The sequence below is a fragment of the Mercenaria mercenaria genome, chromosome 18 (genome assembly GCF_021730395.1).
Source record: "Mercenaria mercenaria strain notata chromosome 18, MADL_Memer_1, whole genome shotgun sequence".
Lineage (NCBI taxonomy): Eukaryota > Metazoa > Mollusca > Bivalvia > Venerida > Veneridae > Mercenaria > Mercenaria mercenaria.
In genome coordinates this window covers 3,361,719-3,505,897 of record NC_069378.1, presented here as the reverse complement: position 1 = coordinate 3,505,897, position 144,179 = coordinate 3,361,719, and the positions used below count along the sequence as shown (strand labels likewise).

The 144,179-nt window shown below is 35.0% G+C and overlaps 4 protein-coding genes across 5 annotated transcripts; 2 read left to right on the top strand and 2 right to left on the bottom strand.

The window, feature by feature from the left end:
• Nucleotides 1-6,612: 6,612 nt before the first annotated feature.
• On the bottom strand, nucleotides 6,613-8,106 carry LOC128550820 (uncharacterized). The gene has a single exon (XM_053530647.1). The coding sequence runs from the start codon at nucleotides 8,104-8,106 to the stop codon at nucleotides 6,613-6,615; it is 1,494 nt and encodes a 497-aa protein (XP_053386622.1).
• Nucleotides 8,107-20,682: 12,576 nt separating this feature from the next.
• LOC123538653 (excitatory amino acid transporter 3-like) lies at nucleotides 20,683-27,195 on the top strand. Its single transcript, XM_053530646.1, has 7 exons — nucleotides 20,683-20,735; nucleotides 20,950-21,116; nucleotides 24,437-24,563; nucleotides 25,203-25,436; nucleotides 25,654-25,848; nucleotides 26,219-26,353; nucleotides 26,868-27,195. The coding sequence occupies exons 1-7, from the start codon at nucleotides 20,683-20,685 to the stop codon at nucleotides 27,046-27,048; spliced, it is 1,092 nt and encodes a 363-aa protein (XP_053386621.1). The 3' UTR covers nucleotides 27,049-27,195.
• A 2,536-nt stretch (nucleotides 27,196-29,731) lies between these two features.
• LOC123539332 (uncharacterized) lies at nucleotides 29,732-49,444 on the bottom strand. Of its 2 annotated transcripts, XM_053529415.1 has the most exons (7): nucleotides 47,982-49,444; nucleotides 47,485-47,706; nucleotides 46,035-46,117; nucleotides 45,433-45,499; nucleotides 42,523-42,702; nucleotides 40,802-41,007; nucleotides 29,732-39,819 (listed from the first exon to the last, which is right to left on the bottom strand). In XM_053529415.1, the coding sequence occupies exons 1-3, from the start codon at nucleotides 49,309-49,311 to the stop codon at nucleotides 46,101-46,103; spliced, it is 1,569 nt and encodes a 522-aa protein (XP_053385390.1). In that variant the 5' UTR covers nucleotides 49,312-49,444; the 3' UTR covers nucleotides 29,732-39,819; nucleotides 40,802-41,007; nucleotides 42,523-42,702; nucleotides 45,433-45,499; nucleotides 46,035-46,100. The 2 variants fall into 2 exon arrangements, with proteins under 2 accessions (XP_053385390.1, XP_053385389.1); XM_053529414.1 differs by lacking the exons at nucleotides 45,433-45,499; nucleotides 46,035-46,117.
• Nucleotides 49,445-65,434: 15,990 nt separating this feature from the next.
• Nucleotides 65,435-116,147, top strand: LOC123538575 (von Willebrand factor D and EGF domain-containing protein-like). Its single transcript, XM_053529371.1, has 21 exons — nucleotides 65,435-67,185; nucleotides 67,460-67,681; nucleotides 69,423-69,587; nucleotides 76,356-76,382; nucleotides 82,258-82,423; nucleotides 83,650-83,752; nucleotides 84,312-84,398; nucleotides 85,045-85,281; nucleotides 94,855-95,031; nucleotides 95,301-95,383; nucleotides 95,785-95,848; nucleotides 96,241-96,423; nucleotides 99,999-100,204; nucleotides 105,709-106,036; nucleotides 106,840-106,992; nucleotides 109,193-109,367; nucleotides 111,181-111,368; nucleotides 112,498-112,764; nucleotides 113,851-113,959; nucleotides 114,324-114,462; nucleotides 114,724-116,147. The coding sequence occupies exons 1-21, from the start codon at nucleotides 65,811-65,813 to the stop codon at nucleotides 114,827-114,829; spliced, it is 4,560 nt and encodes a 1,519-aa protein (XP_053385346.1). The 5' UTR covers nucleotides 65,435-65,810; the 3' UTR covers nucleotides 114,830-116,147.
• The last annotated feature ends 28,032 nt before the right edge of the window (nucleotides 116,148-144,179 follow it).

Here is a 144,179-nt window from a genome sequence, read left to right as displayed (position 1 = left end):
CATATTTTTTTCTTAAAAACGTTTTCAAATATACAAATATTTTCAGCAAATAGATTGAAAGAAGAGCGTATTCTTCTATTGCAATGTGTTAAAGGCTTCAAGTTTTAACAATAAATACAAAACATTAACTTAAACCAAGATATTTCCAACCTTAAAGGCCATACATCTTATTCAGAGTGATAATCTTAAATCGTATTATTTGTATAATACTGGATTGAAGATAGTGACTAATTCATACATATTTTTCTAAACCACACTCCAACCTATTAATCATCAACTGTAAATGTTCGGTTTATGTAACTACTTCCCACTCTCATTGCGTAGTAATAACAAATTTATTGACCAAATATTTCAGCTCTAGTGGGATTCTCTATCATTAAACCTGACAATTGTGTGAGGTTCCTAAATTTCATTCCCTGTCTATTTTGGTACTTTATATCCAATTATCTAGCAATTCAGGCGGATGACGTTCTTGTCATGTGCTTAATTTGCCCATTTCGTTGATTTTCCTCTATTGTACTTTAATTGACACAGTTCCTTCCCGGAATTGTGTGCTGTTATACAAAGGAACATGTCTGTATGTGTTTCAAGATGGTATTATATAAGAGACTGACACTGTTCAAGGTCCATAAATTTGATACAGGTCATTGAAAGCGTTCTATTTTGAATCAAAGTCACATATTGGTCAAGATGAGCATTATTTGCTTTTTTCCACAAAACAGACACTTTTTTCTTGATTGGTTCTGAGAAACGGTACAATATTAGAGACTAAAAAGATACTAACAAAACATAATGTTCTCGCGCTCTTTTCAATGAAGCCGTTTCGAAATATAATGTATCAAAAGACTATTAAACTGCTACAAAATTGTTTTATATCTTTCGTGTAAACAAATAATCAGTCGTTTCTCTTGCGTAAAATAACAAACTGCAGTTGACATTTTACACTCTTCGTGATGACAGATTATTTTCTGACGCAAATATCAAGAAATGACTCTGTTACGTTTTCTTTATTACATTATGACTATCATTTTACCGATACTTGGCAATGCGCATATAGCTCCAAAAAGGATATAAACGCGTTTTTGGGGGCAATGACCCCAGAGTTAACAAACCGTCTTTCAACTTTCTTGTCGAGCTTATGACCAACCTGACAACACAGAAAACAAGTTCCAAAGTATTCACCAAACATAACTTTCATATTGCATTTTGCAATTATATTTTGATCCAGACATGATTAAATAGATCTACACATTTTATATTAACAACAGTATGTGAAGAAAACTAAACTGCATTATAAATATAAACTATAATAGCTCTTCTTATGCGTAAGAATAATAAAGACGCTTGATTTGATCACGTGAACGATTCTAAAACCGACACCTGTTTTGATCATGTGACCTATTCTGAAATCCAATAACTAGTTTCAATACGCTAAAAAAATGTGTTCATGATTCTGCGTGAAAATAGCAACTACTATGGCATTGCAACGCCACTGATAAGCCGATAGATTATTGATTTTTTTTCATCGCCGTGCCTCGATACTGTTGTGGATTTGTATTGAGAAACTTTATCAGTTTGCGGCGGTCAGTACCGTTTATCAGTAGGCGAATCTATAAATATGCGGCAACACTCTATAGATCCCGATTCGCAATCTGTTAAAATATCTCTTCTGTGCAGAAAATATTTTCAAGAGATATGTTATTTATAAAAATTAATACTATATAAAAGGTAATAATAAAAAATAAAATAAAAAACAGTGTTTTACTTGAAATAGAATAGGTAGAAAAATCAATACTTATTCGTCAGTTTGGATTTATGACTTATTTGGTACGGGGGAAGGTGGAGGGGTAATTAATTTGACAGTTTGATTTTTTGTAATTATTATCTAATCTAATAATCGTCAATAGATTTTTCTCTCATTGTTCGAATTCGTAAAATCAACTATGAACAGATTACTTCTGTTTTACACCAATTATTAAGAACATTTTTAAAGCTTAAAGGCATATTTATGTACTTGGTCGGACCGTCCTTATTCGTGATTTTATGTTATGTATAATTATAGATTTTGATCTCGAAATCAACTGTAAATCGTTAATCAAAATGTCTTGTCCACACAAGTTGCATAAAAATGAATTGAATTTCAAATGGTTACTAAAATTTAATACACATTTGCACAGTGCATATCCATATCGGCGGACCCTTTGCGAAATATGCTTTATCGGCGGTTTCTTGCGTCGGCACCGGCGATTCTTTGCTATGCTATAAACAGGTTGGCAGTTATAAAAAGTCAGATAAGCACAGCAAATTAATTAAGCTATAATGTTTCCAAAAAGTCATTAGCCCTAGAGCCTCTCTGTGCGTAATTCAGAGAGCCTGCCTGTGCAAAAAAAGAAGAAAAAAAAACTGGTATGCAGAGAGACTGCCGGTGCCACGACAAAACCGAAAGTAAGTGGTTTTCATTCTCGCATACCAGAGGTCTACCGTGGTTCCCCGGATGAACGTTCGTCTCGGTATTTTGACGAACACCTGATGGATGAGAATGGTGGTTTTAAAAAAAGATCCATTTACATTTCGGCCTATTTATCTTTATTATTTGGAAGAATATTGATAAATGAATACAAATAGTGTGCTTGATATGTATGATATCAAAGCAAAAACTGGTTAAAGACTGTGGAAAAAGTCGGGCTAGTGTTCCATGTCAGTACACCATCAACAAATTTCATCGAGTTGCGAGCAAAATCGCTGAAAATTAAAAAGTAAAGTCACTATAAAACATAGAAAAGACAATCTTATGTTCCGTGCTCTACTTATTTTTGAGCAGCATTCCTATGATCATGGATGGCAGCTCGATATTTCGCCTCCCATACCTACCTGGGCACTGTTTATAGCAAAAAATAGCCGGTGCCGACGCAAAGAAAAAGCCGATATAGCAGATTTCGCAGAGTGCGTCGATATGGATATGTACTGTGAATTGGAGAGAGCTTCCTGAATATACGCTGATCAAACTGGTATTTATCTGCAGGAAAATTATCGTTTAACGTAAAAAGTGCGCTAAATACTGTTATAACTGCGCGTACACATACGTTTTCATCATTTTTTAGACCGAGTAATTTTTGCTATGGGAGGTAATCCACCATTCCGCGATGATAACTTGCCACAGGTGCCCGTTATATTTTGGCCTCAATTTGTTGGTAATCATCCCTGCAGATGTACATTTATGTTACCAGTTTAATGTTTTTCATCTATCTGAGGGTGCAAATATTTTCTGATGGTGATATTCGAAGGCAAGAACCACCTGGGAAATCTTGTTCTTTTTCCACGGGCGTTTCGTATCCTAATTTACTGGAACCTAACTGTATACGCCAGTTCGGTAGGTTAATTGATATGACGAATCACCGTTTTCATAGTGTTTAATGTATTTCTTATATTATGATAATGATAGTTTGAAATACAAGTGTATATTAAATAACCTAAAATTGAAACAGACAATGCTATTTTGGTCAACAAACATAACAAACAATATGGATAATAATATTATCATATATGATGTGTATTTTTAAGAAAACAGTTACTGAATTTTAGCAATAGCTGGAATGGGGAAACAATCTATAAAAATATTTTTACAGGTGTTTGTGTGTTAACTAATGACGCTCTTGCGTGACGCTGCGGAGTTGTGTGAAGAAACGGAACTTCCGCGGTTTGTGTTATTTTCAGATGAATAACTCATTCGCGATAACAAGAAGCTGTACCATTTCCGTGAGCTTATTTTCATTTATTGACGCCTCACATCTTCGACGTACGTCAAGCAATTGCTCCCAGCAATCACAAAGTTCTTTCTGAAACTGTTCGAACCCAGAGTCACCTGCCTTTAGCTTAATGTCAATTGCCTTCGTAATCCTCGAGAAGCTTGCGACGAGCTTCTTCGCTGTAGCTTCGATTTCTTCTCGTGCCGAGCCGTCAGCCATTTTATGAAATACTAATTCTTATGTCCGGAATATACAAAGCACATATAATCCAGAAAATTTAACTTTGCACTAACTATGCATAATCCAGTTATTATTCTTATGTCCGGAATATACAAAGCACATATAATCCAGAAAACTTAACTTTGCACTAACTATGCATAATCCAATTAACTGCAACTTTTCTCGTCACAGATAATGTTCAATAACTGTCGATCTGTCAACTCTTTACTAACTGAGTTGCAATCGTTAATATGAACTATAGCACTACTTCATAACTGTAGTGGGCAGCTTCACCCCGAGTATTTTGGGCAACAAGAAAAAGATGCAATACACGCGCTACTTCAATCACTTTTATTCCTTACGTAGAACATACAATAGTGTGGCGTAGCGTAGCGTAGCGGTTATCTGAAAGTCAAAACATTCAAACTATCAGTAACCATAATACATAAAAGAATACGCATAAAAACCGCATACGAACATACAAGTATTAACATAAAGAAAACATAATACATTGTACATCTTTAACAAAGAAATTGCGGGAATCCTGCACTAGTTATGTGAACAAAGCCATTACTTAATAAAAATACAAAATCATCTACCTTAACAATAAAATGTGTAATTGTTTCAAAATAAATTTTTTGAACAAAATAATTCCTCCGAACAAGGCAGTAAAAACAAAAAATTAACTTACTGAACAATGCTTTCTGTGCCCAAAACGTAGTGAATTGAAACATATAGAACTCGTGCCTTACTCGACAAATTCTAAAATCAACTGCGCTCTGGCAAGGCGGCAAATTTTGCATTTGCATATAGTTATTATTTTCTAGGGACAGTTTGACCAACCAAAATGCAGAAAGCGCCCTCTAAGCAGATAAATTCAAAATTTCATTTTCTATATATGGGTGACACTCATCTCTTGTGACCCTAAAGCGTTGGCAGGAACCAGAACACTATAAATTAACATTACGTTGGACAGCGGACATGATAAATGTCCATCAAAAATTAGTAAACCCGACAATCAAAACCTGAACGAATATTCGGAGTCTGAAACACCGGCCCTCGATGAACCCTTTTACTTAAGTTCATCCATATATTTTAAGGAAGACAAAGAATATATTACTTATTTCATAACAATAAAAACATTCACTATCTTCCAGAAGAGTGAGACATACTAATATACTTCAGTAATATATGTACATTTTTATAATATAGTAGCGTCTGAATATTCGCTAAAGCGTTAATTCCCGTGGCTGATCATTGTTATCAGTTAGCATGAAAAGTTTCTTGCTCTAACACGCATAACATCGTAATCGGCCGTACCTTAACGGACCCATTTACCTTGACCTTACATGACCTTACGAGTCCGTCTCTACCTTTGTTTACCTCGAGAACGATGCCTAATGGCCATTTCCCACGTGATGTCTGCTCGTCGCAGACGAGAACGAGGTCATTTACGGACACATTCCTTTGTGTATTATGCCACTTTTGTCTTACCTGCAAGGTCGGCAAATATTCACGCACCCATCTTTTCCAGAAAAGGTTTGCTTAATACTGAACTTGTCGCCACCATCTTTTACAGTAATTATCATCTTTGTCAAACGTACCTGGTGGGAAACATGCGTTTGAACGCATCAGCAGTATCTTATTTTATGTAAGCGGTTGTGGATCCTTGGGATCGACACTTACCTGTGTGATTGGTCTATCATTCAATATTTTCTCAACTTCCGTGATAAGGGTGGACAGTGCTTCATCATTGAGAAGCTGTTCCCCAATGACGGACTTTAAAGCTCTTTTTGTTGCTTTAACAAGTCTTTCCCATACTCCACCCATATGAGCGGCGTATGGTGGATTGAAATGCCATCCGATTTCATTTTGCTGAAAAAATCTAGACATACTTTGTTCGTTCCAAGAATTGATAGATTCGTTTAACTCCCTTTCGCCAGCTACAAAATTCTTACCATTGTCGCTGAAAATCTTGTCCGGACGTCCTCTACGGCTAATGAATCGCTGCAATGCACATAAAAACGAATCAGTATCTAGGCTGTGTGCAATTTCAAGGTGCACAGCTCTGCTTGTCAGACATGTAAGCAGACAACCATACCTTTTGTAATGTTTCCGACCTGATTTTACGAACATAGGTCCGAAATACTCAACTCCTACATAGGTGAATGGCGGCATGTCCGGAGTGAGTCTTTCTTCTGGAAGATCGCTCATCTGTTGAACTTCCGGTCGTTGCAGCTGTCGTTTACACGTAATACACTGGCTAAGGACTGACTTCACAGTTTGCAGTCCGTGAATTATCCAATACTTTTGCCGCAATAAAGACAAAATATGTACCGGACCCATATGCGCATTCTGTTCGTGGTATTTCTGTATCAGGATTCTAGTCACGTGATGGCTACTTGGTAGAATGATTTGATGCTTGGCATCTACGTGCAGGTCGGACAATTCTACTCGCCCACCGACTCGCAAAACACCATCCTTTAATATAGGACATAGCCTTTTCAAAGAGCTCGAATTCGAAACTCGACTGTTAGCCTTCACTTCACACATTTCATTTTCAAACGTCTGTGTTTGAACTAGTTTGAATATGGCCATCTGTGCCATTTGCATTTCCGTCGCATTTAGGATTTTACTACTTACCCTGTTATGAAGACTTCGCCTTTTCGGCAGGAATTTTTTGCATTAAAAGCCACTTGAAACGGAGTAGCCAACCGACTGCACTTTGTAGCTTATGCCAGTCGGAAAACTTACTTAGCAACGTACCCATGCTCGAATCACGCTTCACTTGTGTGTTTAGTACGCTAGCCTCAGGCTTGAGCTCTATGTCATCCTCGTGCAAGGTTATGTTACTTACCTTAGCGGGCCACTCTGCCTCATTACCTTTAAGGAATTTCGGGCCAGACAACCATGTTTCAAGCCTTTCGTTCTCTTGCGGATCAATACCTCTTGACGCCATGTCGGCAGGGTTACTCTTAGAGGGTACATACCTCCAGTCATGTGGTGACGTCACCTCATGAATTACGGACAGTCTGTTTGCAACAAAGGTCTTGAACCTTTTCCGTTCATTCCTTATGTACCCCAACACAATCATGGAGTCTGTCCAAAAGTATCTTCCAGAAATTTGGATGTCAAGCTCCTCTGTAACTATCTGATAAAGTTTGACAGCAACTACTGCTGCTGCCAGTTCGAGCCTTGGAATTGAGATACGTTTTATAGGCGCTAACCTTGACTTACCTATAATAAGGCTGCACTTACTGCGTCCGTTGGCGTCGTACGCATTTACGTACACCGAAGACCCGTACGCAAATTCACTAGCGTCGCTGAACATGTGAAGTTCAGCTTTCAACGTTGACCTGTCAAGGTCACTTGGGATTATACATCTGTCAATACTCACCTTGGATAATGCCGGCAGACGGCTTAGCCACTGTGACCATTTTTCTGCTTCCGCATCTGGAATTAGTTCGTTCCAACCTAAGTTCAGCCTACAAGCACGTTGTAAGATCAATTTTGGTATTAAAGTCACTGGTGCTACTAATTCAAGTGGGTCATACAACGAACTTGCGACCGACAAGATGCTGCGTCTTGTCGTGCCCTTATCATGGAGATTAACATCAAACACAAACTGATCCTGCTTAACAAGCCACTGTAACCCGAGAGTTCGCTCACAGAACGATTCGGTTTTAAGATCTAATTTGGCCCTCGGTTCGGCTCGATCCCTTTCAGGGATCGAGTTCATGACTTGTTCACTATTGGAAAGCCATTTCGGAAGTCTGAAACCCCCTAGCGAGAGTAGTTCTCTCAGTTCAGCGGCAAGTCTAATTCCCGAACTCGGATCCAATACGGACTTCAGAAGGTCATCAACATAGAAATTACGTTCAACCGTACTTACCGCTTCTTGACTGAATGTGTCCATATTGTCATTTGCGGTGCGCTTTAAACTGAAGGCTGCACAACTGGGCGACGAAGTCGCGCCAAATAAATGTACGTTCATGCGGTACTCCTTTGGCTCCTCTTGTAGGTTACCTCGAGGCCACCAAAGGAACCTTAGGGCATCCCTGTCCTGTTCACACACTCTGACTTGGTGGAACATAGCTTCTATGTTCGCAACCAGTGCCACTGGTGCCTGCCTGAAGCGCATCAGTACTCCAGTTATACTGTTGGTAAGGTCGGGGCCTTGTAAAAGATTATCATTCAAAGTTGTGCCTTAATACTTAGCAGCACAATTAAAAACAACCCTTACCTTGCCTGGCTTCTTTGGATTAAGCACGGGATGGTGTGGGAGGTACCAAGTTCGACCGGGTTCGAATCCCTCTCTAGCATCCACCAAGGAAGCGTACCCACGTTCGATATACCCATTTACTGTTTCTTTGTACATATCAAGTAACCGATCATCTCTTTGAAGTTTTCTTTTCAAGTGACCGAGTCGTATACTGGCCATCTTCACGTTATTTGGAAGACTTACATCAGGGTCCTTCCATGGGAGCCCTAACTTGTAGTGACCGTTTACTTTTGTTACCGTACCTTCCATACTGGACAGGGCACGACGGTCCTCCTGTGACATCCCTGTGCCACAACTCTCGACATCTCGAAAGTCAGTAGTCCATAGCTTATCAATTTGCAACTGGGTACTAGATGCAAGCTGAAAATTAATACTACCGTGATCTAATGATGGCCTATGACCTATTGGCCCGATAATGCTCGAGCCTAGCATCGTCCTGATTGCATAGGGCTCACCTCTTTTTCCCCTTCGCTGCTCCTCTACCCAGAATGCATCTGGGGTGTCGCTTCCGACGAGCAACTCTACTTAACCGACATCAATTTTCGGTAAATAAATGCCACTTAAGTGTTTCCACTTACCTGCTACAGACTGGTCCGGTAACGACTGCAATGAGATAGGCAAGGTATTGACAGACCATACCCTTCTAAGGTCAATAACTTGACCTCCATTCAATGCACTTACCTGCAACTGCACTTCTCTGCCAGTCTGATTCTGACTAGACTTGTTAACTGTAGTTAACGTGAACTTACAAGGTTTACCTTCAACCCCTAGCCTTTTGATAAAACTATCACTGCACAACGTTACATCACTCCCTTCGTCTAGGAGAGCATACGTCTCTACTTGTGAAGATTCCGTTCCTACTACTACTGGAACAATGCGCAAACTGACCTGATTCGGTTGAGACCGAGATTCGGAAGCAGCGACATACTTATCCTGCCCATTTTCATACTCACGGTTATGACCAGAGTCTCGGTGAAACATTGTACTATGTTTCCCGGTACAATCTGAAACCTCGCATAAACTAATTTTCCTACAATTTTGTGCAGTATGTTTAAAATTCATGCAATTTTCACAAATTTCATGCTCTCTGATAACTCTCACCTTTGAATCAATATCAATTAGTCTAAACTCTTGGCATTCCCTTAATTTATGGGCCTTCTTGCAATAAATACATGATAATCGTGCCCTAGGGGTACTTTCTGGGAGAGATTTACCTGAGTTTCTCTTATCAGATCCAGTGGACAGTGTTACAACTTTATTTCTTTGTGAAGGGTTATCATGGGACTTTCGGGGCAAGATTTTTATGTGCTTATTAGACTAATTTGCAAGGTCATAACCATACATAGTATTTGCAACACAAGAACGTTCCTTTACAAAGGTTAACAGGTGATCGAAATTAGGTTCGACTCCCTGTTCTATTAGGCTACTTGCACGTTCAACCCACTTAGACCGAATGTTGACCGGTAGTCTCCCAACAATTTTTCTTAGGTTTTCAGTATTATTCACATCTGACATGAAGCCTAGCTGTGAGAGAGTGATGTGGCATTTTTCCATATTAAGCGACAGATTCAACAATCCCTTAACATCGTTGCTCTTAATGACACTGCCATTTATCAAACTATCTACATGTGACCTGGCCACTAAATGGGGTTTGCCGTATCTGGATTTCAATATTTCTTAAGCCCTTAAATAGCATTCGTCCGGAGGCAAAATTACACAATCTTCTATACAATATCTGGCATCTCCCTGATATATCTGAATAAGATAATTTAACCTTAACCTACTATCACTAACCCTTGTCTCAATATTTGTTTCAAAGTTACTAAGAAACTTACAGTAATCAGCAGGATTCCCATTGAACTTAATTAATTCCGGTTTTGGTAAACCATGAAAGTCCTTAACACCGAATTGAACTGGTGGCACGTTGTCACAAAGTTTGTCACTATTTCCTTGGAAAGGTACGTCCTTACTACACTTACTCACATAATCACCCACTTTGTTGTCCGGTGATGAACCGTCCGGTAAGGATAGGTAGTCCATGACTTCGTCGTTATCCGACTCCTCATCCTCTATGTCGTCCCGCTCTACTTCATGCCGGGCAGTCTGTAGTTCGAGCTCCCGCCGAAGCTCCTCACTCTTGCGTTCTAGTTCTTGTTTTTCTTGTATCTGGCGCAGACGCAGTTCCGCTTTCCTCTTGCGTGACGCTTCGGAGTTGTGTGAAGAAACGGAACTTCCGCGGTTTGTGTTATTTTCAGATGAATAACTCATTCGCGATAACAAGAAGCTGTACCGTTCTTTCATTTCCGTGAGCTTATTTTCATTTATTGACGCCTCACACCTTCGACGTACGTCAAGCAATTGCTCCCAGCAATCACAAAGTTCTTTCTGCAACTGTTCGAACCCAGAGTCACCTGCCTTTAGCTTAATGTCAATTGCCTTCGTAATCCTCGAGAAGCTTGCGACGAGCTTCTTCGCTGTAGCTTCGATTTCTTCTCGTGCCGAGCCGTCAGCCATTTTATGAAATACTAATTCTTATGTCCGGAATATACAAAGCACATATAATCCAGAAAATTTAACTTTGCACTAACTATGCATAATCCAGTTATTATTCTTATGTCCGGAATATACAAAGCACATATAATCCAGAAAACTTAAAGGTCCAATACTAAGGAAAGTGAACATTTTAATTTCTTTTAAAAAGCACAGAAACTATTTCATTTTATTGGAAAATGAAAGTTGGTATGTAGAAATTCGAAATAAATCGCAGTATATGTACAATTATTTTTCTATGAAGTATGAAGAAAGTTAAAAAGACCTGGGGGGTCATTCTGTCGATTCATTGAAATTTCAACATAATACACATACATTTCTTTGAGTTCCAAAGACCTTCTGTAAATTTTGACCTGCCAATCTTCATTATTTAGTGTCTTGCAGAAGTCTATGCACTGGCTATGAAAAAAATTGCCAACTCACTTTCCCTTAGTAATGGACCTTTAACTTTGCACTAACTATGCATAATCCAATTAACTGCAACTTTTCTCGTCACAGATAATGTTCAATAACTGTCGATCTGTCAACTCTTTACTAACTGAGTTGCAATCGTTAATATGTACTATAGCACTACTTCATAACTGTAGTGGGCAGCTTCACCCCGAGTATTTTGGGCAACAAGAAAAAGATGCAATACACGCGCTATTTCAATCACTTTTATTCCTTACGTAGAACATACAATAGTGTGGCGTAGCGTAGCGTAGCGGTTATCTGAAAGTCAAAACATTCAAACTATCAGTAACCATAATACATAAAAGAATACGCATAAAAACCGCATACGAACATACAAGTATTAACATAAAGAAAACATAATACATTGTACATCTTTAACAAAGAAATTGCGGGAATCCTGCACTAGTTATGTGAACAAAGCCATTACTTAAAAAAAATACAAAATCATCTACCTTAACAATAAAATGTGTAATTGTTTCAAAATAAATTATTTGAACAAAATAATTCCTCCGAACAAGGCAGTAAAAACAAAAAATTAACTTACTGAACAATGCTATCTGTACCCAAAACGTAGTGAACTGAAACATATAGAACTCGTGCCTTACTTGACAAATTCTAAAATCAACTGCGCTCTGGCAAGGCGGCAATTTTGCATTTGCATATAGTTATTATTTTCTAGGGACAGTTTGACCAACCAAAATGCAGAAAGCGCCCTCTAAGCAGATTAATTCCAAATTTCATTTTCTATATATGAGTGACACTCATCTCTTGTGACCCTAAAGCGTTGGCAGGAACCAGAACACTATAAATTAACATTACGTTGGACAGCGGACATGATAAATGTCCATCAAAAATTAGTAAACCCGATAATCAAAACCTGAACAAATATTCGGAGTCTGAAACACACCTATATTCTAAAATGTGTACAATCATTTGAATGTGTAAGTCTGTACACATTGATAACTCGTAGTGCCGTTTGAAAGAAATCAAATTTGCATAATTTACAGCCAACGAACGATAATTAACTTATTATTATAGATACGTTTTCTGATCTTTCTTAACAGCTGCTAAGAGATTTCATGCTTCGTATATAAATATTCCAAGCGCTTAAAGCAGGTATGAAAAGTACGTTATTTCTACACCCATATAAACTGTTTAACTTAAAAGAACAAAGTGTTGAAACCTGACATTGTAACATGAAAAAATTAAATAAAGAATCATGCATAGACAGTAATATACCTTGATTCGAAGACGAAAGAGTATGCAAAACGAGGAAACAAGTTACCAATACTGATGATATCATGCGTATATGGTAATAGCACTCATATCTGGATGAAGAGGGTCGTTATCAGAAGATGTTTTGTAAATTACACTGTCAGAATAATTTGCATTTTGAACGTATTGGTATTGTGATATATGACAGCAGTCAGTGATTGACCCCCTTTACGTTTTTAATGATTAGGTTCCGGTATTTAGTATTTGATTTGTGTTAATTACAATGGCAAATGGATGCTTGTACTAAATATGCCTTATTCAATGTTGTTAAAACAGAATTCTCCCTGAAATGACTGCTTTAGTAAAAATACGAATACCGTGTGTGGAGTAGTCCTTCCGAAAAATGAACGCAGTGGTTCAGAGGTAACACGAAGGGTCATGAGTTCTAGTCATATCCTGCTCTTCTCACTAATGTTACTATTATCCTGATAAGAGTTGCATGTAGTTGCATGCTAAAGAAGCATTAAACCTTTTGGATTTTTTTTGGATTTTACACAATCAAAATGCACTTAACATTTTCTTGAGACCCTCCTGTATAAGTAACTGGGATGGTGAAACAGATAAATTTTTAATTAAAACACGAACTAAAGAAGACCCATTCGGTATCCAGCGATTGATCTAGACACTTTAGGGATTGAATAAATAGTTGATCCCTGTGTCTTGATAAGAAACATAGCTCTTACGTATAAAATAAAGAGACAATTGATTTTGCCCTTCCAGTAAGTGTATTTTACTGTTTTAACCCTTAGCCTGCTGGCGGCAAGTGATTTTGTCTTTGCGACCAGTGCAGACCAAAATCAGCTTGTACATCCGTGCAGGCTGATGATGGTCTGCACTGTTCGCTATTCAGTCAGTAAATTATCAGTGAACACCCCTTTGAATAATAAGTGATGCTGCCCAAATTGAATGATGGAACAGTTCATTTTAGAAATTTAGCAGGGTAAGGGTTAAGACTGTAAGCGAAATATAAGTGTGAGTAGGTAAGTAATTATTTATAAAAATAAACCAAAAACTATTAACAAGGCAGCACTTTTCTATATGTAGTATCAAGTACTACTAACTTAATATTATGGAGAAGTTTTTAATGCATGATATGATTCTTCAGTATAAAGCATTTACTATTTCGTTATATTTTTGTAAACAGTATTAAAATATCAGACTCTTCTTAGTAGTACATACAGTTCTATGGCTTTGTTTGGGTTGTTCTGTGCTTGCGGGAAATCTACCCTTACCTTTTTATTTTTTATTGTCACAAGCGGAAGCTAATTATCTGAAACGAATGCGAAATCCAGAATCTTATTTCCAGACGCTGTAAGGATATCTTATTATCTTATCTGAAACACGAGGAGGTAAAGTGCCGTAAACAATAGCTTAATTCGTTTGTCAGTGAAGCTATTAAGAATCACGCGATAACAATGAAGAGGTTAATCACGTGACAAAAACACTCCAAGAAAAGCACGATGTAGCCACTTGTGACTTGATCATGTTGTGCTCATTGTGTATTTGCATTAAGCCATTTTCGTCTATATAGACTGAATTGTCAAGGGTTAATGGCCAGTCGTTACTGATGGAGCACGAGTTAAGAAATCGTCATCTGTTAATGAGTTTATTGATTGACTGTCAAAATACACTCCAATCCGAACATGTTCATGAAAAACGTTGACATTTTAGAGATTTAAATACATACAGAAAAGCAAGGCTATGCTTCATATGTGTAAAGCCATCTGTGTTTTACATCTGTGTCAAACCAAAAGCAAAGACTGACAATTAACACCGGAATCATGACAAACAAAGTATGTTTTAAGATCCATTTTATACAGGACAATTTTAAAACATTGTCGTGGTTGTGTTGAAACATTATGCATTATGAATGAATAAAATATTTACCATTACAGCGTTAAAAGTGTTGCTTCTTTGTAGTGTTATAAAGGTTGTGTGTTTTCTCTATATATTATTTATTATCAGGAAAGTTTCCCTGTTATTAGACTCAGTGTAATTATATTGTTTTGTCTGTTGGGACCATAGAGTTACTGCAATATTTCTGAATGAATGTGTTTCCCTTAATGTAGTTCTGCACGTTTGATAAACCGGTAGTAATTCTTTCTACTTTGCTACATGTATGCCATTAATTATCTGTTGGATATTATACCAAATTAATACTTCTAAACACTAAAACTAAACACCATTTTCGATGTATACAGAAAGTTTGCGTAAAGGAACAACATGGATTACTTATTGTTGCATCCACTCTAGCAGCGCAAATAAAAATAGGTAAGAGTACTATCCCTGTAAATAATAATCAGAGCAAACACAACAAATGTTGTTCTTCACAAACGTTGCTTCCTTTCAGTTCTTCCTTCCTTTTGCTTTAAAGCACTATTGTTCTATATGCACCAGTAATACAGAAATTTGTTTAAATTGAACATATTTGTAACATTAATTGAAGATAAAGACAACTATTTGTAGTCTCTAGTAAGATATAAAATAAAGCACATTAAAAAGTTTGATGAAACAAACATAAATTACTATAATTTGTGACAGAAAAAAAGAACAGAAAAGAGATTCGAAAAAACCATAGGAAATCCTAAATCTGCCATCGCACCGGCTAAACCGACTTGGATATTGATGAAATACCCTCTGTACCCACCCGATTTTCTTGTCTTGTATGAGCAGTTAACAGATAGTGGTTTTCAAATGTTCAGAAAGTCATACTTATTTCTTTATTGTTTAGATTTTGAACTAAAGATTAAAGTGTGCGTCACTTGTAATATCTTTATCTTTTTAAATGTCTCGTTTCTATCAATAAATGCCAAATCACTTTGTCCTTGTGCATTAATTCAAACATCAACAGCTACATAAGAAAACCAATGTCTAATGTTTCTGGATAGATGATATAGGAAGACAGTAAATTCAATAATGTAGTGCTAATCTATATGGTGATTCTTTCCAGAGGAAATTATGTACTTGATAATTCGATAACTTGGATTGCTTCATTTGTCACAATATCTTTTAGGATCTGACCACTAGACTGATTTGATCATGACGCACTAAAGATGTACTAAATGATTGGATCAATGAACGTTTGAAGTCCAAGAAGTTTCAATTCTCGAGAGAAAACATGTCCATCATTGATAATGAGGCAAGAGTTATGACATTTTAGTTATTTCCAGTGTGTATTGCTACACGTCAGCTTTAAGCCGAAGATAAAATTGGTTTACGTGTTGACAATGGACAAGAAAAATAGAAAAGGAAAGATTAAAATACCTTCCGTATTACATTGGAAGAGAGATTTAAAACCCGTTTGAAAACAAAATGAGTTAATAATGGCAATACCATAGTAATTTTCAAAATACGAGACTTTCTGTACAGAGAAATCATAGCCTGAAATTAAAATTCTAAATTTCAAAAGTTTGTTTCCGTCAACTTTTTGGCTTAATTTTGACGAAAGCTTGATACTTATTTGAATCACTGAAAAAAAAAAAAACAGTGCTGGAGTCATACGACAAGAAAGATTTAAATCCATAATCTCCGGGTTAGGCGCCCACTACTTTGGACATAAAATCATTATACCTCAGATTTTAATGATAACTATATAGATAGTATTTCAGCGGTGACAAGTTAATTTATCAATTATACATCAATAAAGTATCGAGCGACATAAGTAAAACAATAACCTTCTACTAACACTCTTACTTTTATTTCCTTACCACGAAGGTTCTTATCATCTTACTAATCAAATAATATGTTTTATATATACGTATATTATTTTGATCTTAGATATTAAGTGCTCTGTACAAAAAATAATTGTTAACTTTATATTTACCTAAATGGTAGAAACTGTTTGGCCGATGGAACTTTTAGAAAGAATGCAACTAAGCGCCAAGGATGAATAGTTATTCTTATTTCATTAATTGATTTCTGACTTTCATCGTGAACCTATGATTATAAGCATGACACAAACTTGAATTAATACCTGTATTTAGTTCACACATGTCACTGAATAACTCTATGTGTACTCCTATAATACTAGGTATTGTATTTTCACTGTTACATTTTTACCTGAGAGTACTGTTTGCGTCGTATCATAGAGGGATTGGTGGTGACGGACGGATGGACATATCTCAACATAAAATGTACACTTACATAGTGGCTTATTTCTAAAAGAAAGACAGTTAAGAGTAAGCAATATGCTTGAATTAAATTGGTCAATCAAATGTATCTGAAGATTTTTGATTGATTGAAAATACAACTTTATATGTGTCAATAATGTATGTTGATTCCAGGCAACATCGTATGGTCATGTAATCGGAAAGTCGTGTTGTTGACACCTCGGGTGTAGTCTGGCCACGTGTAACAACAGAGAATGGCGAGGAACTACGCTTGAACATAAAACAACACAACGTTCTGATAACATATATGACTGGATCTAACATAATATGATGATGTATTTACATATTGACAAAATTAAACGATATTTCAGTATGATAAAATGTCCTAGTGACAAGATGAAACGTTATTCTAACACTATCTATCTAAAAGTTATGTATATACACATATACATAATATAAAATCTTGTTGATAAGATTCGGTACGAATAAGACATAATTATATTTCTGTATGATATAACGTTTTATTGACTAGAGAAAACGACATATCCTTTCCGCAGCCTAAACGTAATAAAACGTATTAGCGTCTGATGGCCCTTTCACGCTTCCGTATAATCTACATTTATTACACGAAATTTATTTTGAAAATATTTCTGAAATGTCTAGGTCTGCAGCTGCTCTCAAATACGGTTATATTTTACATCCAAGGCATATACTGACACTCTCAAACAACATCAAAACGACTTTTTGAGCGATTTGATGAAGTTCTAAAACTATCAATGTACCCTTGGTCCGTTACGGACCCCTGTGGGATTTGTGTTTATCCCGAGCTCAAATATATTTTCGTAGATAAACAGCTGACATGCCGTACTAAAGCCCAGGTAATTTCAATTAGTTAGAAAGTGTTGAAAAGTGACTCCCCAATAGCAAAAAAACAAAAGAAAAAAGAAGTCCACGTGCATACATTTAGACGGGGTGACCCCTGCGCGTGACCCCTGACTAGCTGCGAATCAAAATACGGCTTTCGTTTTCAAGTTTAGTATTTCTACTTTCATTTTCTTTACTTCCGGAAATAGCTGAAGGTTGAGTGACGTCATTTTATGTGTTGTCAAAAACATAATTATATATGCCTGGCAGGATCGCATAAATATGTGCTGGCCGTCCTAAGGATATGAAAACAGGATGTATGTTTTATGACAAATAATCTTATTACAGCATTGACCAGAGAGCCATAGAATATGATAATTATATGAACTGTCCTACATTTGTTTCAATATCCACCACAGGCTATCGATTGATATTATTCTTTGCCAGGAAGCTAATTACTGGTACAGATTCTAAGATCGCTAAATCATATTGCGAATCTGACGCTGATCTAGTAGATACACTCATCATGTAAATTTGTAACTCGGGGTTAGGTAGAAATGTCATGCAACACGGTATGTAATTCATCATGAGGAATTAAGCCCTCACTTAATTCTGCATTTAAGAGATATATCGTTGATTAGTAGTTACATTTAAGAAGTAATATATCCAAGACACAGATTTTGTCGTTTAATAATATCATAAGAAGCAATGTATAGGAACACCGTGTTTTAACGTTATTAATACACGAACGAAAAGAGGTTATACGTCTACGGAATAATTTTATGAGGGCGTAGCTCGAGTGAATAATTCTGCCAATGTATAACCGACTTTGAGTGTATTAATTTAAGTAAAACACGATTTTTCTATACATATTATCGATTCATATATGCCCTTTATCTAAAATAGTAGTACAAATGTAGCAGCGCTCTTTCTGGTCGCAACAAAGACATTGACGTCATCGCACGTTAACTTGATGTCATTTAAGTGTAAGCGTGTTTTAACAGAAACAAGCATATTAGAATTAAATTATCAAGGCCTTCGACTAGTTTATCGTCTAATTTACCACGGTTCAGAGTTCAAATGCGTATGAGTTGAGTTAATTACTGAAGCATCTGAACGATGAGCCGTGGTAAACTAAACGAAAAATCACAAGAAGGCCTTAATTGTTTTCATTCTGACATGCTCATTGACATATTTTAGTAGATATTAAGCTGGACTTAATTTACGGACGTCATGCGAAAATTTAACGTCATAATTAAGGTCATAATGCTCTCTTACCGGTCCTCGCGTCAAGCGTTGTTTATCGCAGAATATACAAAGCTTGATTTCCTTTCTTGTTTAACTGGAAATCAATGTTAGAGTTGAGTTTAGATGTTACGGAATCACTAGGATATTACAAATACACAGCTCTAATTATACAATAGTACGTATCTAACTACAAACAATGATTTCATTCAAGAGAAAATCACTTTTTGAGATATATAGTATTCAGACTCTAGCATGAAATCAAGAATTATTATCTAGATCTACATCATTGATGGCATCCGCCATATCCGCCTGTTTCGTGTGGTTTACATTTTTACGTTTGATGCTACGAGGTATTAACTGTGACATACAGTCATTTTGATGGTAATAACACGTCTTTCTTTGTTAGGACAATAAATTGGGTCGTGTTAGAATTGTATATGAAATACTGACTTTAGTACTTGCTAAATGTTTCTGAACCATACATACTTTAAGCACGAGTATACAAAGTTATTTCGTCGCAACATAGACAATACTAATTTACCTTTAAGCTATGTTTACACTTCTACGACTGTAAGAGTAGCATCGCATCACAGAACAGCAAAATTGTCAAATAACAAGCAAACGTTCTAACGTCGCGACACAACGCACGCATTCCATGATCAACTTCCAGTACAATGCACATAGGATTTCCTAGAAGATATAGAGTAACAGCGGTGTATAGTTTCATCAAAGGAAAAATTAACGTATCTGATGAAGATGATAAGGTATTGAAATGCTTAATAAGTCTAACGCTTGATCTCTTAGATATATAGAAGATTGCTTATGCTATTTCCATAGTGACAGTATGAGAAAGTCTTGTTCTTTGTAGTGTACGTGTATACAAATGTCGTCATCTTAAGAAGCATACTATTATTATGTTTGATGAAAAAAATCATAGCAATAACAACAAGGTTGAGGGTCGGTAATAGCACTCGGCAATGTCCGTGTGATTACATATTCTCGTTAGGCTGTTTTACATTCTTTAAATGAAATTATAGCTCAATGCGCTCATGTTTTTCCGTAAAAGACGTAGAATACCGAAATCACATACGGTGACAACGCAACTTGCCGATTCACCACCTTAAACAAATCAACGCGTAAACAAGCTACAAAAAATCAAAGCAATCAGAATCAGTGATCGTAGTTATTTCACCTTAGTTGTTACTTTGATGTTCTTTGAATGATTTAGCGCGTTAATATTAGCATAAATATTTTCTCATTAAAGTGGGCGTATCCGCTTATATATCTGAAGATTCATTAGCAGTTTTGTATATTGAATTTTGCTGATAGTATCAAGTTATGACGGCATGAGATATGAAGATATTTCGCATCAATCAACGCAAGGAACTTAACCGAAGAAGAAAATTAAATAATTGCTAATCTAAGTCTGTTTCAGCATCATAGTATTTCCTTTAATACGAATCGGAGTAGGTCTCGTCATGTTTTAAGTATATATGACATTCATAAAAACGTGTGATGGAAATGTTGGAGTAAACAGAAAATAAAATATTGAACTCATTATATGATTACTGTTATGATTATGATGATGCAGTGTATGTAATTCTAGTGAGAAAACATTAACATTTCATTGTAAAAGCAACACTGCCACCGCTGTATAAATACTTCTTTAAATCAGTTTGAATGTTCGCAATAATCGCCACGTTTACACTGTTTACTGGTAGCGTCTGGTTTAAATAATGCAGCAAATTATCCACGTTGATGAACATTACCAATACAACGTCCTAATCACACCAGCTGACTGAAGTTAACGTCAGGAGATTTCCTGTAATGTCGTGAAAGTAGTTCCTAATTCCTGTCTCCATATTGAACCAAGAGAGAAATCGAATGTCGAAGTAAGTGCTTTACCTCAATTAAATATTTCATATGAAGTGGATATATGTGTATTTTCCTTGGAATGCAAACAGAAGATGTCATCGCCGATTTGTTACGGTAAAGATATTGACCTAGTCAAGAATGAATTTAGAAATATCGTTTCCGCTTAGTTAAAATAAAAGAAGATGATAACCTAACCATTCATATACAGAATTTCAATTTGAATCCATGATTTGATGACATTTCTCCGACTGACAGTCATTTTGGTCAGAAGGACAAATAGCTCATGTCCTTTCTTTTTTTAACAAAGTACAGTTATTCTGTATTTCAGAAATATTATTCCAGACAACTTATTTCAAGCTACATTTGCTCAAACACAGACAAAGTACAAGACAGGCGATCCTATAAAAGAAGTCAACGCGTCAAGTTTTTCTAAGAACCAAACGGAAAATAAGATCAGAAAATATTTAGAAAAATCTGGAGAAGCTAATTATCTAGGTAATGTATTTAGGGTTCATATTTCTAAACATCACTAAATATTCAATTTTCTGTATAACTTCATTTGTAGTTCATTTGTAGTAATGCAATGTTGCCAAACTTAGTTGCACTAAAAGGGCTTATTTTTGCAATATTTTGTTACAGTATGTAGAAAATTAGCCGAGAGAGAGAACAAAAAGAAAATTATAAATTATAAATCTAAATTTCATACTTTTAACATTGGTGAATACGACCCTGTTCGCAGCAGACATACTAATATACTTTTATATTATATACCCTTCTCAAATGCGGTCATATGATTGGTCGAAAGGGGTGCACGCGCGGGTCCGAAAAAAAAGCAATATTGACCCGCAAAAGTGATAATGACTTTTGTGATATCACTTTTTCTTATATGTATAAAATATGGGCCAGTCAAATGACTGCATTTGAAAAGGGTATATAATATAACAATTGTAGACTTCTGTTGAGGTCAATATGTATTTTTACGGACCTGTAAAAATGATATTGACCTTGCACGCGCAGTCCAATGTCAATATCATTTTTACAGGTCCGTAAAAACGCATATTGACCTCAGCATAAGTCAATAACTGTATAATATATCCTGTATCTTATATTTTGTTTGTTTTGCTGGTACCCTCAGATCATTTAACAACTCCTATCTTATCTGCGTGTTATAAGTGATTATATAGCTGTTAACTGTAGGGTAATTAACACAGTGAAGAGGTATCCAATGCTCTAAAGAATGAATTTCTTTCAGAGGAGGATGATGATGATGATAATTATGATCATAATAATGATGATAATGTAATTGAAACATTTGTCATTTTTGCTATATTTTTAAGCTCGCTGAACATAGAAAAATAACATAAAATTACAAAATAAAAAAACCCCAAAACATGTCTCTTATAAAAGGTTTATAAAAGACTTAGTCAAAGTATTAGTACATTACTGAATTTGTATGAAGAATTATATTTTAAAGAATAACAAAATAATAAAAACTTATAAATTTGAAATATAATTATGCTTTATCAAAAGAAACATTGTCAGATTTGGGTTTTTAACCTAGATTTTTCACTGTGTACGAAAACAAATGTCTCAAAAATTGCACTACTTTTTAAGTCTGACCAAGATCTGCACTGTTCGCCATTCAGCCAGTATCTTTTTGGTATGCACCCCCTTTTAACAGTTAATGGTACTGTCCAAATTGAAAGGTAGACAAGTTCATTATAGAAATTTAGCAGGGTAAGGGTTAATACTGGAAACATGCTGAAACTGTCTGACCCTACTGCCGGAATGAAATCAGAACTTCCTTAACCTACTTCCAAGTTATATGCCTACAAAATTTATGCCATATGGCAACTGTCGAGTTTTTATGGTCAAGAAGGGACTGCCTTCTCAGGGAATTCAACGGCCCATCTTAAGTGATATGGATGTTATCCTCGTATAGAAGAATTCTACATCACTTCAGGGTTTTTTCGGCGACGCCGTCTAAATTCGTTTTCGTTACCTATGCCACGTGACTTCAGTTTGCAAATCAAACTACTTGATAACGCATTATAGATAATTTATCAAAATGGAAGATTTATGCAACACTCTGTCTGATTGGACGAGAGGGTCAATTTCTTTCACTCTGTTGATTGTGCTACGCTGAGTGAAATGTAGACAAAGCGTTTATCCTAAACGACGCTGTTCACAGTTTTAAAGCTAACTTTGGCTCAGTATATTTAGCAAGAATATTGATATATCTCAAAATGATAAGTAAGTTTAATAAATATGATAAAAACCCGTTCAAATACCAACATATATCAAATTTAAGAAAGAGCTGAATACGGTCTGCGTATCTCATGAATAAGGGCGTGATAAGAGTCTTTTATGTAGAGAAGTGCTTTTTAAAAGATTTTCCTTGTTACAATTGTCGTCTGTATATGAAAAGGTTTCTTGCTTTTGTGACTTATTCAGATTGCATATTAAAATGAATACTTGTTTGCTTTGATATATTTGATATAAATTATTCAACTGATTTATTATACATGAATATTTTTCTTTAGTATGGTATGCAAATATTGAACTCAGTTGAAATCTGTTTTATTATATATATGCTATATAATGACTGAATCCCATTACTCTGAAATGAAGGTACGCTGCATACAGTTTATCTATGTGATATGACTACGATCAAACTTTGCTTATGAAACAGAAATATTGAAATAATTACAATTGTATGTTTTGCTTGACCTTCACTTTTTTTTTATAGATGTGACGTCATTGTCCAAAGATTCATGAATAGCGATATGCATTTGTTAAAGCGGGATCAGTTGGCCTATTTTAGAAATAAATAAAAATAATAAATAAAAAAATCCTTTAATTGTTTTTTTCTCATGTATTCTAATCAAACTTGATTTGTAGCATCTTTATTAGGTCCGCAACCAACTTTGTTCAGCTAGGACATTTAACCCCTTTTAGGGGCTGCTAGAGCTAAAACTAGAAATGTCTTTATACAGCGTCTCATGAACAGCTTGGTGGATCTTTGTCATACTTGGTCTGGAGCATCATTATAAGGTCCTCTTCCAAATTTATTTATATAGGAACTCGGGCCCTGTTAGGGACCACTATAGCTAAAAGTAGATATGCCTTTCTTCGCATTAACCACTAAAATGTAATGGATTTTTATCAAACACGAATGTGTAACAATATCATTAGGTCTCCTGCTATTTTGTTACAAATGGGGATAGGGACCAATATAGCTAAAAATATAAACACGTTTAATGACCTCTTCTCATGAACCGCTTCGTGAATCTTCATCAAACTACTGCTGTAATTATTCGTCTTAGGATAAACGAAACAAAATTGCAACCCTACGAAACCTTTGCGAAAAATTTAAAGAGAACCATTTAAATTGTTAAAGTGCGGTGTTTAGTTTTGAAATTTGAAAAATGTTAGATGAAAGATGAATGTTAGATGAAAAATTCATTAACTTCTTTCCTTATTACAATTCGCCGACCATCATTTTTAAAGATATTTCTTGTTAAACCTAAGAACAAGTATTACAAAGGAAACAGCGTTACCGACCTGGCTCCGCTAATTTCACTAAATCAAAAGCGATTATCACCACACTATTGCTCAAGTATATTCGCTATTGCATTGCTTGTAATGTTTGAAGTAGCACTTATTATAATGCAACATTTCATTGTGAATTTTTGGTTCAGTATGAGCAGTAATAATATTTTACAGAATCTCATTATCTGTATCTTCTACCTAAGAATATTTCACATTCTTATTTCGAATTTGTTTGTAAGTCAAATGGGTACTCTCTTATGAAGGTTTGATATCTGCTTGCACGCTCCTCGGACTGGCTGCGTCTAACCTGAATGAAAAAGGCAGGCTGTTCTTGGACCTGATAGAATCTGTCTCCGCCACTGTTATTGCAGTAGTTCGCTGGTTTCTATGGTATGTAATATGTAATAACTTTATTCAGACTAAAGGCATTAACGCAATCGTAACTGGTATGCGTAGTCGCCATATCAATGCGGGTACGGATTTTGGTTCATGCTAAATGATTCATATATAGTAAAATATTACATTCACATTCATTAAAATGTGTGAATACTACACTACTGCAAGTTTAGTAATATACTGTAAAGTAATCCGAAACATTACCTCAACTTTTAAAAATTTATTCTGTTCTGGGCTTTAACTGTAGAGCGGATAGGGACGACCTGCACATTTTATAACATTTTTTTTTCACTGAATTATTGGAATACAAGTGTAATATATAATTAATATTTTCTCGGCGAAAAATATCTTATGTGTATTTCACTGGTTAGAAAATGAAAAAAAAAAGAAGAAAAAAATGTGTTTGTCAAAATATTGTTCGCTGGTAATCATCAGCTATTACATTTTAACTCATGGCTAGGTCACTCATAAAATACTGCCTCTAATGTTCACTCGGTAAAAGATTTTTCTTTCTTATAATAAAACAAACACAGGCCATCTCTCTATATTTAATAATTTCTTCCGTGTTAAAGTTAATCTTCTCTCCTTCAAACGATGTACAAATATTAATTCACAAAAATGCTTACATTTCAGGACAACGCCAGTTGGCGTAATCAGTCTTATCGGCGTGTCCCTAGCAAGTGCCGAACATGTTGGTGAAGTATTTTCACGACTTTGTTTATTCATAGCATCCATAACAGCGGGGATAATCTTTCAACAGTTGGTGCTGATGTCTGGAGTATACTTTGCTTTCACACGACGGAATCCCTACAAGTATTTAATCAGCATTGCTCGACCTTGGATGATATCATTTGCCTCGACTACAACGTAAGTGAAGAAACACACTAAATGTCTTATCATACTTTATCGTACCCTGGTCAAAACATTCTAATTCAACACATGCCCTTGAAAATGATTTTAAAGAATGTTTTCCTGCCTAAATGAACCTAAATAAATTAGCTGAAACAAGCATATGGAATTTTCAGAAACGGAGAAACATGTACAGGAATATCTATCAATGTAATATGTACGGCTCTCTCTTCAGCGCCGTGGCGATCCCCGAGATGCTTGCGGCTTGTGAAGACAAGAATAGGATAGACAAGAGGGTGTCAAGATTTGTTATACCGTTCAGTGTTACCATCAACCGAAGTGGGAGTGCTCTGTACATATCTGGAGCTACAGTTTTTGTTGCAAATGTAACTGGAACAGAACTTCATATAGGGGATATCCTACTCATATGGTAAAGAAGTGATAACCGTATTGATCTTATTATGCATTATTTAAATGATTTAATATGCTTACAGAAAGTTGCATCGGTAATTTCCGGAGCATATTTGTTACCATGCAATACACAGATATGCTTATTATTACTATTAAAATTAGGAAGTGTACATTATCTTTATGATATATTTGTACATGTATAAAGTTACACTATGTATTTTTCCTGACCATATTATCTTTAAAATTTGTATGTTTTCAGTTGGGATTTACTTTGTTTGATAATGTTATAAAAATATACACAAGTGTTCGTTCAAGTAACAAAGTATCATGAGATATATCATAATTCCTTATTCAAACGTTGTGTATTCTAAATGATCTTGCCTTTACAGGCTTTTAGTAACTGTTGTAGCCATGGCTATCCCGGCAGTACCTAGTGCAAGCATTGTGACAACTATAATGGTTCTATCTTCTCTAAATATACCGGTTGATGATGTGGCACTACTTGTGGCTGTGGAATGGTATCTGTAAGTGACATGTCAAAACAATTAGTGCAAACACGAATTATTCTTCAGTCATTTTTTTCTTGATCATAGGGTCCGTTTATTGATCTTTTCTGATAGAATAAACTTAGCTTAAATCAGTATAAATTTCATAACGTCTTACGAGTCATTCAAACCGTGTCCGTTTTCCAGTTTTTCGTAGTTGCTTCGAAGACTCTGTTTAGTCTGAAATCGTTTTCTTCCAGAACAGTGAGAAAGGGTACCTGGCATAAAAATAATTTGCTGTTTAATTTTCTGTTAGCTTTGCGTTTTAGGTGAGCAAATGTCATTAATTTTCTTACTACATAGCAAAAGTGTACTAAAGTATATTAAAGAGTTAGTTTCATGATTTTTTATAGGCATTATTTTCTTGATCATCAGTATTTGAATGAGTTTATTTCAACACATGTATGATATCTTTCCTCATTTAGGCTTTATATATTTCGGTTCGTTTTTGTTTCATTTGCCTCTAATAAACTAAAACATTCTTTGTATGCAGAGATCGGCTGAGATCAACAGGAAATGTTGTCAGTCACACAGTTTGTGCAGCCGTCATATGGGTACTTTGTAGGAAAGATCTTGAACATGTACACAAGAAAATTGAACTTGGAAATAAAATTGAGGAAACGAATGTGACAGAAGACGAGATTATTGTTGACAATGGTCATATTTCTGTATGAAAGCATAAGCAAATATCTTTGATAAATAAAACGTTATTCGTAACTTGAATGTGTATGTGTCCAAAAGCGTTTACGTTTTTCACTTTCACTCATTACATTTCAATCATGAAAATTGAAAAATAAAGTATACGAGTTACATATTGGTTTTGTATTTATCAGACGTTTCATCTGAAGCTTCCAGATAGTTATCATATGGTCAGTTATGTTTATGTTGAATTAAACGCGTCGTAGTTCGCAATTAATGTGTAATTTGTTTTGTGTACTATCTGCTGAATACATAAACCTCTTCCTTTCCTTTGTTCTTAGTATTTATTAGGTGTGTGTTTGCAATTCGTGGCGTTTGAAGTTTCAAAATTCTCTCCTCGATCTAATCTTTGTAAAGCTGCATCTTTAGTTATTGCGGTTTCATTGCGGTCTTCCTAATTTAGGCAGTCGCCTGATTGTATTGTGGCACTGTCAACCTGAAAAGCAGGACCCCATTCCAAAACACTAGATACCATAGTAACTTACAATTGCTTTGGTGCGTAGCTTCAGTGGTATAGGTGATGCACCACCATTATGGCGTATTACAAAAATATCTAACACGAACAATACATTTTACCACACACTTTTTGTTGAATCTTTGCATTACAGAACTTGTAGTGCAGAAAGTCAAATCCCAGGTTTACCTTAAAATAAGAGAAGGGCTATACAGTCATGATATATCTTTATCATGTACTATATACACATGACTACCGAAACTAATCTCCAATTCTGCTCGTTCATTATATGAACACCATGCACTTTGTTAGGGCAATATCGAGCTGTCTTACACCGTCTTTTATTTCACATGATGACGTGATAGTTTAGTGCATTGACGCGATAGGTAACAATTTTCCTTGCAAGTGAGATTGTTTCAGTGACACACATCTGATTTAAAACATTTATATCAGATATAACCCTCTGTGTTGTCCATCTGACTTGTATCAGGGGTTTTCGTGATAATCCAGATATAAAGTACACATCATTGTAAAAGTCTTCTAGGGTGGTACTAGATCTAATTGTATTGCAAAAGTGTAATTTTCATATTGAAATGCCGCAATATTACCTAGTTATTGGCCCCCGGCATACGGCCGTGGGCCAATACGACAATCTTTGGACAAATAAAAAGGCCAATATGAAATTGATTGATTAATAATATTGTAACATTAAAATCCCTTCAGGGACTTTTTATTTACACACCGGATAGGAAAAAGAGGACGGACGGACGGACGGAATGGCGGACAGACGAAAGGAAAAGCACATTCCCCAAATTAGTTTTCAACCAGTAAGATATTAATAACGGCGACCTTTGGTGTGTTAAAAAAGGTTGTTTTTATATCATTTGCACACCGACCTACTTTAAAGCCAGTATGTTATAGCTTCGAACTTAACCTAGATATCATAAAGAGAAACATTCTCACAAGTATTCGTGCGTGTTAATAAGTGTCTTCCGTAGACTGACGCGTGGCCTGGTTTTCTAACACAGATGACCCAGTTTCGAACTGCTTGTCTACGATTTAATACAAATACATTTTTTACCATGTGACCAAGGCTTTCTATTACTACAGTGCAGCCTAATGGCCTCATGTTGACGCCAATGATCCAGTATCGATTTCGTTTTTATTGAGATTTTATTGAGAAAAACATTCTGAGCAAGTGCCAGTAAAGAAACCGCAAAATAATGTGACCTCTCGGGTCTTACCAAGTCAACTGGTGATGAAGACAGATGATGGACAATCAGACGGACACGGGATGATCAAATGCTAAAATATTGAAAGGAATGAAAACGTGACCCTATGAAATTTTATATAAAACACTTTGAGAAGATCCCTCAGTTTTGTAGCTAATCCGCTTTCCGGTCTCATATAAAACTAATCCGTACATGCATTTCACGGGCGGTAGTCATACTTCAAGTAGCACTGAAAAAATACTGTTACAATAGATACCTTCATTGATTGTGCAAAAATGATAAAAACAAAATCTATACATATAAGGAAAGACTTTAAAGAAAAAAAATCTTTCAAGGTGTGTTTAGGAATACAAATATTACTGTATATTTCACTTACAGGTTGTTTTAATGACATTTTATATGATAAGTTTATATAGTTCGTTTCGCGACGGTCCACTACATTATTGTGCAGGGTATGAAGTACATGTAACTAATGTAGCGTTGAATGTTAGTCTTTGGTTACCGAAGATTACGGAACTAAACAGTTATATTGCTGTACCTATTTTGCTCGTTTTTTTAAGATTACCATTATTTGCATAAGTCAGAGGTTAACTCCACCCCGCCAGGTCGAATAAAACGGACTATAATATTGGACTGCGCCGTTTGTAAGAAAACATAAAATGACATATTGACAAACAAACAAACAAAACAAAAACAGTTTAAGATACGGATAAATATCAAATTTGGGTTTAGCGTTAAATGAATATAGAAATATGATTTTAATAGATAGTAATTAGCTTAGGAGTGTGTAACATGTTTAAAAGAGTTTAAATAAACTTTTGTTACTTCAACATCATTTAGCTTTGTGTTAACTTATTACTTTATCTATACGCATATAGGTCTTTGGATATTATTCCCTTGAAAAAGAGGTACATATATTATAATTTATGTTCAACTGTTTAAAATACAACAAACATCTAAATTTTGATTTTTATTTATTCTGTAAAATATTGACGTTTCAAAATCAGCCACAGCAAGTCATACAAAAATTATGCAGCAGTATATTATTTGTTAGAATAACCAATGCAATAGAAAAGAAACATGCATGACGTCTTTCCGATTAACAAAAATATCTTTGAGACAGAAGAATAATGTTTATTTACTGTTTAAAAACATGTGCCTAAACAAAAACTATCAAGAGTCAGTAGAAGGGTACCATTCAGTCACGAAGGTTTAAATAACATTAAATTACAACTGTTACAATACATTATGATCATCGTAAACCGCTGTAGTAATGCATAGAAAAATTTAGGAATACACTAAGCCGATATTTGCCAACATTTTATGCATGTTTTATTCCAATATATATTTAGTCAGATTTTTGTCATTTGGACATGCCTTAGTGGACCTAGTTATTGAAAAACAGTGTTAATGTGTATTTATGTAATAATATTTCACAGCATATATTTTCATGGAAGAGACATATAACATCATATTAATAACATAGAGGTGAAAGAGATATAAAAGAATTATACCAAACAAAACACATACAAACTACTATAAATAACTGATGAAACTTGCGATAGTACATACATACGGCAAAGTTAAAGTACGATAATGACCTTTCAGAAAAAATAAGCAAAAAGATCTTATACATATGCAACTTCAAAAAAGCAAGCAAGCCACACGAAAAAGAATGCGGGAGAACAATAAACACATCCATATAGTGTTATTGCGATAAAGGATTAAGGTAGCAGGGTACACTTAGATTCGAGAATTTTGGGCACGGCCAAGCTAACATGTAGCGAGTCGTAATATTGCACTTCCAAAATGAGCAGAATCAGGGTGGCGATTTTATTAATTGTGTGCATGCTTTTAATTAATGACAAGATCAGGACTCTCATACAAGAACACAGAAAGTTATCAAAACGAAAGTTTTACATTATCCATTAAAAATAACACGCCAAAATCATCAATTTTACACTTTTTGAACAGCCTGCAATGATCCCGTTGTCAATTTTATATCATTTTGCGAAAATAAAATGTCCCCACCCCCTACTTGCCTATTTCATGGGGTCCCCACCGTCCGAGCATCCCCCTGATTGACGAAATGCACAACTGGTGGACTAAATATGCGTTACGTGGGTTGATAATGATAAATATTATGCTTCTACTGTACTAGAACACTGTTAATGGTGCTAGAATCTAAAAAAAAATCGTATACGTATATACTGACTTTCATGCTTTGATGTGTCCTCACCGTAACATTTTTGAGCTGCTGTGCCGTCAGCTAGCGTTTTAAGTCCAAGAAAGTTTAAAATATGGAACAAGAGGTTCTAAAATATGTGAAACCGCACATGTGGTTCTGGGACGATCTTTGTATAACAAGAGGGCCATGATGGCCCTATATCGCTCACCTGTTATCATTGCACTTGAGACAAGAAGGTCCTCAAAAACAAATCTAAATCCAAAGGACAGGAACAACAAAGGGAAGAAATTTAACCAAAAAGAAGACAAAAATTCTTACAAGGTATAGATATGTCAAAAAACACCTAAAAAATTGGAGGTACCATCTATGTTGTACCACAGAAAAGTGGTCTCGGTTTTTCCCTATGGCCAATTATAAAAGTTACTAAAAATAAGCTATTTATAGTAACGTAAAAGGGAAGTAATTAAAAAAAAATATCGTAAGTGAACAAAAGAAGGATCTGCGAAATAAATATGTTGGCATAAATGAAATTTCAAATCAGTATCTTCATTAGTTACGGAGATATACCCATTTTAATTTGAAATAAAGGGAGGTAATTTGACATAAAATCAGTCCATAGTTATCTACCCTGATTGTCTCAGTCCAACTAATAACAATAATGAAATTTCAAATAAGTCCTATAAGTACTTGCTGATATAAATCCATTTTGATTATAATCAGGTGAGGTAATCTGATATAAAATAACTCTGGAACCTACAACTGGATCTGATTTGTCATGGAATCCAAGATTTATTGTTGTTGAAGATATTTTGGAAGTTTGTATCAAATAAAACCACAAATGAAGTCTCTATATGGCTGCAAAAGCCAAAATAGCCGATTTTGGACCTTTAAGGGGCCATAACTCTTGAACCCAAGATGGAATCTGGCCAGTTCAATAAAGGAAGCAAGATCTTGTGGTGATACAAGTTGGGTGCAAGTTTAGAATCAAATCATAAATGAAGCTGCTATTGTACAGACAAGGTCGAAATAGCTAATTTTGGCCCTTTTAGGGGCCATAACTCTGGACCCCATTATGGGATCTTGCCGGTTCAAGAAAGGAACCAAGATCTTATGGTGACACAAGTTTTGTGCAAGTTTGATTAAATTCAAATCATAAATGAAGCTGCTATTGTGCAGACAAGGTCAAAATAGCTAATTCTGGCCATTTCAGGGGCCATAACTCTGTAAAACCCATAATGGAATCTCGCCAGTTCAAGAAAGGAACCAAGATCTTATGGTGATACAAGTTGTGTGCAAGTTTGGTTAAAATAAAATCATAAATGAAGCTGCTATTGTTCAGACAAGGTCAAAATAGCTAATTCTGGTCCTTTCAGGGGCCATAACTCTGAAACCCATAATGGGATCTGGCTAGTTCAAGAAAGGAACCAAGATCTTATGGTGACAAGTTTTGTGCAAGTTTGGTTAAAATCAAATCATAAATGAAGCTGCTATTGTGCAGACAAGGTCAAAATAGCTATTTTTGGCCCTTTCAGGGGCCATAACTCTGGAACCCATAATGGGATCTGGCCAGTTCAAGAAAGGAACCGAGATCTTATGGTGATACAAGTTGTGTGCAAGTTTGGTTAAAATAAAATCAATAATGGAACCACTATCGTGCAGACAAGAAATTGTTGACGCGCGCACGGACTGACGACGGACGAAGGGTGATCACAAAAGCTCACCTTGTCACTATGTGACAGGTGAGCTAAAAAGAATTGGTACCACTGCCTTACCCTTGCATGATCGTAAGAGACGACTAATAGGGTCTTAACACTTGGTTTTGGTAGTAACTCTGTGATTCCAGCAGGTATGCAAATTTTGATTCCATAATTTCATGTTTTTATTTCGATGTAAATGAGATGTGGAACCAAAATTTGTAGTCCTGTTTGGTGCCATATAACCTATACTGTGTTGGTGCGCCGTAAAACCCAAATAAATAAATAAATAAATAATTTTGGCAGATTTTCCTTAAGGTAGCAGGGTACACTTAGATTCGAGAATTTTGGGCACGGCAAGCTTACATGAGCGAGTCGTAATATTGCACTTCCCTAATGAGCAGAATCAGGGTGGCGATTTTATAAATTGTGTGCATGGTTTGTGCTTTTGATTAATGACAAGATCAGAATTCTCATACAAGAATACAGAAAGTTAACAAAACGAAAGTTTTACATTATCCATTAAAAATAACACGCCAAAATCTTCAATTTTTCACTTTTTGAACAGCCTGCAATGATCCCATTGCAGGAACAAGGTCCAGTTTTATCGCATTTTTCAATTTAATAGTCCCTATTGACCTACAGGATATTAATGGAATAGTGGCCAATCCATCTCGTTTTGTTCACAAAATAGCAAAAATGTTCCTGAGTGTCAATCAACAAGCATGGAACACTTCTATGATTTGAATTCCCCGCGCCAAGGTGACTCATCGATTCATACAAAGCTAGCAGCAGTTAGTTTTACAACTGACACCAGAATTATACTTGTATCAGCTGTTTAAATTTTCTAAAGAATTAACAATCATTATCTCTCTCTTTATTTTATAGACATCCAAAATCACGAAGTTCTAATTATAACAAATATTGACGGGGCTAAAATTCAAAGTGTACCCTTCTACCTAAGAATTGTGTATATAGTTTTGTTAACTTGTAATATTATTTATCTGAAAGTCGGAAACAATAGAAATAACGGATCCTGTTGCAGTTACTCAATTCTTAAACTCTAGCTCATCTTGTTCTAATTGTAAATACTTACAAAAATAACATTGTAGTTTTATCCAAAGCAACGCATATTTATTAACGTTTGAACTCGCTATACAAAACCCAAACTGCCACGTCCGTTTATATTGCTATCCAAAGAGTACAAGTAAAATTTTGATGCAGAGCATGAAATTGCCGGAAAACTGTCGGCTAATATTTTGAAGATTGGATGGAAAAAATAACTGAAATTGCAGTGCATTGCATGCCGTTAAATTAAAAGACTGAAAAACGTAGTATCCTTGATGAAAGTTACCTAAACTTAATCGTTTTCCTTTGTTTACAAAACACACGCTAAGCCTCGTTCTGAAACCCACGCACCATCATCTACGACGGCATATATTTTTCACATTTTCAAACAATAAATGCGAAAGATTTCTCGTAACCAAAACATTTCGACAAATTATTATATAGCTTCTAATGAAAGGCCCATAGTTTGACAATAAAGTAAAGAAATAATGAAATTTAATGACATTCATTTATAAACTGTTTTACATACAAGAGACAGTCACAGAATTTGTCCTAAAACTGTGTTACTTCCATTGTCTTACATGCGCTCATGTAGATCTTTTTTTTCGTCTGCAGTAGTACGATTCGCAGCGTGACGTAGACACAGGTAAAGACTCGGCCAATCAGTGCTCGCTTTATTTACGGCTGAATAGGATAGGGGTATGTTCTTTATACATTTTTCCTATTTTCCTAAAAAAGCTTTCTTTTGAAATAATAAAAATCTTATGCAATTTTCAGCACCTAATTCCTTTATGTAAGTCTTTCATTAACTGTCATATTTTTCTTTTATTTACAATATCATTTTTTCATTGTCACATTTTAATAACTTCACCTACCAGCTGTAGAACCCTAAAGCGTATCAAATATAGTCGCCGTTTCTACCGGCGACTAATGGCAGCATTGTAATTAAAAAATATGATAATACTAAAACAAAAATACGATCAAGTGTCAATAGATGAAAACTGTCGAATAAAGCAAGAAATATACAACATGAGATATGTTTTTTTAGACATACTACATACTTTATCCCAAACAGTGACTTGTCGTTGAATAAAATTATTGTTTGGAGTTAAGATGCTAAGAAATTTTATTAGAAAAGTGCCCAAGTCTTATAATAATTAGCATCGGAACGACAAACAGCGATTTTATTAAACAGAAAATCACCGTTTTTGATATATTTTAGTCAGATTTTATAGAGAATATTTGTTTGTTTTGAGTGAATATGGAATATAATAATTATTATTATATCATTTTCTCACTTCGAGGTAAGATACATACAATATTCACGAAGAACAAACAAATTTTCTATTTTATGCTCAATTACGTAGAGATGTGCATTTTGCAATAATTTTTAATCTCAGCGCGGGAAACAGACACGCGTAAACAGACATGACGTCAGACGTGTTGTGACGTTAAAAGACGCACACATTATAAAGTTACATTTTATTTTATTTTTTGCTGCATAACGTTATTATGATATTTTAATTCTCATTATGTAAAATGATTTGAATCGAGAAATATACTATAAAGAACAAAGTGCGACTCCAATTTTTATCCTGTTTAAAGCAAATAATTTAAAATTCATACACAATGTATGAGGGGGCAGAGCTATATCTCTCACAGTATGAAAATATAGATTTTCACAGTGTGAGTGATGAGATTATTAGTTACACTGCTTGTTGGTGACAGGATACGGGATATACGCTGTCGAGGAAATCCATATTAGGCGGGAGCGAAGCAGGTTATGAACTGGTTTTGAAAAACATTTTTTGTTCCATCCTTTCGAAAACTCATCAGATCACATGAGCCAACAAATGGTTGTTGAGAACCAGTCATCCGCATCTGCACCTGTTACCTCCGGTGTCCCTCAGGGGTCCGTGATCGGTCCTCTTCTTTATTTGTTGTACATTAACGACATGCCAGCAACAGTTTCCTCCATCACTACACTCTTTGGTGATGACAATCTACTGTACAGGAAGATTAAAACTCAGGATTCCTTGATCTTACAGAAGGACCTTGACCGACTCCAATGGGAAATGGGAAAAGGACTGGCAAATGTCTTATAACTCCAGCAAATGTGAAGTCATCAGGTTCTCTCGCAAGAGAAACCCGCTATGCGCAGACTACACGATTCGCGGCCACACAGTAGCGGTTGCAAAGACTGGAAGATACTTGGGGGTAACCCTTTCTGAGGACCTTTCCTGGAAACCACATGTTGAGACAGTGGTCAAGAAAGCAAACAACAGCCTAGCTTTTCTACGCCGCAACCTACAAAGCCGCCCAAGTAACATCAAGGATAGATGTTATTCGTCCCTGGTCGTCCGGTCCATACTGGAATATGCTGCCCCAGCCTGGGATTCCCACACTCAGATGTGTATTCAGTCACTTGAAGCTGTGCAACGAAGAGCTGCGCGCTTTGTAACTGGGGATAACCACACTACCAGTAGCACCAGCAACATGATCAACCAACTAGGTTGGCAGACTTTGCTGCAGCGTAGACGGTACGCAAAGGCCATTATGGTATACCGTATTGTGTACGGCCTTGTGGACATAGACCCTGCCTCCCACTACCACACTTCAGCTGCCATCAACAGGGCTACCACCACAAAATTCATGGGCCCATTCTGCAGAACAGATTCATACCGGCACTCCTTCTTTCCATCCAGTATACGGTTATGGAACACTCTGCCAGCTCACCTGACAGGAGCCACTACCATAGAGGCTTTCAAGGCGGGCATTGTCTGTAATCCACTGTAAATACGTACACCTGCGATTTTACCATTTTTTAACCTGCACTTGTTTGCGCCTCACATCCACCTTGTAAAGTTGCACTTGTACGACAATGCTCCAGAGTGGGCCATGTACAGTATTGGAAGAAGAAGATTACACGATGTCAGAAATGTCTTAAAACTCCGTCTTTCGTCCCGTTTCCTGTTAAATCCTTTATCTTGCAGGTAGATTAAATTATCCTACAGCAAACTGCTGTCTTACAAATGTGTTAATTCCTTTGCTTTACGATGATGCTATGATGTTTGACACAACGGCGTAACATTTGTGACGTACAAACAGTGATTTTGTTGCATTATAACATACAATTTTATATGAAATACTTATTTTCCGACCATATGTGCATTGTTATATTTTCTAAATTGTGATTATTATTATTATTATTATTATACTAGATTTATAATAATCTGGTAAAATGATAATATATGATACTTATAACCACAGAATAAGTGAGAGAGGTTATTTATCAGCTTAGGAATGACATGTGCTAGTTTTATTCCGTCTTGACTATACAGAGGATATTTGTTTGTTTTGAGTGAAAATGTGAACATTTTCTCGCTTCGAGGTGAGATATATTCAACATTCACGAAAAACAAACGAACATTATTTTTTTATGCTCAATTACGTTGAGATGTGCATTTTGCAACAATTTTTAATCTCAGCGTGGGAACCAGACGCACGTAAACAGACATGACGTCAGACGTGTTGTGCCGTTAGAAAGCCGCACACAACATAAAGTTCCATTTTATTTTATTTTATTTTTTGCTGCATAACGTTATGAAATTCTCATTAAGTAAAAAAAATTGAATCGAGAAATATACTATAAAGAACAAAGTGCGACTACAATTTTCATCCTGTTTTAAGCAAATAATTTAAAATTCATACACAATGTACAAGTAGATCGGAGCTATATCTCTCATAGTGTGAAAATATAGATTTCATATTTTCACAGTGTGAGTGATGAGATATAAACATATTTAACTGATAGAATACAGTATTTCTTTAGTTAGCTTAAAATAAATTTTGCATTTTATTTTGCATATACTTGAGAGGAAGTGAATTATTATTAATCCGTGAAAACAGTGATTGTGATGCACAAAAACACACAGTTTAAGTCAGTTTTGTTTATAGGAAAACAAATCTGGTAGTGTAAGAATAATACTTTCGGACCATGTATGCATTTTGGGCCTACTTGGCTGAGTGGTTAAGGTCGCTGACTTCAAATCACTTGCCCCTCACCGACGTGGACTCGAGTCTCATTCGGGGCGTTGAATTCTTCATGTAAGGAAGCCATCCAGCTGGCTTACGAAAGGTTGGTGGTTCTACCCAGATGCCCGCTTGTGATGAAATAATGCACGGAGGGTGACCTGGGGTCTTCCTCCACCATCAAAGCTGGAAAAGTCCCAATATGACTTTTAATTGTGAGACGTTAAATTCAATAAAATGTATGCATAGTTATTTTTTCAGATACTTATCACATCAGAAGTAGTGACAAAGAGGATGTTTTTTTAGCTATTATGTGGATGTCTTTTCCCTTCTCCTGTAGATGTGTTATATTTTGCTAGGAGGAATCAATATTACAATTTCAGGGTAAAAATATGATACTTGAAATTCCAGATATCGTTTTAGTTAAGAAATAATAAATCTGTTCCTATATTTTATCAGTTAATAAAATATGAGCAGGAGTTTGGATGCGTAATAATTAAATCCCGAGTGCGTAGCACTGTGTTACGAGTGACCAGCTTAACTTTTATATGATGTCACATCATTATGACATCATACTTTATGTCATACATTTATGACGTCACCGCTGAATCATAATTAAGCTAACTGAATTCGCTCGTAGAGATCAGAACGAGTTTTACGGACCTACACATATTAAATCAGTATGACTTTTTATTATATTTATGTTTTTGAGATGCTGTTTTCAACCGTTTGGCCCTGAAATAATTCGTATGTAATGGAACTGGAGTAGAATCTCTTATGTTACGATCATATGGGGTGAAATGTAACAGCCAACCATATTTTATCGTAGATTCATGTATAGGCGATTTCGCTATATGTTTATAGAACAATTGCTGCGGATCGTGTTAGAATTTTCAGTGATACATACCAGTGAGGAAACCAAAGAGCAACATTTTAACAGCATAATTTTGACATAATTCGACTTGAATGGATCAATATTAACTTATTTCAAATATGTTTTAGGTAAATAACTAGAACTGGATTGTATATTCTGTTACCGGAAAAAGATGTTTACGTACAAACATTTAATCATTGTTTTATCATTCTCGCATACGCATCAAAAATGAAAAAGCCTTAAAAGTTTGTAAACCAATGAAGTTTTCTACGGTAAAATTATATAGAATTTATTGCAGTATAAAGTGATATATGCATGTCTAAAATAGAATAGTCCTTATTTGTACATCTACATTAAATGCATTGGTTAGCCAATTTTGAAGGTCTATTTGGACATGGAAACCATATTTTAAATGAATATGAAATTTCCCCTTATATGCCGTCATTTCATCTGTTGAAAGAAGCTACAAATATATGAGTTTTATTTATTTTCATTTCCTGTCACTATTTTAGATCTTGCTCCTGTTATGCTTGAACACATGATTAACAATTTTATACTTTTAGCAAACTGAACTTTCATTCATCAATTTTGCGCAACTAATATCATTTGAGACAAGTTAAATAATTACTTTGTTTAAGCTCCCCAACTGACCGTTCCAAAGCGGTGCCCACTGTGTTCCTTTATTTGTTTGTTTTGTCATTGTGCGTTTACGTTGTGTGTGGTGTGTGTGTGTGTGTGTGTGTGAGAGAGAGAGAGAGAGAGAGTGTTGGTCTTGTGCGCGCCCATGTGCTGGATTTACGTTCGGGGAGGCTGCGTTTTTAGAACGTGGCTTTCCCTGATGGATATAATATCCTTCTTTTATATCAAAGACTGAACATGTAACTGTAAATGTGTCAAACATCTTGCAACACCAAGATTCATTACTTTTGCAAGACGTCTAGAATTTTTGAAACTTGTCTGATAGGTCTAGTTTGTGCTCACACACTTGTTAGAAAACCTTGCACACAGATTATCACTCTTTTGATTTATAGTACAGTTCAAAAATTTTGACGGAGCACAAGTTGCCTCGCTTTTGTCAGTATCACAAATATTGACTCCATCAAAACAATTGCAGGTGCAAGCATGCGACTCTTCTGCGTCCTCAAAACTGCTGACGTCAGGATTGCACGTTGGATACAGGTAGTTTTTGTCACTTTGTCCTACTCTATCATAGAACAAAAACATAGAATATAAGCATCATAAAGAAGATAAAAATGTGCAATTTTTAACATATTTGTAAATGGAAAGCATAATTATTTAACTATACATTTTCTCACATGTCCGTGCTAGGAAAAACACAAAATATATCTTTTGATAGGACTGAGAAAACGTCAAGGTGACGTATAACCTTTCAAAAAAGAATTAAGATTTAGAATTTCGAGGATTTATAAATCATAAATTATATTTAAAAGTAAATAAACATTTTTTGGAATGGTCATTTAAATTTCCAAAAAGATAACAATAAAAAACTGATCAAACGACTTATGATTGCAAAAAAAAAAGATCATACAAGCAAACAAAACTTTCTTGCCGCCATCAATTTTTTTGAAAAGGTCTGCATCTTATACACTATTAGCTGGTTGGAGGAGATATGTCACAGAGTTATTACAAAATATGACTTATTTCAATTTCATGACACTCTTTTGCATAGTTAAGGGGTATAACACTTTGTCAACGCACATATATGAGCATAAAATTAAGTTGAAGACAAATATCAAAACTCAAGCAGGAAATACTGTATAAAAGGCAGTGTCACTTTTTGGTACAGGAGGTCGCCATTATGATGCTTATTGTGCCACTATTTTTCATAACTTAATATTTTTACTGTACAAATATAAAATATAAAAAATGTCAAACTTGGTTCGCTCGAACTCGGATAATTTAAACACCATTCTTCGATCGAACTCATCGTTGAGAAAAATCCTTATATATTTTTCAATGTTCGTTGACTTGAAATACTAATGACTTGAACAAATATTGACAGTCCCGTCGATTTCTAGCTAACGAAGTGCGATTGTAATACATAAAGGCATATGCTATATATGATAGTAAGACTTTACAGATTTTATTAAACAGTTGAAGTTAATTTGACGATGCCCACCATTGAAATGTCAAGCATGCACTCACTGTTTTTTGTTTAAACTTACCTCCAAGCATTAATAAAAGTTGCTCGATCAGTGACAGTCCCATTTCTAGTGTGAAAATCGTTCCCGCTGTTCGAGTCAAACGTTCCACATAATCCAGAAATAGACTGGAAATCCTTCGGTGCCATTTTAACATCTATGTCCAATATGTCGTAATTCGGCGGTTGTATTATGTGGATTTGTATCACTGTCCCGGTAAAAGTAAAAACCTTTAAAATTAAACACAAAAGTACGAATAATTACTTATAAAATTGTACATATTTTCTTCTTTTTCAGATTAAAAACAGTGTTTCAGTTTGTTCTATGTATTAATTAACACGAACTATAGGTTGATCATACACCGTGATGTATCTTCAATTATTGCGTTCAGAAGAGGTCAATTTGAGGATTTATCGACGTGTGAAAAGCGCGAGGAGGTTGATATCACTTTCCCTAGGTCGGTAAATCCTCACAATGACTGGAGCTAATAAAGGTAAAAATGTTTAATCAAGAAACTCGAAAGTTACTTTAAAACAGAATAATTCAAATCCAAACATTTACAGCTGTTTATCATTGTTCCAGTGTTTTGGTCTGAAGTTAAATGTGTATGACGTCAGAATGATATGACGCCATTGCTGGAAGTCAATACGTATTTATTACTTTGCCTACGAGTCTCTGCCTTTTGTATTAAGATAAAGTGATATTTTAGACACCGCCTCGGTAGCCTAGTGGTAGAGCGTTCGCTTCGAGAGCGGGAGGTCGTGGGTTCGATCCCTGGCCGCGTCATACCAAAGACGTAAAAAATGGTACTAGCAGCTTCCTCGCTTGGCGCTCAGCATTAGGAGGATAGTGCTAGGACTGGTCAGCCCGGTGTCAGTATCATGTGACTGGGTGGGATATCATGCCATGTGTCTACGGCGTGATATTCTAGTGAGGCAGCACTATTAAGTTGGGCATTGTGCTCACTGCTACAAGTAGACACCGTCGTTTAAATGACTGAAAAACTGTTGAAAAAGACATTAAACGCGAACACACACGCACGCGTGTACGCACGCATGTACGCACACACACACGCACACACACACACACACACATTTTAGACAAATGGAAAGAACTTTAAATATTCAGTCCATATAATAAACAAACGTGTTTGTAAACATGGACGGATCTAAACGGAAGGGGAGACGCATTTTATAGAAATATTCCAATGGCAAAATACAATACATATCCGTACCCCTGACCAACCTATAAACCGGGCAAGTCTATTTTATAAGTACATCAACACGGCTGACCCATTTAAACGAGCTGTAGATTTAATAATGCTATGTATTATTTTATATATAAAAATCACATATGAGTTCGAAATGGAATGTAGAGTACGCTGTTTTGTGTCGTACAAATGAAAAGACACATGTTTAAAAAAGAATAAAGAAAACACGCGTTTGATTTCATCATCTTCACATGCAGTCTAAGAATACAATCACATATCTGTAACTTTCAAATTTCTTTCAGAATATGTACGGATGTGTATAACAGTCCTTTTCGTCATTTCAACGGCGATGTGTTGTAGGTCTTTATACTCGATATTATGGAATGATCAGTTTGTGTAAATTAAAAGAAGAAAGAGAGAAGCTTCAAGATGTATACAATAACATAATACTAATGATAAAAATTGTATACGAATGCATATCGATAGGCAGACTGACAGACAGACATTTGTATGGTGATTGAAAATAATTCAGTACCTTATACTCCAAATCGTTGTACTTTAGAATGTTTAGAACATTATCTTTACATGAAGTCATCCCAATGAAGTTCATACCGTTGCATAAATTTATCAGGAAAATATCACCACCAGCCCGAACTGAAACTGCACAAGTACAGTAGGCTCTGTCATTAACACAACTTACAGTTTTCATCTGTACCTGAAATTAACACATAAAGAATGACTGTTTCGAACTTGAGCAAGGTAATGTAACGGTAACTCGTTTGAATGTCTTTCGTAAATTAGGAATTGAAACAGCACACGCACAAGAGGTTCTGTCATTAAAATACCGTACAGTTTTCATAAGGCGTAAAAATTGTTCGTTTCCGGTATCCCGACCTACCCTAAATTTTTGGCCCGACCCTAAATGTTTTTTATGGCCTTGGAGATTTTTTTTCAACTTTTTGACAAAAAGATGCAAAACTGCACTTTTTGTGCTTTAAACATGCTTATTGATGTTAGAAATCAATTTACTAATGCTCCAAAGGCATAACCCCCTTGTTTGTACTCATTTCTTGTCACAAAATAATTTCTGAAAAGTCTATAAAAAATCCAAACAAGAAATATCTTTAAAAAAGATGGTCGGCGTGATGTAACTGAAGCACAAGATATATATGGGCAGAAACCTGTATTTTAAATCTTTTGGCTATGTTGAAAGGGGCCTCTGTGAAGTTTTGTAGAAATGAGGACAGTAGTTCTGAAGAAGACTGTGTTTAGGAATTGTGGAGGGACACACGACGGACACCAAACCATCACAAAAGCTCACTTTGAGCCTTTGGTGCTCAAAAGATGGTAACAGTAAGCAAACAATATTGAAATACATTCTATATTTTATTTGTGGAATTGCTGGAAGCAACATGAACCCTTACCCTACTTCAGCTTATTATCAAATTTGTCTATCATTCAAAATATGTACAGTACTGTTTTCACCGGAAAGATTAATTTAAAATTTAGAGTCTAAAATTTAACAGTATCGGACATGTTGTTGCAGGTTAGTAATGATTTGCACTGGTTAGAAATTGTTGCTGTAATGCAGGGTAAGAGTTAATGACTGTATAAAACAAATAATATTTTTGTAAAAACAAAACTTAAGGAAAGGAAACTTAACAAAACAGAAATAACCTAACAAGAAAACTTAACAAAACAGAAATATGTCCGGATGAGCAGATGAATATTTGGTTACGCACACCTGTTCAAGTGGTACGCATACAACCCGATGGTGCTGGGCTTATAGAAGTTATAGATGACGAACGCGTTGTCATTTCACTCAGTGTCACACATGACTCAGAGTGAAGCATTTTCAGCCTTTCCTCCAATCAGCGCCACTCTTACAAAATCTCTCATTATGGCTGAAAATACCGAGAATACCTTACCAAGCAATCCGACTGGTACATTATTCAGGCGGCATAAGGTCATACGAGGTCATAAAATCGTGCTTAATACGGCACGCCGAAAAATCAGAATATCACTCAAATCAGATTTGAATTGACCTGATTAGCATCTTTTTCATAGAGTACTTCAATAATCATTCAAATGAAAGGCGAATAAGATATTACAGATTTATATATTTCGATTAAAAGTATTTACGTTAAAAGAATTCTAGACTTACAAACACGCTCATATAAACTCTATCATTAGACTTAACTTAAAGAAAAAAGAAATTCCGACCTACCTACCCTATTTTTTTGAGCATATTACCGGAAAAAAATAATTATTTTTTTAGGCCTAAGTACCAGATATGTGTTTTTGAACTTGAATACGGTAATGGTTTCCATCTGTTACTATCAAAACCAACAGACATTCAAAACCGTTTGAAGGTTTTTTTCATAAACATTGATAAAAAAACATGGCCTGAACACGGTACTAATGTTTTCCATATGTAACTAGTATAATCAACTGCCAGATATATTAGATATATTGCTTGAATGGTTTAAACACATTCGGCATGAAGACAGTAATATTTTTCATTCGTAACTGACAATCAACGGACATATCTGTCGTTTGGTCGATTTTGAAAATATGGAATGAACACGATAAGGGACTTCAACTGTAATTTATCAATAACAGGTGTATGTTTCCTTTGAATGGCGTTTACGATTTTGGTATTCATATGGTAATGGTTTATCATCAACATATTTGTTGTTTGTATGGTTGTCACAAATATATTATAAACCTGGTATTGTTTTATCTGTAATTGACCATCAACAAACACAGCTGTCGATTACATGGTTTCAAAAGAAAAGCATCGTAAGTACGACAACAATATCGATCTGAAGTTGAATTTCCTTGGCCGCATAAAGGTGTTTCTAAATCTAGTGTCCAATTCCAGGAAAGGTTTGTTATAAGAGAAGAGAAGAAGAATCTTTATTACGCATGAAATCTCACAAGATCTTTGAGCATAGCTTGATAAATATATGTATCCAGTTTATAATGGCAAAATGGCAAAACATTTTCGACTTTATATCCTGTAAGTGCAAACGTCCAAAATCATTAAGTTACAAAAAAGTTATACCAAGCAGAAATGTAAAAATGTCTAAACACGTATTTTTCCGTTGGCATTATCAAGTGTGCCATAAAATGCATTAAGAAAAACATTATGTATGGAATAAAATATCAAAATGCGTGTTAATTCAAACAGCTGTCGGTTTATTTATCATTTTCCATCAGTTAACATACAGCTTCGACTATCTGAAAAAAACTCCTTTCGTACAAGCAATCATATCTTAGAAAATAAAAACCTGATAAGCTGATAAATAAAAAGCAATTTTATTTTGGTGTATGAGTCGGCAACTAATTAATGTTTTAGGCTGAACAAACACTGATTAAATGTGCATTTACATTTATTTGCTATGTATTTGTATCATTCCATTTAAGGGCCCTGTTAACTCACCATAATATTGTATTCCGTGTTCCAGTAAAGTATGAATTCTTCAGCATAATCATTCAATTCATAAAGCCTAAAATGGATATTTGGATACATAGTCTTATTTCATAAAATCTAACATTGATATTTCGATATATATTCTGATTTCATGACATTTTATATGGATATTTTGATACATAGTCTGATAACACTTGTAATATGTTTAAATATATTCTTTATATATTTGAAAGAGGCATACGTGTCCAACCGCAAATAATGTAGATATTTACTGGAAAATATATATTCAATGTGAAGAATAGGGACCTTCGCTTAGAAATTGTCTTTGTAATGCACGGATTAAGTATTTCATTCTGTCAACACACAGAACAATTCCCTTTAATTTATAATACCAAGAAGACATTAGTATGCATATTTAAGCAACACACAGTCATGTGTTATAATATAGAGAATTATACAGTTGTAGAATGTCACCTGTAAAAGTTCGAATTCGGAAACACGAAAAGATTTGTCTCTTTTGTAAGTTATTTTATATATACAATTCAATTCAGCCTGAAAATGAGTCCCATATGTCCGTCCGGAAAAGGTGAAAAGTAATCGATAAGTCATACCTTCCGTCAGCTGTTTTCATGTGAGGGTCTACATGTGCGTAGCACATTGAGTACCTATAGTTTATGTTATCTTTTATAAGGACCTAAAATAAACATAAAAAGGACATAAAACAAATACAATAACATATATCATTTTTTTATGTTAAGGACCTTAAGATAATCAAGTATAAAAAAATAAATATACATAAAAGATAACGACTTGAGAATTTAAAAAAGCAAATATAATATGATACATAAAAAGGTTAATCCTAAGGTAGAAAATACAATACACTTTCAATGTTCTACATGAACGTTCCACACCTATATAAAGATAAAACTAAAGTGTACAGACTGGAAGGAACCTACGGTCTAAAGACAACATGTCGTACGTTGTGCCAAAAGACTAAAACTGTGCTGTGGAGTATTGTGTGTAGTCTGTTGCCAGACTATGAAACACCCGCCGAACCAAACTAATAGATGCGGATACACTGATTACTTTACAATGTTTACAAAGCATATTTCTTTTCAGAACTTTAAAAACTTTCCGAGTATTTTATTGCTCATAGATATACCCCAATACGTTATTTAAGTGCGTTTGGTGTACACTTCTTATTTAAAGATTGATGCAGCAGTTTATAGATGTGTAATTGTCAATGTCTGCTGTAAAGCGCTTTTGAAGATGTTGTATTAAATAGAAAAGGATCTATATAAACGTAGTATAATGATATTATGGACCTGAAAATAGAGTTAATATGATAATATACATCAAAGGATAGGTGAGCTCTTGAAAGAACAAATTAACACTGTACATTAAAGATAAGAACCTATAAAACACACCGATCGATTATTATATTGATATATATGATATTATAGATATATAGAATAATAAAATAGTGTGTAAGATAAATATACACTGTACAAAACAGCTAATAATTGTTTGCAGTTATACACAAAATAAAAACATGAAAGTAATCATTTTATGTATTGCAATAGTTTACCTTATAATAATTTGTATTTTCAAATTGCTAGATTAAGCTGAAAGTGGACGCCCGCTCACACAGCAACCACGTGGCGGCTCGGAGGCCGGCCAGGGCTAAGTCCTTGCGCTGTTCACAGCCCGAGAAAGAACGAAGTCGAAGACAGAGAGTTATGAAATGCTTAAAGGCTTACTTGTGCTAGATGGAATTTTGTTAGCTCTGTCAGTCTGAAGTTATACAATTGGTGACGGAAAATAAACTACATAGAAACGAAAAACAGTGTATTGAGTTATTTATCCAGAGGACTTAAGGAGCGGCTACGCTACAAGACCCACAGAGTTATTCAAATGTCTTCATATTTATATCCGGCCGTCTGACCGTCTGACCGTCTGTGAATTGCGGTCACGTACTGTTCGTCATTCTGAGCTTTGATATGTGCAGTTATTCTTTAACCTTACAACTATTACAACTGAAACATAAATGCTTTCACTCACCCTTGAGATAAATCGGGTTCTCAGTTCCACAAAAGTTGTACTGCGGCATAGAATTTACATCTGGCATTATATATTGTTCCCCGTTGAAAATTACGCTGTACCAATCTGGGGACAGGTATTCGTCATCGACAAACGGGTCACTACCCTGTACACCATCAGCTTGATATATTCTAGATCTTCGTACAAGGTCATACAGTACCTCTGCCTCTTCGCATGCTGCTCCTGTAAGCAGATTTAGAAAAAATAAGTTTCCATTATTTTTATCACGGAGATGGTTTTTGTCTGAATTAAGGAATTCTACCAATGCTTTTTTCGTTAATGAATATCTGGTTCAAGCCACACGGTAGTCTTGGTTTTATGTGTTTTTATATTGAGACAATATTAATTCCTACCATTCTACAGATCAATGCATGTTGTTAAGAAAAATCAAATATACTTAACAGATTGTTGTAACAATGAAAAGGGGAACATATCTAAGAACACAAAATATACAGTACCAATCGTTTTGAAACATGAAGGAATCTGTGTCCAACTGCCATTACTTAAACAGGTTGCAAACGAGGCGCTCGTTAGCGAGAATCCTTCAATACATCGAAAGTTGGCAGTTGTTCCAAATGTAGTTACGTTGTTCACGATAACAGTTTCATTATCTAACACTTGAGGAATCCCACAAGACACAGGTCTACAGTTTGGTAGTTCCCTCCATGTCCCATTCATGTCACACGTGACTGTTTCAACGCCCACTTTAATGTACCCTTCGTCACATTTGACAGTGAATGTACTGTTAACTGTTGTATTCTCTAAATCATCTATATAACCATTTTTTATGTCTGATGGTATTCCACAGTCCCTTATTTCACATGCTGGAGATTCTGACCAAGTTCTGTTAAGATAACATACAACTGTATCATTTCCGTCAACAAAATATCCCTCCATGCAGGAGATAGTTATTTCTGTACCCACAACTAAGGAACCCTTTTTGTTTTTATCGTCTATAAACCCATTTTCTGGAGCAATTAACGATATACATTTTTCAACATTCTCATTTTTAAAGACAGTGAAAACTAATGTGGTTATTACAGTTGTAATTACAAGAATTGCAATTACAAGAAAAATGCAAATCAGTCTGGTTTTCCGAGACGCAAATGCAGTTCTAATCTTTTTCCTGTCAACTCCATTTATTGTGTTATATTCATCTTGATTACTCAGATTTTGCAATGTAAGACTTTCATATTCGCTAGTTAAAGCTTTCGGAGATTCTGTCTTTGTCCACACTTCGAATGATTTAGCGGTATCAGGGTTGCTTTCTGTTAGATTTAAGTCAGTTGCATTTAAGATCATATTCGTATAAACTTTCGTATTTTCTTCTGAACTATGTCTTTCGAGAGCGTTATCATCAATTCCACTTCGAATTTTGTCATATTCATTTGAAGTATCATTCGTTGACGCTAAGGTTTCATACGCAATATCTGTATTACGGTTCCTCACTTGATTTCCAGCCAATGTTTTCATTCTCGTTTCTATTCCTGTTGAACATTTAAAATTGTCCGATTCCGAATCCGTTGTATACCCATACTGTTTGGCCATGTTTGCTACTTGTTCCTTATTGCCTACATCATCGCTATTTATGGTATCATACATACTGGTAACATCCACTGTAGGCGTTAATTTCTCATATGTCACATCTGTACTCTTGTTATATGGTCGTTTTCCGTCCGATTCCTCGGTGTTCATTTCTGAATCATTATAGTGTCCATAGTTGTCTTTTCCCAATACGTTTACTGATTTATTGAATTCCTCTTTGAATTTGTGTCTGCCAGAAGACATCGATTTTTTTGTTTTTATTCTCCATAAACACAATATTCAACCACACTACTTCAAAGATTAAGATGTCTTAATATACCATTTACATATGTAAATTCTTTATTCACTTGGTCTTTTGTATTGATCGTGTCGTTCATGATCATGTTACAGCTCAACAATGAACAAGGAAGATATTTTTCAACAAACTTTACATTTTATGAAGACGTGTACTTTAAATTGTAAAATTTCGTTTGTTCAGTTCAACTAAACCATAAGATAGCTATGTAAATAAAAGCATTTGTACAATAAAATATGTGGATATGTAGACAATAACTCAACATAAAAATCAGTGATGTCCGTTTCTATCGCATGTGTTTTATTGAAATCTCATTATCCATTTACATTTCTAACATACAAAGGCGTATCAACGAATTAAGTGTCGGTTTAATATTTTTATGGTGAATAACATTTGATCACTACTATTCAATGTTGACAGCTAAAGTATTTAAAAGGAAGTCATTGACGAATTTTAGGAAGTGCACTAGAATTTGTTGAATAGGTTTTAAATCAAACATTACAATTAACACATTCCATTTAAGTATTTTCAATTACAATATCATTTCAAGGAAAGAAAAAAAATGTTTATTTTTGTGTAATACCAGTGGTGCAATTATAGTAAGAGCGACCCGTTTTAAGAGATTGCACTTTGCTATGTTCTGCGCATGTTGCAACATGGCCTGTTAAAGAATTTTGGTCGAATGATCTGAACCTTTATCAAAGCTGCCTAAGTTGAATGATTGGAGGATATCATTTTGTACCTTTATCAAATCTGCCTCAGTTGAATGAAACTCTGTGTGCGGACTTCTGTCATTCAAGACGCGCATATACTACCTCTTCTAAGATTTGTCTAATGAAACGGTTTTATCTTCGCAATCTTAAAGTTTTTGGTACATAACCTAATTCCGTTAGTGTATTTATAATGTTGTAATCAACGGCAAGGTTTTTCAAAGTATTTCGTTAAAAGTTATGTTGGTAACGATTAAAGTACACAGGGTTTATTTGGAGATGGTTGTATTATTTGTTTTACCTCTTCTTTCGTTGCATGAGCGAAATCAACAGTTCATTTCTACCTGATGCTTTGAAGAATTTAAGCCTGCTGAATTACAATCAGTCTGAATATGCAAGTTAATGTCATTCCTAATTTTGCCTGAATGAGAAGATTTTGTTTACAATAGTACATTGGTCTTCGTAAAGATGACCGATTGTAAGTTAAGACTTACGCCATTTCTGCACAAGCTGGAGTTTTAAATGTTTTGCTTCAGAGATTTCGTCTGTAATCTAGGAGCAGAAAAGTCGAAAAAGGTTTTATGCGAATGAGAGCATGTTTATCTATCATTAAGGATAGTTAATTTGCGTATGTAAACACTAGTTAATCAACGTCTGTGCCTTTTGGAAATTTATTAGTGGATGGGACGCGTAAATTGCCTGTTTAAAACAACTTTCGTGGACTATACTTTCCGAAAGGAACTCGTCATCTGAACCATAGCTGGGTTTATGGCACAAGCGTTATGGTCTATGGTAATATCCAGATGGAAATGCAAGTCTTCTACAATAATATGTTCTGTTTCAACAGCAGCATCTCTTGCCAGAAAAAAAGTAGTCCATTCTTCTTCTAGAAACACACTGGTATTTAAACCGTTTTGTTCTGTTAGTAGTGGTCTATAATATCACTGCCACTCAGGCATTGCTATTTAATTTAAAATCCATGTATTAAGATTATTTCAAATCTTTGTCACGACTCGATGCAATAGAACGAATAGTAACTGCAGATTTATATATGAGAGCCACGCCAACTACACAGCTGCTGCCACGACGGGAAACATGTTTAATTTAATAACCATCTGAAGTAAGTTCACCAATACACGTTTAAATCAACTGTAGTTCCAAGTCAGATCTCAGCAGGAGCTACCGAATTCAAATCATTTGAAGCTATATAATCATACAGTGAAATGGTTTTATTTTTGATACTTCTTGTATTGAAACTACATACACGAATTTTCTTCTCATCTCATCCAATATCAATGGATTCATATTTGATTTTGATATTTTTGGTGCCATGTTGACGAGTTTCAAGATTGTGTTCATCTATAAACTTTGAAATATTTTTAAAAGTTTCACTTTGTAGTAGAAGTGCGATTGTGATAGCAGGCAGTACCTGTTAATAATTCAAATGGAGTCTTTTTTTTCAGTACCGTAATGCCACGTTGAAACTGAATACTAAATACACATCATGCAAGAGTTCTCTAGACTCTTTACGGAAGACTAAAGTTATTGACGTACACACAGATTTAAGGGGCTGTAGCCAACAAATATCGGAATTCCTCTTGTCCAAAATTTCGCACTCGAAAATGTTCACGGTTATCGACCGCAGCGCCAGCAGAGGTCTATATTCATATTTTGAGGGGTGAACATTTTTCATATAACCCTCACAGGAATGCAATATTTATTTTATTAAACCGAAAATATACAGAAATAGAATGTCGAAAGTGTTTCTTACGAACCACTAAGATCTATACGTTTTCAAAACCTGGATTCAAAAGTCCATTCAGTGATGTTATGTTCGTATGTGTGACTCTGTTTGATGATCCAAGTATGATATTTTGTCTTATTACAAACAGGTCGAATGTGTATACTTCTGACGGCAAATACTAGCATATGGGAAATGTGTACTGAAACCGTCGTATCTGTCTTTCACTAAAGTTTGAGATCGCGTATAATATAATGTCTGTTTTTTAAAAATATATAGCAAAAAGGTGGTACATAGCAAATACAACTTGAAGATACTATGTACAATTGCTCGATGAATGTGTACGTAAATGCGTTTATAAAGCATTCTAACTCGTGAAACCTTTATCTTTTTATATTGGCCATGGATTTATGTTGAACTTTATAGCAATGCATAATCTTCTTTTATTACAAATGTGCAAATATTTCCAGAAAAAAAGTACTATCGCATACATCTTGATGATAATATAAATATATGCGATATTTATAATTTTCAAGTTTCAAAGTTTATTGTGCAATAAGGCATCCGGTCCATACACAAGTACATTGAAATACAAAGTCAGCATATATATATATATTACTACAATTGTACTTTTCAAGTTTGATTTTATGTTATTATGAAACACATGTCCACTCATCATTCATTGCTAATATGTCTGGTCCCTATAAAGTTCTTGAATGTTGAAGTATCTTTTTGGTGGTTCTCGCCTGACCTCTTGAGCTGCAGCAACATCTCTGAAAATCATAAATCAATGCCAACATTCAAAACATGTGTTGAAATATAACAACACAGTTATGCAACACATGTACTGAAATAGTCAACACAGGCATGCAAAACAAGTACCGAAACAATCAATACAGACATGTAATACGTTTTGAAATAGTAAACAAAGATATGCAATACGTGTACTGAAGTAATCGACACAGACCAATAGAATATGTTATGAAATAATCAACAGAGATATGCAATAAATGCAATACATATATACGCTACAAGATGCCTGCATATTCTCAAGCGTTATTAGACCGTGCCTGCACACAAGTAACCGATCAGTATTCTACTCACCAATTACTATTTGTGTGGAATGTGTGATCTCGTTAATAATGAAAAACAAACAAAAACAAACAAACAACAAACAACACCCCCCTCCCCCCCCCCCCCCAAAAAAAAAAAACAACAGCAAAAAAACATCTGTTTTCAATTATTTTTTTGTTGGTATTAACATAAATGCTTTTTTCTCAATACATACTAAAATTCATGAATAATGTATATTACTTTCGAAGGAATAAATCAAAATAAGATGTCATAGGGGGAGCTGCGTTCTTGGAACACATATATTTCTCGGTATTGGACCTTTGTAGTTGTTTTTATATTTTGCGCAAGTAAAACAACTATCAGCTTTGTAGGCTAACCGTTTGATCAGCAATATGTTCATTTATTATAAATGCAAGGTATATTTATAGTTACCTTCTGCTTCGGTATACACATTTGTAATACACAATGGCACACACTGTTAATAGAACAGTCACGAGAATCCCTACTGCAATGCCAATAATTGTCCCAATGTCATTGCTTGTTGTTTCCCTGGGAATGCAGTCTAAAAGTAAAACAACAAATTCCTTGATTGATTTATTTATTAAACTATAAACAGTAAATGAGAGGGAGAATGGGCGAAGTTAGTTCTGCATAATGATATTTCTAGAAGAAAGAATTTCATTAAATGGAAAAGGTGGAAATTCCACATGTCGTCCAAAACGGATAAAATGAAAGACTACTGCAGGCTTGGTTTGATCGGGCCCGTTCATGGACGGCATTGGAAATGTAAGCTAAACCCGTAGTTTTAAAGGCTTCAAAATGTACAAAGAAAATTCAGCAATTTAAAATAAAAATGGGTCATTTGTTTAATTGATTTGTTTGCTAACCTTATGTGAACATTTTGAACTTCAAGCAAATTCTCATATTGGAAGTATACAAAACAAATCACAATTTTGATGACATCTGAAACATCTCACAGTAGTAAATAAACATTCTGTTTATTATGGAGGATATTATTCGCCACAATACAAACTGCAACATTACGTATTACAACTTCCATACTAATTCTAACTTCCTATGAATGTAATTTGCTTTTTGGTATTATCCACCACAATACAAACTGCTATATTGCATATTTCAACTTAGTAAATACAAATTCCATGCATCTAGATGACAACTTCTAACTTCATGTGAATGTAAATTGCTTTTTTGCACCTTTCAAATTGAAAAATTACAAATTACATGCACCAAGATGACAAATTCTTACTTCCTTGTGCGTAGACTAAATGATGCAAATGATAAATTTGAGTTTACGCTTATATAAATCCCATGTATGTTCATTTAATGTTGTAACACAGAAAAGAAATATCCGAATTACCCATATTTCTATGTCTGAAAGGCTCATAATGCATTTTTTTTCAAAATCTTGCTGCCACATTTGTTTTGTTCTGACCATCAAATATATATATATTTACTATCAAATCCTATTTTCATTAATTGTTTTCTCATATATTTGCCAGAGGTTTGAATATCAATTAACATCGTTGAAAATATTATTGAATTCGTCATTTATAATTACCTCCCTTTATGGTCCTAACTGTATATCTTCATGTGTAATATTGCATAACATCTAAATGGACAGCTGCTTAGTACATAAAATTAAAAGCCTTTTGGAATTATAAATCTGTAATACTGTAGGCAAAAATCCGTGACATAGTATAATGTTTCGTCACGAAATATGTGATATTAAAGAGACAAAATGGCATTAATTTCAATATGCTATTTACTTATTTGAGGCAAAATAACATTTTATCAAAACAAGTTCTATATTTAACTGACAATATCAACTGAAATGCCAACCTACTTTCTTCTTCGATGAAGTAAGATCTAATCAATGAAATATATGGGAAGACAATTTTGAAGCTCAGCAAGCAGAATCGGTTTGTCTCTATTTACGAAGTGAGAGGAATGATAATCAGAATCTGCGATCAATTTCCTCAGAAAAAAAAAAACAACGTATTTTTGATATACTTATAACTTCATACATAAGCTTAGATAGTACTTGACTCCGTCCCTCCTCTCCCTTAAATGCTGGTATTTTATCATTGATATAATTATAGTTGTATTGCTGTTGATAAAATTTTGGTACTTGGTGGTTGAATTTGTTTAATTACGGCCTATGCTAGATCCCAGTATCGGGAAACATCCAATTGTTAGAGCAAATACCAGTTGAACCAATAGAACGTGGCTTCTATAAATGGCACAATCAGATACACTTTCTAAGACAGAATAGACGTGCGAAATACGGAATACATTGGAAGGCAGATGGCAGAGCGATCATTCTGTATCAAGCAACTGAGGTAGACACATCGACAAATAACTTATCCCAGTACCTGTTAAGAAGCTGTCAGGGCGGAAAGATTATTTAAATGAGGTAAACATCTGAGATTCACAGACAGAGGAAGAGTTGCATTACCGTATCTACGTAGATAAGGAGCTGAGTTGGTATTATATCCTTTCCGCAGCCTTAACGTACTAAAACGTATTAGCGTCTGATGGCCATTTCACGCTTCCGTAAATGGCGATTGAAAAACAATTCTGGTCGTCATTCCTCAAAATATTAACGCTTAGCGTAAGATTGTCAACGCTCTCCACCCACTTGGCAAGGCATAACGATTCAGTTGCCGGCTTCTCACAGAACATGAATCCAGCACCAATGGGACCTTCTTGGACGGAGGACAAGAAAGATCAGGCTATTAACAATATTCCTGACCTTATATTATTCCAACATGATGTTATTAGAGGTTACGTGCAGTCCGATTAGTTGCAGTTTGACTGGGCACTTTACAAAACTGTTTGATATAAAGGGGCAATTATCTGTCACCCAAGATATAGAATGAACGCAAAATTCTATTGATGCTTTTTATCGTTAAAGACATCGAAATTGGATTTTATATTATAGTTTATACTTGAGTAATGTACTGACTATAAAACTTGTTAGTACAATGTATTATAATAATAATAATACATAATAGGCGGTTATGATAATTTCTCACCGTTATAAGAAGAAAAGACACAGAATACGGAAAGGCTTCATCTTAAGAATTCTAAGCACTTGCATGCTGTATCTCACAATATAAGGGACAATGGAAATGCCAAATGTTTTGTAAACAAATATAATCTTTATGTAAAAGATAGATGGGTCAGAGATTGCTCAACATTACAATCCAAATGATAAAATAAATGTATTTTTAAGTGCGGCATTAGCTGTTTTAGAATAATGCCCATTCGACATATAAGATAGTTACATATGTACAACCATATTAAAATGCTATTTGAAATATTTGGATTCAGGGTTGCTACGCGCATGAACTGCCTTGTACTAAAACAATGAAGAATGCTACTATGAACATCACAACGCCATTTTTCAGCAATGCTGACCCTAATATGTATAACCTGCGACTGACCACTAGTGGCATAGGAGTGTATCTTTCCATATGAAAGAGTTACACAATTAAAGAAGTAAAGGTATAAGATACGTAACTATTCACATCTATGTTGTTTCCAAATCTTTAAAGAATTCTTTTACTTTTTATTTTCAAATCTAATTGATTACTTTAATAATCTAGCAATTTAAAAATACAAATTAAGTTAATGTTTAAGGTAAACTATTACAATTACACATCTGCATCAATCTTACATGAGAAGTATACACCAAACTCACTAAAATAACGCTTTCGGGTATATTTATGAGGAATAAAATACTCGGAAAGATAGATAGATATATCTTTTATTCCACCATAAGATGAGAAATATAAATACAATTTACATACAATGAGCAAATATGTATAAACACAAATAAGAACACATACATACAGCACAAATATATACAAAAAAAAAAAAAAAAAAAAAAAAATAAATAAATAAAATAAAAAAAACAATAGTTTCACAGTTATTTTACAATTTTCTCTCAACAGATGGCCCTACACAGACACCCTATGTGGGAATGCGAAAAGTATAGGGAATCTATAGGCCTGTTGAGTTTTAAGCTTTGTCCTAGCAATTATTTTAATACAGAGAAATCTATGTCGAAAGCGAAAGGCATAGAGAATCTGTATGAACTGTCAGGATATGTACTAACAAATAAATAAAGTTATTAAATAATCAAATTGGTTACAGCAGGTAATTCAATATTTTTGTTAAGTGATGTATATATCTCAGAATTATCTTGAAGCATTTAATCCGCTTTACATCATCCATAGTTAGCGAGATAAACCCCGATAACATTTCAATAATTTGATCCATGCAAGGCATATTACATAGGTTGTTGAAGTTATCATCACCCAGGGATTTATGCAAAATGCGCCACATACTTTGTCTTATATTATCATTTGTTCGACAAAACAAAATGAGATGTACAGCGACTGATTCTGTCGCTAACTTACATTTAGGACATATTGCATTATACGTAGTGGTAAAAACTTTACTGACTACAACGACAACAGTCTTACAATAAGGCAAGTAATCCCTATATAGTTGACCAAAGCGCCATATATTACATGGGATAAGTTCTCCGTGAATGTTCCTAAAGCCATACAAACTTCCATTGAGGGTCAAACGTAACCTATACTCGTACTTTGCTAGCCTGAGTATGCTTTTTTTCACAAATGATTTCCATTCAACAGCGCCAGGAAATTTTGCAGTGATCACATAATCATATGCAAGTGGTGTCTTAGACCGAATTTTCCAAGTATACGGTAGATATCTGGCATATATCCAATAATTTTGCTAGGTTTATTTAAGTACTGTATAACACGGACATAAAATAATTCTTCCACTCGTTTATGTGGGTTCATATTACTCAACTGACCAAGAAATAACAGTTTACGTTTATCAATTTCTTGCTGAAGAGTTAGAGCACCAATGCATCCAAGAGCTATATCTGTCCTTGTACGTCGCGGCATTGACTGCATAAATTTAATACACTGCCGATGAGCCCTTTCAAGTGACTGTAACTGCGTGTCCGTTATGTTACACCATAGTTCGCAACCGAACAAAGCTTTCGGTATGACAATAGTCTGATATAGATGCTTTACGGACAGAGGGTGAAGACCGTTCTTATTTACACCAAAATCTGACATACCAAAAAACGTTTTACGTATTTTAGAACATGCATTTTTAATATTTTCATCAAGATACATGTATTTATCGCAAACGATCCCTAGGTGAACTTATGACTCGAATTCATCAATATTTTGGGTACCTAAACTCCAGTTTCTATCATTTTCCTTAAATACCTTTCAGCCTCATTAAAAACAATAATACTAATTTTTTTGGCATTATACATATACCTTTCTATTGTGGAATTTCTATAGCATATGTCTAATAGCTTTTCTAGACCAAATTTGCTGTAGGAGAGTAGTGCCATACCATCGGCATGCGTTGGGCATCCATAGGAAGTTCCATATAGCTTAAAGCTATATTCAGATGAGTCAATGGTATTCATCAGGTCATTCACAAAGAGTCTGGCAACAGACTAACAATACTCCGGTTACCATACAGCACAGTTTTAGTCTTTTGGCACAACGTAAGACACTTTGTCTTTTTACCGTAGGATCCTTCCAGTCTGTACTTTAGTATTACCTTTATTTAGGTAGTTGAACGTTCGTGTAGAACATTGAAAGTGTATTGTATTTTCTACCTTAGTATTGACCTTTTTATGTATCATATAATATTTGCTTTCTTGAATTTTTAAGTCGTTGTCTTTGAGGTATATTTATTTTGTTATACTTGATTATCTTAAGGTACTTAACAAAAAAAAACGAAAAAAAAAAAACGATGTATGTTACTGTAATTGTTTTATGTCCTTTTTATGTTCAGTTTAAAGTCTTTATAAAAGATAACATGAACTATAGGTATGCAATGTGCTACGCACATGTAGACCTTCACATGAAAACAGCTGACGGAAGGTATGACTTACCGATTACTTTTTCACCTTTTCCGACGGACATATGGGACTCATTTATCTCAAGTCTTTTTCAGGCTGAATTGAACTTTATATATGAAAAAAAAAAACTTACAAAAGAAATGAATTAAAACTTTTCGTGTTTCTGAATTCGAACTTTTACAGGTGACATTTTACAACTGTATAATTCTCTATGTTATAAAACATGCCTGTGTGTTGCTCAAATATGCGTACTTATTACATACTTGTTTCTATTCCCCGTTAAGTTACACTGGTACCAGAAACGTCAATATTTTTCCATATACTGACGCCTGAATTTCATATCGGGTGCGTGACGTAATTCAGTGTATGCTGTTGCACTATTTACTTCTGTTTAGTTCAGTATTGTCAATCCTATTCAGGTTATTGAACAAATTTATGGTACTTACAATATATTTATACGTGTAGATGACTATGTAATAAAAAGGTTATTATCTTTGCATCGGGATAACGTATGCCTGTAAAAGCTGAAATCAGTGAGATGCCCACGGTATATTTCTGCTAGTGAAATGTTTATAGATATTTTCACCTATGTAGTACACATTAAACATATAATTTCCAGTAAATATCTACATTATTTGCGGTTGGACACGTATGCCTCTTTCAAATATAACCCCGCCCGCTTAGCTCAGTAGGTAGAGCGTCGCCATCACGGATTGCGGGTTGTGAGTTCGATTCTCGGGCGGGGCGTATATTCTCCGTGACTATTTGATAAACGACATTGTGTCTGAAATCATTAGACTTCCACCTGATTTATTTGTGGAAGTTGGCAATTACTTGCGGAGAACAGGATTTTACTGGTACAGAAACCAAGAACACGGGTTATGTTAACTCAAATACTGTTGAAAAACGGCTTTAAAAATATTACTGTTTTTATGCCAGATGTGTTTAAATCATTCGAGCAACATATCTGACAGTTGATTAACCTAGTTACATATGAAAAACATTACCGTGTTCAGGCCATGTTTGTTCAACCAAACTTATGAAAAACCCTTTAAACGGTTTTGAATGTCTGTTGATTTAATAGTTACAGGTGAAAAATATTACTGTCTTCATGCAAAATGTGTTTAAAACATTCAAGCAACAAATCTGACAGTTGATTATAATAGTAACATATGGAAAACATTACCGTGTTCAGGACATTTTGTTCAACCCAATTTAAGAAAAAAAAAACGGTTCAAGCGGTTTTAAATGTCCGATGATTTTTATAGTTACAGATGAAAAATATAACCGTGTTTAAGTTCAAGAACACACATCTATGGCTGTTGAATTTTAGGTACTGATATTAACAGTACGGTGTGATAATGACAGAACCTTTTGTAATGTGTAATGTGTCAGTCCCAAATCTATGAAAGACATTCAAACAGTTTTGAATGTGTGTTGGTAAGTAGTTACTTATGAAAATACATTACCGTGCTCGGGTTCAAAACAGACATTCTAAATGCGTCTGTTTAATTTCGGTACAGATGAAAACTGTGCGTTGTGATAGCCACAGGGCCTACTGTACTTGTGCAGTTTCAGTTCGGGCTGGTGGTGATATTTTCCTGATTAATTTATGCAACGGTATGAAGTTCATTGGAATGATGTCACGTAAAGATTACGCTCTATTCAAAAGTACAACGATTTGGAATATCAGGTGCTTTTGTTCTCTCAAACACAAATGTAAAACAGACATCATTCTTTCAAGTCGTCTATCTTCCAATCTACAATTATTATACTAGTTTTACCATGGGTATTAGACCTTTCTAACTTAAACGGACTTCGTAAACGGAATGCATACTTCAGAAATAATTGGGGTTTTCCTCAACACATTCATGTGCCAATAGTTGAGCTTTGAAATTTATTTCATGACCTGATTCCGCAATACACTGTTCTTTTTTTTCGTGTAAACTAGTGTAAGGCAGCAATGTAGTGTTCTTTTCTTCTTGTTAATTACCGTATGAAATTAATTTCATTGCATGAAGGTTAAACATACTCCTCGTCTTTAGTCGCACTGAGTTCCCAGATTATGGTTTGGAATTTATCTTTTTTCGTTATGTTTAGTTGAAAGTGCGGGTTCAGTTTGACTTTTTGTTAAAGTGATGTGGCGGAAATAACGCTGAACCTGGTAAGAAATGGATTGCAAAGCCACACCATTCACTACCCGGTGCTAGGAGATTGTCAAGAAAGCTTTAAACGTTTTACAGACATTCTAACTAAAAACAAATAGGATAGTGTCAATGTCAGTCACCTGAAGCACTTTGTTTAAATATTAGAAAAACCTGTCGACACTGTGTGTCAGGTTCTTAGAGCCATGGGCTAATACTTGTACATTGAGAAGTTATCTCCAGTCTTACCTAAAATGCCAATATTTTCACCATTTCACAGTGGCAAAAAGGTAACGTATGTTCCTCGTGCATTGCGTTTGATTAGTAAACCGTCGCAGCACCCGTGCATACCCGATGTCTAAACAATTTTTTATTTAGGACATATGCTATAGGAAAGGTAGACTGTAGGTGTCAATTGTTAGTGTTAAAGTTCTGACAAATTAGCGTGCGTCCATTTGCATTTATATCTCTTTTAGTGTCCCATTTACTAACTTTTGAAATGTTGCGACACAACAGGAACGAAAATTCTTAGGATTAGGGATAACAACGTTTGAAGGTAGTTCTGCACGTTTGGAGCGGAATTTTTTCTACAATGTAGAATTTGATTAAACTCTGATTTTTCAAAACTTCATTAGATACCTAGAAAATTTAGCAAGTAAAAAAATAGGGTCGTGTGCTTGATTTTTTGCTAGACTGATTTGAAAAATTTAGACCTCATGCAATATTTCATAATGGGAGTCTATGGGAAAATCATGCTTTTCATGACATTTTCAAAAAAAGAATTTTTTCTACAATGTAGATTTTGATGAAACTTCTCACGGTTGTTAATAAACATATGGCCTATAATTTGGTGAAATAAAATATATAGGTCCTTGTGCTTATTTTTGAGATATGTGATCATGATGAAAGTGAACCGGGCATTTCACGCTAATTTTAAGACATTATTTTGATTTTTTAACGTGCCATATGTTTTAATATCATATTCTGACCTTAGAAATAAAGCAACAGTGCCATTGTAATAAATTTACTCACAGGTTTCGATTAATTCATAAACTGATTTTCATTTCCGTACGCCGAATCCAGGCTTTATTCTAAGTTTTCCGGAAAAATGACGTTACGCCATCACTTCCGTTTTTTCAAACGTGCAGTGCTACCTTAAGCTTAACCATTTTTCGGCTTACGTAGATTAATCAAACATGTAAAAATTTGATTACATAATGACATTGTATAATGTACAGGTACATACATTTTCTATTCTAGTTTCTAAAATCTAATCGACATGTTTCCGCTATTATCGCATAGTACAGCAAATTTTCTTTTGATCTTTGCTGCATGGTAAACATTATTAGAAAAAATTATTTCCCCTTATATGCATTTACGCCATTTTCTTCGAATGATTACCAAATTGAGTTGCTACAAAAATCGGATTTACTTCATTGAAAATTGGATGAAAAAAAAAACATACTAATTTATTTGATGACATCAATCTACATTATTTTGGAAAGGGTAAATACGTATTGATGCGTGTCACTTTTCTGTTTTTCCTGTCCAAATGATCAGCATTTGTATACGAAAGTGGGTGGGGTAAGGAATTCACATTACTAATTGTGTTAAGACCAATTTAGATCTTCAAATATTCCAATCCTCGAGTAGAATAATGTTAATACACGTTAATCTCCATTTCAGATCTTAATTGAGACTTTGTTTCAACAAATTTAATATGTTAAGAAAGTTTTAAGTTAAAACAAGAGCTGTCCTTCAGACAGCACGCTCGACTTATCTCAGTGCTTGACTCTGATTTAGAGCTTTGCCATAAAAGGGGCATAATATTCAATAGCTTTGAAAGTTACAGAGATATTGGACGAATCTGAGTTAAAAAGGGGCTTAACTCTGTCAAAATTCAAATTAAGTTTCAAGTCTAAAGATTTATAAGTAACTGAGATATTTGACCTTATCAAAAACTTCGAAAAGTCGAGCTAAAAATGCTACATTTTCATAGCAGTAAATATTCAAGTACATATCTATGTCATGATTATGGTTTAAGGTTATGCATTGTTGTATATTACATGTGTTTAACAGCATTTTCAAACGCATACATTATTTGATTACACTGAATTGTATACCAGTGCTATTACCTTTTTTCACGAGTTTGCATTTTTGTGCGCCTGCAGGTCAAAACGTATACAAATGATAATGTACTTATGTTTACTCAATCCCTGGTGAATTATTTTTAATGTAACAGGGCTGAACATTCTATTTTAAAAATTTTATTTGTTAATCGAGAGTCAAAACAATAAGTTGAGGCTGACTTAACCGCCACATGTCGCGTATTTGGAACAACGTGGAAAAATCTTGACAACCGCCATCTGCAGTTACATTTTTAAATGTATAATTTTAAGTTTTGACCATTCATTTAAACTGAAGAATTATATTTTCTGCTTTCCGGTATAATACGACATGGATCAATACTTGCACGCAATTGTGTTGAAGAGAACAATGAGCGCGCATTGATCGGCAACCAAAACGGTTAAGGAAGTTTAAATCAGACATTGAAATGTTTTGTTAAATAAAGACGGAGTAAATAAAATGTTATAGAATTGAAGTAAAATGAAGAATATACTATTTTTATTAAATATAGTATATTTGGGAAAAGTTGAGCAAATCCATTATTCCCTTTGTTATTTTATTTTAAAACGCTGCTGATATACATGAGTTTATCTGAAGTCAATAGTAACGATAGGAGTCATATTTAACAAGAATATATAACTTTATTAAACAAAACCGCTGCAAATATATACTTCTTCTTTTCAGTCTCCTGTATATGCGATTCAACGTCATCTGATAAAGACCTTTTTCATTCACATCAGATATGAAACATGCTTTTAAAGTCACTGTATCTCTAGGCAGAACTGTCTGTAAAACTGTAAAACTATACATCAAAGTTCAATACTCATTATAAGAAGAAGTAACTATTTAATTTGTAACATTTGTCACTTCAAACGTGTTGCATATTATAACAAATGATTTCCTGTTGCCATTTCTGTTTTCATATCTAACACTCGTGAGGAAAAAATTCTTGGTAAAATATAGTCCTGTAACACGTATAAATCAAATAATATAAACATTTTACGAAGTTTGAATAGTCAGATTAATAATTAGAAGTAGACTCATGAACATAATGAAGTAAACATGAACAATAGACCTTTCTAACTTAAACTGAAACATAAACGTAAACAGAAATTTACTTCGTAATTGCTTTGAAAATCGGGGACTTTCTCAATTTTACTTGACTACGAATTATAAAGTAACAATCACCACAAGGACTTTTATGCATAAACTGCTGCATTTTTTTGGTGTCTCGCCAAACAATAACAATATTTGAGATCTATTGGAGTTTAATGCATATAATGGCTAGTCGACTTATATTTCATAAGTTTTCCTAAAGCATTTTCAACGGAGATCCTATATCATTGAGTTATTATATTTATCTTGCAACATCGACTCTCTGGAGTCACGTTTTTCTGACATAAGAAAATTAAAAGGTAAGGCCACACCAAATTGAAAAGTTTTTCATCGGATTTTTTTGTTCTGAAAAAAAAAATGAGGCGGCGGGTAAAAAAATAATTTGAATATTTTTTTGTTTTGAGAAAATCAGGAGCGAGCGAAGAGCAAGCCGATGTCTCAAAATTATACCTGCCTTTTAAACAAATAGAAACTATGGTTTTAAGTGAGGCATTGTGCCGCATTTAAGGTTTTCTGGCTGAAATTGTCTGGTGGATGCCGGGATATGAACACATACACAGAATATGTCATATCATATGGTATCTTACAAGTGATGCCATAATGTCTTTTTTTTAAGATTTGTTAACTCATGATTAGACTACTGTAATGCCTAATTGTTTGGTATTCCAGTGCTAGGGAGCGTGAGAGGTGTTGCACATTTCATAATCTACCTCTCATGAGCAAACTCAGACAATGCGAGTCTGCTATTATTCTTTTTGGTTGCATTCTTTGCTTCCAAAGGATCTATTTACAGATTTTATTTTCAAAAAGTACGCTTTAACAATTGCAACATGTGTAAAACATATAGAACTCGCGTCAGATTGCACGTACAATCTCTATTTCGCTATAATAGCACCAATGTTGTTCTACAAAAAAAGACAACATTATTTTCCTTCCTTAAATTTATATGGTGAATGCAAATATTCAATGGAAAGTGATAATTGTAATATTTAATTTAAAAGATAACCTATTCAACAAATACTAGTGCACTTCCTACAATTCGTCAATAACTTCATTTTAAAATTCTTTATCTGTCAACATTGTATGGTAGTGATGAGATGGTATTCACCGTAACAAAATTAAACCGACACTAAAACAGTTAATATGCCTTTGAAAGTTAGAAATCTAAATGGAAAATTAAAATTTCAGTAAAATACATGCGATAGAACTGCATTTATTACAACTAAATTCCTTGAGTTTTATTGTGTGTAAAGCAAGAAAAACAAAATGTCTTATTATGCTTTTTAGCATCTAAATAAAGGCCAGTCAAAATCCTTGTCTACAAATCCACAGATGCTTTTATTTACATAGCTATTTTTATTTAATTGAATTGAAAAATAAAATTTGAAAACTTAAAGTACAAGTCTTTATAAAATGTTAAACCTGTTGAAAGATGTATCTTCCTTGTTCATTGGTGAATGAACTACACGATCAATACGCTGGCAAACAGAGACCAAGTGAATAAAGAAATTCGGATTTACACATGTTAATGATATATTATTTTTAAGACATTTAAATCTATGAAGTAGAGTGGTTGAATATTGCGTTTATGGAGAATAAGTACGAAAACACTTCGTCTCCTCGCAGAGACAAATACAAAGAGGAATTCAATAAATCAGTAAACGTATTGGGAAAAGACAACTATAGACACTATAATGAGTCAGAAATGAACATCGAGGAATCGGATGGAAAACGACTATATAACATGAGTACAGATGTGTCATATGAGAAATTAACGTCTATAGTGGATGTTAGCAATGTGTATGATACCATACATAGCGATGATGTAGACAATAAGGAACAAGAAGCAAACAAGGAGAAACACTATGCACATGATGCATATAAAACGGATTTGAAATCTGACAATCTGAAATGTTCAACAGGAATAGAAAGGAGAATGGTAACATTGGCTGGAAATCTAGCGAGCAACAGTAATACATGTACAGATATCACGTATGAAACCTTAGCGTCAACGAATGATACTTCAAATGAATATGACAAAATTCAAAGTGGAATTGAAGATCACGCTCTCGATAGACACAGTTCAGAAGAAAATACGAAAGTTTATACGAATATGATCTTAAATGCAACTGACTTAAATCTAACAGAAAGCAATCCTGATACCGCTAAATCATTAGAAGTGTGGACAAAGACAGAATCTCCGAAAGCTTTAACCAGCGAATATGAAAGTCTAACATTGCAAAATCTGAGTCATCAAGACGAATATAAAACAATAAACGGAGTTGACAGGGAAAAGATTAGAACTGCATTTACGTCTCGGAAAACCAGACTGATCTGCATTTTTCTTGTAATTGCAATTCTTGTAATTACAACTGTAATAGTCACATTGGTTTTCACTGTCTTTAAACATGTTAAAGATGAGAATGTTGAAAAATGTGTATCGTTTATTGCTCCAGAAAATGGGTTTATAGACGATAAAAACGAAAAGGGTTCCTTAGCCGTGGGTACAAAAATAACTATCTCCTGCAGGGAGGGATATTTTGTTGACGGAAATGATACAGTTGTATGTTATCTTAACAGAACTTGGTCAGAATCTCCAGCATGTAAAATAAGGGACTGTGGAATTCCATCAGACATAAAAAATGGTTATATAGATGATTTAGAGAATACAACAGTTAACAGTACATTCACTGTCAAATGTGACGAAGGGTACATTGCAGAGGGCGTTGAAACAGTCTCGTGTGACATGAATGGGACATGGAGTGAACTACCAAACTGTAGACCTGTGTCTTGTGGGATTCCTCAAGTGTTAGATAATGAAACTGTTATCGTGACCAACGTGACTACATTTGGAGCAACTGCCAACTTTCGATGTATTGAAGGATTCTCGCTAACCAGCGCCTCGTTTGCAACCTGTTTAAGTAATGGCAGTTGGACACAGATTCCTTCATGTTTCAAAATAGGTACTGTATATTTTGTGTTCTTAGACATGTACCCCGTTACATTGTTACAGCAATCTGTTCAGAATAGCTGATTCTCTTTACAAAATGCATTGAATTATAGAATGGTAGGAATTAATATTATCTTAACATAAGCCCATCTAAAATCAAGACTATCGTGTGGCTTGAACCAGATATTCATTAACGAAAGAAGCAGTGGTAGAATTTTTTAATTCAGACAAAATCCATCTCCGTGATAAAAATAATGGAAATTTATTTTTTCTAAATCTGCTTATAGGAGCAGCATGCGAAGAGGCAGAGGTACTGCATGACCTTGTACGAAGATCTAGAATATACCAAGCTGATGGTGTACAGGGTAGTGACCCGTTTGTCGATGACGAATACCTGTCCCCAAATTGGTACAGCGTAATTTTTAACGGGAAACAATATGTAATGCCAGATGTAAATACTATGCCACAGTACAACTTTTGTGGAACTGAGAACCCGATTTATCTTAAGGGTGAGTGAAATGATTGATGTTTTAATTGTAATAGTTGTACAGTTAAAGAATTACTGCACATATCAAAGCTCAGAGTGGCGAACAGTATGTGACCACAATTCTCAGACGGACAGACGGTCGGATATAAATATGAAGACATTTGAATGACTCTTTGGGTCTAAATAAGTATACTATAACCTTACTTTGATTCAAATGTTGTCTGGTCCTTTGGGATCCTATAGTCCATTCAGTATCTGTGTGATAGAATTCCACTCGATTCGGTGCTAGGGGCGCGAGAAGTGATGCATTTTCCATTATCTCTCAGGTTCAGATTCATTCAAACTCTGTCTCTTGGTATTTCACTTTGTTACATTTTATGCTTCCGAAGGATCTTCATATAGATAGTATCACAAATAACCACAAAATTGATGCTGCCATATGTATTTTATTATTGAATTTTATTCCGATTATATAATTATATGTTTTAAGCCAGACAGTATTTATGTTAATGTGATTCACAATATGTGGCCGTATTAAAATCAACGACAGAACGCTGCTACATAGGAATGAGACCTCAATAAGTTGTTGTTCATGTTAAGTACCTCACTGAGCTATACAAAATTGAGCTTCAGTAGACTCTAGTCATTGTAATATGAATGTAGTTGAGAACGAATTTCACTTTTTACTAGTTTGTCTGTTTTACAGAGATATCAGATATCACTGTTTACCACATTATAATTATTTTTGACCTGGCTTACATAGGTTTAAACACATTATGAAATCGAACCAAAAAAAGTATTATTAATAAATTTGCAGTATATATATATATTTAGCAAACTGCAAAAGAGAAAATGTTTCATAATTGTATAAAGTTCTTCATTTTATGACTATCTTCATAGTATTTTGTCATAATTTATACTAGTATGTAACATACCCTTTTATTCAATGTTTTCATACTTTTCTCATATATTAACTTTTGAAACCTTGTTTCGTACCGTCATATTACAATGTTATATTCCATGTTCGGCAATGAACATACCGTATGTTTTATCTTGAATCTTGAGTCAAATCCTTGTAACGTGCAATAAAACGTAATTTGGCTTGCCCACAATAATGGATAAATCCCGTCGAATTTACAAGTTCATCAACATATGAAGAAATGGTTGTAAAACATTGTCAAAGCACGTCTTAACGTCTCTAACGTTTGAAACAACTTACCAATAATTGAAGTTTATAAAATAACAATGGAAACATACTTTAATTTCTCTATATTCATCATGCAAATCACGTGTTTTCGCATATATTTCGTAATCAGCAACTAACATTATCAATACAGACTGGATAGTAAAATTCAAACCAAAGTCGAAAGGCGTAACATTTACCGTGAAGCAAAGTCCAAGATTGTGACGTCAATAAATGAGAATAACTGAAAATGAATTACAAGTTAAAGTGTTAAGATTTTCTTCGCTGCATACTAAATTATTTACGCACACTGTATCACACTAACATAAGTACATAAGAGCATAAGTGCCAAGTGTACCTGGCAGTAATGCTCTTCCGTACATAAGTGATTAAAATTACCTATTTACCTTGTGATGTTTTGGATGTAAAATTTTCTTATAACCATTTTAAAAAATGATGCAAATAAATTGTGATGAAACTATTGAAGCGTATACACGATAGTTTTATGAAAATATTCAATAATCCTGTTAAGTCTTATTTCTGCACTTGTTTGATCTATAAAATTGACCTTATGTTTTAGATCCCATTCCAGACGTAGGAACTTTGGCTGTTACTATGACAGTTTGTGAAAAGACTTCTTCGAGCGACTGCCGGAATATGCACACTATTGCTGTTAGAAAATGTAGAAATGATAACATCCAGTATTACCTATCTAGAACAAGTAGAAAGTCTGCATATTGTTTCGGTAATCCTCTGTTATTTACGTTATATAGTACCTCTTAATATGTTTTTTTTGTCATTTGAGTATCATTGATTAGTATATCAGCACCTACAATGATATGAAAGACAAGGTACTCGTCGTTTAAATTATTGTTGTAACAGTTATGTCTTTTTTTATTCGATACGATTACGTATTGTTGTACTGTACGTCATGATAATGCCTGGGTTTCCGATCTTACCGTATGCCTGCAGTTAGAAAACTTGTATATTTACAGTTACCGGCTTTTGACTGAGCTGTTTTGTTCTCTTTATTGTTTCATCGGCCCTTCGTTCTCTTCATGTGCGCATACCGTTCCAATACTTCTTACTTCTTACGAGTATGTATTGCTATATATATTTCTCAGTAGGAGCTGGCTTAGGGCCAATCGAGCGGTTGAAGTAACAACTTCAATATATTTATCCCTTATTACTTTTTTTTGCAACGATACGAACTAGATTTAATACACTTGCCGGAGTATTTCACAACTACATTTTCAGCATGTATGAGCTGGATGTCCATTCTATATAAGTGTTCCTATGTTGGCCTCCTCCGTGAACTTGGACGAATTTCATTCATTTAAATGTAAGAACACAGAATATAAGCAAACAACCGCACACGGAAATATATTCTTACCGGAAGGAAGGCTATTCACATTCACCTAGCTTTTTCACGAGTTTTTTCTGGTTCAACCTACTGACGACTTTTAAAATAACAATTAAGCATCTCTCCTTTTGTGACTTTGTGACTGCAGAATCACTCGACAGCATACTATCTAGAAATTACGTATAAGCAACCTACTCTTTAAGGTTGAAAAGTCAGCAAACGCACGTTATTTACTTGACTTAACACCCCTTTTCAACAAAATAGCAATGCTGCTAGACAAACGCTATCATTTTGATGTAGGCATTACTTTTGCTTCCTTTATAAATAAAAAGTCGATTATCTCCATACAAGTCACCACTTATATACAAAACGTGCCGCAATGTTATCAAGTTCAGGCACATTGAGTTCAGGTGAAATGAGATTATGCTTGGCCGGGATGCAACCACAATGGTCTCTAGATCATATAACATGCACCCTTCTAATGTGTTGTGTGAATTGTAGCGAGCGACATTCAGCCAAGTCTCGTGACTGCATCAAATAGGAGATTCTACATGTTATATTTACGTAGAACATATGGTTCCCAGAAGCCAGACAAAATGACAATGCACATTTACACATCCAAAATTTACATCAACTTGTACATCAGTAAAGAAATCTTAATCCAGGAAAATACAGTGTATCGATATGATTCTTTAAATTGATACAGAAAGTGTGTGTCCTCCCATTTACGAAGCCAGTAATCAACCAACATTACGTCAGAAACTCAAATCAATACTCCACCAGCGTTCAACCAAGAGACTTAAACACATTTATATGCAACTTTGATTCTATATCCTATATGTCAAAATGTTATTGATATAAGAAATAATTACGTTGTCACTAGAATCTGTATCGGTTATGTTGAATTCAATTTTTTGTTTGTTCGTTCGTTCGTCTTTCGTTTGTTTGTTAAAAAGCATATCTAATACTAATAACATACCGAAATCACAAACCAGTAATAAGTCCGCAAGCAATTTATCACGAATAGCCTAGATGAACAAACATTTGAACTAAATACCCGTAGTATGAGGAAGGGATCAGATTTAACGATCACATTAACTGCTAAAATCGGCTTGAACATTGAACAATGGTTTAATCACTTGTCATTTGATGTAGATACGAGGCGGGGAGGGGGGGGGGGGGGGGGGGGATATTCGTCTTAACCTACAATTCCACCTAAGGCTCTGGCGGAGAAAAAAAATCACTTAGAATATCTATTCTTAGATGACAGAATAACAAACCAAGCAAATCAGCTAGCCCACAATTTGCTCTCTTACATGAAGGAAATACTTAATGTACGTTTACAAAAGTATAAACAGTTAGATTAAGGACGCTCGCTAAAGTTCCGTAATTTTTTTCTGAATAATAGATTTTGATGAAATGTTTTGTATTAAAAGATCATGATATGGTGTATTGAAAAATGAAATAAAAATACAAACATTTTTCAAAATTTCTGTAACCCTAAAATATCTTTCAGTAAAGTACAATAATCAGCATAAATGATTATCTAAGCATTTTTATAACGGAAAACAATATAACTATTTGAAACATGCTTAGGAAAATCAGAAGAACATGATTTTGTAAAGAAAGGAATACTTGTTCAGCAGACCCAAGGGCTATTTTTGCATACTTTTGTCAGTTTTAAGTTGGTACTTTTGCTATTTTATCGAGTTTCACATAATAGAATTTAATCAAACTCTGCACATACCTTTGGTTATGTCTACCTAATCTTAAACAAAAAGAAAATTGAGAAGTCACCATATTAGATTTCGCTTAAATCAAATTACAACGAGGTGGGGTGTGGCGGGCATTTATACAACGCAGGTTGGTACGAAATACTCTTTCAGTGTTTGAGCAAATGACTTAGAAATATATATATAAAATTATCAAATGGCAGATTTCTTAATAAGCGGATTTTAAGGTGTTTCTGAAGCATTGATTGCATAGAACGATGAAAGTTTCCGCCCTTTTCTTTAACAAAACCTATACTTTACGAATGTACGGTACGGGATTAGAAACAGCTGTGATTCAATGCAGTTTGAGCGCTGGTATAAATAACAGACTCCAGTATATGTCGGATTGAAGCAATTTGAACTAAAAGTACTTTAAATGTATATATTTTGTAACCATGGTGACACTTACCCTGACCGTTAGTCAGTATATTATACGTTTTGTACATTAAATGCATGCGAACATACAATAATTTGCGAATTTTTGCCGTATGCGACATTAGATAATCACTTCCGGGCATGCGCAGAAGCCCGCACCAAGTCTGCAGTGAGCTCTCTCGATTAGAAACACAACCAAATTGGGACGGTGTTGGGGTAAATATCGACCCGTCCGGAAAAACTGTAGCGTGTGCCTTTAACGTGTTGTAGTTTCATATCAAAACTTCACACTACACAGAATTTGCAAAGATATATATGGTGGCCGGTTGCGACCATTTTAAACCCGCGAGAACTTTTATCGTTTGAACATAAAAAGTCGCAAGCAAGTTACATATCCGCGAGATTTTCTGTCTAGATCGTACAAAATGTCGCGGGGAACGTATAAACCGCGATATTTTATAACAGTTGTTGGAAACAGCAAAGAACAGTTTGACTCCGGTGGCCGGGAGCGTCCATGGTTTTGACTCTACATTTTATCCCTCGTTTGTCTATAAAAAGTCGAGGAACAGAAAAAAATCCGCGAGAACTAGCGAGTTTTATAGCCGCGACATTTTATGCAGACGGAGTGATTTGAATACACCTGTCATTTTTCCATTTAAACTTGATATGAAGTTGGCTGTAGCAGCAGCAACTGTAGCAAAAACGTAAAATAGGCAGTAGCAGTGACAGAAGTAGGAGCAGCAGAAGCAGAAGTAGATGCAGTAGCAGAAATAACAGAAGCAGTAGCAGTAGCAGTAGTATGAATAGCAGCAGTAGCAATAGTAGCGGAAGCAGCTGTAGGATTGGCAGTAGTAGCAGTAGTAACAGAAGCAGCAGTAGGATAAGCAGTAGTAGCAGTAGCAACAGCTGCAGCAGTAGAAGTAACAATAGTAGCATTAAAAACAGTAGTAGTAAATGCAGTACTAGAAGTAGCTGTATTATCAGTTGAAGCAGTAGCAATAGCTGAAAAGTAGTAGCAGGGAAGCAATAGCAGCAGTAGCAGGAGTAGTAACAGCAGTAGTAGCAGGAGTAGCAGCAGCAGTAGCCGTAGTAGTAATGTAATAGTAGCAGTACTGGCAGTATCAGAAGCAGCAGTAGCAGTAGTAGTGCCAGCAGTATCAGTAGCAGCAGTAGCAGTAACAGCAGCAGTAGCAGTAGCAGTACCATCAGTATCAGAAGCAACGGTAGCAGTAGAAGTTGCAGCAGTAGCAATAACATGAAATCCGCAGCAGCAATAGCGGCAATAGCAGTAGTAATAAAACGTGTGCTATTGCTTCTGCTACAACTGCTATTATCATTACTGCTACCGCTGCTGCTACTGCTGCTGATACTGCTGCTACTGCAACTGCTACTACTGCTACTGCTGCAACTTTACTGTTGCTTCTGCTACTGATACTATTGTCACTGCTGCTACAGCGACTGCTGTTATTGCCGAATTCAAGTTTTTGTTACTTCTACTGCTACTACTGCCAATTTCACGTTTTTGATACTGCTCTTGCTGCAATTGCCGATTACACTTTGTTTTTATTTTTGCTACTGTTTCTGCTGCTACTGTTACTGCAAGTTTTACATTTTGTACCTTTGATACTGCTATTGATAATGCTCACTGCTATGTTAACTTCCTAACATCTTTTAAAACCCGTTTTAATTCCGACTGAATCACGCTTTGCATTCGCATTTTCATAAAAAGTCGCGGGTAGGAAATCCGCGACTTTTAATGAGACGTTTCTTGGCATAAAAACTCGAGGTCTAAATATTTAAACTCGACTTTTTATAAGGTACGCATCAGAAAAATTATCGCGGATTAAAATGGCCGCAATCGGCTACCTATATTAATAATATGTTTGCGTGCTTATTCTACCATGTAGACAGAAAATGTCGCGGTTTCGTCTTTAATCCGCGACATTTTACAACAGGAGTTTTACAGAAAAACTCGAGAATTTCTCTTGGCCGCGATATTTTATACAATTTTGACATAAAATCTAGCGGATCTGGAAGTTGCCCGCGACATTTTATGAACTGACGGTAAAAATTCTCGTGACTTTAAAATGGACGCTACCGGCGTCTCGATTCATTTTACTACCACACACCATTTTTAAAATAATAACACTACACAAAATGTTACCTTTTTAGACAACGGATAAATACAAAGGTGTAGATTTGTATCAGAAAAAGATTAAAAATTATATAAATATCAAAATGATCATTTTACTAGGGTACGATATCGACACTGTTTTTGTGGCCTTTATACCCTCATAACTTTAATTATTCGTTTTAAACTTCAACCTTTATGCATAGCATATCAGGCTACACATATGCACTGAACATAAAATGGATCTTCGCAAACTATATTTTTTTTCTTCTGTTTTCTTTTTTTCGGGGTGGGGGATTTTCAAGGTCTACAAATGCTTTTAGCATCATACTAGCAGCTAACTACAAATTCTTACCGTCGTTTATATGACTGAAAAATTGTTGAAAAAGACGTTAAACCCGAACACACACACACACACACAAATTCTTATTTCTTTTAATGATCATAATAAAAAAAAATAAATATCGAGTATTATGTACTCAATAGTCATTCTATATGAAATACAAGACCATCACATAGGCACATTCGATTAACAAGAAAATCGATCAAGTTTATGGCATTTACCAATGTAACGTTAAATACTTTTAAATGTTGGATACTATCAAACGTTTTTGTCTTGGCCGCTCGAAACTTGACAGGGTACCCCATGTCAAAGTTGTATTCGACCGAACGAAAGAAGAACAGACGTGCAATATGCAATAACTGAATTTTGCCACGTATCCATTATCGCAACCCCAGTTGCAGACAAGCTCGCAAACGGTATTTATACAGATACAGCGCAAATGAAAACGCAATGGTCATCAGTCAAATTTACTGCAAATGACTTAAATTGAAGATTCCATTTAGAAATTTGTATCCGTGAATAGAAACTACAAACAAGTCATTGTACGACAAGGCTAGACACAGCAACGCAATACAGGAATTGCCAAGTACTGAGGGCAAAAACAAATAACGCAATAAGAAACGTCCGATATTCCATTGGACAAATTGTATGTTACATCCTGGTCATAGGTCGGCCTTCCCTCACGGGAGCTCTGTAGCGAGAATTGAAACCATAATATATAAATCTGGTATAATAATAATAATAATAATAATCAGGATTTAAATGGATTCATTGTTGTTATATTTCCTGGTCCTTTGGGATCATGGAATCAATTCAACATACGTGAAAAAGGTGCAAAGGGGCCTTGAGAGGTATTGTACATTTCATTACCTGTCATAAACAGACTCAATCAAACCGAGTCTGCTTTTATTCTTCTTTGTTGCATTATTTGCTTTTTATTTAAGATTTCCATTCCTATACAATAATGCACCCTTTTTCAGCATCTGTAACATTTCTACAGCTGTAACCTTTAGGCATATCTAAAGCTGCAACTTTGTCACTTCTACAGCTGAGTTTGAGTATCTCACTTGCATTATAAGAACTGTTTTACAGTAGTTTTACAGCTGTAAAATCAATGCTGTTATATAAAATCTACAGGTGTATATTTGGAATAATCATGACTGTAATTTACAACAGGAATACAGGACTTTCACAAGCATAAACTTTTGTACAGGCTGAAACGATAAAGTTGAATAGCGACATATAGATGATAAATCGAGCAGACAGATAACACTTTCCTTTTTAACTGTATAGGAATACAAATTCATTGACTCGGACCAAACGAAAATAGGTCAGCGTGAATATCGATGTCGTAATTGTCAAAGGAAATCTGTGGGAGAGAATTACATACCCTATTTTTCAGTCAGGTTTTCTTAATTAAAATATATATTATTAAATTCTATATTATATTATTGTCATTTTTGTTTAACGTGTTTTTCCTAATTGTCTAACTGATTCAATACACATATTTTTTTTGGTTTATTTTATAGATCCGCCAGATATAAAGAATATTACAGGTAAGAAATTAAAACATTACTTTATAGGTAATTTGTGAAGTTTTAAACAAATATTTATAGAGATTCTCGTAATTAAAATATTTTTGGACTGATTAAGATATCGCAGAAGAATAAATACACTTAAAGGTTAAAAGGAGAACAGGCACTATATTGCCTAAAACGTTGGGTACAAAATTGAATTGGTAATATTTGAACAATATATACATTGTTTGCTACCAGAATGCTTATATTCAATATTGAATTTAGAGTTTTGGAAACAGACTTATTATTTTGTTCCCAACATGTCACTGAATATTCTGAAATCACACGCTTTTAAGAGAATACGTACTTTTGCATGAGTTAGGTCATATGTGGGACTGATTGTAGCAGAAATCGCAGTCAAGGTCGACAAAATTTTAGTATATTTGGTCGACAGCAGAGCCAAAATTTAAAATCTCAGATGAGTTTAAAAATCAGTTTAAAATCAAGGTTTTTCATACCCATGTTTTCATTTACATCAGATATTTTCTTTAATAATGATTGAATTGCAAGTCATTGCATGCAGTGTAATTAAACAATAGTTTTGGAGCAATTCTAACTTAATTTTTTTTATTGTATTTAGAGTCATTCAGCTTTAATGCCACTTTTAGGCAAGAATGACCTTGCTACTTTGTAAACGCTTACTTATATAAATATAACTCTTCAAGAATAATATAGGTTTTGTCATCTTTGAGTCAGTAAGTGGTATTTTATAATAATTATGATATTATATGATTTGTTGTGAAATATATACAATATGAACCTGTAACTAGACTGTTTTACAAAAACGTTTTAATTAGAACTAAAATATATACAGCTAACAGACTTTGCCGTTTATTTTGTAATCATTGGAAGAACATCCTGTTACATCAGATATTTTCTTTAATAATGATTGAATTGCAAATCATTGCATGCAGTGTAATAAAACAATAGTTTTGGAGCAATTGTAACTTGAAATTTATTGTATTTGGAGACTTTCAGCTTTAATGTCACTTTTACGCAAGAATGACCTTGCTACTTTGTATGCGCTTACTTATATGAATATAACTCGTCAAGAATAATATAGGTTTTGTCATCTTTGAGTCAGTAAGTGGAATTTGATAATATGATATCATATGATTTGTTGTGAAATATATACAATATGAACCTGTAACTAGACTGTTTTTCAAGAACTTTTTAATTACAACTAATATATATATATATAAAATATAGTAATTGTTTGGATTATCAAGGCATGGTGTATAACTATGTTAGCACCGTTTATTCGATTGCGTATTTTTTTGTATATGAAACTGCTCTTTTAACAATGGCGTTATACTCTGAGTTGGTTCCCAACTTGGCTTGTATCTCTTATTAGCCCATTTTACTAAATAATATCTCGTTCCATTGATAAATTTTGTTTTAAGCAAATTTTCAACTGTATACCATTTATCATTTGCAACATTGGACGATTGTTCATTATTTAAATCATTTGTTGGCCCCTGAGAATTTTGCGTGACTGATTGTCCTTCATCATTTCAAGTTTGTCTATTTGTATTTGTACATGTTTTTGATTGGTTATTTCGCTGTGTTATTAATGCTGGCTCATTTAGTCTTGTATTTATTTTGTAATCTGTTGGACCTTTGTAATGTTTTTACCTATTAGCATGTACGAAGCATTTAAGTGGCTTGTTTGTTTTGCGACTTCTTAATTGATAAGAATTGTATTTTCCTGCCTTCTTGATAAAATATGCCCCTGCATATTTCGGATATAAATTTCGTGAAACCCCTGTAGGTATTTTTTCTATTTTTAACATTATATGATAGCCAACTCGAAATGTTGGTTCCTTTGATTTTTCATCATACTTCTTTTTATATATTATTTGTGGCTGTTCCGTATTTTTACGCGCTATATCCCGAACAACTTTTAAATTTTCTGTCATTTTATCAATAAATAGTTCAGCATTGCCGGTTAGCAGTGTTTCTGTTTCTAATGCTCTATCAATGTCTAGCTCCATGTTTTTTTCCGGTCATAAGATAGAACGGACTGAATTTAGTTGAATTTAAACAAGGTGACATGCGTAATGACATTAAGCAACAAGGCAATACTTGATCCAATATCTCAGGCTTGTCCTTACAAATAGCCAGCATTGTTTGCAATGTTGTCGAATTTGCACGTTCTACCGTTGCGCTATATGAGGGTTTATATGCAGCTATTTTAGGACTCTGTATATTAATTTTTTTACATAGTGCATTTACTATTTTGGAGCCAAAATTCCTAGCATTATCACACACGATTTTACCAGGCGCTCCAAATCTGCTTATAATGTGTTCAAAGATTGCTTTTGCTATTAAAGTAGCATCTTGATTCGGTATTGCTTTAGCTTCCGGCCAGTGACTGAAACTATCTATCATCAGTAATATGCAATTGTTTCCTGCCGCTGATGTTTTTAGACCACTCAGAATATCTATATGCCATCTATAGAATATAAGATATTTGATATGGTTTTAGCGGTGTTTTTCTATTATTAGTATCTCTTTTAGACTCCTGACATACTTCATATGAGGTTAAATATTCATACACATCTTGATAACAAGGTTTCTAGTAATAGTTTGTTTAAATCGCTTCATATGTTTTTCGGAAACCCATATGACAACCTTGCACACTATCATGGTACGCTTTAATTACTTTAAACCCCTATTTACAATACCCCTGGCACTACCAACTGATGAATAAATTGACTGCCATCGATTTCAGATTTTGCTCTTGATTGAAACAGATGATATAACTTATTATTTAAAAGTTCGTACTGGTTTGCTTCTAGTATTATTTTTCTCGCTTCAGTGGTGTTTTTCGGCAGAATATTTTTGTCCAAATATAGATATAGATTCCTGGTTTCGTCACATGATTGCTGTAACTCTTGCATTTTTACGCTATTAAATTCAGAATCATCTGTGTTTTCGCTGCTTCGAATACTTGATATGAACATATGTGTTGTAAATGCATCAAATGTTATTTCTACTTTTTTTGTATTGATTGGTAAATTATCCCTGAGTTGTGTATCATAGCATAAGTTTATATTTTGTATACCATTCAATTCATTATATTTCTGACTAGCTAACTCTGATGACGGATTTCTAGAGATAGCATCGCAGACAATGTTTTGACTACCTGACTGATGTTCTATATCATATTGATATTGTGATAGTTCTAAATTCCACCTAATTAACCGATCATTAGTGTGATTTTTTTTGTTAAGCCAAGTTAGACTATTTCAGTCTGATATAATCCTAAATCGTTTATTAGCCAGGTAACATCTATATTATCTTACACCTAGGATAATGGCAAACAATTCTATATGCATTATCGGCCAATTCTTTTGGTCAGGTCGCAGCGTTCGTGACCCATAAGCGACTGGCCGTAATTTGTTATCATCAGCTACTTGTAATAGCACAAAACTCACACCACATTTACTACCATCAGTCATTAAAGTGTATTGTTTATCTGGATCAGGGAACAACAATATTGGACTTGACGTTAATGCTTGTTTTAATTTGTTAAATGCTTTCTCGCATTCATCTGTCCACTCGATTTTATTATTCAATTGTTTATTTTCTTTATTTAATAATTGGTACAGAGGGTATGCGATCTTTGAATAATCTTTTATGTATTTTCTATAAAAGTTGAATTGTCGTACATTTTTGACAGTTTTTGGAATTGGCAGCTCGTTTATCCCCTGTATTTTAGACTTGGCTGGAGTAATACCAACTTTTGAAAAATTATGCCCTAAAAATGTTACTTGTGTAGCAGCGAAATTACATTTTTCCGAAGCTAATTTTAGATTAGCCTCTGTGAGTCGGTCAAATACTATTTGCAGATGAATTAAGTGTTGATCAAAATCTTTTGAATAAATAAACAAATCGTCTAAATATGGAATAAGAATATCCCACGCTAATCCATGAAAAACTTTATTCATTAACGCTTAGAATGTACTTACTGACGTGCTTAATCCCATTGGAGTCACTCGATATTGAAAGTGGTTGTTGTGCGTACTAAAACCTGTTTTATGCTTAGTTAGTTGACTCGCATAGTGAAATTTGGTAATATGCGGATTTAAGATCAACTACAGTAAATATTTTACTTTTATTTGCCCCTATTGCATCAACGGCATCACTAAACAACGGCAATGGATATACTACATCTTTAAGTTTTGAGTAATTGCCTAAAATCTGTAACAAATCTAAATGTGTTATTTGGTTTTCTTAAACAAAGTATAGGCGAACAATATTCGCTAGTTGAATGCTCAATTATATTTGCTTCAAGTAGTTTTCTGAGTTTCTTGTTCAGTTATTTTCTTCATTTCTGGCGTAGTTCTATAAGGTCGTTTACGCACTGGTTTCTCATCTATTGTTTCTATTTTATGTTTTATAAGATGTGTCAATCCTAATTCACTTAGGTTCTTTGCAAAACAATACCTCCCGAAAGTCGTCTCTGGTAGCCCATTAGTAATATAGTCTGCATTAGGCCGTTCTGATAGCGCATAGGTATATGATAGCGGCAGTCGAAAGGATATAAAATAATTTCTGTATTTAATTCCGTATATTAACTACTCTTTGACGCAAAAAAATGCATTCATTTTTTACCACGTTGTAAATTACTCCGCCTCAACCTTCTTCACAGTTATACTGGATTTCTTTCAAATGACTCTTTAAATAAGACTTACCTTAAATACATTCTAACATCTGTGTTATATTTATCATTGATACAAATTTGGCATTCGTGTACAAACCAAGCAAACGCTAAGTCTAAATAAGTAACGGCTGAATGAGATGCTTGGCTCAAAACAAATGCCCAGTCTCTGTGCGTTTAACACTCCGTTAGTTTTCTGCCATTTCAAAATGAATTCAGAGAATATGCTTCCAATAATAATGCGTAAGATCAACAAATAACAGTAAACCAATCCGCCAAACGAATATGAAATTAATGTGTTTTACATATGACATCTAGTATTTCTTTACCATTCCAACGACAAGATGCACGGCTTAAAGTATCGCGAGGGCTGAACGCGGATCTACTAATGTCGCTGTATTATAAACAAAGTGCAATTTGCAATAGGTTTATGCTTAGTTCTTAAACTGCTAGAAGTAGGATTTTGTTTACTAACTGAATAGTGGACAACATAGACGTCGATGGTTGGGAATTTCATGTGGGCCTGTGGTCTAGTGGTAACACGCTTGACTGTCAATCCAGGGTTCGAATCACGGTCCATGCACTGGAAATGTCTGAGATGGTCTTGAGTGTCTCCCACCGAACTAAGAGGCCTGTGCTCGTTTTTCCCAGGAAAGACGGCCTCGCGTGTATCGGTGCTAAAGACCGGGCACATTAAAGAACCAGACTATCTATTTGCAAAGAGCTAGGCTAAGTTATCTGGACAGGCCTGTATCTAAAGTGGTTTCTCTTTATCCTTTCTAGGGGCTTTATCTCACTCTGTCCCTCTGGTCAGATCGCTCTGTGTCTGTACTAGTAGAGGATGCATTTCGCGCTCTGGCTGCGTTTGCTATATGATAAGCGCCTTTGAACGTGTTATTCATGAAAAGGGCGCTATATAAATCTGGTATAATGATAATGATAACAAAATATATTATCAATGATTCTCGCGATATCTGTTTATGGAGAGTATAACATTGCTGACTCAATATCGTTTACCTTTTTGAAATACTGAAGCTCGAAATAAACAAAAAAATTACAATGCAGTGATTTCCAGGTTTTTCTTTTAAACACAATTATGCTTGACCGGTTATAATAATATCGGGGACACATTAAAGTATTTTAGAAGCATGTATCTCTATTTCATTTTAAACACTGTTTGCTTTGTAGCGTTTGAGGCAGCACCTACTGACGCCACCATAGGAACTCTAACTGTATATCCAGAACTAAAGTTTAGAGTAGACAACGGTTACGAAATTCCTTATCTACAATTTGAATGCAGAGAAAACCCTCAAGTTGACAGATCAGCTGACCAGAACTTGTATTCAACATATTGGTAAGATATCTCGCTGACGGTCACTTTTTACAATAGTTATAATAAACAATCATATATGGCAATTTCTTAAAATGTGTGTGTAGCGTTTAAATTGATTTTTATATCGGAATGAAAGTCATTTGTTTCCTGTCTGTCCTCGAGAGTTGCAAAACTGAATCACGAAAGTACCAAACTCTGTTTTATACATTTGCGTTTCCAATAGTATTATGCAATTTTAGCTTCATTGTAGGGATAATACACGATAATACACATTTTGTTTTTGTGTATTTACATCTGCGGAAGCCCGCGGGATTGTTTGTGACCGAGAGCGAATGTCGAGGTCACAAACATGTCCCAAGGCTGCTGCAGACGTTAATACACAAGACAAACGTGTATTGTCGCTATTCTTGCATAAAAAACATTACACGACGACTAAATGCATTGTTTTCATAATTATGTGATGACTTTACGATTCCGGTACATTTTAATTACCATTCTGTTGTTCATGGAAACGGTAAAATGCTTTGAATATCCATAGCCAGGGCCGTGAAATCAGCAACACCTCAAAAAGCATGTAATGAAGGTTTTTAACCAATTTTTTAATCTGTCATTATTACAAACATAAAATTACCCATATTTTTACATATCACTTAAAAAGTTCGGTAAATAGGAACACAATTTCAAAAGCAGTAACTTTACTTTTGAATTATTTTGAGTACGATCACATTTAGGAGTACGAACATAGTGACAAGCTTTCAAAATGTTTTATCCGAATTCTTCGCGAAATTAGATAAAACATTTGACTGATACTTACAAAAATCATTAAAATGATTCATAAAAACAAACAATTGTGCAAGTTACACGCAGTTCTTATACATTCACAGTTCTCAACAATCATCGACTCCGACTTTTAAAAGAGGTGTAAACAAGGGATGGAGCGAGTACGTACATGTTTGTGGGTAGTGCGTTTTGTTGTGATAACTGATACAGCAAAACATACTATGGATTAGACTGCATCCTTGATGGAAGAATCAAGATGCAGATACCAGATTTCAATCTGCGCAAAAATACATATACATTCCTGACAAAGCATTTCAAAAATAAAAATCATGTATTAATAGCACGTGAATTGCCTTGTTTGCACACGATTGTTCTCCCGTTAATACATGTGCGGATCCAGTAAAAAGAAGCTTTTATGCAAAAATTAATATCAATTTAACTCAAAAATACATTTTGATTACATAAAGGTTCGTCGATTCAGCGTTAATGAAGGCATATGAAAGGCAAAGCAGTTTTGAGATAATCGACGAAAAGGACGTAATGGACAGTGGGTATCAACTCGATGTTACGGTAAGTTTTACGTATCTTGCTTATGAAGGATATTACGACAGAGGTCAAATTGGAAGTTATTTAAAACCTGATCCATATGTAATCTTACATGAGTCGTAAGAGTATCCAAGTTCATCGAAGTTCACATATTATGAGACGGATCTAACTTATATTCGGGCTTCTTAGGCCACTGGTAATGTTTATAGTTAAGATACCTGGAGCTGTATTTAGGGTGTAGAATTATCTTAGAATGGTCCTGACCGGATGTTTGGTTGTTCTGTAATTAACTAAAAAAGAGTAAAGTTGTCATATTTCATAAAATATGTCTGATTTATTACAAACAATATGATTACAATTTTGTATAACTGTTTTGAATTGATTGTCATAATTATTTCATTCCGTGTTCCACTGAAATTTGAAAAGAAACAACATCTAGTTGACATTGATATGTTAATGCGATGGAAAATGTTGTAATAAAGAGTTTTTAATACGAAATAGGAGAAAAAGTACCTTATACATGTATCTGTTCGTCTGCATACAAAGCATAACTTGAATTGTACTGCATTATTATCTTTCTCAGATTCAATGCGGAATTCGTGTTTCAACGTCAATTACTGGTTTTCAAACTGAAATGAAATCTAGTGCAAGTTTCTTCGCTGGAGTTGAAGTAAGGTTTATTTCACAAAAGACAGTTTAACACGAATTTGTTAAGAAAAATTTATCCCTTTTAACTTCGAAATATTATGATTTATAGTGCAAAATATTCGAAAGACAAACAGCAGAAAGCCCGATACTTTGCTATTCCGAAGCTTCACTTGCCCGAAAACCTGTCACTCCGAAGTGAAGCTAGTCCAAACAACATTAACTAATTAGGTTAATTGGACTTGTTGTCCGTTTGAGTAGCGAAATTTTGGACTTTGAAATCATCGGACTTAAATCTTTTAGAATATTAGGCCGGTATCAAATTAACATTGTGATGCGATTAGCTCAACTTGTCGCAAAACTAATGAAACTGTTATGTAACCACTTCACTGAGCTTTGTTTGTCTTGTGAATTTCTGTTCAGAAGGCAAACTTTGCTTGGTTTACAAAAGTTGAATAAATACGATTATTTGGTCTGACTTTAATGTTACTATAGGTATTATCTTCCCATTTACATGTATCTGTACAAACTATACATCTTTAGGTTGTCATTATACATGTATCATGAAACAATTTATATTGACTGTAGTGAAAGGTTGTCAAATAATATATCGTATATTTGTTCCGATTTATAAAACTATTCATGTTAATTTTATTGCCGTAATAATACAGATTGACCCACTTGTTATCAACATGAACAAAGACGATACAGCAACCATTACACTTCGACCAACTGTCCCGTTTGGTTGTTACGCTGCTGTCGGTGAAACACCAACTGGCAGATGCTTTCACACTGTAAATATGCATTATGCAGACTTGTCAAATATTCAATGTGAAGTTGGCGTAACAGACACTGGATCCGTGCCTGTGGTCAAATATCAAGGATCAAAATGTGGTGTAGAACTAGAGGTGAATTCTTATTCTTAAGAATATAAACATTTAAGTTGTAGAAAAATATACTGTTCTTTTATGCTAACGCAATACATCTGAACTTATAGCTGTTCTTGTTTTTTATCCTTCTGATATCATAGAATCTATCCAAGTATAAGTCAAAATAACGTTTTGTTGAAGTTAGTGCTAGGCGGCATGTTTTTTCAAGTTAACGCAGCCGATAGCTCAGCATGTTAAGAAAGTCCTCCAGTGTTAGGACGTTTAAGCAAGATATTAAGTCCAGAGAGTGCGGCAATTTGAAGAAAGAAAATAAGTACAGAGAAATATTGAGTTGACTAGTTGTAATCTACATCGACGGGAAGATATCGAAGATATTGATAGTAAAACTAAAACGTGACCAATGTGTATACAAATAATCAAGACCTTCGAGTGGTTTATCGTCTGATTTACCACGGTTCAGAGTTCAGATGCGTAGGAATTGAACCACGAGGGCGTTAGCCCGAGTGGTTAAATACTGAAGCAAACACGTTCCATTTGCACTTGACAGTTTCCATACTGTCAAGTTGTGACATAAACTAGCCCAATTGGGAATCAAATACGTTTTGTCATGAAATTTTGAATTAGTATTTTCTTTACCTGTGACATCATTCTGAGGATATATCCATTTCTCACCAGTCTGTTACATTGCGAATAAAGTATTGCGAGTTTGTTCATGAAAAGGGGACTGGTGCTATTCCATAATTATACAAAACGAAACTTGCAGGTCAACAAGTTCTGTGTCAGCTAGCGAAATTTCGTTAAGCATATCGGACATTTTGCTGATTGGTGTATCGAGTTTGAGATAAGACTATGAAAATAAAATAGTGGAACCTTTGGAATGAGATTGTTATAGCGGAATTCCGCTAAGGCGTAGACTTCTGCTTATTGATCGCTTGACTTGGAAGCAGACGAAACAGTTTATTTGACTTGATAGCGTAATTCCGCTAACGAACATTTAACATAGATTATATGTGTTAACGAAATTTCGCTAAGACAATGCTAAGCTGGCCAAACATTATAAAAATAGAAGTTAAGGTTTACTGTTTCAGTGTAGATACTGCAATAATTAAACTCTTCCACTCGTTTATACTACATAATTTTAATACATGTATTTGTATCGCTAGACAGATAACGTAGCGATAGCATACTGAAAACTACCTACCCCGCATTACGCTCAGGTGTGGAGCAAATCAAACTAATGAAACGTTACGAATCAGTGAAATGAACTGGATATTATTTTCGGCTATCTAAAGAGTAGACATTTGAAATTTTAATAAGCTGACATTTTTATGAAAACGTTCAGTACCAGGAACTATTATGTTCTTTTTTTAGATAACATGTGTAACTATAAAAAGTCAGGATGATAAATGCAAAATTACTTCTAAATAGTTTGCTATCAACAAAGAATCTACAATGTCTTTTATTTCTAGTTGTGATTTAAAAGAAAAGATATTGCATTGTGCAATCGTCTACATTCCGATGAACAAAGTCCAACATGGTTTTAAAAAAAAAAAACAACGAAAAAACAAATATGGAAATTTACTCATGTTGACTACATTGTCTTCCAAAGTCCAGTCAATAGTATATTAATGTAATATGTACATGCTGGTATACAATGTATTAATGTAAACGGAACAATTATAAGTGCCTAAGCTGCACTGAATACGCTTATTTTCTACAAATTATATGCATAAAGATAGATACAATATCTTTTATTTTTTTGTACACAGACAAATTGAAGTATAACTATTTATCATATGTCTATCTTATTTATCCATTCTTTTACGTTTATTTGCAACAAACAATATCCTTACAATATATCACCTATTGAATGCACGTACGTACAAAAAAGCTGTATTTTTCGAGTATTTGGACGGTTCATATATTTCCATGTTAAACATACGATAAAACCGAATCGCGTGAAATGTTCGGAATGTAATTATAAAACGGAAGAAGTAGGCGCTCTATCTACAGCGTTTGGTTATGGCTGTACAGATTAGTAAGCTTTACAATGAAACTCTCGTTAATACATGTGCCATAATTCTTAGCATATATCCATGTACACAAAAGAAATAATTATGCACAAGAAACAGTGTGGGTGCATTTTTCAGACGTTGGTATCATTTGAAACCCTACAAATTCTTATTGATACACTGTCTTCTATATCTTATCTGTACAGTTCTACTTATTAACACTTCAAAATGTGGTCAAGTTAAAGCAAATAGTACAAATTAAATCCATAATATATTCCACTATTATAGAAAATCCTGAAAATGATTCTTTGTAGACTAAAACTAAAAACATTGATGATTTAATAGTGCCTGTTTAGAATTCAGCTGTTACACAATGAGTTTTAGAATAACACAATGCACTTATTATCTTCCGTTTTTCTACAATCAACTCAATTCTAACAGTATTTTATAATACTTCCTCTGACCTTTTGTACTTGTGTAGCTAAGATTCAACAGGGATAAAATACTCTACTAATATCTTTTATCAGGGTCAGTCAGGTGATTCAGCTGGATGGAACAAACTGACCGTTTCTTGACCTCACTCGCATTCATGTATTTTAAGGAAGCTCCTCCTACAATTCGGGCGTAGGGCCTACACCAGACTAGCTTATGAAATACTGTTCTACCTGTACGTGGTCAAATATTTATGTTTTCCATTATTGAAGCAGTGAAAGTTGTTTCAACCAGCGCCCTTTAAAAAAATTCGGGAAGAGTTAAATTCGGCGATAGACTGGCCATTAGACCGATGATAAAGAATTCGTCATAAAATTTAAGTTTTTTATATTTTTTCTTTAATTTTGTGTAATAGTGACAAAGGCCAGTCTACTTTAGAAATTTTCTCAAGGAACGGATTGTAATATGATATTAGACATATGCTTTAGACTGGCTATATTCACAATTTTAAAAACAAACGTTTTAAAAAATATTATACAACGATCTAGGAGTTAGTCTATATTGCCATTTGCGAAGACATTTTTTTCGGGTGAAATAATGTCATGATATTGCGCGTAGAAATCTAGACAGAAATGGTTAATGGAGGAGCAATGAAAAGGGCAAGGCAGGTATCCAAACAAATGTATTCTTACAATACTTTTTTCTCTCATTTCATGGCAAACATGACAATATGAGGCACAATATTATAAAAATACATAGTGAGGTATGTTGTTCAACGTGTCAAAGATTGATGACTTTTTCATCCGAGGATTTTTTTTCTCACTTCAGTTTCTCATTAAAAATGTAGATAGTCTAATGTAGGTACCGTAAGATGAAAATGTATGATGAGAACTAAATCCTTAGGCCCCGCCTACACCAACGTTTGAACTTCCCTTATTTTTCTGCCAACGAATCAGACTACTTCATTATTTCAAGTATTAATAGGTTTGCAACTTGAACATTAGTAATAATTATTCACTAAGACAGCCAGTCAAATTTGTTATATTTACTTGAAATCACCCATAAAATTTCGATTACACCAAGGCAATATAACTACCATTAAAGGCTCCACTAGAGCCTTCAATGACGCCATTGTAAGGTAATGGTACAGAAATACCCCGACTAAATTTATATCCTGGCTGTTCTTTTCAGACCACGTCAAATATCTACTGTTAATTAATTCTGGAAATTCATCAAATAAAAGATTTTATATTTGATTTTTTAAACTGTCCAAAAAATGTCAGTTGACCCCGTCTGTCCTTAATGTCATATATATTAATACATGTACTCTCTTATTTTCGTAGGCATTAACTCTTTCTGACTGGCTATGAAATAATGGTATTTTTATCACAAGCCTAACTCAGTTACTGGAACAGACCCGGAGAGAGAGTAGAAACTACTCGCACCCTAGGAGGCTCCAATTACATGGTAATTGAAGTGATGGCCAGTTTACCAGCATGCAGCCAATAAAAAGCAATAAATCACATGTAACAGTGTTGATAAGCTTAGACCAGATTTTCCTTGATGTAGGAATAAACGAATAACATGTATAAAGTGATAGTGTGCTGTTTATAGTGCATGCATGTGCATTTAACTGCATGTCTTTTAAATTTGCCCATTTTTTTCTGAAAACTTGATATATGTATATTAGACAAAATTAATCAACATCCACTTTAATCAATTTTGTGCAAAATATTTAAAACCTATGAAATATAATGGGTCCTATCATTAGTATATAATAACTTCCATCAGGAAATTTGATAGTAAGAAGACTATATTGAAAATACCTATATATGCTATTCAGATTTCTACATATGTATGCCTGTTTGCCTGTCTATCAGTCAAATAAGGTAGATCTTGCTGCGACTTTATAAAAACAACATGTTTTATAAATAGATGGCAGTCTGAAGAATATGCTTATCGTTAACTTTCATCCATATATTAAGTATGTCTGTCTGTCTGTCATTTACTGAAGATGGAATCTATAATTGGATAATAGAAACCATTTTTAGATTGGACCAGATGTTGTTTATTATGCATGCCGATGTACCACGTACAGGTTTTCTAAATTCTATTCTGCTCTGTTCTATTATAAAACTCTGCTAAACAGTGGTTTTACCTTAACAAAACAAATAATGTAGATATGCACTGCATTTATTCTCTTTAAAGATCGTATACTAAAATGCTAAAATGTGAAAGCATCTTAAAAACATTTTCCTTGTAAATTATAGAGAAAGTTCAAAAAGAAAAAAGAAAAGAAATAAAGTCAACGCCTTAAATTATCTATACTCTATTCTTGAAACACGTAATAGGAATTTCGGAACAAAAATCATGTCGTACACTGGTTCATGTAAATTGATAAATTACCTCTACTGACATGAATTTGCATTATGTAACAATTATTTTGTTAAAATAACAAAACGAATACATAATTATGTTTGTGGATTCAATTTCGGTAGTTCTGCACATGGAAGGTAAAATATAATCCACAATGTAGAATTTGATTAAACCACTCCGTTTTAGAATTTAAGGACATACTAAGAAAAAGTCGCAAAATATATATATTCTCGTACTTGCATTTTTTACTAGACTGATTTGAATGTTATTAATTATATATAATTAATTAATTGATCAAGATAAGCAGTGGCCAAAAACACCTGATCCCTTTCAATACACTTTTTCTGCCCTCAGCAAATGAGATTAAATCGCGCAATCAACACCCGCATGATGCAATCTCCCCCAAGCATCTAATTAACTAATTAATTAATTAATTAATTGATTACGCAATCTGCTCCGCTCCTGCTCCTGCTCCCCGCTCCCACTCCCGTCGTGGCGGATCTCTCACAAACACACTACTTCTAGGTCAAATTTGAAACTGGGTCAACTGGGGTAAAAAACTAGGTCAGTAGGTCTAAAAACAGGAAAACGTTGTGACCTCTCTAGAGGCCATACTTTTAAATGGATTTCCATGAAAGTTAGTCAAAATGTTCACCTTGATAATATCTAGGTCACGTTTGAAACTGGGTCACGTGCCATCAAAAACTATGTCAGTAGGTCAAATAATAGAAAAACCTTGTGACCTTTCTAGAGGCAATAATTTTCATGGGATCTGTATGAAATAAAATTTGGTTGAATGTTCATTTTAATGATATCTAAGTCAAGTCTGAAACTGGGTCAACTGCGGTCAGAAGCTAGGTCATTAGGTCTAGAAATAGAAAAACATTGTGACCTCTCTTTTCAATGGATCTTCATAAAAGTTGGTCTGAATATTCATCTTTATGATATCTAGGTCAAGTTCGAAACTGGGACAACTGCGGTCAAAAACTAGGTCAGTAGGTCTAATAGTAGAAAAACCTTTTGACCCCTATAGAGGTCATATTTTTCATGGGATCTGTATGAAATGAAATTTGGTTTGAATGTTAATCTTAATGATATCTAAGTCAAGTTTGAAACTGGGTCAACTGCGGTCAAAAACTAGGTCAGTAGGTCTAAAAGTAGAAAAACCTTGTGACCTCCCTAGAGGCCGTACTTTTCAATGGATCTTCATGAAAATTGGTCAGAATGTTTACCTTGATGATATATAGGTTAGCTTTGAAACTGGGTCACGTGCCTTCAAAAACTAGGTCAGTAGGCCAAATAATACAAAAACGTTGTGACCTCTCTAGAGGCTATATTTTTCATGGGATCTTTATGAAAGTTGATCAAAATGTTCATCGTAATAATATCTAGGTCAAATTTGAAACTGGGTCAACTGCGGTCAAAAACTAGGTCAGTAGGTCTAATAGTAGAAAAACCTTTTGACCACTCCAGACCCTGAGGCCATATTTTTCAATTGATCTTCCTGAAAATTTGTCTGAATGATCACCTTGATGATATCCAGATAAAGTTTGAAACTGGATCACGTGTAGTCAAAACTAGGTCAGTAGGTATAAAAATAGAAAAATATTGTGACCTCTCTAGAGGCCATACTTTCATGAGATCTTCATGAAAGTTGGTGAGAATGTTCTCCTTGATAATATCTAGGTCAGGTTCCAAACTGGTTCATGTGCCTTCAAAAACTAGGTCATTAGGTTCAATAATAGAAAATCCTTGTTTAATAAAAAATGCTGTGATAAATCCAGGATGACAGAAATGCGAAGTCTGCCCGGGTCGCGAACCTGAGCTGACCGGCTGCCTGACACATACTCTCTTTAACGTAACTAAGTCCGTACCTCGACCCCCCCCCCCCCCCCCCCCCCAAAGAAATTGTAAATTCGTCCTCGAATTCCAAAAGAACAAAATATTGCAAACGTTGCAAGACTGTCCAAGCAAACATGATAAAGACCCACTTACTGAGCAAATTGTCAAAAAGTATGACTTCAGTTAGGGACTCAAACTTTGGACCTACCGACTGGGCTAACTGGCTACTTAACACATATTCTCTCTAAACGTAACGTAACGTAAAGTAAATCCGTACCGAGAAAATGATATATCGCCGATATTTTGTTACAAAAATATATTTAGAATATTTGTTAATCGTGTCATGTTTTTCATAGGAAACTACTAAGATTTTTTTTCAATTAAGCTTGGTCATCACGATTGATAGACCATACTTCCTATAATCATGCTGATTCTGTCCAGGCTGTACTATATTAAACTAGTACTTTCGTGTTACTTTCTTTTGAAATTGTTTCTTGTGCTTATCATTTACGGAGAAAACCAACGCAGTTTTGTTTAACATAATTATTGTTCAAAAAGTGGTTTATACACAAAAACAAACAAACACGGGTTGTCATTTTATCTTCATTCTTTATATTTTGCAATAAAGCAGCATTATTTTTTTCAGGTGAAATGTATAAAAAGAGATTTCATGAAGATGGTTCCTAGTAAGTCCGGAATATGGCTCGTATTCGAAGAATAATTGTGATTGTTTGTAAAAGCAGTTTACATGAAATATAGTTTGAGCTTTTAATCAAAATGTTGTTCTTTCTTTATATTCAACGGATGTTTTTTGTAGTGCAAGTTAGCATAACCTTAAAAAGAGATGCAGGTAAACCTGTGTTAAAGACCACCTCTGAACAGAGGCCACCTGACTCTAAAGACCACATGTTTTGTTTCCAGTTTTAACATTTATTTAGCCTGTGATTACCTCCAAATAAAGACCACATTTTGGCTCTACCTAGTCTTGTCTTTATAGACAGGTTTGAAAGTATATGTAAAAGTACACTCGAAGTTTTATCTAGCATAAGTGCAGTGACTGACCCATAAATTTTGGTCTGTCCGTTTGTCTCTCTGTATGTCACAAAGTTTAAATGTGCATATCATGTGAAACAGTAATGCGGATTCACACCAGTTCATTGTTTTGTGATCAGAGTTTTATAATACTTTATATTCTAATGGGCCCGCTTTTACCAAACTTTACATGACTGGCCAGTGCCTATAATTTTCATTGGAGTTATGGCCCTTAATTTGTCATATCTTACCCCGTATTGGCAAGCTCATTTTAAGCGATATCTATATACTAGCACGTGTTTATACCAAGCTGCGAAATCTCTATATTCATGTAGTTATCATGTACATTTTTTCGCGGATGAAGTAAATGTAATAAATATACACTTTTATTTAATAATAATATATATTTATCAACAATTCAAGTGTAGACCTGTACCATTGAAAAGCATTACTGAGCAGACATATTTCATCCATTTACTTTCATAATCTACTAAAACAGATGTTATAAGCAATGTAATTGTACCCTGGCAGTGCAGTGGATATAATATCATAATAAGAGTATGGTTACAATACATTCCAGAACTCGAAAACTATTCGGTGTGATATAACTGTTGAAAAGCAGAGTGGGGCACGCGAAGTCTTACTCCACCAAAGAAGGCTGAAAAATCGCCATATGAACTTAATTTCTGCGATGTGACCAAACAAAGAATTAACTGGAAAAAAAAAGAAATTAAATGGCGATTTTATCGCAAGAAAGTAAACAGTTAATAACTCCAAATATTCCCTATCAATTAATTTTCTTTCAAGGATGACGTGAACTAACGTGTTTTATTTATTTATTTTTTTGCAGCGTTTCAGCGGAATTACGCTATTCTCAAACTTGAAAATAATTTCCTCATTCAAAATGTTATACTTGTCCGATCCGCTTTTCATGTGTTGGAGTAAGCGAATTATTTTAACATACAATTATTCCCTAACTAGCAAACGTGTGCTATTTACACTTTATTCCAAGGGTTTAAATCCTATTCGCTCTTAGCGAAATTTCGTTAAGAGGAGGACGTTGCACTGCAAATATACTCTTTCCTCAGAATGCCTTAGCGAAATTACGCTATCTATAGATTGGATGAACAATAAACTTTATAGTATTGTTTGCGAGGAACATTGTATAAACGTTGATGATTATTCTTGTCTAAGAAGAAAGTAACGAATTCCTTCGATACGTACATACATTAGAACTCTAAATGAAGTAGCAACAGTCTCGATTTTAATGGTTAAGTTCTGCATTTTTATGGAAAACTGATAATACCGCTTAACGATGTTGTAAAAGTAAAGAAAACATTATTCCAAAATGTCAGGATAAAACGATTTGTATACCAAATTGGCATGGTTTTGACATAACTTGACAGTTTGGAAACTGTCAACTGCAAATGGAACGTGTTAGCATCTGAACGATGAACCGTGGTAAATTAGACGATAAATCACAATGTTTTTATTCTGACATGTTCATTGATATATTTTAATAAATATTATGCTGGGCTTCATTTACGCGAGGAGTAATGTATCGGACGTCATGCGACAATTTGACGTCATAATTGACGTCATAATGCTCTCGCGCGTCAACCGTTGTTTATCGCAGAATATGCAGAGCTTGATTTTCTTCTTTGTTTAACTGGAAATCAATTTGAGCCATGTTAGAATGGAATAGATTCTATGATATCACCACCAGTTTCTTTTAAGGTAGTAACTTCTGGCAAATAGTAGTAGAGAAATTTAGTTCATAGAAGTGACCTATAATTTCCATGTGATCTAATTTATTCAAAAAGCAAAACGTCTTGTTTTACTATCATTTTGGAGTCAAATACCTTATCCCGTCAAAATGTTTATAATTTCATTAAAGGGATTTTACCCGTACCAAGCCAGAGCCAGCTCTACACTAGTGATGGACTCTGTTTCTATGGACCTTACATCACCATACTTCTCAGACTCAGATCCCACAGAGTATAAGCTTAGCTTGAAAACAAAAAACGGCGGCACTCATAAAATATGGAAAAATGTATATTTGGCTCAAGTTCAGGTAAATATATGATTCGCATTTTACCTAATATTATACTGCTGTACGAATGTTTGATCTGTATTAATTCAAAAGATTACACCCGCAAGACAGAAAGATTGGAAAATAGGTTGGTTGATTTAAAAAACTGAAGTGATAGGAAACACTAGTTGAGAAACAGGGCGTTTGCTGTTATTTGTTTTTCAGTACAATTTAACCGTTGCATTGTTGTATGCATGAATGATACCTCTATGCGGTTAGGGTATTTGAATTGTTTTCTGCACTTCTTTCAGCTGAATATTATAACACAAAATAAATACCAGAAGAAAATGTGTTATGTGCATGTTGACCTACATATGAAGACATCTGATGGACGGTATATAGTTATTTTGTTGTTTAATGCATATTGTAGAAGTCATTTATACTTTTGGACATTTTGCTGTTCATATTTTCACTTAATCCGCCTAGCTGGAGAATTTTTGTCGTGTATCCAGATTAGTGTTCCTTCCGCTGTAACGTTTTTGGACAGTCCAGCCAGAGTTTTCCGATTTCTTTCGGTTTCTTTTTTTGTTTCTGTTTGATGCCTGAAGCGGAAGTAATTTATGATTGAAGAATTGTAATTGTTTCTTATTTATCTAACTCGGATAAATAAACACAGATCTTAGCTCACAAATGTATACGTTAAGTTAGAACCTATTTAGACTCATAAGGTACTCAGAAATATATTCATAAAATTATTCATTCTACATGCAATCAGATTTTTATCTTGTTTTATAGGGCATATGAAAATAATGATTATGCTGGCTACTTTATTCTGTATGAGCATGACACTGGCATACAGGTATGATATGTTTCTAAAATATACACTGCGCAATATTTTTCACATACCATTTTGTATGTCATGAAAACTTAACATAAACATATCAGATCATATGTAAAGAAAGTTTTTGACTTATTAAAGTAAGATCGAAGTAACACGATAACAGTTTGGATTTTATTGGATTTTTTTGTTTGACTATATAAAACTGGATGGCTGGTTGGATTTTATGATTGGTTTGCATATATCTTAAATTATATATGGATATATAATGTACAAATTAATATATGAATATACTTATCCAAATAGAGGTTTATGGCTATTTTATAAGTTTACATTTCCACTATGTTCATGTTCGACTCACAATAGTGTGCATCGTTCGTAAAATAACTGTTTGTTATTTAATTCAATTACAGGTACAAATGAAAACAGTCGCCTGTAATAACGACCGAGCTTATTGCGCATGCGCTGTTGCGGTACGAGCAGGAGGCGATGTTTTTTTGATCAATATATGTGGAGGTTTGAGGTTTATAGATATGACGTCATGCAAAGATGGGGGAGCTCTGGTTGTTCAAAAATATAGCGAACTTAAATATCAGGTATATTGCATGCTATAGTTTCATCATCTTTAGATCGGTAAAAATACCCGTTGAATTATCAATAGTATGTACAGAATACAAGCATGTCTGTTGTTTTCATTTACTGTCCAGATGTACGACAATCTAGTATACGACGGTTGTCATTTAAACTGTATACATTGATAATAACAAGGACATTTGTTGAGATCGATTCACGAGGTAACATGGCATTTAGAAATACATTCTGAAAGAACAATAAAATGTGTTCGATTTATTTTTTGCTGGGTTTTACGTCATACCGACACAATTGTAGAGCATATGCCGACTGTCAACTGCATCATAGTCGGGCACATGGGTAGAACTTCCGACCTTCCGGGAGCGACGCACGTCGTGACGTCATTTTCACAGACCAACTGACTGTAATGCATGTACACCAGTTCTCAAAATACGCCTCTGCATATTGAATATACTATCAATGACCGAAAATGCCTCACAAGCAGCACGTAACAGTCATAAATCGTTGGTATATTCGTTAAAGTATTTTGTCACTATAAAGTTGTACAATTGCAGCATCTTGTCATTTTAGATACATCTCGAATTTTGTTCGCTGTCGGCGTTAAGGACGTGTTGCAACTGCAGCATATTGCTTTTCGGTCCTTCTCGAAGCGCGATTTCCGAATGTTCCGTAGACTACTGTCCGCGAAACATTCCGGTAGCTGTCAACATGTTTTAACTTCTTAAACAGTACATAAGGGAGTTATTCCGTATTCCACATAGAATCTGATAACTACGTTGCGCTGCGGTTTCTTTCAGCGTCGCAAATTAACATGACGCGTTTTTTTACTTGCACACATGAAACGAATACTGTTCAATACCTTTGTAATTTAAAAGCGTAATGACAGAACGACTTCCGGTTGCATAGATTAACATTTAGCAGAAATGATGACAACACGCGTTGTTATAGATCACAAATTCTGTATTGTTTTGCGCGGCTCGCACCTTGCGGAGTTCAGTTACATCTTATAATATTAGTATGTGGTGTGTAAGACCAAGTTTTAGAAGTGTTTTAAGGTTTAAATTCTTTTTCTTTAAAAGCTCGAATGATTTGTAGTCAACTTTTAAGTTAAGGCCTTCCGCAGTTTTTAATATCGGTAACACTTTTGTTTAAACTTTGAGTAAGCTTTTAAAAAAACGAATAAGTTGTGAAACGTAGACACCGTGTGATGTCACTGGAGTCATATTCCCGTCAAGTTGGGGAAAGTAGACAATTTCAAAATCAAAATTGTCTCTTTTATCATATATTTTAGTTTTTAAATTGCTATTCACAACTGCAATTGAAAATGTATGTCAAGAAATGACGCTTCTAAATCTGAGATATTAGCCTCGTCAAGCTGTAATTCCTTTGGATAAACGTGTTTAACCACTTCTGAAAAATATAGGTTGTCCATATTTGAAATATCAAGGTTCCTCGAGGTTCCATCTAAAGTAACAGTGTCTCAGTCGACAAAATTGGCATGGAATCCCGCAGCTACTCCCTATAGGGATACCAATTACTAGTCTTAACGTGTTTTTTCCAAATTCAATAGATATGCGATCTAACAGAAGCCGTAACGTGTCACTAACCTGGTCAAAACTCCATAAGTTGTATTTGTTACATTTACTGTTATTAAAATGCCGTAATTTCATTCCTTTATTTACGTTTTCTCTTCCAATTATTTCTCAATCAAGGCTACCCTTTTTCTTTTCTACTGTTATGTTGAACATTGGTTTAAAGAGAAGAAACATCATTAGTACTTGTAGTCGAACATTTGTAATGTTTAGGTAATAGCTTTTTGATAACATCTTCTCAGGATTCATGCTGAACATCTTCATGATACTTGAAGGACCAAAACAAATTTGATCCCCTAATTCTCATATACCTTGGAGCAGATCTTAAATTGCATTTAGACAAGAAGTGACAAAATGATCATACTTTTTGTAGTGCGTAAGTTTGAATCAAGCTTTTTTCGGGGCTTTTTGTACAACAGGGATCTAACGAAGTGTAAGGTACTTGACCTGGTTACCGTCAGGTCCGACATAGAAATTTAAACATAGATATATATGATTTTTTACAATAAATCTTGTGGCGAAAACGTTTTTTCATTTTCATACGTTTAGATTTATTTTAAAATGTTTCTGTGTAGTAAGTATGTCATATTAATAATACGATTTGAGGGTTTGTCTGCAGGAGCTAAAGTACATTGAATATATGTTTGTTTAGATTGCTCAGTATGTTGCGCTTAAAGCCCACCCGCTTATCTCAGTAGGGAGAGCGTTGCTCTACGGATCGGGCGGGGCGTATATTCGCCGTGACGATTTGATAAAAGACATTATGTCTGAAATCATTCGTCCTTCACCTCTGATAATTCATGTGGCAAAGTTGGCAGTTACTTGCGGAGCACAGGTTTGTTCTGGTACAGAATCCAGGATAACTGGTTAGGTTAACTGCCCGCCGTTACATGACTGAAATACTGTTGAAAAACGGCGTCAAACCAAAACAAAACAAACAAAACGAATGTTGCGCTTAAACTCTATCCAGAGGCTACCAGAGTTAACAGTGGAAGAAAAAATATTCTATTGACTTCTTGTCATGGACCTATTCGCTTAGTGTTCGTTCATGAAAGCCGATATGCAGAATCATTGAATGGAAAACGATATTTTAGGACCTTTAGAACTAAAAGTAAAAGAAAAGCTTTAAACGAGTTCTTCTTATTAACTGTTTGAGAGATATACACAACTTGGTAGAACATTTTTGCTGCTTTGTCTGCTGGAACTAATACAATACCTGGAAAGTATTTCTGGCATTAAGAAGTCTTTTATACTAAACGTTCGTACTGAGAGAAATATACTAGAATCGTCGACTTTCAAGACGATTACAATTCCAAAACCTAATCTTTATCATGTCTACGCATTTTCTTAACTTCAATACTCATGCAAATAACTCAGTGGTGTATTAAGATATTTTGAGGAATAACTTACGGATTCGTTTGATTTCGTAATGTTAAAATCACCGGTGAACACACACTAAATCTTAATGATAATTTGTGGAACCGTAGCATTGTATTATATTTCGTAAAATTACCTTTTGTTTTAGCTGCTAAAATCTCATGATAGTATCTGTCCCGTCAAGAAAAAGTATTATCCAACTTTGAAATACATGACCCAAAAGATATTTTATATTAACACTGTTGAGGTAATTTCGGTTTTACTCTTACGAAGAAGTCTGTGTAACTGATGAAAGTAATATAATGAGGATGGAGAAAATGTTATAAATAGATTAATTAATTAAATTTGCTGCACCATCTGAGGAATCTGCAGGAAAGTCGTAGGAGTCCACATTTTAAGAGACTAATCTGATCAATACTTTAAGTATTATACTTAAGATATAGAATTTTTGATGAACGAATTGTACCCCTTATCTCATGTTATGGTATTATAATGTTGATAAAGCTAAAGTATATCAACGTCGGTGTCGCATGTTTCATAACAAACGTTTATATTAAATAGTATGATTTTTGGAGATGGTATGATCACGTGTCATATGATATATATTTCAGGTGCAAACTAATATAGGAACTTTGGTGAAGATAAATATTTTGTCTGGAAATTATAAAAACCTACTGAATATTGACATATACATGGCACCCAAAGATTACAACAGAATCAAGGGATTGTGTGGCACATTTGATGGTGACACAAATAATGATTTCCACGACAGGAGTGGAACACAAGTTGGCAGGACCTCATTTTTGCAAGCTTGGGAGTATGTATAATCAGTCAATAAATAATATGTATTAGTATACTTTAAATAAATTGATTTAATTTTCCGGGTTTCAAAACGAAAACGTTGCATTACAGAAGCTCGACAGTAAGATTTTTTGTTGTCTTGGTTCAAAGCCATACCGACACAGCTTAGGTCATACGGTGTCTGTTCAAGCTTTGGATGGTGGAGGAAGACCTTCCTACCATTATGGCAAGCATGAGTGGGAAGCTGGGTAGAGCAACTGACCTTTCGTAAGCTAGCTGGATGACTTCCTCACTTGGAGAATTCAATAGGCCACAAAGGTCTTTAGTGGTAAGTATAATCTGTAAATATAAATATAAAGTATAAAATAACGCAATACTTATTGATATGAGCTGAGAAACAAATTATTGCTGAAACATTAAGAAATCAAACAAATTGCGTCAACGCTTATCTAAAATAAAATCTATAAGATCATTTGGATCCGTGGACGCAACCAAGCAAAATAATAGCAGGTTTTATTGAGTCTGTTCATAAAAGGTAAAACCTGATTTAACACCATATCCTGTGAATGGCAAAATTATTATGTAAATGTAGATGTAGAAACGTTTGCTCATATGAAACAATCTATTTTCATCCTTTTAAAAGAAGTAAACATTGATTGTACCTTGAATTTTGTCGTTGGTTTGGTTTGGTTAAACGTCACACTGACACAATTAGCAACTGACGCAGCGCGACGGCTTCATCAAAAGAATTTAACGTCCTTGGCAAGGCTAGAACAACATTGGTGAGAGACAAGTGATTTAAAGTCTCCGACTTTAATGACATGTCTACGGAGACCCCAAGTTTAATATGATTCACAAGAATAATTGCCGATTTCAGCATTTCAGCAATGTCGTATGCTACTATACACAGTATGCTTTTACGTTTGATGTTATTTTCAGACAATAAAACAATTCATCTTTTAAACTTGAAAAAAATATGTTGCACTTATATATTCAGGAAAATTTTATTTGATCGTCAGGCTATTAGTCTATGAAATGTCTGTGCATAAAATATCGTATTTAAGCTAACCCACATTCATGAAACCCTTAGATTTGTTCCTATTTACAGAAATAAAAATAATACTCCAGTCACACATACTGTGCGGATAGCTACGTCTAGCCAGGGATAGAAACGTAGTAATCCGTATCGATCCGTACCTGAGCCGTACCTTAAAGTAGTAATCGGTATCAATCTGTACCAATTCGTACAGCTTTCCGCGCCGTATGTGTGACTGGGGTATTAAAAGGATTATCCTCTCTGTGAGACGGTTATGACGAAAGAGTAAGGTCTCGGTTCATATCGTGAAGAATCCTTTCGTCAGGCAAAGGTTCTACCCAGGAGCCCACCCATACCTGACGTAATACCTGATGGGGAACATCGACTGTACCTCAACCGTCAAAAGCTGGCATAATCTTTAGATTACCTTAATTGTGCCAGTGTGATTCGTAACCAAACAGAAATATATTCCCTAAGTAAAAATCTTTCATATATATATACTTGTCATATAGTCATGTAAGATTTCATGCAGTTCAAGCAGAGATGTACCAAGTGTTTCAAGTAAATTGAGGTACGAGATGATTCTGTACAATTATCATCAGATAAAATATACATGTCTAAGATAAAAATAAATTGCTTACTTATTATTCATTTTCAACAGTTCTTTCGATTAAACTGCCAAATTTCCTTCTTTAGTAATTCACTAGAAACGAGATAACTGTGGTCTTAACCCTTAAGGTACTGTCCCATAAACAGTCAGTCATCTTCGGACCACAGACAATCATTCTATGAAAGTTGAATGACAAATGGGAAACAGTTTTAAGTTTCAATATCAAAAAAGCGTAAGGCTCAAGCGCTCTGTAATTTCTAATCAGAAACAATTTTAAGTCAAGAGGTAACCGTATCAGACTCGAGACAACTGTGATTTTTAGCTCGACCTTTTGAGCCTCAAAGCAGTAAGGGTCATCTACTTACTAAGGGCCATCATTCTGTGAGGCTTAACGATAAAAGACATGAGTTTTCTTTGCTTGTTATCCGGAAATCGTTTCCAGTCTGAGATCACTGCAACCTTGCCCTTGGACTTACGAACACTCAAAATAAAATTGGTCATCTACAACCCATAGGCAATTATTCTGCAATTGTCAGACCAAGCGTCTTCTAAGAATTGATCGGAAACTATCTTAAGTTTAATCTTCCCTCATCTTCCTTAAGGTTAGGGTGGGGGCCTGAAATTAGGCCGCAGGGTTATTCTTGCACACCGGACTGGCGTTTCCGGTGATTTTACCCATGCCTGCAAAACCAATCTGACACTCTCCATGCCAGATGACTCTCGTGCTTTTAATGACAACTAGTGGTTTATGCACTGATAAAATATTGGTTATGTAAAAATACGAAAAAAGCAGGTTTGTTATTGTGCGTAACGCAAAACATCATGACGTCATATCTGCTTACGAACGCTAATTTCCCGCGCTCTACTTTAGTTTAAACTGTATTTATTTCCACAAATTGTATATACAAACATGAGTACTATATTTAAATTAACAAAGTTTGATTAAAAGACATACATCAATCAAAATAGTACAAACAAACAAACAAAGAAATTTTCCATCGAATGGATTGGAAAACAAGCTACTTAAAACTTATATGAATTCCGCTCCATAAGAAAAACAGAGGTTAGATGAAGAATAGTAACTAGGCTGTGTAAGTATGTGTATCATGTTGTGTTAATCGGAATATGAATGTGAAAAATAAATGCATAATGCAAAGTTTTTGTGTGTGTGTGTTTTTTAGGGGTGGGTTTTTTTGTGTTTTTTTTTGTTTGTGTGTGTGTGAGTGTGTGTGTATGTGTTTTAATGATGACTGAAGAATTAACGAGCATGTTATGCTATTGTCTCTCGTCGTCGTTTGGGGGTGGGAGAGGGGAGATGTTGATTGTCGCAGCTTATGTACTGAATCTATTTGTTGAGATGATAAATCGTTGAACGTCAGTGAATAGGGAAATATTATGTTGATAAGATAGATGTTCATCACCATACAGTAGATTGTTAAGAGTTAGAGCGCATTGGAGATTGGAAAATATGTCAGTTCGAAGATTTTGGTATTTTCGACAATGGAGCAGATAATGGTCGACAGTTTCTATCTCACCACAATCACATCTAGCGGTGTTTGTGATTCCTCGGCGGTTGAGGTCATAGTTAAGGAGCTACAGCCTAGACGTAATCGAGCATGAAGAATTTGGCCTTTTCTGGATCCAGAATTAAATAAAGGATTTGATTTCGGTAGGTTTTTATTCAGATTTGATTTGAAGGCATTGACTGAAGGAGATAATTTGATATGTTGAGGAAGTAAGTTCCAGTCGTTTATTGTCTTAGGAAGAAAGGAAGATTTGTATGAATGTGACTGGCAAAGGATATTTCTGATGTTTCTTTGATTAAATCTAGTATTGATATTATGTTGGTTTTCAGGAATTAGTGAAGACAGGTAGGCGGGTGATAGACCATTGACCATTTTATAGAACAAAACAAGGCGATGTTTTTTTCGTCGTTCTGTCAGAGGTTCCCAACCGAGATCGAATAAGAGTTTCTGGATGTTACAGAGTTTAGTGGCACCGGTGACTATACGTGCAGCCTCGTTCTGGACGGCCTCGATTTCATTCTTAAGAGCTTCTGTACAGTTGTCCCAAACAACATCAGAATATTCCAGGATTGGACGAATAAATGAAAAGTACATTCGTTCGAGACTTTGTCGATTTAATAGAAATTTAAGGGATCTCATTATTCCAATTCGTTGCCAAGCTTTTTTCAAAGTAATAGATATATGTGAGGACCATTTTAGATCCGAGGAAAAGGTGAGACCGAGATGTTTGTGTTCAGTCACTTCAGTGATTGGTATATTGTTCATATTTAATTGAGGATGATTGGGTTTATAGAGTTTCCTTGAAAAGATCATGGATTCTGTTTTTGATGGGTTGAATGTCACAAGCCATGCTTTGGACCAAGAGTGTATAGTTTCAAGATCAGTGTTCAGAGTGGTACTGGCTAAAGCTGGATCATCTACGATGATATAAAGACTAGTATCATCTGCAAACAGACGAATTTTAGAACCGATGTTTGAAACAATGTCGTTAATGTATGTTAGGAATAACAAAGGTCCTAGAATAGATCCTTGCGGGACACCAGCGTTGATTGTCGACCAAGAGGAAAATGTATTTGCGTACACAACTCGCTGCTTACGCGTGGAAAGGTATGAGGTTATCCAGTCCAGAAGTAAGCCCTTAACACCTAGAGAGGATAGCTTATGAAGAAGTCCGCGATGCCACACCCTGTCGAAGGCCTTTGAAACGTCACAGAACACGGCTCGAACTTCTTTGCCGTTATCGAGAGCATTGCAGATGTCGTTATGAAGATATACCAGTTGGTTCACTGTAGAGTCACCTTTGATAAAGCCTGATTGAAGAGAAGTAAGAAGATTGTTTTGAGTGAGATAGTTGTAGAGATATGTGTGAATACACCGTTCCATAAGTTTGCCTATGCAACTTAGAAGGGAGATTGGTCGATAGTTCGAAGGTTTTGAGGGATCTGATTTTTTAAAAACTGGAGTAACGTTTGCTAGTTTCCAGGACGAGGGGAAGAAGGCATACGACAATAACTTATTGAAAAACTTGGAAAGAGGTTCAGAAAGTTCTGCCTTACCTTCTCGAAGAAGTTTAGGGCTGATGAGATCAGGACCACATGCTTTAGATGGATCAATGAGGGATATAGCATCAGAGACGTCTGTTGGTGTAATAAGAATATTCGTTAGGGTAGCTGTAGTAGAGGATGGGCATGGTGGCAAAATTTCATTAGTGTCATCTATGGTGGATTGTGAGCAAAAGAAATGGTTAAGGAGTTCTGTCTTTTCTTGGTCTGTAGATGCTTGTGTATTTTGGTCTTGTAGCGTTGGAATTGTCTGAGCTGTTGTTTTATTTGTTAGTTTTTTAGCAGTTTTGAACCAGAGTTTTGCTGTTATTGTGTTGGAATTTACTTGTTCAATGAGTTTATTTTGGTAGTTTTGTTTTGATATTCGTATTAGTTTTGTAACCTCGTTACGTATTGCTCTACTTTAAGAAAGCATGCTACAAAGGAAGTATTTCTACCTGTTATTTGTAAAGTACGGTACTGAAAGAAAAATAATTTGCCAGAATAAAATGCTAACATGTATGCGATATGCAAGAAAAAATATCAGTCATGTGTTTACGAATCGGATGGAAATATCCGTCCCTCGGCCACCTGCGCATGGGCGGTAATTCGGCCAGCCTCATTACCGCCCAATGCGCAGGTGTTCTCGGGACGGATATTACTATCCGATTCGTAAACACATGACATATATTTATTTATTAATCTGTAAGTAACTAAATAACTATAAAGTTATTATCATGTACCAGTGAATATGTCCTATTTGGAGGTAACCTGATAAAGCTTTTAAATTTTTATTTATACCGTTAGAATATCAAGTTCGGATATCAATTTGCTTGAACCAAGCTGTAGTGTTAACGTTGAAACGTGGACAGGAAGTGGGCAGCTTTTATACTGTAACTGCAACTGCTTTAATGACGGTCAGTGTGAAACACTTGAAGAAACGGCGACTTGTTCTCCATCGCAGTATATTAACTGCACTGTCAGTCTTTCTAAAACTAGTGATTTGTGTCAAGATTACGAAACAAGATGTAGCATACAGAGCACTGCGAGACGTTCTTCATTCTATACAGATCCTGAAGCTGAAATGAAACGAAGGGCAGCACTGGCCGGACAACCCCATAAATTCATCGGAAAGGTAAGTAGTATTTCAATAAATTAATAAGTATATTATTTTCAAATTTTTAATACGAAATTGCAATTCTATTTCGATAGTGCTTCAGATAAAGATATGTAAGTGAGGTATTTCATGTTTGTCAGACATATCAAAAGATAATAGGTAAGGGTAGATTTCTCAGAAGCACAGAGCACTAAAACCACAGCCTCAGAGCCACGCATTTGCAAAGTAGTCCAAACAGAATTTCTTAAAACTATAGTGACTTATTTAAAGACTCGTAAATTCCACTTACCTCATTTGTCGGAAAGTAGTAGCATAGGGACCGTAGATAGGGATATTCTCCAAGTAATCAAATTTTGGAATCAAACTTGGCTGAGAAACAATTCACTTAAACAAATACACATGATCTAATAAATAAATATATATCAAACACGAAATATCAAAAAGATTGAACATTTCTAGACGAGAATTAAGTATAAATGGTTGCCAGTTAACGGTTTTCTTAGAAACAAGCCAGCATGTATTTTTTTCTAGTTACTAACCACACTGAATATGTAGTCGTAGAATAAAACAAAATGCTGTAAAGATGATATCTGTAAATATCAAAGTCCTGGCCAAGATGATATTTACCTCGGCATATCATCCTCGTCAGGTTCGTTAACTTGAACATTCACTTTATCATACAACACCTGTTTACTATTACATTGTTCATGTTATATGTAAAATTGTATATAAAGACAAATAAAGATGACGATATCTTGTAAAAGTGTAAAGATATTGCAAAAAAGTCACAAAATGTAATTCACAAGCAAACTACATTGTAGCGACAAACAGATGAGTCAGACCTTATAACAGAAGAAATGGCAAGGACCTATTGTACTAACAATATTACAACAGAAACAATTGAAAAGAATCAACACCTGCTTGGCGGATTTAATATTTCACAGGCAATTGAAGAGTGCACATGGGATGTCCACGTAAGAAACTTACTTTGTTCTACGAATAATGCACACAATACATATTACCAGGACATAATGTCATAAATTGAACTTGTATGGTTGTTTGCTATTTTAGGATTGATTAGAATATTAAAATTCAAACGTTGGTCCGGTTGCCCATCCATATGTCTGCGCATACGCTAGTCTTATAATTGTTTAACCCTTTTGAAATATTTTAAGTAACGTTGCACATACACTCGAAACGTTAAAGAGATTCATTCATTCCACCATAGAATGAATTCTTCTAGGACAATTTTTTAAGAATATATAAAAGTTTTTGCACGAAAAATACTAGTATCAATCGTATTTAATGTACTTACTGAAGCGTGACTACCACCCTGTGAAAATCTGATTTCATTCAGCTTTATTCAGAAATTCGATCATCATATAGGAATGTCGAATATCCGTGAAAGTCTTGACAAAGAAATATGAATTTTGATAAACTTTAACACGTGGATGTCTGTGTTTCCATTGTCTGACCTTTACACTTTTTGTGCCTCCATGGGAACGAAATAACTGAATATTGACTAATTTTGACGCTTTATCACGCTCGAACAAGGTATTTTGAGATGTCTCTAGTTTTAACACACTCGGAAATAAGTTTAATAAATCTGTGCCTTTTCTTAAAAAGAAGACAATTGCAAGAAATGGTGATTCACGAGGTAGCAACAAATAACACCCAATTTTTTAATACATGCTTTACATCCTTGTCAAAATGCTAACAAAAGTTGATCCTATTTTTGAAAAGGTCAACTACAAACTTTCTAAGCAAATGTCATCGAACACTCACGATTTAGTCTAGCCGTAAATATTTGTGACGTTGCCGTTTTGATGGCAATTAATATGTACTGTAACTATTCGAAAAGGAATGCTTACTCTATGCAAATATCATGCCGCATTATTGTTTTCGAGCGAAATGACTAAATGATGTGTAAAAGCTGGTCCATAGATATTTCTAGAAAACTAAAATTACCTTATAAATCTATATAGCTGTAGAATGTGTAATGAAATACTGGGATCTTCGACTTCGTTTTCGCTATATTGCCTCACCTTATCCCCACCCAAACCCTTTTTTATGTGCAATTTTTGAACATCATAAGTTCACTGTTTGTATTATACATAAAATTAAGCTAATCACAGAAAACGTTAAAAACAATATTTAAAGCGTATTTAAATTTTGTAAGCCATTTCCGATTTCTTTCAAATTTTTAGAGTCACCCTCGTATACCTGAATGCATGCTTTACACAAAAAACTTTAAACATTGTACTGCTTGTTTTTTTGTTGTTGTTGGTTTTTTTCTCTACAGATTATTTTTAATTCTCTGAAAATGTTTCAGACATGTTTTTGAATATAATATGGAAATACACTCACTTAACTACCGGGTTCACTTTAACGCAATTTGCGATGTGGTCTGGAAATTTATGAAACCCTGTACAATGACTTTCGAAGCGCATGCGCAATTTTCTATTCATTTATTACCAATACATATATATTAACGCCTACGTTTTGCCCGACCTAAAAGTTGAAATTAGTCCAGAAGAGTATTTTTGTTGTTGGTGTTTTATACCCATTTTCGTCAAAACTTTAGTCTTTACTAGTACTTAACCCCTTTTCAAAGTAACGTACAATTGCCCTATTGAACGGTATTAAAGTGAAAGAAACAGACACCAAAACGATCCACGGGCAATATCTTGAGGGATGGGGCTAGTTTTAGACCGGGTGAATTAGACTGGTGACTTTTTCATCGGGTTATTTGTACTTACTGCCAACGCCCAGGGCTCAGTTGTTCGAAACTTTAACAGGCTAACCGTCGATCAACATTTAGGGTTGTATTTCAACTGTTTATTAAACTTAGAAAAGCAAATATACGAGTACAAAAATGCCTATGCAGTAAAATCAAAACATCGAACTGGTGTTTCCCACTTAGATTAGAATTCCGATTCAAACGAACAGGTGGTTCGTTTAACAGCCTGTTAAAGTTTCGAACAACTGGGCCCAAAACACAAAGATGTAATGTCGGCAAGCGTATTATTTGACGCTTCGCTGGAGAGCGCTGTGTTGCACCTTACACAACAGATACACTTAAAACAGTACTTATATCATATTTTTTTGTGTTCTATGTATACGTTTTCCTTTGGATATAAGGTACTAGTATATTTAACTTAATTGTTATAACAGACTGGGCAAGATCTTGGATGGATTGCTACACACAAACAAGCAGCAGATTCAGCTATTGAAATCGGTTACAAAAGAGATGCGAATTACACACTATCTCACATTGAGGAATTGAAGGAGTTCAAAATGCAGTTGTGTCCTTTCAATTGCAACGGGAATGGTGTTTGCCAGGAAAATGGTAGGATATTCAGAACGTCATGCATTATTTCAACAACAAAATGTTACGATTTGTAGTAAAAATTTATTCAAAAGTTGTTTAAAGTTATTGTTCGTTAAATAGAGAAGCAATCTCCCCACTGATGATGGTACTCTACAATTGTTAAGATGAGTTCGTAATCACGCGTTTAATCGATTGCGATAAGTTGTAAGTGCTTTGCAAAAATATTTGTTAATAATTTCATATAAAAAGGCAATAACAAGGTGAACCTAAGTGAAAACAATAATATGAACTAAGGCACTGCCTAGAATGAGGATTTATCGTTAATATAAAATAAGGCAGAGCCTCAAAGCGAGCTCAATGAAATCTTGTTTTGCTGAAAACATATACCGGCATATTATAAAGAAACTATTCAATACTCAAATGAGAAGAGAATCTATTCGCTTGAAAACAGTAAGTTTATTGTTAGTATCATCATACCTGTTACAGCGAATATCATACTTTGCAAAATTTACAGAAAGCCGGTGTCACAGTGACGTCATTTCCTATTCGCCGCGTCCTCTTACTGGTTTAATGTTTATTAATGATCATAATTTTTCGTTTATTGTCCAATTTTTTTAAGTTTTAAACGAACATAATCATATTTTTAAATAACTAGAAACCTTCCCTGTATGACTTTTGAGTGAACGAAATAAAAAAAAAAAACATGTTGGAACGGTTAACAGATTTCTGTAACTTAATATACGGACGTTACCGTCTTGGGGCTTTTTACTACCGGCGCTTTGCCTATTAATACATGGATAACGCATTTTTTTCGTGTTATAGCATCAGCAGAAATCCGGAGCATTCTGAAAGTGTTGCAACACAAAATAAACATGCGTTAACGCTCCTCTAGCATAAAACGTTTATGGACGCTCGCTACAGTTTCCTAATTTGTTCTCATTAATAGATTTTGATGAAATTTTTTGTATTAAAAGACCATGTTATAATGTTTTGAAAAATGAAATAAAGATACTAGGTCACCAGCTTTGTTTCAATTTAATTGCCTCTAGATACGGTGCTATTTTTAACATTTTTCAAAATTTCTATAATCCTAAAATATATTTCAGTAAAGTACAATAATCAGCATAAATTTGATATCTAAGCATTTCTATAACAATATATCTATTTGAAACATTCTCAGAGAAATCAAAAGAATATGATTTTGTAAAGAAAGGAATACTTGATCAGCAGACCCAAGGGCTATTTTTGCATATTTTTGTCAATTTTAAGTTGGTACTTCTGCTATTTGATCGAGTTTCACATAATAGAATTAATCAAACTCTGCACATACCTTTGGTTATGTCTACCTAATCTAAAACAAAAAGAAAATTGATAGGTCACCATATTAGATTTACAATACATCGATTAGAAACACAACCAAATTGGCACGGTGTTGGGGGTAAATATCGAGCCGTCCGGAAAAACTGTACCGAGTGCCTTTTAAAACTAATAAATGAATAAAATATCCTTTTAAAACTAATAAATGAATAAAATTTTCGTCAAGGTCACTAATATTTTATGAAACACGCGGAAGCGTCTGCGTTGTTTAAACACGATGACGTCATTTCCTTTTGTAAATCTGTTTTGGGGCCGTACTGCGTTTACGCTTTGCCATGGAACGTGCATATATAAAAAGGTTTAACGGCACGTAAGCACTATTTCTCTGTTCTCTCTCCTGTTAAAACACCCAAGAAAAGTGACAAAACATCAGTTTTATGCCGGAATGAGATTTTATACCTTCTTTGTAAAAATTGATTTATTTTCATTCCAACAAATGCATTTTTGATCTCAGGTACATGTACGTGTGACAGTTTATATTTTGGTCCTGATTGTGAAAGTAATAAATCTAATGGGCCAGTCATAGAAGATATTGAAGGAGGCGGATTCTGTGATCAGCGTTTTGGAAGTGAATGTAGATGTTTTTCTGTACAGACAGAAGCACTGGCAGAGTCCTTTCAATGCAAGATGGTTAGACAAAAGGTTTGAACAATATTTTTGGCGAATTGAACTATTTAACTATACTTAAAATCACATTAATGTTCTAAAATGATAATCTGTTTTCACAATAAACAGTGTTTCTTGTCAATACGTATTTTCTGGATATGCAGTGCCAGGTGAATAAGGTATCTGAATACCTTGCCCCTAAGATATTGAAACAAAGAAAAAAAACGCATGAGATGTAAATGTCTTCTATATTTTAAACTATGTAGCTAACCATAAACCGGTTTAAACTGCCCAGTGGTGTTTTGCCACAGACCGTTCCAAGGCGGTGCCCCACTGTGTTCCTTTGTTCGTTTTGTCCTAATGTGTTGGCTTTGTGTGTGTGCGCGCGTCTGTATGTGTGAGTGTGTTTGTGGTGCACGCGTCCGCGTGCTATGGGTTTCGTTTAGGGGAGGCTGCGTTTTTGGTACGTTGCATTCCCTGTTTGATATTTGTCTTTGGTTTTTTTTGCAGACGTTTAGGTTTCTTCCAGTGTCTGTTCACACACAAAAAAAAGTTCTCTGACACCCCTGGAATCTTCATGTAGGATCAGTTTCAGATTGGCTACATATATCGTTAAAAAGGCGTGATAGTACTATAGCCAAGCAGCTCTTCCGGGCTAGTCGGATAATGGCGGAAAGGAAAACGTAATCAAACTTGATTACACACGTGTTCATATCCACATTTAACTGTCAGTTTGGAAGATATTCGAAAGTGTTGACCTGTCGTATTGACCTATCAGACAAAAATCTCTCATAGAAGATACATGACCACTACTTTTCTTCGGGTTTATTTGGTGGTTTATAGGTCGTTGTGTTTTATTTTATCTAAGCTGTTCAAAAAGATTTCAAACGAAGTTATCAAAAAGCTTCGATCATGTTCATACATAACCATTCAATGAATACGTACTTTTATTGTCACAACAAAAATACTATTTCAGTTTTGAAAACTGTAAACTGACAGTCCTTAAAATGAATTATCCCGTGAGGCAGTAATCTTTCAGTTCTAACTAAAACATTCTTGCCTACGCCCTAGAGCACAAATATGCATGTTCTGTAACTAGCAGTGGGTAAATTGATGCATTTTCTCTCAGCAATACATTACTTCTATGGAAATATTTTTACTGCAGAAAATGTTGAGTGGGAATACGCTAACAATTGGATTGGATTCAACAGAGGGCAGATATAGAAATCTTTACAATGGTGAATGCTGCTTTGCTGAAGGAAGACGGAAGCGCTCGAGCGACACAGACACAGGTGTACTGCATTACTTGTATGACATATCAATCAGTAACGATGGCATGAACTTCGGTCCGGTCACGATTGTTTACGTTTTTGATTCGTTGTGCCTGAATAAAGATACAGACAGTGATGGGAACGTGCAATTTACAGTTAAGGTAATAGCATTCTGCTCTATGGTGCGATTAGAAGGATATTTAGTTTATCTATTTATTATACAATATTATGCATTTAAATTACATAGTCAGTGTATTTTAACGATGTTTAAAGATATCAATAACTGTTTTTGTACGATATTTTAATCGCTTAATGTTAATCATTATTATTTTATTGTTATTATTATTATTATATCAGATTTATATAGCGCTATTTTCACGATAAACACGTAAAAATGCGCTTTACATATAGCAAATACAGGCACACAGGGCGCAAAATTCGTCATATACTAGTACACACAGAGCGATCTGACCAGAGGGACAGAGTGGAACAAAGACAGAATAGATAGATACAGGCCTGTCTGGCTAAATTAGCCTAGCTCTTTGCGAATAGACAGTCTGATTCTTTGACGTGCCAGGTGTATAGCACCGGTACACACGAAGCCGTCTTTAATTCTTTACAGGCCTCTTAGTTAAGTGGGAGACAAAAGTATCTCAGACATGTACAGTGCCTGGACCGGGTTTCAAACCCCAGACCTCCAGATTAACAGGCAAGCGTGTAAACACTAGATCACCGGCCCACACATCTATGTCATTTATGCTTAGTTTAAGATTCCATAAAGCGACTGCTGTAATCTTATAATAACTTTGTTGTTTGGCTATATCTTACAACCTGATATATTATCATATTAAACAAAAACAAGGATAATCCGTAAAGACACGTTCTAAAAACGCAGCCCCTCCCAAAAACGTAAACCCAGCACGCGGCCGCGCACACGACCAACATTCAAACACACAAGGACAAGACAAACAAATAAAGGAACACATTGGGGTTTCAGGTCGTTTTTGAATTATAAATTTCTGTAGATATATGGCAATAGTCAAAACTGCACTTATAATAACAATAGACTAAGACCAAAGCTGTAAGATATATTTCATAATTTTTCTTGAGGTTAATGTTACACCGATACAAATAAATTGTTTGAAGATTTTTATAAAGTTAACGATAAAAATACAGTGTCAACTGTGATCAAATATAAAAAAGATAATTACAATTTAATTAAGCATTATACGTGTATTGTATTGTAGGCTGACACTTGCCTAATAGATGGCTACTGCTACGTACAAAATGACGTGAATATAAGTAACGTTTGCTTCAAGTGTGATCCCAGTAATTCTCAATACAACTGGACTCAAGGTAGTTGAAGATTTCATATTCATACTTATTTTACAGAAAATATGTTATATCTGAACAGCTGCAGCACTAGAAATTTGCATAAGTGTACTTTTTAGATTAAAACAGTTTTTCCCCGTTATTTTTTAATATCATAAGCAATTTGCACGTAACCACGCAAAGACATATCGGTGATATTTACACAAACGTTTCAGTACAGATTTGTCAATATTGTACATTTGTCACAACCTTTAGTCTAAGAAAAAAACATATATTTTAATATGCTTTATTATGGTTATATATTATCTGCTGTATGTAGAAACCTTTACATAAAATTTAGAGTTGTTGAAACAAAAGTATACAAAATTAAATCGTTAAGTTTTTGCAGGCTGCATTTCATCCCCAAATGAAGATAAAAGGATCTTAAGTGCTCCTACTATAGCTGGTATTGTTATTGGAGTGTTTGTTGGAATCATCATTCTAACAACGATAGTGGTCGTTGGTTTTAAAAAAGGATGCAAGAAAAGGTAAATTCGTCATTTTAATCGATAATATTATTATGATTTAATGATTGTACACTAAAAGAAATCTAATAAACTGTAAAAATTATTGAAAAGTCATGTATATAATTCGTTGATTAATAGGGTAAATAAAACTTTATATATCAGCTAAATAACATTTATGAGGAAACTCCTCTGTATAGCGGATAATTACGAGCCCCTCGTCTCCCAATGCCTGTTCAACGAGCACTTACCTTAACATAAAGAAAACAACGTTTTTCTTTTCAGTGCAGTCAATATATCTATGGAATTTTCATCAGGACCAGTCGTATCGCGAGAACCTAGTAGAATGTCTTTTAACATCGACAACCTTACTTATGCGCAAACATATTAGTTCATACCAAAGTCCTTTCGAATTGGATACGCTGAGAATAACCAAGAGGTTCACTTTTGACTTTTTCACTATGCAGCTCATCTTAGTATGCAGTATTAACAAAAAAGTTACAACACAAATTTGCAAATAAGGTTGTTAGATTTTTATTCGACCTTCCTCGGAGAACCAGTGTAACATGTAAAGAACTCGATACTTAGAATCGATGACAGAGCCGGACAACTTACTTAGCCACGCGTTCTATCTGTTTAATGGCAAAGCCCTGAAATACTTATATAACAACTTTACTAGAGTATCTACAGTTGACACTAGGACCAGGTCTAGATTATGTTACTTTATTGTTCCTGAAATAACAAGTTTTTAATAAGGAACTTTCTATTTCAATTCTTTTGTTGTTGTATAATCAATTTGGATATATTCATATACTTTTTAAATAGGTATGATATTTAAACATAAAAGTAACAGTTGAAATGGCCAGTTATCACTTTAGTCAAATCTTAAGAATCAATGCACATGCGCCTGTGGGGATTGTCCGCACCGCTATGTGTTGCTTCATATATAATGTGAGTTTTGTTTAAAACATCTTTCTAAAAAATTGGTGAAAACATCTTTTTAAAACAAATCAATTTCTAAGATACACAAATATAAATGATATCATGAATTGATTAGGTTCCAAAAGAAATATTGATGCCAAGAACCTCAATAGAAATAAGTACTTGTACTTTATTGGGCTATCCCAGGTATACGTGATCACTACTATATATCTCTGTAAAGACTTTTGTGCAATTCAGTTACTGTGAACATTTTCTTTAGAACATGTAAATGTTCATGTAACTGCTATGTTTTAGTTACCTTTTTGTTTTATGTAATTTGGTCATATACCTGAATAAAATTGAATTGAATTGAAATCATTGTATTTCAAACTTGATGAAAGGTTTAATAACAAATAAGAGTTGGTTGGCTTTATGTAATGCATTAGTAATTTGCATTTAGATTTCAAGATACTTCCTACTTATCTAGTTTGAATACTGAACATAAAGAATAAGTAATGTGTGTTAAACCGTGCTCTTGTTTTAAGTGTGAGCAAGAATAAATGACAATCATGACTACAGTGAATATCACAGACAATCTTTAATATAACGGAAGCGACTCTTTGCTTTAGAACTTTATTCTGACAAATATAAATAGTTATTTGAAATAACAATTTCATAATCTAAACATTTTATATGGCAATGTGTACATTTATAAGACTTATTGAAGTATCTGTTTGTGTATATATTCAGTATTTATTTGTTTTGTTTGAACGTAATTAAAAGCAACATAATTATACCTCTTCCTTTTTTTCCGTGAATGTAGTTTGTTTTTGCAAATAAAATGGTATGTGATCAGCTGAACCGGACATTATATGGTACTGGAGTTTTTTTATGCGAGATGGTTTATCGTCTTACGTCCTTCAATAGCTTAGAAAACATCCGAGATGCACGATTCGGGCATTTTTTCATGTACGAGCTGGATGTTGCTTATGGGCGCTTTGCTCCTGGTACCAGGTACCTTGACTTTGAGTACACTTCATAATTATATCATTCCTTGATGGGTTTATAGCTCTTAAATGTACATCTTGATACGTGATATCTTTCAAAGACTTTTACCTTCAAGATTATAAGAAACATCTGTACATTTAAACGATAGAAAAAAATACTTATTTGGAGATTCGAGGCCAACCAATTGTCAGACAGCAACACCCGACTGACAGCAAGCCTATACCGGTATACTCATTTCAGCTGGGTAATTAAATTAAAATTGACATATGAATAAGGATTGTGATTCATATTCATTTTATACAGTATGCTTTCGCTCGAAATATTTCGTTGCTTCACATCCAGTATTCTATAATTAAAGCAAGTCTATTGTAAGTTTTGTTACATTTTATTCATATAAGTTTACAAAACATGTCACTACTGTATTTGCCTATTTCTATGGTTTGGATATCTTGTACATGGTACCGCACTCGTCATGTTGACCCCTTTAGGTCAACCAGTCACTGATCAAAATGGCGATTAGGGCGACCTTACAGCAATCCGTTTATGCGCCAGAAGGCAAAATTAAAAAAAAAATGCCTCAAAAAGCTAATTTCAATGAATGTCTCAAAAGGCTAAATTCAAAATCTGCCCCAAAAGGCTAAATACAATAAATTGCCCAAAAACAATTTAACTTTTTATTAAACCGCTGAACTCTCCATTTCGCCATAAACATTGATGAATGATCCTGGGGATCAGTGCCCAAGCCATACAAATGACCATGACCAAAATGTGCCCCAAAAGCCTAAGTTCAATAAATTGCCCAAAAAGAGTTAAAACCTTTTAATAAATCTGCTGAACTTCCCTTTCCACCATAAACATTGATGACTGATCCTGGGAGTCGGCGACGAAGTCATACAAATGTCCATGACCAAACATGATGAAATACAGTTTCACTTTCGCAGTCAAAGCAAATAAAAAATCTAAGTAAAGTAATTTCTGTTCGGATTTCGCTGTCTGCCAATGACAACTAACAACGATGATCACAGATATATCTGGGAACACGATGTATAGATAAATAAACACACTTTTTGAACAGCACATATCCACCAACAGATTGCTCGAAGAGTACGAGAACCAGCATAAGCCCACACGATAAAAAGTATTAACAGACACGAATGCTTGCAATGCAGAAGATACTTGTGCTAAAAATAAACAGTTGCCAAGAAAAGATAAATGTACACATTCTTCTGCATATATAGCTGGAGTTACCTCCCTCAGATTAGGATATTTAATATAGCAACACTTGTTTCTTATAACATTTTTAGCAGCATAGCTATTAATTCGTTTCCTAGCTAACTCCATCGCGTAATGTTTGTCAGAATAGCGCTATGAGGTGTGAGGAAGTATGTGTGACTAAACAAATTTAGATTGGAAACCTAATTATCACGTCTTTTTGATTGCGAATGTTTTTAAGTGGAATACGACCAAGGTCATTACCCATACAATGCAACAAAATGATACCTTGGGCTTCTTCAACTTTCTCCAAGGCTTCAATTCACCAATTACATCTATTAATGATAAACTACCATATCCTTGCCACCACAACTCAGCAGACTCCAGGTCAAGATTCAGTCCCCCAGGCCGGCGTCTTGCAACAACAAAGGCACGCTTGATAATTAATAATCCAACGCATTAAACCGTTATTGCACCTAGAACAACTTTGTTCAAATTACACTACGGAAAATCCACAACCACATTACATCTTCCTAAATTTAACACACTGTCTATTTTAATATATATACTGCCCAACATAATTACGTTAAACTGGGAAGCGTATAAACTGATTCTGGTTTAAGGTAGGCACAATAAGCCTCTGAACGCTACCGGCCAAAAAAAAAAAAAAAACAAAGAAAAATATCAAACAGGGAATGCCACGTACCAAAATCGCAGCCTCCACAAAACGAAACCTGCAGCACGCAGACGTGCATACCACAAACACACACACAAACATACACGCGCACACACACAAAGTCAACACACGAGGACAAAACGCACAAACAAAGGAACACAGTGGGGCACCGCCTTGGAACGGTCAGTGGCAAAAACAAACTCGCTTGTGTCTACAGGATACCCTGCCATAGCAGCATCAGTTACCGCCCTATTCTAAATGAATGAGATGTTAAGTTTCCATAATCAACCTGCATTCTTCAATACAGAAGTGAACTGATATCGTCAAAGCGGTTTTCCATTCAAATGGCAGAAAAAAAGACCACATTTTTTCGGGCGTCGCTTTAAAAGCTCAATGATGTTACTGGCCGCTTCTGCTTTTCAAAACTAATTATTTCCCATAAAGGCCCGTTTTAGAATATCGAATAACATTTGTTACTGTACGTTCTTTTTCATTAACATTTACGTCAGAAATTAAAAGGACTTTGAAAGTGATACTGAATTATTTGCAGCAAGTTCCCCCACTCTCAAAAAAGCAGCGAAAGCAAGGCAATAAGCTGCTGAAAACAAATGGCTTTTATATAAATTTGAGCACACTATAGGTATTATATGAAAGATTTCTTAACACCTTCTGATGTTTTTTTCTTCAATAATATAATGCCTAGAAATATCAAAAACATTTTTATCTTGCATTGAAACCCCATAGCATTGATGTACAAACGTGCCAACCTTGTAACGATAACCAAGAAATAAACAACAATTTGCTCTATAGTTGGCGGCCACGAGGCTTGCAAACTATATAACTTCCTAAAGCGCTCAAAAGCATTATAGCCTGTGCAGCAAGAATCAGTAACTGTTGTATTTTTCGAAATTGAAGCGTTTGGCAATCGTGCAGTTTCAGATAGTAAATCTTTGACCGAAAACGACCTGGTATCTGTTGAGGTTCCTGGTTCGCATCTTGCGCTAAATTCAGGAAACGGTCCCATTGCTTACGGAAAATAGAATCAGCAATTTCATTTAAGTGATGCCTTTAAAACTATTCCCTGTTCCTTAGCACCAGCACCAGCACCAGCTGCATGAGTCGTTTGCACTTGGATGTCTGTTTATAAATAATACCTACTAAAGCTACATTATCTATCCTCAATAATACCTTTTTATACTGCAATTGTCCCCCCCCCCCCTCCCCCACAAACACAAAGCAAGAATAACAGGAACCATTTCTAAAAATGTGATATCAACCATTATTTTCTTACACCACCAAAATACAACCACTCCTTACTATAAAAACAAAAACAACCGAGTTGAGAAGAACCTGCGCTGTCTGTAAATAATTGTAAACTACCACTGTCCAACCAATCGGCTGCTGGTATGTACGTTATACCATTGAACTCCTCAGGAAATGTTAACCACATGCTTAAATCAAGCTTAACTGAAGCTGAAATACGTAACCTGTAATGAGGTTTTATACAGCTGTCATAACGTCATAGCATCTTCTTAAAAACGCTCTGCTTGACCGGATAGCCTGGCTAAAAAGGACAACTTGAAAATAATGACGGAAACTCTTTTAATGTTCTGCAGAACACTAAATATAGATTCACGCTATTCCTCAACTTTTTGCAAGGGAATCCTAACTATCTAGTTCCAGTATATCAATAGAAGGGGTCCTGCAAAAAGGCATCTACCTCCATTTAGTAATAATGTTGGAAAACAATATTTTGTAAAAGTTTGATGAAGTATGATATTTCCCAAAATAATTGCAGCTATAGATTGTATATTATAAACAGTCATATTACCACAATTCGTGTATTTTTGCACTATTTATATCATTTTTATAACAAAACATGTTGTTTTTGTCGATTATGTTTATGCAACAAGGGTTCTAAGTCCATAGAGTTATGCAACAAGGGTTCTAAGTCCATGGAGTTAGGACCACTGTTGCATTTAAACCATGAGTTGCGCATCATTTTACCTAGTAAGTATATCAATGAAATATATATTACTTTCACATACCTGATGACTTTTAAAATTATTGATATAGTCCATTTACATTAGGCTTGTTAAGGCGGTGTCCCACTGTGTTCCTTTCTTTGTTCGCTTTGTCCTCGTGTGTTGGCTTTGTGTGTGTGTGTGTGTGGTGCACATCTGCGTCTTGTGGGTTTCGTTTTGGGAAGGCTGCGTTTTTGGTACGTGGCATTCCCTGGTTGATATTTGTCTTTGTTTTTCTTGTGTTCCTTTTATTATTCGAAACAGCCATCAAAGCCCTGAACTCTTTAATGTCAACTGCAAAAAAAAGAGTCCAAATAGTGATCCATAATAATTCTTTTTGCAAAGTACTGAACTAACCATTATAAGAATGTTGAAAACTTTTCAAATAATGAACATGATATTTTGCAACACATCGGCAAAATCTTGTCGATATAAACATTTCCATCATTATCATTTAAACCTGGTAAACAGGAACCATCCGGGAAAATAGGTAGCAACCGAAATACTGATTTAATGTTACGCTTGGCGATTTCAGAGTTTTTTTTCCCAGCCGAAAAATCATATCTGCCACACTATCAAATGATGTATAGTTAACTGAGCTAATATCATCACTAATACCATCATTCACACTTCTCCCCTTGCGGGAAAGATATGTGAGTTATATGTCGCCAACCCCATTAGCCTTGGATGAGACTTTTAGATTTTTAATGGGTGAATATCTAAATGGACCAGCAACTCATTGCAACCTCATGACATCTTTAGTTTAAAAATTAATGAATGCAAACGTGCAGATTTCAGACTAGCTGCGTCAACCGCAACCCTATTCTCTATAAAACCAAGCCAGTACCCATTAACAAAAACATATTTTAATAATTCAGCATCCCGCCTTTTTGGATATATTTCTAAATATAAAATCAGCAAATCAACATAGATTAGAGATTTGTCAAAATTTAAACCAACGTTTTCCCGTTAAATTTTCTTGATCAGACATCTGTGTGGGAGCGAGACCCGGTCATACGCTGGCCCTTGGTAGCAGAGGCTCTGCCTGGCCGGGCTCCAGTAAATCGCTGACCCTATTAATAAAACACATGTTAGATGGATAAGAGCTATTACAATTTATGAAAGCATGTCTATAACTGCACTGCATTTTTAGACACTGTCTATAATTAAAATCAAAACATTTCTTGAAACTAACATTGCTTCTAGGCACGTTTGTTGTTGTCCCTTTGCATGGGCACGGTACCTACATACAACTAAAGCTCATTATCAATTCGAGCAAAAGAAATGCCAGTAGGGTCAGCTGCCAGTCGTATCATTAATTGCTGGTCATAAGTTTTCCAACCTGACCCAGGATGACGTTCAGCAGCTGATCTGATAACATTCTTGTACATTAAAATTTCTTGAGTCCTTTGAGAATGAAAAGCCAAGAAAATAGATGCATAAACAGGAAATGCATCTGACTAAATTTCAATATTATCATTTGTTTTGGTACGGGCTTAGCAAACAGCATAATTAAATGCCCTGAGAGTAGTTTGCGTTTTTAGCTCCTCTGGCTGTGTTTCTAACAGCGATCCTAGATCAACATACTGGCCGGAAATTATTTTGTTTTTAAAATTTTTGGCGACGCGAAACCGTAAATATGTATGTATGCTCGAAACAGCGACTGGGTCGCAGCACAACTGGTCATAGTCATCAAAGAAATAACTGGTAAAATACCGTTCATTACATTCGGTTCTAATAATGCTCTTTCAAGTTAGTAATGATCCGTGGTTGTCTTTTCTTTTCGTTACACTAGAAACAGTTAATTTTAAACAACAGAGTTAGTTTTCTACATTTGTAACAAATGTCTTTTTGTGTGTGTGTAAAGTGCGCAAGTGTTGTTCGTGTGTGCCTTTTGGGGAAGCTGTGTTTTTGGAACGTGGCTTTCCCTGTTGGATATTCTTCCTTGTTTTTATTTTTTATAAAAGTCTCTGTAAAATTGTAGATGTTGTCTGGCCTAAATACAGAATATAAAATTCTATCTTTCTATCCCAGAAAAACAATCAGTGCTAAGTGGAAACCAGACAGTAAGTCCAAATTTGAAGAGAGGCAAAGCTGTATAGCAATAAGTAATACTGTTAAAAAAGGCTAATTATAAACTTACCAAAAAGAATCTGTGAGCTCTACCCCTGGTTCTACCATGCCCTTGGAAACGCTTGGCCCAGCCGAATCAGACACCGCCGTTCTGGCACCGGCATTGTTTACTCATCCCCTTCCGACGCCCCCTTTCTCATGCGTTTCTCCGCCACAGTATCAGCAAAACCTACTTAAGACCGGAAACTCCGCCACTTTTTTCAGTATCCTCGTTCTACCCATGATATTTCAGTCTTGTATCTTTTCTCGATAAAAATGTAGAAAAGTTTGAAATATTTTAGAAAAAATATTCTTAATCGTTCTTGAAACCGGCATTGTATCTTTCCTGGCTCAATATGTAAAAGGAAGTAGCAAGGCGGTGTTCACATAACTTTTACCTGACCCACTGATCCCCAAGAATGTATCGAACTCCAATAACAAACGGTTATTCACCAATAAATAACCGCAAATATCATAATTTTCACATTCATACTTAAAGTTTGATAAATACCACCTAAAGTGGCATTTAATCGTCACCAGTTTGTACATATCCCTTAAAGCAAGCAATGAAAAGCAAATATTTGTTTCGTAACAACAAGTAGTTATATTGTCAAAACGAAGCTCAACTGTCATTTCTAATGATAATTTCAAAAAGCATGTTTTTTTTTTTTTTTTTTTTTTTTTTTTTTGTTTTTTAATTTTACATGATCGTACACCGGTAAATGCTTTCATATAATTTTATTTATTCTTGTTCTATGCCCCTTAATCAAAAATAGATATCAACATAAATAGATTATGACAAAGATCAAGAGGAAGTTTGTGTAACCTACAAACTCAAAGTATACTCAAATATTTCGTAATGAATTATCGTGTTTGCTATCTGGGCGGAGACGAAAAGAGCGTACAAATATATCAGGCGGGTAATCTCAACGGTTGAGAATAAAAGGTAAGATGTGTTGCGGACAAATTATTGTAAATTGTAGAAATAGTCTGTAAGATGAGCCGTTGTAAAAGACCCGGTTTGACTAAGTCTGTTCATAAGAGATAGTACAAAGTGCAAAAACATTAAATCTAGTATCATCTCTACAGAGTTTAAGGACCTCAAGCCTTAACTTTTATTTGTATTTTGGAAACACTGGATTTGTCATTTCTGCACATCGTATTGTAGCATGCCGCTTCATCTCAAGCTTTTGTATGTTCTTTTTAGACTGATATGACGGTTAGTGCATACTCTATTTTGAGCATTGTAGAAAATTTACACTTAGATTAACTGATACGTGAGAACATCCTGTGATAAAATTACTTTTCTGAAATGTCAGCTCTGTACGGGATCAATCAGTAATTGTTGTAGTTAAACCCTTGTCAATGGATCCCGCTGTAAATAAGTTTGTAACTTTTAGAGGTTATCCTTTGCATATAATATGTCCTTACGTCTCGTGTTAAACTATCAAGTGTGTTGTGATAAATTATAGACTAAGGTGTATTTTATTTTATTTTAAATTCTGAAAGTTGTGTAAAAATTGTAAATCATTCTATGCATGTCCTTTATAAAATGATCTCTATAATTCATTACATTGTGCTCATGAAAATTACAAGATAGTAATTACTTGTCATCCATTGAACATAACAAATGTAAGATAATGTTTTTTTTTAATCATAAGTTCAACATAAAAGTTTGTCGTAAATTGAACAAATTACAATAAATGTTCAAATCGGCAAGTAAACAGAAAAAAAAAAAATTGAGAAAACTTATAAACATCTGGATGTATTTTTACTGTTCCATTACCGAATCTGTTCCTGGTATATTACAAAGACACAACTAATATAATGTACCTTATATCTTGTCAGCACAACTTGTCACATTATATTCGCCATTTATGACTTTTCATCTATACGTTTGGCAGATAATAATTCGATATTCCCAACAATGACCATAACATTGAAATGCTCTAGAAATTTTACCTTTAATTTATCTTTCATTCGTTCACTTGGGTTGTTTACTTTCGGTTTTGCAGCTTTTGCTGGCGACAACGCATGAAGCTAGATGTTGTCTTAGGTTATATTCACAAGACAACAACCAGACATTACATATTGTACCATCATTTTGATCTATCCTTCACTTTTGAAGCCATTTTCCATGACAGAACCTAAAAGTTTGTATTTGTATCCACTTTTCACGACTTATGTCAGCAATTCTCTGTTCCTTCATTTCAATTTCCAGATGTTAAAGTCCAATTTCATATGGTGTAGAAACCTCTATAAAGTAATTCTGCTGAGTAATTCTATGAATTTTGATGTAAAACAATGTATTTTAATGTTTTTATCCAGTACACCTCTTGCCTAGAATCTTATCCGCCATGTTTATTTACACAGTGAATAATTGCAAAAGGAGTGAAAATTTTCATACTAAAAATACTAAGTCTTTTCCAGATAGCACTGGTTTGAGGCTTACATTATATTTTTCTCTTTGTCTGTTAAATATTTTATGCCTTTGTGTATTTTTCAGTCCGCTAGAGCCTTTAAATCTTCACCACAATTTTTCTGTGCGAACAGTTTTTATGTGGAGCGTTCATGATGATCGAATTTACCGTTCTTTCAGTCAATTCGCCGTTATTTCAGGGAATTCACCATTTTTTCGGTAAATTCACCATTTCACCGTTTTTTCTGTGGGCCGGGTGCTCACCGTCATTCTGGAGCGCCAACATCAAAATTTCGGATGTACACCGTATTTGGCCGTTCTTCGCAATTTGCAATATTTTGGCTTGGATTCGAAATTATAAAGGTGTGCACCTTTTTTATAAGTTTATTTTGGCATTCTTTCGGAAAAGGGAGAATTATTTGCTGTATTTAAACTATTTTGCAGAAATCAAACTTTGGCTAAAAAACAGATAAATCAAGCTGCCTTGGGGCTATTCCTTTATAGATTTTATTCAATGTTTGATGATTCATTTATTATTTACAATTATAAAGGATTTGTTAAATAAATAATACAAACATTTAATAGTCGTTTGTGGTATTTTTAATAGTTTAAGTCTTAGATACTTTTGTTAAGTCCTAAGTACATATTTTCCCAAAACTTAAATGTTGGAGTTCAACCAGAGAACATCTGTGGAGTCTGACCAGATGCGATTGTAGTACCAGTCGAGCAGAGCAGTAACTTAGCAGTCTACAGAGATCCGGTCACATGTTAATGCCTACAAAGCAAGTCACGTTGAGCAGCCATCTGAAGTCCTGTCACACCTAGCAGCCTACAGAAGTACGGTCACGTTGAGCAGTCAGCTAAAGTCCTGTCACACTTAGCAGCCTACAGAAGTACGGTCACGTTGAGCAGTCAACTAAAGACCTGTCACGGCCAGCAGTCAACAGAAGTCCAGTCACACCTAGCAGCCTATAACAGTCCAGTCTAGTCTGTTACACTGATCTGTCTCAGCGAATACAGTTAATATGTAGTATTTAACGCGTGGAAGAGTCTACAGTCCAGTCATGTCAAACATCCTACAGGAGTCCGGTCACGTCAAGCAGCCTACAGGAGTTTGGTCTCAGCAGACTACAGAGGTGCAAACAATTTAAGCAGCAGTGGTCAAACCAAGCTGGGCGCCGAACGGTCACAGCCACGTTTACCAATTATATACATGTATGCTTAATACCCAACCCTTAGGTTCAATCCGACCCAGTCCAGCATAGTCCAGAACCACACCCAAGATCATGCGTAATGGCTACGGTCCGGTAGCCCTTACTAACACATGTGTTAGGCAGTGACTGACCATTGTCATAGCATATCATCACTCATGACGTCACAGGTCTAACTTTGGCATGCATAAAATTTTGTTAAAGGGAAACACAATATTGTTCTTATGCTAATTCCGTCTGCTAGAATTTCTTAAATATTTTAAAGAAGTGAAAGAATTTTCAAAATCGGCTTATGAATGAGAAAGATATGAGCATTTAAATAATTGATAAAAAATGACGGTCATTTTCATCCAACCAAAAAAAACAACAAAATGGCGGATTTCTAGATGCATATTTGAACTGTATTTTCTTTTTACTGTAAAATAATTTCTCTACTTTTTCCAGCTATAATGAAAGGAATTATCATGTTTTTTTCATCCTAAAGTCAAGAAACATATGAAATTAATCTACATGCATTTAAGAGATTATTTGCTAAATAAAGAACTCAGCAATGTGTAAACGTCATAAACACACTAAAACTTCTGCCTCCGTGATCAGCCTATTTCTTAAATTTCAAACTACCATAAATTATCTTTTTCAATAGGGGTCCGATTTTAAAATCTTTCAGCGTTATGAAACGCTTACGGAAGAGCATTAGTGCCAGGTGTATGTTATTTATTAACCCGAAAATTCAGTTATTAAATTTCGAGTTACTAAGACGATATTTCGAGTTAATATCTTGAAATTTCGAGTAACGTATCTCGGAATTTCGAGTTAATAAGTCGAAATTTCGAGTTACTTAGTCGCAATTTCGACTTATTAAGCCGATATGTCGTGTTTCGTTTCACGAAATTTCGACTCTATTCAATTTTACCGTTGTCATATAGAATTCCGCTTATGCCCGTGCAGGGGCGTGCGTGGTGTTGACGGTTCATTAACTCTCATGTTACCCATTCAACCTGAGTCTTTATTATTTTGTTTGGTTGCGCTCTATCTTCCAAAATGATCTTCCATGATTCTTTTATTTACATTTTGCATTTATTACCATTGAAACATAATTCTGATTTTGAATAAACATGAAGTGAACACCGCGAGGTACATTTGTAAAGAGGCTGTTGCTCTGAAGAGGCTAATTTACTTAGCACCTTGTCTATTTGCACGCATCAGTCTCACTCAGAGTACCCTCAAAGTATGCTCAGAGTCTCAGCGTACCTTCAGAGTCTGCAAGTACCCCCTGAGTCTCAGAGTACCCTCAGAGTATCCTCAGAGTACCCTCAAAGTGTCATCTAGTGTATTGTTTAATATTCAATAAAAATTGAAGGCAAGAGAAAACTTGTTTGCTTTATTTGACTAAACGTGGTTTTCCAGTTTTTCAGTTATGTAACGGCGAGCAACTAACCATAACCATTGTCCTACAGTATGCAGCAGTACTAACCTGTCATCCACAAGTAATTGCAAAAACTGTCTATGTAAATAAAAATATGGAGAAGGAATTATTTCAGATACAACGCCTCTGCCCGGTGACAGAACTCATAACCAACGATTTATAGATCTTATACCCCAGTCATTCTTACGGCACGGATAGCTACGTCTAGCCAGGGATAGAAACGTAGTAATCCGTATCGATCCGTATCAACACTTGGTCAAAACGTATTCAAGACTTATCCCAAACTTGCAAGTTTCTCCAACTTTTTAAAGCTACAGTCACACATACGGATATGTCCGTGCGTTGAGGTACGGTGCGGATGGGATTGGTCTGTTTTGGGGGCGGACATGGATAAGTATGGAGCAGTACGTTTTAATATGGGAAACATGGTGAGAAACAGGGAACAAAAAATACAGGACGCGAATAAGTACTATGTTTAACTACGTTTTATTGCGCCTGGCATCTTTCCTAGCGCGTGGACGGGTCTGCGGTAAACTACGTTGAACTACGCTTAAGTACGGGCAGCCTCGGATAACTACATTCAGTTACGCGTCAATACGTCAAGGTACGTTTCAGTACGGATAACTACGTTTTAGTACGTTTAACTACGGATGAATATGTTTCAACCAAGTTGGACTAAGGTCACGCTCAAATGGTTTCGGATCACTCAAACGTTTGTGCATGTTCAAAAGTTGGAGAAACTTGCAAGTTTGGGATAAGTTTTGAATACGTTTTGACCAAGTGTTGGCACGGATTGATACGGATTACTACTTTGAGGTACGGCTCAGGTACGGATCGATACGGGTTACTACGTTTCTATCCGTGGCTAGACGTAGCTATCCGCGCCGTAAGTGTGACTGGGGTATAACATGCACAAAAGTTTGAGCGATCCGTAGCCATTTGAACGTGACTTTGAAGTGTAGTCCAACTTGTTTGAAACATATTCATCCGTAGTTAAACGTACTAAAACGTAGTTATCCGTACTTAAACGTACCTTGCCGTAGTTTGACATGACGTTTTTAAAACAAGGGAGTGTTCACTCGGTGGTACAATAAAAATATCATGTGACAATATGGAATGTCATTATACATATCGAATGAAATCCTATCGAAACTCTTAAAAATCATTGTCAAAAGTCTGAAAATCGTCGATCGGCATTTTCTAAACGGGCAAATATAAAAGATTCGGTAGAAACTCTCTCCCTACTTTTTTCTTTTAATTTGTTGAAGTTAGAGTCACACCGGCACAATTTCGCGTCTTTTTCAGTTTTTGCTTATGGGGGATGACCCCCAGTGATCCTCCGGATATTGTTTCAGGCAAAGATGAACATCTGAGTGGAAGCATTGACTTTCCGTGAGCCAGCTGGATGGCTTCCTCACATGTAGAATTCAATGCTACAAGCAAGCTTCAAACCCACATCGGTAAGCGGCAATTGTTTCAAGGTCAATGACATTAAGCCAGGTACCAATAAACATTGTAATAACTTACTAGAACGATTCCATCTTTGATATTCTGGACTGGGAGGATTTGTTTCGAACAATTTAGTCAAGAACATTTTGGACTAGAACATTTTAGATTGGCGTTGTCTTAACTAAAAAGCTTGAATCAAAATCAGAAACGCAAACATGCGTCTCAAAATATGCTATAATGTATGCGAAAAATTAAATACGGTAAAAATAGATATAACGACAGAAGTATTCTTGACCCTGTCTATTGCAAGGGAGATAACAGCAGATGTATCTATTGATAGCGGGAGCATGTCTCTCTCCCCTTGTTCAGGTGTGCCTCTCACATTAACATTTCGTTTCGGTAAGGTATTGTGACAACGGGCATATACAACGTTTGTAATCATCCGAGTCATGATCATAATCATTGTTAATACGATAATATATAGGATATAGAGGTTTCTTGTTTTTTTGATTACTGTGTTTATAAAATTAGATGTCTGTGTTTAATATTGTCATTGTAAGGCAAGTAGGTGGTGCGCCTCGATCCCTACACTGCCTGTGACGAGGCAAATAAACGGGGTCAACCCTGATTGGGGGCCTCAAAAAAAAAGCTTGACTTGACTGCATTAGACTAGGACAAGTTGAAATAAAGCAATGTTTGCTAGATAAAGCACACTTGACTTGGACGTTTGTCCAATATGTTAAATCTTTGAGAATTGAGGAATAACGTGTTAACTACAGACACAGTAGTTGTACTATCAAAGTATGTAAAGACCGGAGCGACATATTATCTCAAGATCGCATTACTGAAAAGGAACATTTCGAAATGTAGATATAAAATCATAATTTTGGCAAACAAGAACACGAACAATGATTATTTTCATACCAGAACTGTTTTAGAATGTGCAGGTAAAGCTGCATAAACGTGAAGAATACACGTTTCAACGGGCGTTTAAACTGGTATACGTTTTATTTTAATTTTGCATATTCCTTCAAATATTGAAAATCCAATAAATACCGTGTATCATGTTTTTATATTTCTTGCTTATCATATCAAACAAATTGATTTTACCACGAAATTTATACTATAGTCTAAGTACAATTTTCGCAAGCAGATAATACTACTTTGTAAACCGATTAAATTTTACATAATAAATTAGTTTTAGATGTCAGAAATAAAGATGGAGTCAATCGTTCTGTGTAGAAATGTCTGAAAAGAACTGATAGAAATACTCATGTTTACCTGTGCGTATGCGGTACAGTAACAGCGGAATAATTCACTGTTACTTTTAAATTAGAATAGTACATTGTAATAACACAGTCACATCTCTAAATACAATTTTGATTTTATTGACTTCAATTAGTAACCACTGGCGACGGTACAAGTTTTTCTGTAGTGTTGACCCTGTATTCCGTCGTGTCATTGTGCTGGCGGGTACGCGAGATGACAGGTGTCGGACCAAAAAAAAATGATGTCGTTGACATGCTCAAAAGGGCATATTCCTGCTGCCTATATGTCATCCTGATAATTGTTTTTCGTCTACCACATTAAATGAAATAAAAAGAAATACTAAGCGAGTGTACTCACTTCCCTCGAAACTGCGTATGTGTAATAAAGCGCCACGAAGGTCAACCGGAAAGTGAAACAACGATATGGTAATTTATCGTGTCCTCTGCTTGTCACTACATGTAATATCGTAAAAACTATGTGGAAACGAAATATTATTTGTAAGTTTATGCCCATGTTTATGAGCTGGTGGGGGCATATAGATTTGCTCTTGTCCGTTCGTCCGTCCGTTCGTGCGTCCGTCCGAAGTTCGTGACACGCCTTGCTCAAAAAGTATCTGATATAAATTAATGAAACCTTGCATGAGTCTTTATCATGATATAAACTTGCACATCTTCTATTTTTCGTTTGGCTCCGCCCTCTGATTTCAGAGGTATGGCCCCTGAAATAGTCAAAAATGCACATTTTCACATTGTGGCACGCCTAGCTCAAAAAGTATTTGATATAGATTCATGAAACCTTGCATGAGTCTTAATCATGATATGAACTTGCGCATCTCCTATTTTTCATCTGGGTCCGCCCCCTATTTCTAGAGCTATGGCCCCTGAAATAGTCAAAAATGCACATTTTCACCTTGTGACACGCCTAGCTCAAAAACTATTCGATATTTTATAAATTGATGAAACCTTGCATGAGTCTTTATCATGGTATGACCTTGCGCACCTCCTATTTTTCATCTGGCTCCGCCCCAATTTTTAGTGTTATAGCCCCTGAAATAGTCAAAAATGCACATTTTCACCTTGTGACACGCCTACCTCAAAAAGTATTTGATATAGATTCATGAAACCTTGCATGAGTCTTTATCATGATATAAACTTGCACATCTTCTATTTTTCGTTTGGCTCCGCCCTCTGATTTCAGAGGTATGGCCCCTGAAATAGTCAAAAATGCACATTTTCACATTGTGGCACGCCTAGCTCAAAAAGTATTTGATATAGATTCATGAAACCTTGCATGAGTCTTAATCATGATATGAACTTGCGCATCTCCTATTTTTCATCTGGGTCCGCCCCCTATTTCTAGAGCTATGGCCCCTGAAATAGTCAAAAATGCACATTTTCACCTTGTGACACGCCTAGCTCAAAAACTATTCGATATTTTATAAATTGATGAAACCTTGCATGAGTCTTTATCATGGTATGACCTTGCGCACCTCCTATTTTTCATCTGGCTCCGCCCCAATTTTTAGTGTTATAGCCCCTGAAATAGTCAAAAATGCACATTTTCACCTTGTGACACGCCTACCTCAAAAAGTATTTGATATAGATTCATGAAACCTTGTATGAGTCTTAATAATGATATGAACTTTGGAGATAAGAAGACAGAAATCTTGAAATGGTCATGTAGAAAGACGTCTTTATGACGGCATGAAATATCTTTTAAATGCCATCAGTATTTGGTAGGTACAACGAATGAATGAGTATCAGGCTGTCAGTGAACTCGACAACAAAACAAATGTCAGTTCGTCTGTCGGTCATTTCATTCGTAATTCCGTAAAACTAACCCTATAGCTTACAAATGCAGCCCAACAAACTGTACGAAATATCTGTCTTATAGCCGGTGGTAATGCACAATTCATGTCGTTTAATCCATTGGTGGCAGAAATTCCGTCATAGATGCTGAAGAGCTAGACATTCTGGTTTACATCCTATTTGTTGGAGAGATTACGAAACATTCTGTTTGTGAGACACCCTATTAGATAGTCTGCAAGTATGACTTATTGTCAGAAGTTCCATTTTCAGATAGCCTACAAAACATACTGGATTCAGTGTTGTTATATTTTCTAGTCCTTTGGGATCATGGAGTCCATTCAATATCTTTGTAACAGAGTTCCTCTTAAGCCGGTGCTAGGTTGCACTTTCTATTACCCCTCATTAACGGACTTAATCTGACCGAGTCTGCTATTATTTTGTTTGGTTGCATTCCACGCTTCCAATGGATCTTTTTACAGCTTTTATTTACTGTTTGCGAAATAATATGGTTTTCAGGCAACTTATTGTACAAACTGTTTGTGAGCCACCTTACTCAACATTCTGTTGTTGCGACAGCTTACTAGACATTCTGTGCGTGAGACAGTTTTTTACACTTCCTGATTGTATTATAAATTATTATTCGTTCTGTTTGACAGATACCTTACAAAACTGAACCTCAGGATTTGTCAGAAATATTTTTAACACACAGATAATTTGGTATCAAGTTTTTGATCATGAGACAGATAAACACTTCCGTGTTTTCAGTAATACAGTTTGCAATTCTATTTACTTTGTCAGTCACTTTACCAGGCATTCTGTCCGTCAGTCATTCAGTTGTCAGTCAGTAAGTGTGACCAAATATTCAGTTTGCAATTCATTGTACTTGACATAAACTGCAGCCTGACGTAGACAGTATGTCTGTTCAAACAACTTGTTAATTCACATCCTCTCATTCATTCCACCCTTACCAAGAAATAAAGAAATAGCAACTGGTTGTCTTTTATTATTTACTTTGTGGACCAAATCTTTTGTCCGAGCAAAATGACGGGCGTGTTCGTTTTTTGTTGTAACAAATTGAAAGTGTAAAGATAAGACGTGTAGGAATGCATATATCTATCCGTAGTCTTTCCAAAGTAACATCCTCTTAGACTTTAACTAATAAACAGAAGTCATAATATGGTAAATCCAATACCATTTTTTATTTTTTTTATTAAAAAGAATTTTAGACGTACATGTATGGTCGCGAGTTAAGTCGTAAATAAGTTGTTTTTTCTTCTTTACACCTTATGAGATTAATTCTTTTTTGAACATGTCAGGTAATCAGAGATATGACGATAGGTTTTGCTTGCGTGCAAGACAAAACAAACAGAAAACTTAGCCTGATAAATATATATCGGGAAATCGAAAACATTTTCCAGTTATAAAGTTGTATGTTCAAACAAGACTCTTAACGAAGTCATTGATTAGAATCTGTGTTATTGCATAGTGATAATTTAAAAGGTAATCGATAAGATTTATCAGAATTTTAGTGCTTTAAGATCTTACCGCATAGTATAAGGACATAGTTTCTTGTATTTTTATGAAAATTTCTTGTTTTGCTATATGTAATCAAATAAAAGTTCATCTATCTAATAAAGTATGTAAGAATGGTGACCTATATGTTTGAGCTGTTTTACTACTGTTACCAAGGTTGTACATTTTATGTTTAATTGTATTACATATGCCAAGGTTGTGTACGTTTAATTGTATTACTGTTACAAAGGTTTTACCTGCATGCGTAATTATATTACTATTACAAAGGTTTTACCTGTATGTGTAATTGTATTACCATTACCAAGTCTAACCATGCTTATGTTCGAAATCACGTTCGTTCCTATGTACAGTAGAGATGCTTGATGAAAACAAACACATCTATCGTTTTGACTAACAATATGTACTTTGTTTCTGGATGCGTTAACTTAATAATTAAACAACTTTGTCTTTAATATATTTTATTTTAATCATAATTGATAACAGGACATAAACCTTCTCCGTAGAATTTTTTTCTAAAATTTGGAATAAAGGAATAAAGCGAAATAAACCCTATAGATCGATAATTTAGTTACAGTATTTCATTACTCGACGATAAACATAAAAGCGTGTTGTACTGTCATAAAATATTATATACGATAGATATTTATATAGTTTGTTAACATACAATTCTGTCTCCAAATAAAATGATATAAGCATATAACTCATCCAAACATGGCATTTACTGATAATATACTGATACTGTTCGTGTTATAATCATCATCATTAGTAGTAGCAATTCCATCATCTTGGATACAATTCTGGCACTGTCAGTCTAAAGTTAATGTCATTTGATCTTTACGACCAAATTTTATTAAAGCCTGCATGAAGTATATTAATATTTTATCCGCCAGCCTGATTATTTCAGAGTTAGATTGTCAGAAATATGTCTCTAGAGCATGTTGAATGATCAATGGTGCAGCCAATTGTACACAACGTAGTGTGCTGTTTGTAGCAATGATCATACAGAAATATTGATGTAAAAAAAGATCGGAATAAAAAGTTTCTAGTTAGATGAAACAGGGTTATTTTACCTGTAATTAAGAGAGAGAGAGAGAGAGAGAGAGAGAGAGAGAGAGAGAGAGATGTTCTAAAACATGTTTACATATAACGACTAGACTACTTTCAAAAGTGAAAAAAGGTATCAAGTTGACAGACTAGAGGGGTTATTCTTCTGCCTATTCAACTGATTGTATTTTCTTTCCCGTCATGATATGAGTGGAAAGACATATTACAGAATGATAAATACTCCATATTGGACGATAAATCCCACATAATATACTTGATCACTATGGCAACTAGTATCAATTTATGATTACTTCGGAAATACATGAAATAACGCAGCAGAAATAAAAAAACTAGCTAAAAAGAATTCCACAATGACAATTTATGTTCCTTGCATAACGGTCCATTGCGCTCGACAATTGCAATACATAGAACAATACAGAGCACCTCACTCGGATATGATTGGCAATTATGAAATATTTGATACGAGGGCAAATTTTGTGACAGAAGCATCAAATGCGATGGAAAGAACATTTCTGTTATGAAAGCCTAGAGCGGACAACGATAAATCAAATGATTTTGAATAGTTACGCGAGTGGTAGTCCAATAAAATTTAGTTAGTAGAAATCAGCTTTTCAGTGAAGAAGGTATGTGATGTATAGCCCTATCCTACCCTAAGGTAGCAGGGTACACTTTGAACATTTTGGGCACGGCCAGGCGAGTCGTAATATTGCACTTCCCTACAAATGTGCAGAATCAGGGTAGCCATTTTACAAATTCTGTGCATGCTATGTGCTTTTTAATGCCAAAATCAGGACTCTCATACAAGAATACAGAAAGTTATCAGAACGGAAGTTATGTACCCGACCCATTTAAAATAACACGCAAAAATCATCTTTTGTACATTTTGGACAGGCTGCAATGATCCCGTTGCAGGAACAATGTCCATATTTTGCACCTCTCAAACTACAGGATACTAATGAAATATCGGCCTAGTCATCTCGTTTTTTCCCCACAAAATAGCAACAATGTCCCCGATTGTCAATCAACAAGCATGGAACATCAACATGGAACTCTTCAATGTTTTGAATTCCCCACACCGAGATGACTCATCGATTCATACAAAGCTAGCAGCAGTTATTTTAAAACTGAAATCAGAATTTTACATGTATGAGCTATTTATTAACAATCATTATCCCTCTAACTGTTACTAAGCTGAACACCTTTAAAGCCGGCTGTTCTATAAATTCATATAAAATTCACTTACTTTATGGCCTAAGACCACAGTTATTTTTACAATATATTCTATATAGACACTGGACACTACTGCAATTTTGCATGCATTCCAACCCCCTTAAAATACATAAACTCAACAGAACTATTCAAGTGAAAAAGAATTCCAGCCACAATAAACATGGTGTTGACCAGCTCTTTTTTCCACCATTTTTAACCAAATCACATGCGTATGAAAAATGTTCTCTAGATGGCCAGGCAAAACTTGCCCTATCAAAATGTCATGTTATGCATATTCTGACATTCTCAGTCTGCCAAATTGTACATGTACCTACTATTTCAAATCTCCTTTTATTCAATTGTGTCATTTATTGCAGGTCTTTCACTCAAACATGCATCAATATTCCCCATCAAACAGAGGAACTATTTTCCGCGTAAGCACTTCCTCATTGTCAACCAAGGACAAATAATTGTGATCTTGTGCCTATTTATAATGGTTTTCCAACATTTTCTAGCATATCAGATTTTCAGAGACTTATATTCCCATAAAGAACTATATCGCTACTTTAGAAAAGAAAAAGAAAAGAAAAGGGGATGTTAACTTTTATATAAGAAAACTACAGAGTTGTATTTACTCCAATTCTCTTTTCGAGACATTAAATTTTTACGCCGCCATTTTTATCTAGCATGCGATAGAAACATGCCGATTTCGACAGAATGTATAGTGATACTGAATTGCGGTAGAATAAAAGAAAACATAATGCTATTGAGAAAGAGCACGAGGGAAGGGAGAAATATTAGCACTATTTATATTTGGACCACTTGTGACTAGACCTGCGGAGGCTTACATTTGATTTGGTAGTAATCTGCATATATTACAGACATCCAAAGTTCTAATTATTACAAATATTGACGGGCCAAAATTCGAAGTGTACCCTGCTAACAAAGATTTTCATTTAGAATTATTGTATGCTAATTCAAGTGTAAATACGTATGGTACTCGCGCATTTTTAACGTGTTACATTAAGTATACGGCGGACAAGGCTTTTTCTTGGCGGTCCAAATATAAATTTCAAACTTGAACGATTTAGAACAGCTGACAGAGTGTAGAAAAATCCTTAAGAACGTTTTACGCTTAGAAAGATCGTGTGAAGTACAAGCCTACTCTTGTATCTAAAACATTGTTTAAACCGTTTTTGTCTTTGTCTCACTTTTCTTTGCTTTGTATCTAAATAGTCAGTGGAATTTTATATTATACCCCAGGTGCCACTCCGTGCATTATTTTACCACCGACCGCAAGCCAGCTGGATGGCGAAATCAAGTTGAGCTGAACAAAAATGAGATATTTATCTCGATGAATTATTAGGCATAGGGTGAATAGAAACATTCTTAATTACCTGGAAAATTGAATCCATTACGTAACTACATAAACCAGATTCTAAAATAAAGAGATAATTAAAAATACATGCTTAACGATAATCCGGTTTTAATCTTTGACTTTGCTGATTATATTCTCTTGCTTCTTTTCAAAACATAATATCTATGCAAAATATAACTTCCACATGAGAACTCGTGATCCCAGTCTTACATAACAGTCATTTAATCTTGAATATGAAAATATGCACGCAGTAACGCTTGTGTGATATTTTCTGCCAGATATTCCAAAGTTAGATTAATAGAAACATGTCTCTAGAGCAATGTTGTAGCCAATTTTTATGTATGGAAACATTATAGTATTTCACTACATAGACAACATGCTATTTACAGAAAAAAATTAAATAGAAATTACAAAGATTGTATATATATCTATAGTGTCCGGTTTAGTGACATACAAATGCTGTTATTTGTTTTTAGATAGATGTTAAACGTATTTTGCTCATAAAACTATGATTGTTTCTGAAGTGTAAACAAATAAAAATCAATAAGATTCCGATTGATATTTTTACAAGGCAATAGATAAAAACTGTGGCAAGAGAGATAAGACACCATCATAACTAAATAACAATGACAATGACAATGCAGCGAAAAAAAACAAAGAAAAATATCAAACAGGGAATGCCACGCACCAAAAGCGCAGCCTCCTCAAAACGAACCCCCCAGCACGCAAACGCGTGCACCACACACACACACACACACACACACACACACACTCAAAGCTTACACATCAGGACAAAACGAACAACACACACACACACACACACACACACACTCAAAGCCAACACATAAGGACAAGACGAACAATAAGCATACACACGCGCGCGCACACAAAGTCAACACACAAGGACAAAACGAACAAACAAAGGAACACAGTGGGGCACCGCCTTGGAACGGTCAGTGGCAAAAACACCACTGGGGAGCTTAAACCGGTTTATGGTGCGCACCCAACCTCACTCTTACCCCCACCATGTTCCAAAGACATGGGACAGTGTAAATAAAAGTAATCAGCCGGGTTTCATTTGATATTACTACAAATATCGCATATAAATTAATCTTACATCCACTAACTGCATTAAAAGCAAATTTTAATCAAAGGCACACAGAGAAATAAAACTGTATATCAGTTTGAATTTACGAGTATTTTATTCCATAATTTACCTCTTCAATGGTTTCGTGTTACAGGTGGGCCGGTGGTCTAGTGGCAACACGCTTGACTGTTTATCCAGAGATCTGGGGTTCGAATCCCGATCCAGGCACTGGAAATTTCTGAGATGCTCTTGAGTGTCTCCCACCTAACTAGAGGCCTGTACTGGTTCTTCCCAGGAAAGACGGCTTCGCGTGTATCGGTGCTATACACCGGGCACGTTAAAGAACCAGACTGTCTATTCGAAAAGAGCTAGGCTAAGTTAGCCGGACACGTCTATATCCGAAAAGTTCTCTCTGTCTGTTCTGGGAGCTTTATCTCACTCTGACCCTCTGGTCAGATCGCTCTGTGTCTGTACTAGTAGAGGATGATTTCGAGCCCTGTGTGGCTTCAGTATATGTAAAGCGTCTTTGAACGTGTTTATCATGAAAAGGACGCTATATAAATCTGGTATAATAATAATACATGATTTCGTGCCGTGACATACTCGCAGATACATGCTCCCCAGTCTATAAAATGAGCAAAAGCATGAACATCTTGTAAAGTTGTTATATTTATGTAATAATAATGCAATTTAAGTAAGAGACATGTCAGTGTATAAGATTACTATGTAGCTTTTAAGACTTTACAGAAAAAAATATCGGGTTGTTACTTTCTACTACAAAGAATAATTACCCACTTTGAACAAGAAAGTATTTTCTGTCCAGCATGCATCAAACGCTTTATTTCGGTTTTTAACAAAATTATACTTTTTATAAATTGGTTCTATGATCAATCGGGAGCGGGAACCTCCATGGCCAAATTGTTATGGCTAAGGTCGCTGAGTTCGAATTATTTGTCCCTGACTACTGTGGGTTCGACCGCGCTTCCGTTTGTAGAATTGTTTCATGTTAGGAATCTACACAGATGCCTTACAAAAGGTTAGTGCGACGATTACAGCCGAACTAAGCAATCAATCAAGAGTATTATCATACGTCCAATGTTGAAAATAAATAGGAATCTTTATTAAAATACAGACATGTATTTTCAACTCTGAATTATTTTTAATCTCAGTTTTATTTCATTGTGATTTTAGAATAACGTCAGTACATGTATAATACATTATGTGATTTCTTTTCTTTTCTTATTACTGCTTTTTAATTGTATCATTCCTTAAACAAATGAAAACAACGGCAAGGTGGTTTGTGCTGATGATATATTTATATCATAAAATAAGCCTTTTGATAAGAACATTCATCTGTGACAGAAATAGATCGGAATCTTATTGTAAGAGGAAAAATATGTTATTGTTTTTATAGGCTATAATAGACATATTGAGAGACTCAAAGGCAAACGTAATGTGAACAGCTTTTTATTCTCTAGGTTTTGAAAGCAGATTTGAATATTTAACATCTTTGAAACATCTCGTCTTCCTCCTAGCGTTGTTCTGTTGCTAATATCTGCCTTTAGCCGAATATAGGCGACGGAATAACAGTGATTATTCAGCGTTTTTGACGAAAGTCCAACGTAAATTACTTACAACTAGTATTGGAACATTTGGATATCGAAAAGGAATTTCATACAAGCAGAGTCATTGGACCACGCAATTCGCTTCTGGTAAATCGAAACAAATGACATTTATATATTAACAAATGACACACATATATATGTATATAGGTCATATGACTAACATTATCAGACTCTTTTTAAGTTTTATATAAGGTGAATTAAAGTATATCTGTGGTACTGTCATAAGCTAGAAACAAATTTACAGGTCTGGAAGGATTTCACGGGATAAATACACTTAAATCGTATTATCAACATGTTTTCTAGACTCTTATCTCCCAGATTACACATGGTACTGTTACTGAAAACACTTCAACCATAGTTAGATATGCCAATGTAGCAGTTCAGTTGCGTCATATAACAATTAATTTCAGAGTAGTGCGATAACATTCGACAATTGAATTGAATGGCATGCTAATAACACTGGCAGAGGCAAATCAGTGCGCTATATCCTCTTCTAAATTAGATCATGATGTACTGGTTATGTACTTACATGAAGTTATTTCAATCTGTAGAGATTTTAGTCTCAATGGTAAGCATGCCCATCTTTGCTAATAGCATAAGACTTAAGATATCGTCATCCGTTAATGCGTTATTGATTGACTTTCAACCCACACTCCAAACTGAACACATTTACTTCTTTGTCATTTAAAAACAAGCACTTTACCACAACAGGAAATCAAGGATTTATGCTTTCCTATTTGAAAGGGCGTTGCGCATGTCAAGCCGGAAACAAAGTCTGGCAATATGCTATAGAATCAAGAGGCACAAATTACGTTCTAAATATCTTCTTTATTTGTAAAATGTTATTCCTCTGCCATCATTCTTACTATTGAATTGTAACGGATGAATTTAGATAATTAGTATGCCGTGTTTGGAAATATATTTTGTTGATTATATTGGTTAGGCAGTCGTTGACCAACTGTACATTGCAGTTAAAGGTCGATATAAACAGAATGTTATAACTGATGAAATAGAACACACTGAATGCAAGTATAGGTAGTAATACGAAGAAACAAATGTATTATTTTTGTAGCAAACATGGAAGATTAATGAGCCTTGCTTTTAATTTCACCTTTTGCCAGCTGCTTGGAACTTTTCATATGAAACACTTAGAGAACAGACGTTAGGCCACATACACCCTGTAACTCAAACACATCATAATTTATTTGAGGAAATAAACTTAATAGGATACGAAGAACCTAATTTTGTCATAAATTTATAAAATATACGTCTTCATAATGTCATTGACAAGAATAAATTGTGATCTCGCACGCTAAGCTCTTTTCTGCACCAGTCTTCTTTCGATCACTCATTGACTACTTATCAAAGTGCGATGGATGGTTTTATAGTAGGTTAGTAGAATGGTAGCGGTAGGATAGTAGAATGGCGATGTAAAGAGTATGGGAACAGATATCGAACCAGTCCTTCCCAGGAGGCAGATTTAAAAGTTAGGCACCATAGAGTCGAAAAAATGCCCCGCCAACTCACAATCAAATTCATACTCCTCGCCATCTGACTTTTTCACACTCAGGAGAAAACGGCTTAATAGTGGTGCGAGTTCACTGACAGGGATTTCATGGAGCAACCTTGTCTCTCCAACCGCGGGTTCATTAAAAAAGGAATTCAGCAATTTAAGATCATTCATTGTTTTGGTCAGAGTGTTTTTATTTGATTGCTGATCTATAAATGTGTTAATGTCATCACTATTTACGTGCTGGAATCTGGAAGTATTAGCTTTGACAGAAGGCTGAGTAGTTGTCGTCTGCACGGTCACTTTGTCCGGCGCCGGACAGTCCACACGTTTCAGTTTTTCAGGTTCTATTTCAAACTCGAATTCAGTATTGCATAGTTTGACCATGAAAAATGTCCCAAACCCTCTTTGTATTTTTTCAGTGATCTGGCCACCACCTTTGCCATCAATCTGAACGAAATCAACCACGGTTAACGGACTGTCCGCCATGTTTATTTACTTTTTTGACAGCGCGTATGAATACATAAATAAAGTGATTCGGCCCCGCATATGCCTCATTTGCATATTTATTACACTAGTGTATTACCGAATTTATTGCATGGCTTTATTAAACTCCCGCGCCGTAGTTTATGTGATAAAAGAAAATACAACAAGATGAATAAACAGGATGATAACCCTTCTAGTCTTTCAACTCGGCTGCTGTTTTGCAAACTGCTTACACCCTAGAAAGTTGTCGGCGATATATGACCATGTTGTGTCGATTCGCCGTAAACTACCAACTTACTCACTTACTAGAAAGTAGCCTAGTCGTTATATCTAAACATGTTTAGAACATATCTATTCCTCTCTATCTTAAATACAGTTAAAATAACTCTGTTTCACCAAACAGCACACTATGTTGTATACAAATGTTTCTATTCATAACAATTGACTGTATCATTGATCATTCAACAGCCTCTATAGACATGTTTCTGACAATCTAATTTTGAAATATCTGGAAGAGATGATCACGCTGGCGGATAAAATATTAATCTACTTCATGCAGGTTTTAACAAAAAAAAACAAAGCCAAATATCAAACAGGGAATGCCACGCACCAAAAACGCAGCCTCCCCAAAACGAAACCCACAGCACGCAGACGCGTGCACCACACACACACACACGCGCAGCCAACACATAAGGACAAAACGAACAAACAAAGGAACACACACACACACAAAGCCTACACAAGAGGACAAAACGAACAAACAAAGGAACACAGTGGGACACCGCCTTGGAACGGTCAGTGGCAAAAACACCACCGGGGAGTTTAAGCCGGTTTATGGTGCGCACCCAACCTCACTCTTACCCCCACCATGTTCCAAAGACACGGGACAGTGTAAATAAAAGTAATCCCCTCCAGGTGAATCTCTTACACACGTAAAGGAAACAAAAAGGCATGGCATGTAAAACACAAAAATGCTCGTGTATAAATATATATAAAAAGCAAACCTTAAGAACCAAAAACGTATGTACTCAATGCCTTTTCAGAAGACAGAGCAACAAGAGAAACACCCTTAAGGGCCCGACGAAACAGGCCAGAAGACAAATATCAAAACAGTTCAGTCCTGGTAGGATTTATAAACTGCTTATCATAGAGTCCTCCCCCTCGTCCGTCAAGTTTGGTCATAACGATCAAATGTTATTAACTTTAGACTGGAATTGCCAGAAATATGCCAAAATGATGGATTAGCTACTATTAATGATAATGATTTTGATATCAGAGAATGTCGTGTTTTGATAAGTTATATGCTTATGTCATTTTATTTTGAGACAGGATTGTATGTTAACAAAATATACATAAAACGTATTCATCGTTTATAATATTTTGTGACTGTACACTATGCTTTAATTTATATCATCGGCTAATGTAATATTGTAACTAAATTGGCGATCTATAGGATTAATTTCGCTTTATTCCAAAAAAGGCTCTACGGAGAAGGTTTATGTTCTGTTACCAATGATGATAAAAATACAATAAATTAACGACATGTGCAAAGTTTCTTAGTTATTAAGTTAACGTGTCATTTAAGCTGATCGATATGTAGTGAATATTAGGTTACTGTCTTATGAATTTAGATTTATCATGTCTTGTCGACGAAAAATACTAGTTGAGGCGCTGCCCAAAATTTCATTCTCGGCTGAGCCTCGCATTTTATCATTTTTATTCAACTCGTTTAATAAATTCAATATGGAAAGACACTCATGTAAGATCCTCTATATACGCAATGATAGTTTAGAACGGAAAGACATATAACTGAATCATCATGTTGAAATGCTCTGTAATGGAAGATAAATATTGCATATATACTTGATCACTATGGCAAGTAGTGTCCATTTATAATTACGTCAGAAATATATGATACAACGCAGCGGAAATGAAATCGTAGTGAAAAAGACTTCCACAATGACAATTTATTTATATTACATAACGGTCCATTGCACTCGACAATTATAATACATAGAAGTAATCAAAGCCTTGAAATGTCTTGATGGTTGCGGGTTTTTGGTAGATTTAATTTCTGTTTAAATGCTATTCTATGAATATACATGAATGAGAAACATACAAATTTAATGTGCCTTATATCTAAGATGAACTCTGCCTGACCCAGCTTGTGATGTAACCATGGGCTGGAATACCTTATCATTGATAGATCTTATTTAATCTAAATGGTGAGTGTGAGTGGAGAGAGGTTGAATAAGAACTGCTTGTTCATTGAAAATTCATCCGCATTGTTCATGAATGGGACTCTGGATGTGA

Bases quoted from the DNA above. Each gene is read 5' to 3' on its own strand.
- LOC123539332 (XM_053529414.1), bottom strand. From the start codon at position 49,311: ATGTCTTCTGGCAGACACAAATTCAAAGAGGAATTCAATAAATCAGTA. The intron at 47,707-47,981 runs GTACTGTATATT...ATCTGCTTACAG, and splicing joins TTCATGTTTCAAAACGATTG to GAGCAGCATGCGAAGAGGCA. The intron at 42,703-47,484 runs GTGAGTGAAAGC...TGTTAATTTCAG, and splicing joins GAACCCGATTTATCTCAAGG to GTACAGATGAAAACTGTAAG.
- LOC123538653 (XM_053530646.1), top strand. From the start codon at position 20,683: ATGTGTATTTTCCTTGGAATGCAAACAGAAGATGTCATCGCCGATTTG. The intron at 21,117-24,436 runs GTAATGTATTTA...TCTCTTATGAAG, and splicing joins TGGAGAAGCTAATTATCTAG to GTTTGATATCTGCTTGCACG. The intron at 25,849-26,218 runs GTAAAGAAGTGA...TTGCCTTTACAG, and splicing joins GGGGATATCCTACTCATATG to GCTTTTAGTAACTGTTGTAG.
- LOC128550820 (XM_053530647.1), bottom strand. From the start codon at position 8,106: ATGCGCTTCAGGCAGGCACCAGTGGCACTGGTTGCGAACATAGAAGCT.
- LOC123538575 (XM_053529371.1), top strand. From the start codon at position 65,811: ATGGAGAATAAGTACGAAAACACTTCGTCTCCTCGCAGAGACAAATAC. The intron at 83,753-84,311 runs GTAAGTTTTACG...TATCTTTCTCAG, and splicing joins GGTATCAACTCGATGTTACG to ATTCAATGCGGAATTCGTGT. The intron at 100,205-105,708 runs GTATGTATAATC...TTATACCGTTAG, and splicing joins TCATTTTTGCAAGCTTGGGA to AATATCAAGTTCGGATATCA.